Source organism: Cajanus cajan, chromosome 6, assembly GCF_000230855.2.
Source record: "Cajanus cajan strain Asha chromosome 6, NIPB_CcT2T_4, whole genome shotgun sequence".
Lineage (NCBI taxonomy): Eukaryota > Viridiplantae > Streptophyta > Magnoliopsida > Fabales > Fabaceae > Cajanus > Cajanus cajan.
This window is the reverse complement of record NC_138522.1, coordinates 22,013,909-22,158,087: the sequence shown is the minus strand read 5'-3', so window position 1 is coordinate 22,158,087 and position 144,179 is coordinate 22,013,909. Positions and strand designations below refer to the sequence as shown.

Below are 144,179 nucleotides of genomic sequence, written 5' to 3'. Positions count from 1 at the left end.
AGCGAGTGAAGTTGTACTCACAGCTTCCAGCTAGGGCGTCTAGCGAGGCTAACCTGGAGAGGCTACTCAACCAATTTTCCACCGGAAGACGCTACAAGTCAGAAGGTTGGCACATCACCCGGACAATTGGGTCAACTCCTTTACTTGTCAACCGGTAAACTAAAAGGCCGTTTGACCAAGTAAAGGAGGGGGCAGCTGTAGACCCCTAAAATTGTCCGGGTCGGAAATAAAGCTTGAAGACTCTCGAAGACTGAAGAAGGATCAGCCAGAAGGACTTCCAGAAGGCCCAAGGAGGGTTCTCTATAGGTCTAAGAGGTCTTAGGATAGCTAAAAATAGAAAATAGGAGGAATTGGGACCAATACGGGCTGCTTGGGGACCAGTACGGCCTGTATTGAAGTTTTGAACTTCAATACGGCCGTACTGGACTCAATACGGCCGTATTGAAGATTTGTGAACTTCAATACGGCCGTATTGAGTTCAATACGGCCGTATTGAAGAACAAATTCTCAATACGGGCCGTATTGACCCCAGCGCCCGTATTGCTCCTATTTCCTATAAATATGGCGTCATTTGACGTCAATACACACTTTTGAACCATTTCTTGACTCTCTTATTGAGTGTTCTGGGGTTTTTGAGCAGTGCTCTGCCTTAGGAACCTCTCTGGGAGTCAGGACCGGTTAAATCCTCGAGTTCTGAGCGCTTTGCTTGAGTCTCGGATTTAACCGAAGGGGAAATCTTTTTGATTCCCTTAGTCAAAAATTTTCTTCGAGGAGAGTGTCGAGCGAGCTTGTAGAGGGAAGGAGCGCCGCAAAGCCTCCTAGCATTTATTGAGATTTATAAAAGCACGCTTCAAGAGGTTTCTTCTTAAATCCTTCCTTTTACTGCTTTCTGTGTGCATATTTAAACTGTCATCATGTAGATAGTTAATTTATAATCGCTTATAATAAATAGGGGTAATTTAGTAATTTTACGCTATTATTTTAGAAATAATCTGTCATAGGGAACCCGAAAGGGGCGCTGTGGGGTGCTAACACCTTCCCCACGCGTAACCGACTCCCTTACCCGACTCTGGTTGTAATGGCCAAAGTTGATTTATAAAATCAATTGCCTTATCCCTTTTTCCAATGTTTTGAGTAAAACATTGGTGGCGACTCCACGAACCCTCCTTTTGCGAAAACCACTAATCCATGGAGGGTCCCGCTTGGGATTAATATGGATTGGTGAACCTTTTAATAAAATTGCTCGTTTGACGAGGTCTCAGTTTGAGAATAAGTCATTCTAGCAATCCACATTTTTAAACAAATAAACGAGTCCAACCATCCTTCGCGAATGCCGAAAGCCCGTTCGGGCCGGTGGCGACATCATCCAGCGAGAGAACGAGGAAATCAGACGACGGGCTGATGAGATGCAGGCTATGATGGCAGCCAATTTCAGATCGGTGGAAGATTTGACAATGGAAGTCCCAAGGGAATTTAGACCCTTCTCAGAGGCCATAGAGGCTGAAGCCATCCCTCGCAACCATCGAGTTCCACAGGTGGAACCTTTTGATGGAACCCAAGACCCAAGTCAACACTTAACGGATTTCCGGGCTTAGATGTTGATCTGCGGAGGGAGCATGGAAACCCGTTGCAAATTGTTCATGGGAACACTAAAAAAGGCAGCTATAAATTGGTTTAGTGGTATTCTTGACCGATGGATCACCGACTTTGATGCTTTTAGTCGGCTATTTATGGCGCAGCTCATGGCGAATAAGAAAAAACCTCCAATCATGTCGGATTTATTTGACCTCAAGCAACAGCGAGGGGAGTCGTTTAAGGATTTCCTACAAAGGTTCAATGAGGTGGCTTTGAGAGTAGCATCTCTAGACGAGAAAATGGCGGTCATAACATTCCAAAAGGGCTTAAGGTCAGGCAATTTTGATGTGTCCCTAGAAAAGATGAACTGTCAGACGATGTCAGAAGTAAGAGCCTTTGCTTTGAGTCACATAAAATCGAAGGAGGGACAAATCAGTAAAAGAGCAGCAGAACGCCAAGAAGTGATAGTCGACAACAAGGAAGACAATAAACACCTCCGTGTGCGTTCAGATTGTAATAAACGAAGATATCGCTATAATACAAAGGAGGGATACCCTAGATAGGTGGACTACGGAGGTCGGTCAAAAGGAGATTGGGTACGAAACAATGAAACTGAAAAATTCACTCCACTCAACGTTTCAAGGAGACAGATCTTGCATGACGTAAATAGCGCGTCACTTTTTGAATTTCTTACCGGAACTGATCGTCAACTAGGCCCCTTTAAAACCGACTGGTATGAGTTTCATAGAACTTACAGACACACTACCGAGAATTTCTTTGTCATGGGAAGATAGATCGAGCGCTTGATTAAGGAGGGGCGTTTAAAAAAGTTTATCGCGAAAGAGCCAGAAATCCATCAACAAGCTATCCATGGAGATTTCAACACTGTGGCAGGAGGATTTGCGGGAGGAGACACCACGTTAGTAGCTCGAAAAAGGTATGCACATTTGGTTTTAACCATCTCGGAGGCGAGACAACCTCCTTGACCAAGCATCACATTTTTTGGATTTTGATTATGAAGGCGTTTCTCCCCATGAAGATGACCCCATTGTCATTTATGCAATTATTATGGGGTACAATGTGAAACGCGTGCTTGTGGACCACGAAAGTTCTGTTGATATTTTGTTCTAGGAGGCTTTTCTTGGAATGAAAATTCCAATTGACCAACTAATGCCTTACGCAGGAACTTTAGTAGGATTTGCAGGCGATCAGGTGACGGCTAGGGGATATGCCGCCTTAGAGACAACGTTTGGATGAGGTGCCCATATGAAGACAATTACCGTCCGCGACTTGGTGGTAAATGCCAATTCATCCTATAGTGTTTTGATTGGGCGACCCACATTGAACAAGTTGGGAGCCGTCATGTCAACTTCACATCTAAAAGTAAAGTACCCTCTACCTAATGGAGAGATCGACATCCTTTGAGTAGATCAAGAGGTCGCGAGAAAATGTTACGAAGATAGTTTAAGAGCGAGGAAATACCTATATGAAACACAGGTAGAATGGGAGGTTTAATCCATTGAGTTAGATCTGAGAGTTGTCCACTTTGACACTCGTCCTGCTCCAGCCGAGGATGTTAAGGAGATGGGCTTAGCAGAAGGAAAAACTGTTAAAATCGGGACTGCATTGACAAAAGAAGATGAAGAGGAACTAGTGGCCGTATTACGAAATAACATATCGGCCTTTTCATGGAGTGCTAATGACATGCCGGGCATAGACCCCGAATTCCTGTGTCATCGACTTATGGTAGATCCAAAGGCAAAAGCTGTGATCCAGAAAAGGCAAAAGTTCAGAGAAGAAAAAAGGAGAGCAATAGTAGAGGAAATAATGAAACTAGCGGCAACTGGTCACATCTGGGAAATTTAATACCCGACATGGCTAGCAAATGTGGTGATGGTACGAAAAAGTAGCGAGAAATGAAGAATGTGCACAAACTTCACTGACTTGAATAAGGCATGTCCGAAAGACTCGTACCTATTGCCCAATATAGACTACTTAGTGGATAGTGCGTCAGGGTATGAGTTATTAAGTTTCATGGATGCATACTCGGGATATAACCAGATCTGAATGCATCCAGCGAACGAAGATAAAACAACATTCATAGCCGATCAAGCCAATTATTGTTATAAGGCTATGCCCTTTGGATTGAAAAATGCAGGAGCGACATACCAAAGGCTTATGGACAAAGTCCTGGCAAGTTAGCTAGGTAGAAATGTGGAAGCATATGTGGACAACATGGTGGTGAAGTCGGTAAGTGTAACTCGACACTTTGTCGATCTCCAGGAACTGTTTAATACCATCAGTCGGTACCAGCTCAAATTGAACCTAGCCAAGTGCTCATTCAGAGTTCAAGCAGGGAAGTTCCTCGCCTTCTTATTGACTCATCGTGGCATTGAAACAAATCCTGACAAATGCTCAGCGATAATCAATATGAGAAGCTCAGCAATGTGAAAGAGGTTCAATAGTTGGCAGGGAGAATGGCTTCACTTTCAGGATTTCTCTCAAAGGCGACGGACAAGTCGTTACCACTCTTCCAGTGTTTAAGAAAAAATGATCGCTTCTCATGGACAGATGATTATGAGAGGGCGTTTGAAGAGCTCAAGCAGTCCTTCGCCTCTCCACCAATTCTAACTAAGCCTCGTGCAAATCTCCCCCTTTTAGTCTACTTATCGGCATCGGATAGTGCTGTTAGTGCAGTTCTAGTTCAAGAGCAAGGGAGTTCCTAGACCCCGGTTTACTTTATAAGTAGAGTACTAAAAGGAGCGGAGGCTCGCTACCAAAAGATTGAGAAGTTGGCTTTCACTATACTAGTTACTGCAAGAAATCTTAGGCACTACTTCCAAAGCTACGAAGTAATAATTTGAACCGATTATCCGATTTGACAGGTTCTACAAAAGCCTGATCTGGCAGGAAGAATGATGAAGTGGTCCATTGAACTATTCGAGTTTGCAATTAAATATGAGTTGAGGGGAGCCATTAAAGCTCAGGCATTGGCAGATTTTCTAGTGGAATTGACTCCACCTGTTGAAGATGATAGTTCTAGAGGGACGTTGTGGATTTTATCAGTTGACGGCGTTTCAAACATAGGTGGCAGTGGGGCTGGAATTGTCCTGGAAGGTCCAGGAGGCATATATATTACTCAAATAGTCACTACGTTTTGAATTTCGGGCGAGTAACAATCAGGCGAAGTATGAAGCGTTGTTGACATGGATGTTTTTGGCAAAATAAATGGAGGTGACAAGCTTGTCAGCTCGAAGCGATTCACAACTAGTAATAGGACAGGTGGCAGGAACTTTTCAAGCAAAAGATCCCCAGTTGGCTAAGTACCTGGAAAAGGTAAAACTTATGTCGGCTAACTTCACCAAGTTCTCCTTAGGTCATGTACCTAGGGAGAAAAACTCACGAGCAAACCTACTCTCCAAGCTTGCTAGTACGAAAAGACCAGGCGCTACGCGCTCGGTCATCCAAGAAGTTTTGTCTCAACTAAGCATCAATGGCCCATCAACGGAAGTACTTGTCATTCAAAAGGAATGGGAATCATGGATGAAGCCTTATCTCATGTATTTAACGCAGGGCACACTACTAGAGGACAAAAAGGAGGCGTTGCTGATAATAAGGGAGGCTTCAAGGTTCGTAATTATTCCAGAGAGACTATATTTAAGGAGTTTTAGTACTCCCCTTCAAAGATGCTTGACAACATCCCAAGCGCAAAGAGTAATGGAGGAAATCCATAGTGGTATGTGCGGAAGCCACATAGGAGGCCGATCTTTTGTGTACAAGGTGATCCAGGCAGGGTACTTTTGGACGATGTTAAGAAATGATTGTGTCAATTGGGTCAGGCGGTGTGATGGATGCCAAAGACATGCAGTCCAACATCATTCACCGGCCTAGAGGCTTCATTCAATCATATCTCCCTATCCTTTCAACAAATGGGGTATTAATATCTTAGGCCCATTTCCGATTATAGTGCGCCAATTAAAGTTTCTGATCATGGTGGTGAATTATTTTAGCAAATGGATCGAAGCGGAGCCAGTAGCGACTATTTTGGAAGAAAAGGTTAGAACCTTTTTATGGAAAAATGTCATATCATGATATGGAGTTCCACATGTACTGGTATTAAATAGTGGGACTCAATTTACAAGTGAAAGGGTTCAAAACTTCTGTCGCGAGGTCCAGGTCTGGATGATGTTCAAGTCCGTGGAACATCCACAATCCAATGGGTAGACAGAGTCAGCAAACAAGGTGATACTGTCGGGCCTAAGGAAGCGGGTCGAGGACTCGGGTTTACCCTGGGTAGAAGAACTTGCCAACGTACTATGGTCGTATCACACAACCATACATTCATCCACCCAGGACACCCCTTTCAATCTAGTATACGGGACAGATGCTATGATACCAGCTAAGATCAACGAGCCTTCTGTGCGCACGATAGACTTTTCTGAGGAGGAATCTGAACAGGGAAGAAGGATGGATTTAGATTTGATTTCGAAAATAAGAGAGAATGCCTAAGTAAACCAGGTGGCTACCCAATGACAAGTAGTGTTCAAGTACAACTCAAAGGTCATTCCACGAGAATTCATCGAAGGCGATCTCGTTCTAAAGCGTGCTCAATTGACTCAAATCAAGAACAAGTTATCACCAAAATGGGTCGGCCCTTACTGAATTGATGAGGTTGTAGGGAAGGACGCTTATCGATTGAAGACACTCGATGGAGGAAAAATACTAAGAACTTGGAATGCAGCAAAATTACGTTTTTATTATAGTTAGTATTGATAAATTTGTACCCAGTGCACTCTTTTCCTAACTCGACATTTTTATCCCTACAAAAATGTGAAAGGGTTTTTCGTTGAGAAGGTTTTTAATGAGGCACCAATAAATAATAAAACTTCTTTTCAATTTGACATGTTTCATTCATAGATCCTCAAACTCATGATTGATCGGAAAAAGTCTGACTGGACGAGTATAAACAACTCAAAGACAAACTCGTGATTGATCGGAAAAAATCTAATTGGTGAGTATAAACAACTTGAAGACAAACTCGTGATTGATCGGAAAAAATCCAACTGGGTGAGTATAAACAACTCAAAGACAAAAACTTGTGATTGATTGGAAAAAATCTGACTGGGCGAGTATAAACAACTCGAAGACAAAAACTCGTGATTGATCAGAAAAAATCCGACTGGGCGAGTATAAACAACTCGAAGACAAAAACTCGTGATTGATCGGAAAAAATTCGACTGGGCGAGTATAAACAACTTGAAGACAAACTCGTGATTGATCGAAAAAAATTTGACTGGGAGAGTATAAACAACTCAAAGACAAACTCATGATTGATTAGAAAAAATCCACGAAATTCTTCTGTTTACCGAAACTTGGTTTCTTAGTTATTTTTCTTAGTTATTTTTTCTTCAAATGTGATCTCGGAATTTAGACGGAATGGTCCTACGTACCACAACATAGTTGCTTAGTTTCTTCCATGCAAGACATCGAAATTTGGACAAAATACCTTTATTTACCGAAATTTGGTTTCTTAACTTAGTTATTTTTTCTTCAATGTGATCTCAGAATTTAAACGGAATGGTCCTACGTACCACAACATGTTGCTTAGTTTCTTCCATACAATACGTCAGAATTTGGACAAAATACCTCTATTTACCAAAGCTTGGTTTCTTAACTTACTTAGTTTTTCTTCAACCGTGAGATCGGAGTTTAGACGAAATGAATATACCAGTGCGCGGGTTGTAACTTGGTTGATTTATGCATTTACCTCGTTAATGTTTTTAAATTTTTATTCACCTACTAAACGACTAAGTTATTTGAGCATAACGTCTCAGCTCGAAATTCGCATTTTTTGGGAAGATAAATTCTGTCTTATTTGAGCGAAATGACTTAGATCAAAAATCTCATTTTTGGAATGAATAAATTCTGATGTACTCAACTCATTCGATTCATATTGGTAATTTCGCGACGAGGTTTCAATATGAGTTGCAATACCAAAAATCTGATTACAAAATCATATAATAGTCAACAAGTAACATTCATAAAAATGACTTAGTGGTGTTTTAGTTCATACAGAGTTAAAGAGAGTACAAATGCATAAGATGGTCTAATCGTCTTCTGGTGGATCCACAAGTTTACCATCCACAATATCTTTGAAGTACCCAATACCACCAATGTCGAGATCAACATGAAGAAACTTTATTTGTGTCATGGCGGCATCAAAGCCTACCACAAATTTATTCATGGCTTCTATTTTGGTAGCTTGAAGATCATTTTGCAATTTCTCGACTTCAGCTTTCAGCAAAGACACATCATTCTTAAAAATGTGGGTGACATCGACACTTTTGTCTCGGGCTAGGCGAGTCTCCTCCAACTCTTTCTCCATCGCCGCTTTTTCAATAGCCCAAGCTCTTTTTTCCTCTTCAAAATTGTGACGATTCTCAATCAGTTTGTCCCTCTCAGCCAACACCCATTTCAAATCGGCTTTCCCTTTACTTACATTTTCCTCCAAGGTTGTGATTTTCTTTCCCTGAAGTTTAATCTCCCTAGCCATGCTTCGAATTTTATCTTCATTGATGAGGGACAGAACAGATAGACAGTTGGTCAAAGTTTCGACTCCTTTAGCGATGGAAAAAACACTCATCTTATCTAGGTCATCTTTATCACCGTCGAGCAAATTAGTCGCTCAGATATGTGCCGAGTGGTTAAATTTTTCATCCCAAAAAGAAACTGCTTTACCACGCTCGATTCCCTGATCCACTAGCTCCCAATTTTTGCTGATGCATATGCTCAGGGTTCTCTCCGAAAATTGAACCTCCACATCTTCCTCGGTCAACCCAACTCCGACTTCCATCTCTAGATTTACTAGGGATACGGGTCTCTTGGCCTCGCGGCGACATTTGTGGGAAGTCTCACCTAGAGTACTTTTTTGATGAGGCAAAGATCTACCATCCTTAGCCTTCTCGGCAACCAACTCGGCACCAGCATCTTTAGAAGTCTCTTGTTTCCACAGCTTCATCAACTCACGGTTGCTCATGCTCGCCATCTTATCTGCAACAACACCAACAAAATGTCACTTCGATTTGAATAAAAATCTATAACATGATAAAGACGATGTCAAGGGTGATCGGTGAAAGACCGAATACCCATATAAATTTTCAATTCATTGGGCCTATTTTCTAAATCTAGAAGTTTGGCGATGTTGAAAATTGTTTTGAGATCCTCAAGTTTTTTAACATCTTCTTGGTCTTTCTCCAAAATCTGCTCGGCATTTAGTCCACCAAAAGGTATCATTTTCTAGTTCCAGTGTAAAGGGTATCCCTCGAGTATATCTTCGTTACCTGGTGTGCAACGAATTTGGAAATATGATTTTTTGAAGTCCTTATAGGACGACTGCAAAAGGGACAAAATTCCCCTACCTGAAACCCCATTAACAGATACCCAACTACTATGCTTGTTGGCACGACTTTCAAAGAAATAAAAAAGTTTTCCACAGTCAGAATTATGTCGAGTCCTAGTCACAAAACCTCAAAACCGCGAACAAAGGCCCAACTATTTGGATGCAATTGAGTAGGGGCTACGTTCAAAGCCTGAAGTACTTCTTTCTCACAATCTGTAAGCTACCATCTAACTTTGAGTTTAGAAATGAGAGTTGAATAGAAAAATGTAAAACGCCCAACAGAACCCCCCAATACATACTGGTTCCTTATCTACACATGGCTCACAAATAATTATATTGTCACCCCCACTACAAACTACATGCTCTCTACAAAAACTATCCATGGCAGCCCAAGAACTTATCGAAGACTCACAACGCAACACATCATCCTTTACCCGTTTATATACTTCCCCATAATTTATGGAAGCCATTGCACAAGTAAACCTAACTTAATTAGTAACTTAGGGTTTTTTGTAAACAAAAATGGCCAAATGGTTTAGATGGGCGTACCTAAGGACACACAACAAATTCTCCTCACTCAAATAAATGTCACAGAACCACTGTAGACTGCCGTGAACCACCGGAGTATTTCAAGGAGTCTCAATGCAACACTGAGTCAAGAATGCGTAAAAAAGAGGGAAAAGAATCAAATAGAAATGGCTTCTGAGATGTTTGTATTTATAGGCACGAAAGGGTGTGTGTGAGAAGCCAGGCTGAAACACTGCGCCGTGCGTGAAAAGCAACATCAAAATGCTGTGTCGCACGTGGAACGCTACAACTTCTAATATTGGAGGCTCTACCCATTTGATGGCAAACACTAGGAGAAGTGATAGGTGTTCTTCTCCTCGGATTCACCAAAGCTTGGACCTCTTCAATGGAGCTCAAAATCCGAATGTAAGACACTTGAAGGAAGGAAGATTTTCGGACTTAGGTTTCCTAGGCTATGGATGGAAGCATCCAAGCTTAAGGAACAAAGGAAAGCTCACTTCAAAAGGTAGGAAACCTAGCTAGGGTTCCTAAAAAGTGATGGCTCTCTCTTGATGACTTTTGGAAGAAACTTGTCAGAATATTTGCTCTCAAATTTCATATATCAAAAGTGGATACAATGAGTGAAGGAGGAATCTTAAATGGATCCGGAATTAGGGACACTTGGCGCCAATGTGGAGGCTTCACATGTGGCGCCAATGTGGAGGCTTCACATGTGGCGCCAAATTTTGAATTCAAATTTTGAATTTGAATTCAAAACTTAACTCACATGTGCAAGTCCGGTTTACATTGATGCTAGGTGTATTTAGTTTTGATTTAGTGTGCATTTAGGGTTGAATTTGAGTCACACATGTTCAGCCAAGGTGGCACCATTCATGTGACTCAAAATGCAACTTAAATGCATGCTAAATTAAACCTGGTTTTTCCTAATTCACTTAAACTAATAATACTCCTTAAATCCTAATCTAATGACCTAAATACAATGGTCAATCAAATACAATGAATAGGAAAAATTACAAGAATGAAAATGAGCCCAATATTGGGTACCAAAAGCCCAAAGGCCCATGAAGCCCAAAACTAAGCCCAATAAGCCTATGGCCCAAAAATGCTACTCTATGTGGTCCAAAATACAAGACCAAAATATGTGAAACCTATACTAATATAATATGTACAAAATATAAGAAAAATGGATTTATTAAGAGATGGCCCATGTGAAGCTCAAATTGGGCCTTCCAGGCCCATCGGGCCCATTGGGCCTTGACTGGCCCAAACTTTCATGTCTAGCCAATTCCTCTTGGCTCCTTCAATGTGTCACCCCTTGCCTTCCTAGGCATGATTCCATCACCATTCATTTCATGTATATGATCGTGACACGAGGCAGGGCAATCATTTACTTTTCTGAAATAACGACTTTACATTAAATGCATGTCCCTTCTTTCATCATACGAAGAGACACCCTTTAATGGGTTCATAGGGGGAAATAGCTAAGACCCCTGACATGCATTGGAGAAATCCCGTGTGGTGTGATGGCTTGAGCCCTATCGCTTTATAGACTTAGGGTTGGAAGGGTAGTGTATCGTCTCGATCTCATTCTGATCTAACCCCCTTACATAGGTATTGATTTGATATCATGGCTAGCTGAGCCCCTACGCCTTATAGGCTTGGGGCTGGAAAGCAAGTGTACCGTCTCGATTAGAATCTGATATGACCTTCCTACGTAGGTGTGTCATCTCGGTCAGAATCCGATCTGACCTTCCTAGGTAGGCACTGATCTGATATCATGGCTAGCTGAGCCCCTATTGTTGAGATTGATGAAATCACCTCTGAAGATTGAAGAGTTTTGATGATAACAAAGGTGTGCCAAGGACATCAACACCAAAGAAGTCAAAAACAAAGTCAAAGGAAAATGCTATGTAATAGGAGTAGTTTATAGTGTATAAAATTGTTTTGATTGAGTTTATCTTTTGTGTGTGCTGTGTGCATGAGCTAAATCTATGTCTAATCTGATTAAGGAGTGTATGATGATGAGTTAAAATGATTAAGAAGTTATTTTGAGACTTAAAACAAAGTTTTGAAAACTAACTCAAAATAATCGATTATCATTAAATATAATCGATTATTCCAGCAACAGGCAAAAAGGGATGCCTTGCTGCAATAATCGATTATTTGTGAAATAATCGATTATCCCAGAAATGACTCTCTGGAATAATCGATTATCCAGCAAAATAATCGATTAAATTGTTCTTGGTTGGTTTCCAGAAAACCTGAAGAACAAAATAATCGATTATTCTTTAAAATAATCGATTATCTGGTTCTGAAACTTTTATAAATAGTTTGAACATTTTGAAACTTCAGAATAGAGTTAGAATTGAGAATCAAAATTAGAAAAGAATTTTTGTGAAGTCTTTGTGACAATCTTGGAGAGTTTTCTTTGTAAATCCAAGAAGAAAAATGTTTGTGAAAAACTTTGAGAAAAGATCATCATCATCATCACATTCTTGAAAGGAAAGAGATTAAGATTTGCTTCTGAATTCTAGGTGAATTCGTTCCTTAATTCTTTGTGAATACTTGTAAATATTGAGAGGGTTTCTCAAGTGGTAAAGAATTCTTGTAGTGGGTTTCTACAAGGGGTGCTTTCTTGAGGTCAAGAAAGTGGTTATCTTGAATGTAGGAGTATATGCATGTGTGGTATGCTTGTAAACCTTCTTCATTAAGATAGTGGAACAAATCTTGATCAGGTTATGATTGAGGACTGGATGTAGGTCACATGTGGAGTGGCTGAACTAGGATAAAAGACTTGTGCAATCTTCTCTTACTCTTATCTTTTACTTTGTGTAATATCTTGATTGTACATTAAAGAAGATTGTTCTTGATTAACTTGTGTGCATGATTAATGTTGGTTTGAACTGAATCAAAGCATTACAAATTGGTATTATCTTTGAACCTCATAATTGGTTAATCAAGAAAGCATATAGGATTCATTGTTCAATATAACAAGTCTTTAACGAACTTCATTGAAAATTCATTTTGAGAAAAGTTTAATTGAAATAAAGATCCTAAATACTCTAAAAAATTTTAAAGTGTCACAGAATCCAATTCACCCCCCTCTTGGATTGTGCCATTCTTTTCTAACAATTGGTATCTAGAGCAAGGTTCTTGAGAGTTATTCAAGATTTCAAAAATGGCCAATAGCAACCTACCCTATGGTGAAGGTGTGTCTATTCATAGACCTCCTATTTTCAATGGTGAAAACTATGTCTACTAGAAAATTAGGATGAGAATTTTCATTGAAGCAATTGATATTGCTGTATGGGATGCAATAGAAAATGGACCCTATATCCCTATGACAAAAGATGATGATGAGAAGAGAGAAAAACATTGGAGTGAGTGGAGTGATGATGAAAATAAAAAAGCCCAATATGACTATAGAGACAAAAACATTATTACATCTGCATTGTCCATTGATGAGTTTTTAGAATATCACAATGCAAATTTGCTAAAGAAATGTGGGATACTTTGCAAGTCACTCATGAAGGAACAAGTGATGTAAAGAGATCTAGAAAGCACACTCTCATAAGAGAATATGAATTGTTTAGAATGAACAATGGTGAATCTATTTCTGACTTTCAAAAGAGATTTACACACTTGATAAATCACCTTGTTGACCTTGGCAGGAAATTTGAAAAAGAAGAATTGAATTTGAAAGTGCTGCAATGCTTGGCAGATCATGGCAAGCAAAGGTGACAGCCATAAAAGAATCAAAGGATTTGACCTCTTTGACCCTTGCTACTCTCTTTGGGAAACTAAGAGAGCATGAGCAAAAGCTGCACATATTTGAAGAAAATGAACAGCATGACAAGAAGGGCAAAGGAGTGTCATTAAAGGCCTTGAAATCTGCCAAAGGCAAGGAGGTGTGTGAAGAATCAAGCTCCGATGATTCCGAAACTGAGAACTTCAACTTGCTGGTGAAGAAGTTCAGAAAATTCTTAAGGAAAAAGAGGAATTCCCCCTACAAGTTCAATAAAAAGACTAATAAGAAAGAGGAAGCAAGCACATCCTCCTTCAATTGCTTTGACTATGGAAAATCGGGACATATAAAAGCTAAGTGTCCAAACCTCTTGAAGAAGCAACAAGAGGAGAAGAAAATGAAGAAAAATGGCAAAAGGAAGAGAGCCTACATTGCTTGGGAAGATAATGACTCAAGCACAACGAGTGATGAATCCGAATTTGAGGAGAACAACTTGTGTTTAATGGCTGGAGCTGACCAAGACACAATAGTAAGTGATTCTGACCTTGAATCTAATCCGGACTATGATCAACTCCAAGAAGCTTTTATACAAATTCATAAAGAGGCTGTAAAATTAGATGCCTTGAATTCAAAGCTAAAAAACAAGCTGAAATGGTATGAAAATGCTTTAATTAAAGCTGAACAAGAGCTTGAGGATTTGAAACATGAGCATGAAAATCTTCAAACTATTTTCAACTTTAGTGAAGCTCATTGTGAAACCTCCTCCTCCTCAAAAGATGTTTGTGAAAATTGCAATACTTTTGAAAAAGAAAATGCTGATTTAAAATCCACTCTTGCAAAGTTCACTAATGGAAATGCAAATTTAAATATTATTTTAGGAAAAAAAAGAAACACTTTTGATAGGAGTGGACTTGGTTTTAATTAAAGCATGAACATGCCATTCAAGTCAAAGAAAGGAGCTTTTAAGAAAAACCAAGATTTTAGAAAATTTAAAAGCAATTTCTCTAGACAAACAACTTGCTATTATTGTTGTAAAAGAGGTCACACAATAAGAAACTGCTACTCAAGGAAATATGGAGTTCCAAATGGAGAAATGGTTTGGATTGAAAAGAGCCAAAGGCTGAGAACTAACCTACAAGGACCCTTCACATGGGTACCTAAATTTTTTCTCTGAATCTTTGCTGTAGGAATGCTTGAGTGCCAAGAACTTACTATGGTATCTTGATAGTGGCTGCTCAAGGCATATGACTGGAGATCCTTCAAAATTCACAAGTCTGAAATTGAAAAATGAAGGGTATGTTACCTATGGTGACAACAACAAAGGGAGAATCCTTGGTCATGGCAATATTGGTAATTCCTCCTCTCAAACATTGATTGAGAATGTATTGCTTGTTGATGGGCTGAAACATAATTTGCTGAGCATAAGTCAACTTAGTGATAAATGTTTTAAAATTGAATTTGATAATACATGTTGCTTTATATGTGATAAAAAGACAAAAGAAATCAGATTCATTGGAAAAAGAATTGATAACATATACATGCTTGACTTAGAACACTCAATAGTAATCTCAAATACTAAGTGCTTAATAACCCAAGAAGACAACATTTGACTTTGGCATAGGAGAGCTGCACATATTCATATGGATCATTTAAATAAACTCAGTAGGAAAGAATTAGTGGTAGGACTACCTAAACTCAAGTTTAGTAAGGACAAACTATGTGATGCTTGTCAAAAGGGCAAGCAAGTGAAGGCTGGCTTTAAAAGCAAAAATCAAATTTCCACAACTAGACCTTTGCAATTGATTCACATGGATTTGTTTGGTCCTTCAAGAACTATGAGTCTAGGTGGAAACTACTATGGTTTAGTTATTGTAGATGACTACTCAAGATTCACATGGGTTATGTTTCTTAAAAATAAAAATGATGCTTTTAATGCCTTTAGAAAATTTTCCAAGCTTGTTCAAAATGAAAAGAATTCAAACATTACCTTAATAAGAAGTGACCATGGAGGTGAATTCCAAAACATAATGTTTCAAAAATTCTTTGAGAAGCATGGTATAAATCATAATTTCTCAGCACCTAGGACACCTCAACAAAATGGGGTTGTTGAGAGGAAAAATAGGTCTCTTGAAGAACTAGCTAGAACTATGTTAAATGAGACAAAATTGCCAAAATATTTTTGGGCTGATGCTATTAACACAGCATGTCATGTGTTAAACAAAGTTCTAATCCGGCCTATATTAAAGAAAACACCCTATGAAATTTACAATGGAAGGAAGCCTAACATTTCATACTTTAGAGTGTTTGGGTGTAAGTGCTTTGTGCTGAACAATAGGAAAGAGCAACTTGGAAAACTTGATGCAAAGGCTGATGAGGCAATCTTTTTAGGATATTCTACAAATAGCAAAGCCTATAGAATCTATAACAAGAGAACTCTAGTTGTTGAAGAATCTATCCATGTTGTATTTGATGAGTCTAACAAACAAGAGACAAGGCAAACTGAAATTGAAGACTTGACTGATTTGCTTGATCAACCTCTATTGGAGAGTGAAACTAATAAAAAGCCTAAAGAGAGTGAATCACATGAAAACACAAAGGAAACAAGTGAACAATTGCCTAAGGAATGGAAAACTTCTAGGGACTTATCAATGGATAATATAATTGGAAATATTGGTAAGGGAGTTTCAACTAGGAGTGCCATTAAGAATATTTGCAATACTATGGCTTTTGTGTCACAAGTTGAACCTAAGAGTATTGGTGAAGCACTTAAAGATGAACATTGGTTAATGGCCATGGAAGAGGAGCTAAATCAGTTTGAAAGAAATGAAGTATGGGATTTAGTGCCATTACCAACTGATTATCCAATTATAGGAACCAAAATGGGTTTTTAGAAATAAGCTTGATGAATCTGGAATAATTATAAGAAATAAGGCAAGGCTAGTGGCTAAGGGGTATAATCAAGAAGAGGGAATTGACTATGATGAGACTTTTGCCTCTGTAGCAAGGATAGAAGCCATTAGATTACTTCTTGCTTATTCCTCTATAATGAATTTCAAGCTTTATCAAATGGATGTGAAAAGTGCTTTCCTAAATGGGTTGATACAAGAGGAAGTGTATGTTGAGCAACCACCAGGCTTTGTGGATTTTAAAAATCCTAATCATGTGTACAAGCTTAAAAAGGCACTCTATGGCTTGAAGCAAGCTCCAAGATCATGGTATGACAGGTTGAGCAAATTTTTGATTGAGAATGACTATGTGAGAGGGAAAGTAGATATTACATTGTTTGTCAAAAAGTTTAAAAATGATACAATGTATGTTCAAATCTATGTGGATGATATTGTATTTGGATCTACCAATGCCTCTCTATGCAAAGAATTTGCTAAAACCATGCAAGGAGAATTTGAAATGTCAATGATGGGGGAGCTTACATTCTTTTTGGGGTTGCAAATCAAACAAATGAGTAATGGAATCTTCATAAGTCAAAGCAAGTATTGCAATGAACTATTGAAAAAGTTTGGTATGGAAGGGTGTAAGGAGGCTGCCACACCAATATCAAACACTTGCAATCTTGACTTAGATGAGAAAGGCATAGCTGTTGATAACTCAAAGTATAGAGGTATCATTGGATCACTCTTATACTTGACAGCTAGTAGGCCTGATATAATGTTTGTTGTGTGCTTGTGTGCAAGATTTCAGGAAAATCCAAAAGAATCTCACATGAAATGTGTGAAGAGAATTCTTAAATATCTAAAAGGTACAACTAATGTAGGTTTGTGGTATCCAAAGGGACTCTCACTAAGTCTGATAGGCTACTCAGATTCAGACTATGCTGGGTGTAGACTAGATAGAAAAAGCACAAGTGGTACTTGTCACCTACTAGGTAGTGCACTTGTCTCATGGCATAGAAAAAAGCAAGCTTGTGTTGCTTTAAGTACAGCTGAGGCTGAATATATAGTAGCTGGGGGTTGTTGTGCTCAAATTCTTTGGATGAAACAACAACTAAGAGACTTGGAACTAAGTTAAATAAAATACCTCTGAGATGTGACAATACAAGTGCAATAAATTTGACCAAAAACCCAATTTTGCACTCTATGACCAAACATATAGAGATAAGACACCACTTCTTAAGAGATCATGTTCAAAGGAATGATTGTGTTGTAGAGTTTGTTGAGACTAGTAAGCAATTAGCTGACATTTTTACAAAATCTCTACCAAGGGAAAGATTTAACCAATTAAGAATTGAACTAGGGATAATCAATGAATCTTGTTTAAATTGATTGAGATTGATTGTATGATTGTTTGAAACGAGTATGAAACATTGATGCATAAAAGAGAGTATTCAAGGAGCAAATTAGACTTGGAGTAATTTGAAAGGTCAAAATTCTGAGAAGCAAAACTTCTCTGGAATAATCGATTATCTTAAAATATAATCGATTATTTCAAGTGAACCCATAATAATAATCGATTATCTGGGAGATGAAGAATTTCAAGAGCCTCTGTAATAATCGATTATTTGGGAAATAATTGATTATCTGGTATTGTTCTTACCGGAAATCTGCTGTAGAGCTGATCTGCCAAGTAAGATCGGTGAGCCTCCTTCACTGGTATGCTAGTGCTCCAAGATGGGGGTGGTACTTGCAAAAGAGACTCCGATGCTAAAGTTAGGGTTTGTATGAGTATATGTCTCGTATAAGTAATGCACGTACCTTGGTATGATTTTGGGTTGCCTTGGGCCTTGGGCCTGAGATAAGATATAACATGATTAGCTAAGGGATCTTGTCCGGGGCGAGATCCTCGGGAATCAGTTGTGATTCACTTAAATGCCGAGCTGACGGCACGCGGTGCGCGTCCGAGGTCGGCTTGTGTTATGGTGCCGAGCTTGGAGCTCGGCTTCGCAGTACGGATAGTACACTAGCCCCCCGAGCTCCGAAGACCGCAAGTCGAGGAGTTAAGACCATCCTCGCTGGGGGGAGGTGACCTTTCACGTACGCCTGCTTGTTGAGATGCCATGTGTTGTAACTGTTCATTTCCTGAAATCGTGCAAGTGGCGCGTTATTGGGAGTGACGGTTATGTAATGATGGTTTGCCTTTGTCATGATGGTTTTCAATTAATGTGTCGCCAGGCGTGTCCCCTGGCCGACACGTGGCGTGGCGGTTTTGAAATGTGGGAAAAACCCTTTTCTTTTTCTCTCCCACGTCTCTTCCCATTCACTCCACTTTCTTCTACTCTTTGGCTTCTTGGGCACGATAGTCCTCTGTGCCTTCTCGTTCCTAGCTTTCTCACTTCCATTCGTCTTTCGTCTTCGTTTTCACAGTCTTTCTTCGAGTCTTCTTGATGGCTGGTAGTCGTAGCGCCGGTTCTTCTGCGCCTGCCAGGGGTAAGGCGCGCGGCAAGGCGGTGGCTACCGGGAAGGGCGCCGCCGAGAGGAAAGACCCGCCCCCGCCTAAGGACCTGGAGTCGGGTGTTCCTGGTTACGACTGGGTCAAGTGCGAGATGGGGGCATCCAAAGTGTGTTCAGGTCGCGCCTGGAGGTCGATGCGGTTTGGGAGACGCACCGGATTTGCGACCCCACCATTTTGCGGATGATTCAGCTCGAGCCTTGTCCGGCTGGTGAGGGTGTGTTCATGGGGAAGTCAACCGACCCCTCCACTTCTATGTCTATCAGAGTTTCTTCAGGGACCTGGGCGTTTGTCTTCCTTTCACTCAGTTTGAGTGTGATTTCTTGAACTACATCAACGCGGCCCCTTGCCAGCTGCACCCCAATAGCTGGGGTTTTTTGAGGGCGTTTTACGTCCTGTGTGCGGTCCTAGGGCTGAAGTTGTCCCTTCGCATTTTCCTTCATTTCTACCAGCTGAAGCTGGGCGTTCCGCCGTATGGCATTCTTTCTTTGAACGGGAGTAAAGAAGGGGGTTTATTCACTATTTACTCCCAATCTTATAAGAACTTCAAATCCTAGTTTTTCCGGGTAGTCCTCATGGACGTCGACCCTTTGGAGGATGGGGATTTCTACTTTGGTGGACTGCCAAAGTTCCCCTTTTACTGGTGCCCTAAACCGTCTAGGTTTCACGGGGTGAACCCTTTGGAGTTGACGGCTTCGGAGGCTGCCGTCGTTAAGAATCTCTCGGCTTTTCCTCGCCCATTGGATTGCAAGTCGATCTTGTCGCTTGCAAACTCGACGCACAGGGAGAGGGTCCTGGAGGGTGAGTATTTTGCATCTTGGTAGTCTGTTGAGGTTTGTGTAATTCTTCTTTGCTGATGTGCCTTATTTTCTGTTTGTAGGCCTTATAGGAAAAGACTTGTGGCTTGAGGTGAAGCCCTGCTTTAACGTGACCGAGCTCGGGGTTTCCGAGCCTCCAGAGGAGGAGGTTTCCCCTCTGAAAATCAACCGAAAAAGAAAGAGGGGTGGGAGAGAGATCGAGGGGACTTCTGCCCCTCGTGAGATAGGGGAGGGTGCCTCCCAGGTTGTTGAAGCTGGGGCGGTGGACCTTGCTGGGAGTCCGCCGTCGGAGGGGATCGACCGTGTGGCTGCCAAAGGGGTGGCGTCAGCTGTTGAGCCAGTCGTTCAGCCCGGCGAGGTGCTGGCTCAAGCTGTTGAGCGGATTGCCGCGGTGAGTATTTTTCTTTTCGTAGTCTTGTTTCTATTTTCTTCATTTTTTTTTCACCTTTTGACTTGAGGTTGTTTTCTATAGGCAGGGGATGCGGCCGAGGAAGTGGTCCTTGTTGTCGGGCGGGCCACCTCGGCCGCCGAGGAAGTGATCCGGGGTGCAGTACCTGCTGCTCCGGTTGGCGAGGTAAGTCGTTGGCCCTTCTGTGGTATTTGGCGTTTTACCCTTCTGTTTACTTTTGTTCTTAGAAGAGTGTCCTTGCTTTTTGCAGGCGGGGAGCGGCACTGGGGTATCTGCACCTACTTCCGCCGAGGTCCGTAGGGAGGGGTCGAGCTCCGGGCTCCCTACCCCTGGCCTGGTGCCGAGGCCGAAGCGGCCGTACCTTGCGTATCGCTATGCGCAAGAGGGCGCGCCCATACGGCTGGAGCACTTGAGTGCGTCGGAGGAGGTCGACTCTCTGTGGAGCGCCGCGGTGACTTCGGAGAAGTTTTTCCCGAAGGGGTCGTTGAGCACGGCTGATCAGGCGATGATCGAGTCGGCCGGGCCAATGGAAAGTTTTGATGTCGCCCAGATCTTCCTTCAGCGAGGAACGACCATTGTGGATTACTGGAAACACAAGTGGTCGAGGCAGCAGGAGGAAATGGCGAAGCTGAGGAGCCTTGTTCAGCCTCTGAAGGATGAGAATAAAGTCCTGAAGGAGGAGAACGGGGTTCTGGCTGCCGCCCTCGGTGAAGCAAAGATGCAGGGGCTGGTTACCTCGTCCCGGGGCGAGGTGATGTCTTCTCGGGAACAGGTTCGCTCTCTGGAAGATGAAGTCGCGTTTTTGAAGGGCGAGTTGGTGTCGGTAACCGAGGAGCGTCTCCGCGATGAGGTCATTATTGGTAGCAAAGAGCAGGAGATAGCTGCCCAGAGAGTAGATCTTTCGTCGCTGGAGGCCGAGAAGGCAGCGTTGTAGAGGAGACTTAAGGAGGTTGAGCGCTCCATCGTGGTGGAGCATAAGAGGGGCTTCCTCAAGGCTGCTCGTCAGGCCAGGCTCCTTGCGCCAGGGTTTGACTTCTCCGGCATGCATGTGGAGAAGGTCGTTCACTTTGGGAAGCTGGTCAAGGAGGACGACGTTGAGGATAGCTCCAGCGATAATGCCTCTGTGTAGGCCGATTTTGTAATCGTAATTTATTTCTGTTTTGAACTCAAGTGTTGAATCCTGGGAACTTTGCTTGTATATATATATATATATATATATATTTTACGTGAAGGTTTAAATTTTACCGTAATAAAACCGAGGTTCGAACTCGACCTTAGCTTTTCGTGATGGTTCAAACTTGACCGTAGATTTTTGTGAAGGTTCAAACTTGACCTTAATCCTGCCGAGGTTCGAATTTGACCTCGGACTTGGAGTGATACATTTCATCAAGGTTCGAATTCGACCTCGGATAAGTGGTTCGTGTTCGACCTCAGATTTGGGGTGATATGTGTTTCATCAAGGTTCGAATTCGACCTCGGATAAGTGGTTCGTGCTCGACCTCAGATTTGGAGTGATATGTGTTTCATCAAGGTTCGAATTCGACCTCAGATAAGTGGTTCGTGCTCGACCTCAGATTTGGAGTCATGTGTGTTTCATCTAGGTTCGAATTCGACCTCGGATAAGTGGTTTGTGCTCGACCTCAGATTTGGAGTGATATGTGTTTCATCAAGGTTCGAATTCGACCTCGGATAAGTGGTTCGTGCTCGACCTCAGATTTGGAGTGATATGTGTTTCATCAAGGTTCGAATTCGACCTCAGATAAGTGGTTCGTGCTCGACCTCAGATTTGGAGTGATATGTGTTTCATCAAGGTTCAAATTCGACCTCGGATAAGTGGTTCGTGCTCGACCTCAGATTTGGAGTGATATGTGTTTCATCAAGGTTCGAATTCGACCTCGGATAAGTGGTTCGTGCTCGACCTCAGATTTGGAGTGATATGTGTTTCCCCAAGGTTCGAATTCGACCTCGGATAAGTGTGTTAAACATAGGGCGTTTTGTAGGAAGACGGTGAAGGTAAAAGAGTGCGAATAAAAGGGAATGAGTTATTTTATTGATGGAAAGACGTGCCTCGTTAAAAACCCTCTCAGCCAAAACCCATCTTTCAGTTTTTTGGGACAAAAGACTGAGGCGGGAAAAGAGTGCACAGCTCTTTCTTTCAAAGTTCAACTGAAGTAAAACTTGAGATGCGTAGCATTCCAAGTTCGCGGTATAGGTTTCTCGCTGAGTTCTTCCAGTCTATACGCTCCATTTCCCAAGTCTTCTATGACTCGGAAGGGGCCACCCCAAGTGGGTGCGAGTTTCCCCTCTGGCGTGTCTTTTCTTGCTTCGCCTAGTAATCGCCATACTAGGTCACCTACTCGGAAAGAGCGAGGTTTTACTTTGGTGTTGTATCTTTGGGATGCTCGGAGCTTGTAGGCTTCCTCGTGGATTTGAGCTTCGTCTCTAAGTTCGTCCACTAAATCGAGGTCAGGTGTAAGCTCTCGGGCATTCTGTTCGTTGTTGAAAACTTGGCGTCTGTGGGATGTTTCTCCGACTTCTACTGGGATCATTGCGTCAGCTCCGTAGGTCAGCCTGTAGGGCGTCTCTTACGTGGTTGACTGGGGAGTGCAATGATACGCCCAGAGAATGCTGGGGAGTTCATCAGGCCATTGTCCTTTGGCATTTCCTAGTCGCTTGTTGAGTTCCCTGCGGATGACCTTGTTGGCAGCCTCGGCTTGGCCATTGGTCTGGGGGTGTTCCACCGAGGTCGGACGGTGTTTTATTCCGAGTTCATGGAGGAAGTCCTCAAATTCTTGTGCGATGAATTGTCGGCCGTTGTCAGTAACGAAGACGTGAGGGATTCCGAACCTGCAGACGATATTCTTCCAGGTGAACTTTCGCACATTCTCAGTGGTGATTTTGGTGAGTGGGCACGTTTCGATCCACTTGGTGAAGTAGTCGATCGCCACCAGGAGGAACTTCAGTTGGCCTTTCGCAGCGGGGAATGGCCCGAGGATGTCCATTCCCCATTGGGAGAAAGGCCACGCCGATATCATGTGGTGGAGAGTTTCGGGCGGTTGTCGGTGTGCATTGCCGAACTGCTGGCATTCTTTGCATTTTTGGATGTGGCTTTGGCAATCCGACTTCAGAGTGGGCCAGTAGTATCCAGCTTGGAGTACTCTGGTCGCCATTGAGCGCGCCCCAGAATGCATGCCGCATATCCCCTGGTGAATTTCCCTGATGACATAGGCTGCCTGAGACGCAGTCAAGCATTTAAGCAGTGGAGAGGAAACGCCGCGCTTGAATAACTCATCTCCGATGATGATGAACTTAGCTGATCTCATCCTTATCTTCCGAGCTTCGTCTTTGTCCTCGGGTAGGGTTCCTTCTTTCAAGTAGCCCCAGATGCCTGCCATCCATCCCAGGTTTTCGTTGTCGCTGACATTGACGACTTTGTCGTCTAAGCTGGGTGAGTGCAAGGTTTCCTGGATGATGGTTCGATGCTGTCCAGGCCTTTTGGTGCTGGCGAGCTTTGACAGGAGGTCGACGCGGGCGTTTTGTTCTCGTGGCACGTGCTTTATGGTGAATTCGTCGAAGGACGAGATCTGGTGGGACGCAGTGTGAAAGTACCACTGCAACAGGGTGTCCTTTGCCTGGTAGGTCCCGCTGAGCTGCTCCACCATGAGTTTTGAGTCGCTGTTGCAACTGACCTTTCGAGCTTCGAGGTCGCGAGCTAGCCTTAGTCTAGCGAGAAGTGCCTCGTACTCCGCCTGGTTGTTGGTCACTTTGAAGCCAAATTTGAGGGATTGCTCCAGGGTGACTTGGTTTGGTCCTTCCAATATGATGCCTGCACCACCACCCTTAGAGTTGGAGGATCCGTCAACATGTAAAGTCCATACCTGGGGTTCTTCGACAGAAGTAGGCATGAGCTCGGCTACGAAGTCGGCTAGGCATTGGGCTTTTAGGGGTCCGCGAGTTTCGTACTGGATGCCAAACTCAGATAATTCTACTGACCATGCAATCATCCGTCCCGCGAGCTCAGGCTTTCGCAGAATTTGCTTGATGGGATAGTCAGTTTTGACTACCACCTGGTGGCTCTAGAAGTAAGGTCAGAGACGTCGAGCTGCGATGACAAGTGCTAATGCCAGCTTCTCGATCATCTGATATCGCTTCTCCGCATTTTGGAGGACTCGGCTGATGAAGTAGATTGGTGTCTGCGCTTTCTGGTGCTCTTGTACTATTACCGCACTAATAGCGCCTTTTGCTACGTCCAAGTAAAGGAGGAGGTCGGTTTTGTGATTCGGTCTCTGTAAGATCGGCGGGGTTGTGAGGAAGGTTTTGAAGCTTCGGAAAGCTTCTTCGCACTGATCCGTCCACCGAAAATCTTTAGGTTTTCGCAGCAGGGTGAAGATGGGTCCTGCCTTTTTCGCAAGTCTGGGGATAAAACGGGATAATGAGACCAATCGTCCAGCTAGGCGTTGGACCTCTTTCACCGTTTGTGGGCTCTGCATCTAGATGATCACTTGACACTTCTCAGGGTTGGCCTCAATTCCTCTGCTGGTGATCATGAAACCAAGGAATTTGCCTCCCTGGATGCCGAAGACACATTTCTCCGGGTTGAGGCGCATGTTATGCTTTCTGACCTGGGCGAATACTTCGGCAAGGTCGGCGCATGGTCTGTTGCCGAGGTAGTCTTGACTACCATGTCGTCGACGTAGACTTCCATGTTCCTCCCGATCTGTTGGTGGAAGACCTTATCCATCAGTCGCTGGTAGGTTGTGCCTGCGTTTTTGAGGCCGAAGGGCATCACCCGATAGTAGTAGTTGGCGTGGTCAGTGATGAAGGATGTGTGCACTTCGTCAGGCGGGTACATCATTATCTAATTGTACCCGGAGTAGGCATCGAGGAAACTGAGGAGGGCGTGTCCGGAGGCTCCGTCGACCAACCTGTCAATGCTCGGCAAGGGGTATGAGTCCTTGGGGCATGCTTTGTTCAGATTAGTGTAGTCGATGCACATACGCCACTTCCCCGAGTTCTTCTTTACCAGGACCACGTTCGCCAACCATGTGGTGTACCTGACCTCACGGATGAAGCCATCATTCAGTAGTTTCTGTGTTTCGGTGATGATGGCCTCTCGCCTTTCGCCGCCGACCTTCCTTTTCCTCTGGACGACTGGTTTTTCTTCCTTGTGTATTGCTAGCCTGTGGAAGATGAAATCGGCATCTATGCCTGGCATGTCGGCGCTGGACCAGGCGAAGAGGTCGGCGTTTCTGAGGATTTCCGCTTCGAGCTGCTGTCGCAATTCTGGAGTCAATTGTCTGCTGATTTTTATGGATTGCCCAGGGAGTTTCCCGATCTGGAGGTCATCGAGCTCGTCGACGGGGCTAGGCCGTTCGTCGTGAGAGTTGGATCTTGGATCGAGATCGGCGATTTCTTCATGATCGGTGTGAGCCACGGTGGGAGGGTCGTTCTTGCACTGTTTGCCGAATGAGGCGACTTTCAGGCTTTCGGTGTAGCATTGTCGTCCCGTCTTCTGGTTTGCCTTGATGGAGATGATCTTCCCATCATGGCCCGGGAATTTCATGGTGAGGTGTGGGGTGGACACTACTGCACCGAGTTGGTTCAAAGTCGGCCTCCCGATGATTATGTTGTAGGAGGTGTCGGCTTCCACGAGGAGGTATCGAACCATGACCCGCCTTGTGGCCGGAGGTGATCTGAAAGTCATCAGTAGGTCCACGTACCCCCGAGTGTGAACGCTTCTTCCTGCAAAACTGACTTGGGGCTCTGTGTGAGGTTGTATGAGAGAGTGGGGGACGTCTAACCTGAGGAACGTTGGCCAATATAGGATGTCGGCCGAGCTCCCTTGGTCGATCAGTGTCTTGTGAACCTCCCAATTAGCTAGTGCCACGGCTATAACCATAGGATCATCCTGGTTGGGATTGATCCCAGCATAGTCGTCGTCGGTGAAAGTGATCGTCGGCGAGCTCTGGTGTGAAGCTGAGGTGGTGAAGTGTGTGTGGTTGACGTTGCGCAGGTGTTTTTTCCGGGCCGAGCTGCTGGCGCCCCCTCCTGCGAAACCTCCTGCGATCGTACTGATTATTCCCTGTAAGGGAGTTGACCCTGTTTCCTGGCTTTCCTTGGCTCGTATTGCTCCACTGGGTTGGAGTTGAGAGCTGGGGGGATGATCAGAGTGTCGCCGCTGGAGTTGAGCGTAAATCCTCTTGTTTTCCGCGCAGAGCCGCTAGGTCAGCCTCATTAGCGGCCCATACTGCGGCTAGGTTGGTTTCGTGCTTGGCACGCATGTCCTGCATATCGGTGTCGTGCTGTTTTCGCGTCAGTTCGACCTGATCAATCAGCCTCCTTATTGCTACTCTGCTACTCGTGGTAGGTGGACGATCTGGATCGTCTGCCGTGCGTCTATTATGGCTTCTGGTGAATACCATGAGCGTGGCCGATAAGAGCTGTCTTGATCGGCCCCATGGTGGTACGTTGGTGCTCCAAGATGGGGGTGGTACCTACAAAAGAGACTCCGATGCTAAAGTTAGGGTTTGTATGAGTATATGTCTCGTATAAGTAATGCACGTACCTTGGTATGATTTTGGGTTGCCTTGGGCCTTGGGTCTGAGATAAGATATAACATGATTAGCTAACGGATCTTGTCCGGGGCGAGATCCTCAGGAATCAGTTGTGATTCACTTAAATGCCGAGCTGACGGAACGCGGTGCGCGTCCGAGGTCGGCTTGCGTTGTGGTGCCGAGCTTGGAGCTCGGCTTCGCAGTACGGATAGTACAGGTATGAAGAATTTCAAGTGTCTCTGGAATAATTGATTATCTTGAAAATAATCGATTATCTGGGCAAAGTAAAGAAAAACCACCCTCTGGAATAATCGATTATTATAAAAATAATCGATTATCTATAGCAGACAGAGTTTTTAAAGGGTTTTACTGATACAAATAATCGATTATTTGTATAAATAATCGATTATCTGGGCGACCTTAGGCATTCCTGAAGCATTTTGAACGGTTATATGCACGCCAAACCCTTAACTTCCCATAACTCTTCAGTTGGGAAACCTCCCCACTCAGAAACGTGCTAGGGCATAAAGAACCCCCAAAACCTCTCATTTCTCCACATTCTCACATTCGCTCAAACCCTCAAACCCTAAACTCCTCATCTCTCTCATTCTCTTCTTCTCCACCAAGACCCATTCATGGCTTCTTTCTCCAAGAGACCCAAGAACCTGGAAGTGAGGGGGAGCAAGCGCCCTCTGCCCTCAGGGCAACTAATCTCCAAATGGTTCGCGGATGAGAAAACCCAAGAGTATTACTTCGAGTGGTATGCGGGTCGGAGAATCATCCCTCCCAAGACCCTTAAGCTGGAGTGGTTCAAGAATGAAGGGTTTAGCTTTCCAACTCTTCTGGAGCACCAAGAACTTGGAAAGTTTTTGGAAATGGAAGGACCCTACTACCCTGAGCTGATCAGGCTGTTTCTCTGCTTTGCCACAAGCAATGAAGGCATTATGCAATCGGTGGTGAAGGGGAAGCTGATAAGGCTTGACGGGCCAACTTTGAAGGTGACTACCGAGCTGAGCGGCACTGGGAGTGAAAAACTTCAACCCTTCAACTTTGGTGATTTTGAGGAACTGACGACTTTCAGAGATTGTCAGGGAAATCCTGAGAACACCAACTACAACAAATTCTTGGCGGGAGGTATGAAGAAAAATTCCCATTTGATTTCCTTTATTATTGCTTGGATGCTTAAACCGCGTTTACATAACCATGCCCAAATGTCAAGGGATGACATTTTATTAATGCATGTGATTAAAAAGAAAATCAAGATTGATTGGGTATCAGTGGTAAATGATTGTATGTGGAAGGCAAGACGGAAAGAGGATGGTCCAATTCCGTATGCTCTGTTGCTGTCTAAAATTTTTGAGAATGCAGGGGTAGACTTGACAGGGGAGAAGAAAATAATTCTCCATGCCTCTAACAAAATTGAGAAATCTTCCTTGCATCACATGGGGATGCTCAAACAGGAAGATAAGTGGGTATTCAAAGGAGATGTACCTCCAACTCCTGAACCGGCGACGGACGAGGATGGCGTTCCATCACATGAGGAAGACCAGCCACCACAGGTTGAAGTTGAACCTGACCGAGAGCCAGAGGCGGAGCCTAAGCTATTCTCTCCATTCGAGAAAATTATGATTAATAAGCTTGATGCTGTGATGGAGATGTCTAGAAGGCATGAGTCAATTTATTCGAGTATTCTTGATAGGTTTGATACCCTTGATCATGAAATTAACCGACTCAAGACTCACCTTGGGATGCCTAAAGACTCAGTGTGATTAGTGCTCTGTTCTGTTTTAATTAGGAAGATTAAATTTTATTTTTAAGTTTTAATTTCAATTTGGTTTTGTAATATTTTTAATTCCGGAACAATTTGAATGCTTTAAGCTGTTGAACAATTTAATTTCTGATGGTATTTGAAGTTTGAATTGTTGTTATATTGGTTTGAATGGTGTGACAAATTTTGATTTGGTTGGTTGATGCTATGATGCTCTGTTTTTGAGCATGATGATGTTCTGTTTTTTTTTAGCATTGATATCTTGATCTTTGATATTTGGTGAGCCAAGTTGATAATGTTTTTTGGATTGTAAAATTCTGAATTGTGGATTGTAACTTGTAATTTTTGGCTGACCAATTCATGTTTAAGTTGCTGATCTAATAATTATGATTTGGATATTATAGTTCAAGTTCACAAAGTTTGGTTATTGACCAATACCTATGATATGTTAAACCAGTTTTGGTATTGTTCTAAGCATATAAGGTGTATGCATATGGCTCATACTGTGTGTTGTGAACATACATGGCTTGATTTGTTTTTGATGATGTCCAAAGGGGGAGAAAGGTTTTTGTTTTAGTTGTTTTGCAGGTTTTGAATGAGAAAGAAAAGGCAAAAGCAAAATGAACAAAATTGCTTAAGCTTAGCATTGTTTGTCATCAAGCTTAGAAGCTTAGCATGGTTTGTCATCATCAAAAAGGGGGAGATTGTTGAGATTGATGAAATCACCTCTGAAGATTGAAGAGTTTTGATGATAAGAAAGGTGTGCCAAGGACATCAACACCAAAGAAGTCAAAAACAAAGTCAAAGAAAAATGCTATGTAATAGGAGTAGTTTATAGTGTATAAAATTGTTTTGATTGAGTTTATCTTTTGTGTGTGCTGTGTGCATGAGCTAAATCTATGTCTAATCTGATTAAGGAGTGTATGATGATGAGTTAAAAGGATTAAGAAGTTATTTTGAGACTTAAAACAAAGTTTTGAAAACTAACTCAAAATAATCGATTATCATTAAATATAATCAATTATTCCAGCAACAGGAAAAAAGGGATGCCTTGCTGCAATAATCGATTATTTGTGAAATAATCGATTATCCCAGAAATGACTCTCTAGAATAATCGATTATCCAGCAAAATATTCGATTAAATTGTTCTTGGTTGGTTTCCAGAAAACCTGAAGAACAAAATAATCGATTATTCTTTAAAATAATCGATTATCTGGTTCTGAAACTTTTATAAATAGTTTGAACATTTTGAAACTTCAGAACAGAGTTAGAATTGAGAATCAAAATTAGAAAAGCATTTTTGTGAAGTCTTTGTGACAATCTTGGAGAGTTTTCTTTGTGAATCCAAGAAGAAAAACATTTGTGAAAAACTTTGAGAAAAGATCATCATCATCATCACATTCTTGAAAGGAAAGAGATTAAGATTTGCTTCTGAATTCCAGGTGAATTCGTTCCTTAATTCTTTGTGAATACTTGTAAATCTTGAGAGGGTTTCTCAAGTGGTAAAGAATTCTTGTAGTGGGTTTCTACAAGGGGTGCTTTCTTGAGGTCAAGAAAATGGTTATCTTGAATGTAGGAGTATATGCATGTGTAGTATGCTTGTAAACCTTCTTCATTAAGATAGTGGAACAAATCTTGATCAGGTTATGATTGAGGACTGGATGTAGGTCACATGCGGAGTGGTTGAACCAGGATAAAAGACTTGTGCAATCTTCTCTTACTCTTATCTTTTACTTTGTGTAATATCTTGATTGTACATTAAAGAAGATTGTTCTTGATTAACTTGTGTGCATGATTAATGTTGGTTTGAACTGAATCAAAGCATTACAAATTGGTATTATCTTTGAACCTCATAATTGGTTAATCAAGAAAGCATATAGGTTCCAATTCACCCCCCTCTCGGTTAGAATCTGACCTGACCCCTGCATGGGTGCACCGTCTTGGTCAGAATCTAACTTGACCCCTCCATGGGTGCATCGTCCCAGTCAGAATCTAATCTGACCCTCCTACGTAGGTGTGTCGTCTCGGTCAGAATGTGATCTGACCTTCCTGCGTAGGCACTGATCTAATATTAGGGATAAAATCCTATCTTTAATGACCAAATATTCCCAAATATAAACCGTCATAAAAGTCTCCGCACTCACGAGGCCTAGGAGGCCCATAGACAAGAAAGTATAAGACCTAAAACCCTAGAGCTAGGAAGGAAAATTATACACATTATGTGACACCCTTACTACCCCAACACATATATAATATAATTTAATTAAGAAGAATAAACTTTCAAAGGGTTCGTAAAAGGGTTTACATAAAACTTCAAAACTGTTCTTTCTTCAATATAAGAGAATGACTGAAAAATAAAACTTGAAAGGTAAAATTTAAGAGTTTACAATTTTAAAATCATTTATTACAATACCAAATCCATATAAATATTCTGTCCTAGAAATCCTCTGCCCCGATGTCACATTATCAAAGCATTACCATAATTTAACTGTTGACATTCTAGATGTCACTCGTAGCCGGATCTTCTTCATCTAAAATATCCACAGTTTATATGGTGAGAAAAGAAAATATCTATATGCAAAGTACATACAAACACATCACAATATAATCTCATCATAATTCATTATTTAATAATATATATATATATATATATATATATATATCAATCATTCATCATCTTCACATCTCAATTCACATTTAACATATCTCATTTCACATACATATCTCAATCCATCAAAATCCACACCAATTATACAATTTACAACATCATTCCCATATTCATAATTCATGTCAATCTTACAATTAACAATATCATTTCCACATCCATAATTCACACCAATCTTACAATTAACACTATGCCAAGACCTCGCCACATCTGACACAAGTGATACAGGTTAATTGCCTCCCACACCAAACCAGGGTCACGCCCTCCCTGTAGCATCACTTACCCAGGGGTCGTGCCATCCCTAGTCATTAAGGAGTACGCTCGTCCCTGAAGCATCACCTACCCAGGGTTCGTATCATCCTTGATCCTTTAGTGTGAGGAACCACAATCAAATTACAATCCATACAGTCTCTTGCAATTAACCTATGCCAGGGCTGCCATAATCGACATAAGTGGTGTGTGTTAACTATCTTACTTATCCCACACCATGTTAGGGTCACGCCCTCCCTATAGTACCACTTACCCAGGGGCCGTGCCATCCCTAGTCACTGATGTGAGGCACCACAATCACAATCATAATCACATTCATACAACATCTCATCTCATAATTCAAATTCACATCACGTACACAATTCCACCTCACATACACAACAGATAAGCCCTACAAAATAAGGGTTTACACACCCCTCAAGTAATTCACATCAAGATCATTCATTCTTATCAAGCAATACAATAATAACATTCATAAATTAATATTATAAACAATAGAATTATCAATTTCATATAACTTTAACATAAACAATAAAACCCCCAATTCTTTCAAAACCTAACTCACAGGCACTTTTCTACAGTTTCGTTCTCCCTCTCAGATCATCATTCTTACAAATTAAATATATATTTCTAATCCTCAACACATAGAAAATCTAATGGTATCATTAATTCCTCAAATAGAAATATTTCAATTTTTCCAAAACCTAGCCTACAGGCACTTTTCTATAATTTCTTTCTCTTTCCCCGAGCATCATTTTTACAAATAAATCATATATTCATAATCCTAAATTCATACAGAATCAAATAATGCCAATAATTTTTCAAACAGAAATAATTATAAAATTACTCATAATCCTAAGGGCTCTTATTCTACCCAATTCCCTCATGTAACTCCACATATAAATAATCCCCTTTTCTCCCGTACCTGGATAAACAGCAGTTGAAACTACAACAGGGATCTCTTGGTCTCCTCCTCTAAGTGCCCCATGGTCTTCAGAGAGAAGAAGAGGGGGAGAAAAAAGAACAGAAGAGAATAGGAAGAGAGAATGAGAGATGTGAGAAAATGAGAGGTAAGGCCTCCTATTTATAGGAATCTGCCTCAGCTAATCCGGAACGGCCCGTTCCAAAAGTGGAACGGTCGTTCTGGACCCTCCAGAACCAAGCAAAAATCTCAACTGGAACGGCCCGTTCCAAAACCGGAACGGCCCGTTCCAAAACCCAGCAGAACGACCCGTTCTACCTTCAGAACGGCCCGTTCTCCAAACCGGAACGGCCCGTTCTCCAACCGGAACGGCCCGTTCTCAACTATGTTTTTTAGGCAAATTCTTTATTCCGGAACGTCCCGTTTCACTTTTGAAATGGCCCGTTCCAGGCAACGAATTGGGCCCATGACCCAGTAAAAATTTGGGCTGTTACACATTACACTCTTGAATGATTTGGCTTGGGAGGCTTAACCTAGGACAAGAACCCTAGACCCCCATTTGGCTGGAACAATAAGTCCCTCACTTTGGACATCACTTTGGAGGTTAATAAGAATTTAATTTCTAAAATTCTCTCTTCAAAGCTCTTGGTTTTCTTTTTGGAGAATTTCTCTCTTTTAGAACTTTTTTCAAGGAATTTCTTCTTGAGGCAAGTTCCTCATGTCTTACTTATCTTCTACTTGAAAGTGGTGCACCTTCACCTTCTCTTTCTCTATGTTTGTTTGATTTATTTTCCATTTGGAGCCATGGATAAAGATTGGAGGAATTAGGAATAGAGTAGCTAGTGATATGTTACCTTATATTAGGGAGAATTAGAGGACTAATCAATTTTTGGTAGATAGAGTTAATGATGGCATCCTTGCTTGCATTGATGAAGTGGTAAGGATCAAACACCTTTGACTCCTTGGATCAAAGCTCTTCAAGGGCATCTTGGAGGGAAGATTGGGCAGAAATGGAGAGTGTGAGTGAAGTGTTTGATGAAAGGTTTGAGATAAGTACTCTAATTTTGGCTCACTCCATGGGTGATGAAGGCCACTTCTAGGGTTTACTCTCTATATTCAACATCCAAAGTATTTACAAGGAGTGGTGCCTAGGGTATTTATAAGTGTGGGCTGACATCCCAAAACCCTAGGGAGGGTGGCGGCTAGGTCATCATTGGATGATCATTCCTTCCCTAAATGGGAAGGAAATCCACATCAAATGACATACAAATTACCCCTAGATAGGTGCCGCCCACCTTCACTAAAAATGGGATCTTTTTTGGGTTAAGCTTGGCTACTTCTAGGTGCATGATAGGAGAATGCAACCTAGGTGCCCTTCCACTTAGGCCAATGCTCTTCTTATCCCAAAAAGACCCGTTTTTGTCACGCCCAAACACCTATATCACCTAGGAAATAAAACCCTAATTTCTAAGTACCCAAAAATACAAGGGCAAAATAAGAAATACAAAGAAAATAAACTCTAAGTCCTAAGCACCCCAAAATACAAGGGTAAAAATGGAAAAGAACTATAAATAAAATAAACCCTATGCTAATGAGGTTTAGGAGAGTATTTAGTACTCTATGATCATGAGGAAGATGTCCTTTGGTGTGTGAGTTCCTTCCTCCTCTTCCACTCTCCTAGCCATGGACCTAGTGATGGGTCTCACATGAAGCTCCAAGGATGGTCCTCTGTCAGTTGATGACATCATGCTTAGGGCATCAAGTCCAAAAAGGAACAAAGAGGAGTAGGCTAAGTTTAAAGGAAGAAAGCTTAAGATTTTATTAAGCTTTGGGTCGCTTTTTAGTAGTTTACTTTCTCTTCTTTATATATATTTTTCCTTATAAATATTTTTTTTAATTTTAACCTTGTATTTTTGGGTCAAACAGTATAAAGATTTATTTCCTTGTAATTTTCTTTTTAAGGGTGTAATTTAACATTTAGGGGTACAACTAGAAAATGAGATATGGACTTATTAAGTTAGAATTGCCCATGAGAGCACCTCTTGGATTCATGCCCCTTGAGGTGGGATGTCCACTTGAGGGGGACAAGATGTCTCATGATCATTCAAACTTCAACAAAGTCATATGGTATTATCTAGTCACACTTTTGGCACCTTGTCATGTAGCAAGCCCCCATTGGGTTTTCTAAGATAGTGACAATTTTAGGAGGGAAAATTCAAATTTTAAAATGTTACTAGAGTTAGTTGTCTTGAGTACAAGTTAACCCAACCTTGGTTACACTTAACCATGGTTAGCCTAACTTACCCTATAAGCTACCAAACTCTATACATAGGACTTTCCTTGTATCTAGATATCACTTTTGAGTTATAAAGAAATAAAATTCAGATTTCTCTCCAAAGCTTTTAGTTCTCTCTTTGGAGGCACTTCTCCTAATGAACTTTTATCAAGGAATTTCTTCTTGCAGAAAGTTGTTTATCTTTTCCTTGAAGTGGCCCATCATCTTTTTTTTTTCTCCATTATTTTTGTTTTGATTGCAAGTTATGAGTCCATGAATGAAGATTGAGAGCTTGAATAAAGCTAGTAGAATAGAAACAACAAGCATGTCCTCCACTAGTTTCATTGAGAATGGAAGCCAAGGGACAAGAAAATGGTGGTGACTTTAACATAGGAACTGATGGAGTGTTGAGGTTCAAGGATATGATATGTGTCCTAGTATTCCTAAGCTTCAAAAGTTGATCATAGAGGAAATTCATATGAATAAGCTTAATTAATTTTCACCCTGGTCCCACTGAAATGTATAAGGATCTTAGAAAGATGTTTTGGTACCCTAAGATGGAAAAAATATAGTTGAGTTTGTGTGTTCTTAGTTAGTGTGCTAGAAAGCTAAGATAGAACACCAAAAGATTTTAAGTTTGTTGTAACCTTTAAGTGTCCCTAAGTGGAAGTAGGATAATGTTTCTATGAACATTGTGGTTAGGTTACCTTAAATTGAAAATTTTTTAATTCCATTTAGGTTATAGTGAACAAAATTTGCTCACTTAATCCCAATCAACATTAGGTACTCTTTGGGGAGATTGGAAAATCTCTACATTAGTGAGATTGTTAGACTTGACGATGTGCCTTCTAGCATTGTATTTGAAAGAGATCCTAAGTTTATCTCTAGATTTTAGAGGAGTTTACATTAAGTCTTTAGAACCAAACTTAGATTAAGTTCATCTTATCATCCTCAAATAGATGGCCAAACTGAGAGAACCATCTAATCCTTATAGGATTTTCTTAAAGCTTGTGTGTTTGAGCAATGGGGTAGTTGGGATTGCTTTATGTCTTTGTTAGAGTTTACCTGCAACAATAACTACCATTCTAGTATTAGGGTCGCAACCTATGAAGCCATATATGGAAGGAGATGTAGAACACCTTTGTGTTTGAGTGAACCTGGTGAATACTTTATGTTAGGACTTGATGTAGTGAAACAAACTATAGAAAATGTTAAGATGATACAAGAAAGGATGAAAGAAATTTAGAGTTGGCAAAAAACGTTATGCTAATAAGAGGAGGAAAATGTTAGAATTCCAAGAAGGGGATCATGTATTCTGGAGAGTCGCTCTATGGATTAGGGTTCGTAAAGCCTTGTAGTATAAAAAATTACATATTGTTTCATTAATCCATATCAAATTCTAAAACGAGTTGGTAAAGTTGTTTATCAAGTTGTTTTGCCTATAAATCTGTCAAATCTCTATGGTGTTTTCCATGTGTCTTAACTTCGTAAGTATATCCATGATTCGTTACATGTGATTGAGTTAGATAACCTCCAAGTAAGAGAGAACTTGAGTTTTGAGACCTTATCGGTAAGAGTTGATAGGTAGCTTAGGGGTAATGATATTTCCTTACTTGTTTGGGGGAAAAACTACTTGTGAGAGTTTTGCTTGGGAGATTGAGAGAAAGATGAAGGAATCATATGAAAAGTGGTTTGCAATAGGTTAAATCGAGGATGAATTTTCTAATAAGAGGGGGAAAGTTATAACATCATTTTTTCATAATAAAATAAGAATAATAATGTTGTTTGATTAATTATAAGCTTAATTAATTTATTAGTTGAATTTATCATATAAATAAAGAGTGTATTAAAAAATAAAATAAATATATGTTGGGTTGAGTGTGCTAGTTTGGTTGGTTAAGTGAATGGACTAAGCTTTAAAAGCCCAACCTAGAGCCTAACTTATTAAAACCTAGAGTTGAGTGGTTGGCTCATATACTTCAAATTTTAAAGTTGTATTTCTAACACTTAAGAGAGTGTAGAGGAGCTTTTGCCTGAGGAACAAATAGAGTAGCATGTAAATCACTAAGACTACGCCCATTCACATTTGAGATTAGTGCTTGAGGTAAAAAAGGGTGATATTGTCTCTATGTGTGGTATATATGGGAGTTATGAGTGGTGAGGTGGACTTGAAGCCTTTTTAGGTTCTTTGATCTATGAATGTAGGAGTTACGAACACCCAAAAATGAGTAGAGGTAAAATGAATTGCATGTGATATTATGTGTTTAGTTAATTATTGGTCAATTTGTGTAATTTATGTTTTTCCCATATATGTGTGGGCCTTAGGGTTCAATGAATTGGGATTTTATATGACTTGGCTGTGATTATGTGAAATTGGTGTGTGAATCTATGTTATGATGTGGTGGAAAGAATGTTAGAATAGTGATTTTAAGCCAAAATAAAGGTTTGAGTGCGATTCTCGTGCTTATCAAATGAGTCTCGATGTTGTTTAAGACTTTCTTCTAATAGCATACTCGTGCTTGTTCTTGAACATGGTCATGCTAAGTGGACCAGAGTTATGCCTATTGTGGAGTGTAACACTCCTCAAATTTGATGTCTTAGGAGCTCTATTCCATGAGACTTCACATAGTGACACTTCACACAATTCTTCATTGGTCAGAACCCTTCACTAGTTAGAATCCTTTGTGGGTAACCCTTTTTTAGATGTCCGATCTCCTTTAGGATCATTGACCATTCCCACAAACTAACACTAAACCTTTTAGCAAGCTTTGTCCTTATTCACTCACTTTTTAGGAAACTTCTTAGAAAGTCACCATCCATAAATCGCTCTAAGTTAAGCATAATTAACTATGAAGTTCTTATGTGGTGAGCAACCAAAAAGTAGATGCATGTTGTTGGTATAAGTAGTACTAATTAATTTCTTTAAGCCATCATTAGTTGTACAAGCTCACACTTGTATAAATCTCTAGTTCCCTTTCATTCTAGTGTGTCTGGACTATTACACGCACACCAACTTCTGCTTGGTTCATCTCGAACCACACCATACTAGGGGAGAGGACCTGGTCTAATACCATTTGTAACACTCCTTATATTGGACGTCTTAGTGGCTCAAATCCATGACACTTTACACGTTGACACTTCACACAACTCCTCATTGGTCAAAATCCTTCACCAGTCAAAAACCTTCGTAAGTAGCCCTTTCTGAGATGTATGGTCACATTTAGGATCATTGACTATCCCTACAAGATATCAACACTAGATTTTTCACCATGCTTTGTCCTCACTCATACACTTTTTGGAAAATTTTCTAAAAGGTCACACATCCCTAAATTGCTCCAAATCAAGCACTCTTACCTATGGAGTTCTTATATGATGAGTTATTGAAAAGTAGATGCATCTTGTTGGAATAGGTAGTACTAATTAATTCTTTTAAGTCATCCTAAACTGTATGGTCACACACTTGTACAAATCTCTAGATCTTTCACATTTTGATGTGTCTGAACTGTTATTAGGGCACACCTATGTTGGGTAAACCACAATCGTGCTTATTATGGAGCTCGCTCATGCTAAGTGAGACAACCTATTGCCTTGCCTATGCTACTTTGAGTGAGGCTTAAGCATGACCTTGTTCTTGGAAGCATGACCGTGTTATGGTCGTGTAGAGTGAAGCACACTTGTATTTTGTCTTACTAAGAGGTTGCATGTTTGTGCTTAAGTTGTGCTTGCTATCGACGTAAACTATTCTTTAGTGATTCAAACTGTTGTGAATTAAAAAATGAAAGGGAACTAATGTGAATGAATAACTAATGAGAAATAATACACAAAAGGAGCATAAAACAAAAGATTATATATTGACATATAAGAAGTTTGATAAACTTCAAGTCATTAATTATTCCAATTTCAAATTCTATTGGTAAGCATCTTAAGGAAACGCAAAGACTACTTGTTTAGGTATTGCACATTAATCTTTTTGGTGTGCAGTTATTTTGCACTTCACTTTTACACTAAAGTTCAACATTTTATTAGGTCATAAACATAAGAAGTACCTTTGTAATACATAGTTTACTCTTATAGAGTGATATGAACCCAAAGGGATGGATTCGTTTTACGGATCTATCTAGGATGGAATGCTCATAATTAAGAAATTAAAAGAAACAAATTATGGCTTAAGGTAAGAAATGGAAGAACAACGCCACAATCCATAAAGATTGATAAGTTGAGAAAGATTCATCACTTTGAATTAGGAAATTCAAGGATAAGAATCAAAAGTAGTTCCTAAGAACCTAGAGAGAGAAAATCCTCTCAATTGGGAAAATATTCAAATTCTGAATAATTCATTCTCTATCCAAAATGTTTACAAAAGGTTTCTATTTATAAGCTTAGATGGGAAATATGACATAAATTCCCACTAACACTTAATATCCACTAGAATTGACTCCTCATTAGCCCACTAACTAATTAAATTCCACTAAGAAGCCTAAAACACTGAATTCTGGCCTAGGTAACATGGAAAGCCATCTGACTTATTTAATAAAATTAATAAAATGAAAATTACATTAAATAAAATAAGATAATGGACTTATTTAATTAATCAAACCTAAATTACTTAAATTCTAGCCCATTAATCCTTTTTTTATTATATGACTTTGGACCTGTCAGTCTTCAATTTTTTTTACCCAGTTGGATTCCCATCATACCCTCATTCTTTGAGAAGATTCGTCCAGAATCTTAAGGCTTTATTTATTTCCTAATTCATTTAGTTCACTAACTACTGCAAAAACGCAAATGCTTCCTCCTGGGTCAAAGACATCTCGCTTGTATCCATCTCTAGCTTCACCTAGTAAGATATTAATCATTAACAAAATAAATAAAACCTCTTCAAACTCATAACCACGAACATACTCAATTAATAGGAATTAAATCCTATTCAAGTGGTAACTTTGGAAAATAGTAACTTCAAACAATAAATCAACTCTAATTTCCAGGTGTAGGGTCTCTTGAATTTTATTCTGAAAGGTGGGCTGAATGTATAAAGGTGCATTAGGAATGATGTTGACATTCTTCTTCAAACAAGAAAACTTTTCCTCCTGTTCTTGTAAATTTGACACATGAAAATAAGAAAATGTAATGTTAGAGTTGTCATCTTCCTCTCTATGTTTCTCACCTGCTATCATCTTATCAATCTTTAGGGATTATGGCGTTGTTTTTCCATTTCTTACGTCAATCCATATTTTTTTTCATTTTAATTTCTTAATTATGAGCATTCCAGCCTAGATGGATCCGTAAAATGAATCCATCCCTCTAGGTTCATATCATTTGGTATCAGAGCTTCGGCTCTAGGTTTGGAATGGCGATGGAGATTTACTATACAAGATGTTTGGTTAACGGTCATCTGTCTTGGTCGCAATAGATGAATTCAATTTCAGAAATGTTGCGAGCAGCAGGGCGGTTGAGAAATTACGTTTGCCCACTACAAATGGACTAGCAATGATTAAATTCTCTATTGGAAAATATGAAGATGAAGTTCTTTGTGATATTGCCCCCATGGAGACATGCCATATGTTATTAGGGAGGCCATGGCTGTATAATAAAATTATAAATCCTGAATGACCTTCTATTTATTTTATGCATGGTGGACGAAGGATTAAGTTGATATGTCTATCATTTGACGTTGTACATGAAGATCAACTGAAATTGAAAATAAAGATAGAAAAAGAAAGAGAAGAGAAGATGAGAGTAGAAGGTGAGAAACATAGAGAGGAAGATGACAACTCTAACGTTACATTTTCTTCTTTTGATGTGTCAAATTTACAAGAACAAGACCACGAGTTTTCTTATTTGAAGAAGCACGTCGACATCATTCCTAATGCACCTTTATACATTTAGGCCAACTTCCAAAATAAAATTCAAGAGACCTTGCACCTTGAAAATGGAGTTGATTTGTTTTGAAGTTACTATTTTCCAAAGTTACCACTTGAACAAGATTCAATTCCTATTCATTGAGTATGTTCGTGGTTATGAGTTCAAAGAGGTTTTATTTGTTTCATGGATGATTAATAACTCACCAATAGGTGAAGCTAAAGACGGATACAAGCGAGATGTCTTCGACCTAGGAGGAAGCAATTGCGTTTTTTTAGTAATTAGTGAATTAAATAAATTAGGAAATAAATAAAGTCTTAAAGATTCAGGACGAATCTTCTCAAAGAAGGATGGTAAGATGTGAATCCAGCCGGGTATAATTGAAGACTAACAAGCCCAAAGTCATATGATAAATGTAGACACCCAATTTCGTCCGGGGGGCATACAAACGAAGAAATGGACGTCTATTATCAAGAAAAGGAGCTCCTAATCATGGAAATAACAGGACATGACATCAGAAGGCTAAAAGCCCAAAAAAGCTGGTTTTGTAGCCCGGAACGGGCTGTTCCAAAATTGGAACGGGCCGTTCCAGGCTCTTTAAAAAAGGCTAAAACATACATTTGGAATGGGTCGTTCCCAAATTGGAACGGTCCGTTCCAAATAACAAAAAAGGCTTAAATCCTTAATTTGGAACGAGCCGTTCCAGAATGGCATTTATGTGTTAAACGCGCCTCTAGAACGGGTCGTTCCGATTTCAGAACGGCCCGTTCCAATACACTAAATTAACACGTAACGGCCAGATCCAGAATGGGTCGTTTCGATTTCGGAACGGGCCGTTCTGGACCTTGTCTGAAGCCTATAAATAGACAGCTTGGGCACATTTCTGAAGGACTCCAGAATTTCGTCCAGACTTCTTAGAGCACGAAATTTCTCTCTTTTTCTCTCTCCCCCTCTCTTTTGTATTTCTTGAGATTTTGTGAGGCATTGTAGTGTGAAAGGTTGTCACAAAGCACCTATATTTTTCATATTTGAAGATCTAACAAAGCTTGCCACGAGGTATTTCATTTAATCTTCTTCTCTTTCTTTTACTTCTTATTTTTTGTTATAACAAGAGCAATCATGTAGACGTTTTAGGGTCAACCGTGTAATTTAAATTTCAAGCATGTAAATAGTAATTCATAAAGGGGATCTAATATTTAATTTATTATTTCTTATCACATTAACTTCATCATAGGGTACCGATTGAGGGCGTTGTAGGGGTGCTTAATACCTTCCCTACACGTAACCGACCCCCGAACCCAATTCTGGTTATCAAGGCCATTATTGGACTTTAAAAACCTTTTCTTTTTCCAATGTTTTGAGTAAAACATTGGTGGCGACTCCATAGAACCCTATTTTCAAAAACATTAATTAAGGATTAGTCTGGTGTCCGGGCATTCCTTAATTGATGAGATCTTTAAAAGGATGTTTAAACCATAGGTCGCGAGATCAGAAATTTTCGGGTTGCGACAATAAAGAAGAAGGATTAATGGGCTGAAATTTAAGTAGTTTGAGGCTGAATAATTAAATAAGTCCATTATCTTATTTTTTAATGTAATTTTCATTTTTTTACTATTATTAAATAAGTCAGATGACTTTTCAATTACCTAGGCCAGCATTTAATGTTTTAGGCTTCTTAGTGGAATTTAATTAGTTTGTGGGCTAGCAAGGAGTCAATTCTAGTGGATATTAAGTGTTAGTGAGAATTTATGTCATCTTGCCCATCTAAGCTTATAAATAGGGACCTTTTGTAAAAATTTGATGGAGAATGAATTATTCAGAATTTAGATATTTTTTCCAATTGAGATGATTTTCTTTCTCTAGGTTCTTAGGAACTACTTTTGATTCTTATCTTTGAATTTCATAATTCAAAGTGACAAATCTTCTTCAACTTATCAATATTTAGGGATTGTGGCGTTGTTCTTCCATTTCTTACTTCAATTCATATTTTTTTTCTTTTAATTTCTTAATTATGAGCATTCTAGCCTAGATAAATCCGAAAAATGAATCCACCCCTCTAGGTTCATATCATAGAGTATAAATTTTTTGCATTGTCGATGTACTTATTTCTTATATTTGGACCAATAGTATTAAGTATTTGCTAATTATTGACATTCTTATGGCCATATTAATCGAGAGTTTTGTTTTATATGAATTAGGTGTCTATGTTATGCAAGTAGGAAGTTTCTTGGATTTCCTAATTGTTTTTGGATTTGCATAGTTCTTATTTAGTGAATCACTCAAACTAATTGAATGTTAAATATTATAGAGCATTTATTAATTTAACTCATATTTAATTACTTTATTGTTGGGTTATAATGAGCAATTAAATTCATGTGGATTATATTTTGGCATGTATCAATTTTCAGGCTTATATTAAGCATATTGTTAGAGATGATATTATATTTTTCCTTATTCCTCATATTCTTGATGTGACATATAAGTTTTTTTTATCATGTATGATATATATTCCAATCGAAAATAATTTTACATTGTTAATGACATATATTTTAGGGTTGGTGAGTACTTTGGCCATAGTTAGCATTCTAGTCTTAAAGTTCTTATACATTTGTAGTTGACTAATGTTATCTAGATGAGAGATTGTTGGACTAATTATTTAACTAATTTATTTTATGGGTTAATATTAATCAATTATTATAAATTATTCTTTAATTCATTAATATATTAATTATAGTTAATAATGTTATTATTATAACACCTAATTAATTGATTGATATTGTATTGGATTTTTACTCTAAAGAATCTATGATGGGATGAAATACTCTATTTACACCCAATAAAAGGTCCATGTTCTCATAGGTTACTTAATCATTACCCATAAGGTAGTTAAAATAAACAAAAAGAGCTAATCATGCTTGAGAAGAGTCTTCTTTCATTTTAGTTCTTCTCATATTTAACTTGGATTTCAAGAGGAACTTATATATAGTGCACAAATTTGTTATTTCTCCTTTCTATGCTTATTGATAATATCCAATAATTTGTATCTATTTTAATTTGATTTTGGGGGTTAATAGATCTATCACACTATCTTTAACAAAGATTAATCACTACATCTAGTGAAGAAGTTATGTACCAATATCATAATTATATAAAAATATAGAACAATATTAACTCACTTCAATATTACAATATCAAAATAAATATTTTAAAATAAATGACAAAACCATTTTTTATGGAAAAATATTTTATTCAATAAACAATATAATCAATCAAGCATTCCCTACACCAAAATTTTAGATAGCTAGTGCCATATAGAGAACACTTAATTAAATATGCATTTTATATCATGACACGAAACATTAAGAACACATTTGATAAAATAAGTGTTGTATAATAAGAGAATATATGAAGAGCATTTGAAGTAAAAATAAATAAATAAAAACACTCTCTTTAGTTAATTTTAATTTTTAAGAAAGTTTATATTACAACGCTACATCAAAGTTACGTCTTCTCTAAAAACAAATAGAGAGCAATTGTTGTGTCATAAGTGTTGTCTCTTTGATTATACACAATGCCTTTTCACAAAAAGGAAAAAATTTTGCAAGCTCATTTCAATTTCTTCTCATTCTTGAATTAATAAAACATATTCTCACTCCCACCTCCTGCATGTCCCCTGCTCCCTTCTCTTTGTTTTCCCTGTCTTTTTTCCACAATGGTTTGCAATGTCCTTATGTCACCTTCTAACATCGTTTTCAAGATCCCAACTAAAATATTAGAGAAATACACAAAAGGGGGTTTGATGTGTGTGTGAACATTTTAAAAGTTTTTGCAATTAAAAGTTATTAGCTTCGTAAAAGCTTTTGTGTAAGTTCTATGATTTTCTAATACATCAATTATAGAAAATTAAAGAATCTTTGAAATTCATGATACTGACATAATAATAAGAAAGTGTGTACTTTTCTCCATAATGGAAATCTCCTTTGATCCTTAGAGTGGTTTGATCTTCTTGAGAAGAGAATCAAGATTTTACTCCTTTCGACTTTTCTTTCTACTCTCTCTATCTTTCGTGATGGCTAGGGTTTGAGAGAATACTTTTTGTCAGGGGTGTGGACCTTGTCTCACATTAATGGATATTTATAACCCCTAAAGATTTTTATTCCCATCAAATGACAATTATTCTCATAACTGCTCCATTAAACCCATTTATGATTTAGTCTTTAATTATTTAATTATTTATTTATTAGTCCCTTTATATATTACATATTTCCCACATAAGACATAATTATCTTACATTCTCCCACTTGACTCATGTGACATTTCTCATAATGGAAAAATAAATTAATTAATTAAATTAACATAATGCGCATTAAAATGGCTAAATCATTTTATACATTGGGTTCATCATAATTTCATATTTAAAAATATGAACTAATTTGAGTCATGGCGGTTGTACATCAATTTAATCGACAGAGTCCCTTCCATGTACTACAAACAAGTCTTCTTAATATGATCATTAATAAAGTGCACATACTTGGTCCAACATTATATCTTTATTCAAGATAACACCTGTTTACATTACTCTAACACAAATATGCATAAAATCATAGAAAACAAGTACTCAGAAACATATCATTAATGAGCTCAAAATGTTAATCACTTAATATAAAATAAACATGATACTCAACAATCATTAGTAACAATAATGCCCATATTTTTAACATGCTTAATAAATGTTTTGGGCAGTAATCCCTTTGTTAAAGGATCAATCATAAGATTTATGCTAATATGTTCTATTGACACTCTTTGTTTTTGAACTTCCTTCTTCACGACAAAGTACTTTAATTCCATATGCTTAGCACCCTTAGAGTACTTGTCGTTCTTAGAAAAAAATACTGCTGCAGAATTATCACAATACATTTTCAGCGGCTTAGCAATACTGTCGACAATTCCAAGCCCTGAAATAAAGTTTCGCAACCAATTATCCTGAATTGTAGCCTCAAAGCATGCTACAAATTCAGCTTCCATAGTCGATGAAACAACAACTGTTTGTTTTGCACTTTTCCATGATTTGCTCCTCCAGCTAAAAGAAATACATAGCCAAGAGTGGATTTTCTTGAATCCACACATCCAGCAAAATCAGAGTTTGAATATCCAATCACCTCAAGGTGATTAGGCCTCCTATGTGTAAGCATGTGACACTTTGTTCCCTGTAAGTATCTCAGAACATTCTTTGCAACTTTCCAATGTTCCATTCTTGGATTACTTTGATATCTTCCTAACATTCTAGCTGCAAAACTTATATCTGGTCAAGTACAGATCTGAGCATACATAATACTCCCAACAACTGATGCATACGGAATTGCTTCCATTTGTTTTCTTTCCAAGTCATTTTTAGGACATTGAGTGAGACTAAACTTATCTCCTTTCTGAATTGGAACGGGCGATGCTGAGCACTTTTCCATCCTGAATCTCTCTAGTACTTTATATTTATATGCTTTCTGAGACAAGCCTAACAGTCCTTGTGATCTATCTCGGAATATTTCTATTCCTATCACATAGCTTGCCTCGCTCATATCTTTTATTTCAAAGTTACAAGAGAGAAACTTCTTAGTCTCATGAAAAAGACCAAGATCATTAGTTGCAAGCAAGATATCATCAACATACAGAATTAAACATGTAACTTTACTCCCACTAACCTTCAAATATATGCATCGATCAACAATGTTTTCTTTAAATCCAAAGGAAATAATGGTTTCATTAAACTTTAAATACCATTGACAGGAAGCTTGCTTAAGTCCGTATATTGATTTCTTTAATTTTCACACCATGTGTTCCATTCCTTCAACCAAGAACCCCATTGGTTGGTCCATGTAAACACTCTCCTCCAAATTTCCATTTAGAAAGGCGATTTTCACATCCATTTGATGTAGCTCCAAGTCATAATGGGCTACTAATGCCATGATAATTCTAAAGGAATCCTTTCGTGAGATGGGTGAAAAACTCTCTTTGTAAATTCCATCCTTTTGAGTAAAACCCTTAGCAACAAGTCTAGCCTTGTACCATTCAAGGTTGCCATCAGAGTCACGTTTAGTCTTAAAGACCCACTTACAACCAACTTTCTTGCAACCTTCTAGCAATTCTACAAGGTCCCAAACATCATTTTTTTTCCATGGATTTTAATTATTCTTTCATGACATTTAACCATTTTTCAGAATTATCACAACTTACAGCTTGTGAAAACGAAATTGGATCATTCTCATTAATACTTGAGTTAGTTTCTAACTCATGTAGATATACCATATAGTCATTTGAAATAGTTGATATTTTTCTCTTTGTGACCTTCTTAATGTTATTTCTTGTGGTTGTTCTACAATAGGTTCATTATGAATCATGGGTTCATTATTGTGTTGCTCTTCTTCATTGTTATTTGACACAACTGTTAGAGGAACACTTACTTTATTGCCAGAGGCATAAGTCAAAGGAACTTACATTCTAACTTCTTTGACTTCCACTTTCTGTGGAATTGTACTCCCACTAACTTCACCATTTTCAATGAACCTTTCATTTGCAGTTTCACCAATTCTCATACTATGATTAGGACAATAAAACATATACCCCTTTGATTTTTCTAGATAACCAATGAAATATCCACTGATTGTTCTTGCATCCAATTTCTTTCCTTGTGGATTATAAATCCTTATTTCTGCCTGACAAACCCAAACATGTAGGTGCCTTAAACTAGGTGTCCTACCAGTTCACAGTTCAAAAGGTGTCTTTGAAATTGCCTTACTAGGAACCCTATTTAACAAGTACATGGAAGTTTTCAAGCCATACATCCACAAATATATGGGTAAAGTTGAATTACTTAACATACTCCTAATCATATCCATTAATGTTCTATTACGCCTTTCTGATACACCATTTTGTTGTGGTGTACCTAGCATTGTATATTGAGCACAAATGCCACGTTTATGAAGAAGTTTAGCAAATGGACCTAGGTGTTGCCCAGTTTCATTATATCTTCCATAAACTCACCACCTTTATCAGATCTTACATAACTTTCAGTTTTTTGTCTAATTGCCTTTCTACTTCATTCAAGTAAATTTTCAAGGCATTGACTGCTTGAGACTTCTCATGCAATAGATAGACATAACCATAACGTGAATAGTCATCTATAAGGGTAATGAAGTATTTTTCCTTTCTGAAAGAATTGACATCAAAAGGACCACATATATCGGTATGCACAATTTCAAGAAGCAGAGTGCTTCTTGTAGCTCCTTTCTTTGTATGTTTTGTTTGTTTTCCTTTAATACAATCCACACAAATATTTAGATCCGTAAAATCTAGATTTGGAAGAATTTTATTTTTTATTAATCTTTTCATTCTTTCTCTAGAAATGTGACCTAAATGTCTATGCCACAAGAAAGAAGAACGTTCATTTACTAAACTACGTTTAGTACCAATGTTATGATGTAGAGTTAAGAGGGTTTCATCATACAAACCATCTAAATTCAATTTATATAAACCATCACAAAGAATACCAGTACCAATGAGATGATTATGCTTAAATAAACTGAAACATCCATTACCAAAAGTAAAAGAGTATCCAATAACATCAAGTTTAGATATTGAAACTAAATTTCTAGATAAACTAGGTACATAAAGAGTTTCCAACAAATCTAAATGATGTCTAGTTTTAAGGATTAAACGATAAGTCCCGATTGCTTCCACTAGAACTTTCACTCTATTCCCCATGAAGATGAACTTTTCATTTGGGCTTATGGTTTGGATTGTAGTGAATCCCTGCATCGTATTAGAAACATGAGTCGTACATCCAAAATCGATCCACCATGTATTATGGGGAACTTTAGTTAAATTTGACTCAAAACATACATAAGCATTAAGCTTACCTTTCTTTTTGAACCAAGCCTTATGTTTTGGGCAATCCTTCTGGAAGTGTCCTTATTTCCCATAGAAATGGCAATTATTACCCTTTGATGCTTTCTTCTGGATTGGCACAGATGCCTCATTAATCTTTAATGGCTTTTTGCCCTTATCATGTTTCTTAACAAATTTTTTTCCAGCTTCTTGATTCCCTTGGTGGCTTACATAATGAATTGAGTGACTTCCTTGATTCTTAAGTCTCGTTTCCTCCTAAACCAACATACTATGCAATTCATGCACATTCCATTTGTCTTTCATGGTATTATAGCTCATTTGAAACGGGCCATACTCAGTCGGCAATGAGTTAAGAATAAATTGTACAAGGAAGTTTTCATTCACAGCCATTCCCAAGGACTTAAGTCCTGCTACAATATTTGTCATCTCAATGACATGCTCATGCATAGTACGTGAACCATCAAACTTTATGGTGGTCAGTGTACTCATTAGTATCCCAACAAGAGACTTATTAGCTGTTTGAGAGCGCTCTCCCGTAAAACCCATAAATTCTTTAGCACTTTCAGTTTTGGGTAGAGTTGTCTTAATACTGTAGAAACAGTCATTCTCATGAACATTAGGCAAAGTCTGTTAGACTTTTCCCAAGCTTTATAATAGACTTTCTCTTCATTACTACTAGAGTCAGTAATAGTAGTAGGCTTCTCTTCCAATATAGCAAGGTCTAGATCCAATACACCAAGGTGAAATTGGACTTGGTCATTCTAGTTAGAGAAATTAAGCCCATTAAAAATTGGAACTGACACTACAAGAGAATTCGATGAATTGGGAACAGATACTGCATAATAAAATTTTTATATGAGTGTTTTGAGACATAAAATACATGCTACACATATAATATATTCAAACATCAATTAATAGTATATTGATGCTCTCCTTTGGGTGATACATCAACATACAACATACAAACATAATGATGCTAATAAATTTAATCATTATTTTGCATCTAAACATGCACCAATTAGAATTATCTAATACCTTTGGATATATAAATAATCTAATAGCACACATAAGTTACACACAATTATATTCATTAATTATGAGAACAACTAATCAACCTTTGGGCAATACATAAATGTCTTATAATAATAAATTTTAGTATACCCATAAACAAACAAATTATTTTATTTAGCATCCGTTATTCTATGGGTAATTGAATTAAATCACCATTAATGTGGAATTAAATTGGCCACTTTGGTGACTAACAAATTCATCGTACACTTAATTCCAAAATTTGATTTTTAAAAAAATCAATTCTTTCTAATTAGAAATAAAAATTTAGGTATTTCAGAAAAGAAAAAAAAAACTTTCAAGAAAATAATTCTTACGCGATTACCACTAGGATTTCGATAATATGGAATTTAATATATTAATCATAATTCAAAATTAAGAATTACATTCATGATCCAAACAAACAACATGCAGCGAAAAATTAAATCATAATTCCTAACTCATAAAATTAGGGTTCATATGAATTGGGATTTATATATATACATATAATTGTCCCAAATATCATTCAATATTGCAACAATGACCCTGACAAAAATATTTCACTTTCGGCAGTACTCAAAGGATCAAACATAATATTTATATTATATTCGTTTATTTATCTATCATTTTCTTTTTCACTTTTCATATTATTTTTCCACTTCTGGTGAGGAAAATATTTTTTATTTTCATTGTCGTACCATTCTCTCACTTCCAGTGAGAAAATATCCTTTTATTTTCATTGTTGCACAATTATCTCATTTCCGGTGAGAAAATATTCTTTTATTTTTCATTGTCGTACAATTATCTCACTTCCGTGAGAAAATATCCTTTTATTTTTTATGGACCATGGGCCAAGGGCCCAATCACTAGAGTTATGGCTAGGCATATACAGGAAGAGTTGGACAACTTGAAGACTAGTGGGCTTTCTAAGCCCAAGGTACTCTTCACTTGGACTATTCTATCATGAAGAGAAGGCCTAGTTCTAATTGTATATAAAGTGTACATAGTTTCCTTGTATAGGTCTATTTTTGCCTTTGTATTTGTGAGGCACTTTATTTCCTTTTATTTCTCATTTTATATTGTTTCTAGGGTAGGTTACTTGGGAACTTTGACTCTATTTAACCTAACCTTGAAGTACATTCTTTTTCTATTTTTCAGTAGTAGGAGTGGGGGTGGCAATTAGCAATGCTTAAGGGTGTGATTAGTAATTGGGCTAGAATTGGGCCTAGGAAAAATTTTACATATTAGACTTGTTTTGCTCCTAATTTTTCAAGGATTTGATTTAGCTAGGTCTCATTAACATTGGATGAACCTAACTAAACCAAATCAACATTTTTCAAAAATCAGTTTGGAGCAAACTAGCCTAAATGGCCGCCTAGCCTTGGTTCTCATTTTTGGCTGAATTTCCTCTTCACTCACCTAAGCTTGAGAAGCTTGTGCTACAAGCTTCTCCTTAGCATGCTTCCCAAGCAAGCTAAGTGAGAAGCTTGCTCCACAAGTTTCTAGACTCACTTGGAAGGTCAAGTAACCTTACCATGGTTCCTAGTGAACCATGGTTAAGGTTAGCTTGCTCTCTAAGCTACCTATCCCTATATATTTGTAAACCTTACCTTGTACCACACTTTTGACATAATTGAGAAATAGAATTCAGAATTCTCTCTCAACTCAAGAGTCCAATTTCCGTGGACAATTGTCTTCTCCTAGAAGCTTAACAAAGGAACTTCTCCTTTGTGCTAGGTTCCTCAAGTTTCTCTCCTTCAAGAAAAACCGATCCACCTTCGGTTGTTCTTCAAGCTTTGAAGCTTGAACCTCCATTGAATCATCCATTGCTGTGAAGAACCTCAAGAGAAGAACGGACTAAGCATGGTTTAACTTGAAGAACATCAATCTCCTTCAAGTAGTTCCATCATTTTTGGTATGTAGAGCCTTGGTGCTCTTGAGGTTATGTGTCTTTTTTACTTATCTTGAATCCGTGTTGTTTCTTCCTTATTCTTTGTCAAATTTGTGTTTTCTGAATGGATCTATATTTTCTACATATTATTGATGGATCCAAATGTCTCATGAGTTGATTGATTCATTGTTTTTGCTTGTTTCTTTATTCTTGAATCAATCCGGTTCTAACCTAGGTTTCTTTGTGCTTGGGTGTTTTGTGTTTACTTGAGTCTTCTCCATTCTATAACATGACTCTATGATTGGACAACATCATATAGTATATGTTTTTGTTTTTGAATGATATGTTTTGTCTAGAGTCATGTGTAGTCCTTTGAATGTCATTGAATCCTAGACTAGCTTGTTGAACCTTAATTTTTTTGTTGTTTTGTGTCTATTAATTGGTGTGGTTTTTTGCTTTATAAATCTGAACCTACCTAAATGTGCTTTTGATTTACATCTTTGAGTTCTTAATTTGCTATTAGTTCTAGCAAATTTCATAGAGTTAGGTTTCTTTTATGTCACACTAAAAAAGTTTGTCAAGAAAATTGTTAAACACACTTCCTATTAGGTTTCCTTGAGTCTTTGTGTTGTGGCTGAAACTTGTAACACTTTTTAAAGCATAAAAACAGAGGTAAAACAGAGTTATAATTGTGCTTAAATCCTTGGAAAAACAAAAGAAAAGTGTTCTTGAATTTGACCTAAAAAAATAGTACAAAATTGTGAAGCACTAGAAAAACAATTTTACTAGTATACCTCTTGTTTTGTGAAAAAAATTTGGCAGCATTTTTATTGCATTAAATCTGAGACTTAAACATGTTCAAAAGGCATTAAACTCCTGTACAAAAGAAAAAGAAAAGGTGCAAAAGAAGTTACAAAAAGAATCATAAAGAAAGAGTACAAGAAAAAGCCAAGGAGTTAAATTTTTTATGTACAATTTGCTCTCGGTTTTGAAATTTTGTGTTTGCTTGCCTTCAAAATTTTCTGTCCAGCCACATATTGATTTTATTGAGTCTTAATTTGTTTTGTAATATTCTTAGATTTTAGTTTTTAATCTAATATAGTGTCATCGATAGGTTTTCTCTTTGTGTGCTAACCTTCTTTGGTGCCTTATTTTTAGCTTGTCTTTTGTGGAACTCTTTCTAGTCTTGTCTCATTTAAGCTCTACCACTTGGTGTATCGTTTCCTAATTGTGCTTTTTTGAGTATTTGCTATATAACTCCAGCAACTTAAGGTGTGTTGAGTGCCTCTTTGAAGGTGTGGAAAGCCAAGTACAAGGGTAGCATCTTGAAGTGTTTGTGGAAGCCTAGGAGATTGCTATTCTCTTTGGTGGAAAGCTCTTGGTAGCAGAACAAACACCTAGGAATAACTAACATCAAGGTTATTCCTAATAGAGGAGGGACATACTTGGAGAGGTTGTTGCAGCTGGAAAATATTGGAAGAACACAATAAAAGTTTTTGAGAAAATTTTGTGAAAACTAGAGACTAGTTTAGAGACAGAAATTTTTTGTCTCAAAATTTTTCCTTGTAAAATCCGTCTCTAAATTTGTCACTAAATTAGTGGCTGATTTTGTTTTCTTAAAATTAAGTGAAGCCACTACTTTCATTTAGTGTGAATTTTCATTTCATTTGGTGTGAATTTACATTTCATTTGGTGTAAATTTGCATTTCATTTGGTGTAAATTTGCATTTTATTTTTTGTAAATTTTTCAAATTTTTTTCATTATTTGTACAAGGCCTTTTAGGAGTGTCTTGGAGTGCCTTTGGTGTATCTCCATCTCTCTTTAGTGTTTTCAATTAAGGTAATTTCGTTTAGAGCTTGTGAGAGAGGTCCTTGGAAGTCTTTGGTACTTTCCAAGCTCTCACTTAGGTTTATAGTCTTATACGCCTAGTTTATGTTTTCTTTTCTTTAATTTTTCAAGCAATTTATGTTTTAAGAAATTTATGTTTTCAGCAATTTAAGTTTTCAAGCAATTTATGTTTTCATGCCATTTATGTTTTCAAGCAATTTATGATTTCAAGCCTTGATTAATTGTACACATTAGGCACTTGTTTGTTTTTTTTTTTCTTTTGAAAAGATCTTTGTGAAAATTGTTTTGTGCAAGACAAAAGTACAAGGGGTTTTAGAGATTTTTACTTGAAGAGGCTTAGTTATTAAGTGGCTCTTTAGTAGCTCACCTCCCTCCATATTTCAATTTTTACTCTTAGACCTCTAAGTACCAAGTCTAGCACTTCAAAAAAAAAATTATTTTCCTAAAAACTATTTTTGTGTGAAAATCCTTTTTGTCTAAAAATGTTTCAAGATTCCGACCCTAGTGAAAGTGAGAGCTCTCCAAAAAGTCTTTCTTACTTAACTAGAGAGCTCAAATCACTTAAACTATGGAGAAAGCAAGAGGCCATTCAAAAAGAAAAAGAGAAAATTGAAAGAGAAGGCCAACTTGCTTATCTAGAGGAAGAATTGAGAATTCTTAGGCAAGAAGAAGAAAAACTCAAAGAAGAAATGGGAAAACAAAAGAGAAGGAGTAGGAGCTCACACTCTCAATATTCTTCTCCCAATGAGAGTCTAAACATGGGAAACCACTATCAACCTCCTCCTAGGAGAACCATTAAGCCTAGGGGAGTCAAAGTTGACCTCCCACAATTTTTTGGAAAGGATGATGTGGAGTTATATCTAGATTGGGAGATGAAAGTTGAGCAACTCTTTTCTTGCCACAAGGTGAGTGAAGAGAGGAAAGTCTCTCTGGCTACCCTTAGCTTCCAAGGGCATGCCATGTATTGGTGGACGACCTTAGAGAGAGAGAGGCGCTTCCATAATGACCCTCCTGTCCAATATTGGAATGATCTTAAGAGTGCCATGAGGAGGAGGCATATTCCCACCTATTATGGAAGGGAGCTTATGAATAAGCTTCAAAGGCTCCAACAAAGAGATATATGTCTGTAGAACAGTACAGTCAACAAATGGAGCTTTACATGATGAGGGCTTGCATTAGAGAAGAGGAAGCTACGACTGTAGCTAGATTCTTGAGTGGTCTTAATTTAGAGATAAGAGACCAAGTGGAGCTACTACCCTACAGGGACCTAAATGACTTTATCCAACTTTGTGTAAAGGTAGAACAACAAAAAATGAGAAAATACTCTTTTAAAAGAGAAAGCTCCCACTCTTCATCTCTAAAGAAAGACTACATGCGGGAGGGAAAGTATATTGAAAAGAAAAAAGTTTTTGAACCCTCCAAGGACCTAGTTAGAGAAAAAGACAAAGGAAAAGGGAAGGTCACTCCACACACTAGTTCTAGGACTAGTGATATTAAATGCTTTAAGTGTCTAGGGAGAGGCCACATTGCCTCCCAATGTCCCACAAAGAAAGTTATGATTATGAGGGGACATGACACTTATAGTAGTCAAGAGGAGACTACTACTTCCTCTAGTGATAGTGAGGAAGAAGCAAGTGAGCATGAGGAAAATGTGGAGGTTACTTTTCCTTATGAAGGGGAGTTCTTAATGATTAAGAGACTCCTCAACAACCAACCTAGTGGTACCCTATCACAAAGAGAGAACATCTTTCATACAAGATGTAATGTTTTAAACAATGCTTGTTTTCTCATTGTTGATAGTGGATCATAGTGCAACTGTTGTAGTATTAGGCTGGTTGAAAAGTTGGACTTGACTACTAGTCCCCATCCTAAACCTTATCAACTTCATTGACTTAATGAGAATGGTGACTTAGTAGTTGACCAACAAGTAAAGGTCAAGCTTTCCATTGGGAAATATGAAGATGAGGTGCTATGTGATGTAGTACCAATGGAAGCTTGTCATATCTTACTAGGAAGGCCATGGCAATTTGATAAGAAAATCATGCATAATGGCCTTACTAATGAGATATCCTTTACACATAAAGAAAAGAAATTTGTGCTTCATCCTCTTACTCCTCAACAGGTGGTAGAGGATCAAGCAAAAATGAAACTCAAAAGAGAAAGTGAGAAAAGATTTCAAAAAAAAAGAAGAAAAGAGAGAGAAAAAAAAGTCCATGAAAAATAAGAACAAAGAGAATTCTAGAGAGAAAGGAGTACCCTCTCTAGAAGTTGTTAATCAAGAGAAAAACATTTCAATACAAACTCTCTTGATTAAACAACCCTCTTTTATCCTTCTATGTACAGGGACTCTAACTTGCACTACCACATCTATTGGACATGAGACTCTACCTAAGGGGGTCAAAATTCTTTTGAAAGAATTTGATGATCTATTTCCTCTAGAGGGTCCAATGGGCCTTCCTCCTTTAAGAGGAATAGAACATCAAATTGATTTGGTGCTTGGGCCTAGCCTACCCAATATGCCAACCTATAGGACCAACCCCCAAGAAACTAAAGAGATAAAGTCTCAAGTCCAAGATTTGTTGGAGAAGGGCTAGGTTCGAAAGAGCTTAAGTCCTTGTGTTGTACCTTTGTTGTTGGTCCCTAAAAAGGATGGGAAATGGACAATTTGTTATGATAGTAGGGCCATCAACAACATAACTATTAAGTATAGACATCCCATCCCTAGGCTTGATGACATGCTAGATGAGCTTCATGGAGCCATTATATTTTTTTAAGTTGATCTTAAAAGTGGTTATAATCAAATTAGAATAAAAGTGTGATGAATGGAAAACAGCTTTCAAGACCAAGTTTGGATTATATGAATGGCTAGTGATGCCTTTTGGGCTCACCAATGCTCCTAGTACATTCATGCGTCTCATGAATCATGTCCTAAGGGATTGTATAGGAAAAATTGTTGTAGTTTATTTTGATGATATTCTTATATATAGTAGGTGCCTAAGTGATCACATAGGACACTTAAGGCAAGTTTTTAACATTCTTAGGAAAAACCATCTTTTTGGAAATCTAGAAAAATGTACCTTTTGTGTAGATAGTGTTGTCTTTTTAGGATTTATTATTAGTAAAAAAGGGGTTCATGTGGACCCCGAGAAAATCAAGGCCATCCAAGAGTGGCCCACTCCTAAGAGTGTTGGAGACATTATGAGCTTCCATGGGTTGGCTAGCTTCTATAGGAGTGATGGAGGACCATCCTTGAGGACACATGTGGGCCCCATCACTAGGTCCATGGCTAGGAGAGTTGAAGAGGAGGAGGGAGCTCACACACCAAGGGACACTCTCCTCATGATCATAGAGTATTAGTTCTCTCCTAAGCCTCATTAGTATAAGGTTTATTTTATTTGCCAATTTTACCCTTGTATTTTGGGGTGTTTAGGACTTAGAATTTATTTTCTTTTGTATTTCCCATTTTACCCTTGTATTATAGGGTGCTCTAGATGATTAGGGTTTTAATTTTGGGCTAGGGTTTTTATTAGGAGGTGACGCATGTTTTTGGTATTCTTGGACCTATTTTTGGTGTTAGAAAGGCTTAGGCCCAAGTGGAGGGCAAAGGTTGCATGGTCTTATCATGCACCTAGATATAGCCAATCTAAACCCAAAGATTCCATCCTTGGCCACCAAGTTGCATCTAGGGTTAATTTGCATCTCATTTGGAGTGCATTTGCCTTGTGAATTTCGGCCATGCATCCTCCAATTGCAACCCTAGATGCCTCCCCTCCTATAAATACCCAATGCACCACACCTTGTAAATACTTTGGATTATATGAATTTGAGAGAGCATTTCTTTGCCTCAAATCCTATCCTTAGTCCCTAGGTTAACTTCGGCTAACCCCCTTCATTCTCCACCCTTGGAGAGTGAAACCCTAGAGTGGCCTCCACCTTCACTTGGAGTGAGCCAACCTTTGAGCACCCAAACACTTTCGCCACCCTTCACCATATCACGCCTAGCATCCTTTGTTCACCTTAACTTCCCTTTCCCTAACCTTTGGTGAGCCTAGATCAAAGGCAAGGTGACCCTCTTCAACACATCATTATCAACCATGGAAGGGAGGTCTCCATCAAGGAGGTTTGTTCCTAATTTCTCCACACTCGCCTCCCCATTGAATGAATTAGTCAAGAAGAATGTGGATTTTATATAGGGAGAGAAACAAGAAAGAGCCTTCCTAGCTTTAAAGGATAAGCTCACCTAAGCACCACTTCTAGCTCTTTTGGATTTTTCAAGAACTTTTGAGCTAGAATGTGATGCCTCTAGGGTTGGCATAGGGGCGGTTTTGTTACAAGGTGGGCACCCAATTGCTTATTTTAGTGAAAAACTTAAAGGTGCCTCTCTTAACTACCCAACGTATGACAAAGAGCTTTATGCTTTGGTTAGGGCCTTTCAAACTTGGCAACACTACCTTATTCCCAAGGAGTTTGTCATTCATAGTGACCATGAATCACTAAAATATTTGAGGGGTCAAGGAAAACTTAATAAAAGGCATGCTAAATGGGTGGGGTTCTTGGAACAATTCCCATATGTGATCAAATACAAGAAAGGGAAAAATAATGTTGTAGCTGATGCCCTTTCTAGGAGACATGCTTTACTAGTCTTCCTTGGTTCTCAAATTCTGGGATTTGATCACATTAAGAAGTTGTATTCCAATGACTCTGAGTTTAATGATTATTACACCAAGTGTTTGGCAAAGCCTCAAGGAGGTTTCTATATTTCTGAGGGGTACTTGTACAAAGAAGGAAGAATATGTATACCCCAAGGATCTACTAGAAAACTCCTTGTGAAGGAAAGTCATGAGGGTGGTCTCATGGGGCACTTTGGAGTTCAAAAGACTCTAAGTTTTCTAAAAGAAAAATTCTTTTGGCCCCACAAGATGAAGGATGTTGAGAGGTTTTGCACTAGATGTATAGCTTGCTTGCAAGCAAAGTCTAAAGTAATGCCCCATGGCTCTTATACACCCTTATCAGTTGCTAACTCTCCTTGGGTTGATATAAGTATGGACTTTATACTAGGCTTGCACATGACCCAGAAAGGCATGGATTCTATCTTTGTGGTAGTGGACAGATTTAGTAAAATGGCCCATTTTATACCATGCCACAAGATAGGTGATGCAAGCAATATAACAAGACTCTTCTTCAAGGAAGTGGTTAGACTTCATGGTCTACCCAAGACAATTGTGTCAGATAGGGACACTAAGTTCCTTAGCCATTTTTGGGAAACTCTGTGGAGTAGGCTAGGAACTAAACTACTTTTCTCAACTACTTGTCATCCCCAAACTGATGGGAAAATAGAAGTAGTTAATAGATCCCTATCTACCATGTTAAGGGCAGTCCTTAAAGGTAACCATAAATCTTAGGATGAGTATTTGCCCCATATTGAATTTTCCTACAATAGGGTAGTCCATAAGACTACCAAAATCTCACCATTTGAGGTTGTTTATAGTTTTAACCCTTTCACTCCTTTGGACCTAATACCCCCACCAGATTCTTCTCATTATTTTCATTAAGAAGGGGTATCTAGGGCTGATTTTGTAAAGAAATTACATGAGAAGGTTAAAACTCATATTCAACAACAAAATGAGAGAAGTGCTTTAGAAAGAAGCAAAGGCAAGAAAGACCTCATTTTTGAAGAAGGAGATTGGGTTTGGCTTCATTTGAGAAAGGAAAGGTTTCCTTCTCAAAGGAAGTCTAAACTCAATTCAAGAGGATATGGTCCTTTCCAAGTCCTACAAAGGATCAATGACAAGGCTTATAGGTTAGATCTCCCCCGTGATTATGGAGTAAGTAACACTTTTAATGTTAATGATCTTATTCCCTTTGCAGGTTATGATAATGAGGAGGTCGTCCCTATAGATTTGAGGACAAATCCTTCTAAACTAGGAGGGGATGATGGACCATGGGCCAAGGGTCCAATCACTAGAGCTATGACCAGGTGCATACAGGAAGAGTTGGACAACTTGAAGACTAGTGGGCTTTCTAAGCCCAAGGTACTCTTCACTTGGACTACTCTATCATAAAGAGAAGGCCTAGTTCTAATTATATACAAATTGTACATAGTTTTCTTGTATAGGTTTATTTTTGCCTTTGTATTTGTGAGACACTTTATTTCCTTTTAATTCTCATTGTATAGTGTTTATAGGGTAGGTTACTTGGGAACTTTGACTCCATTTAACCTAACCTTGAAGTACATTCTTTTTCTATTTTTCAGTAGTAGGAGTGGGGGTGACAATTAGCAATACTTGAGGGTGTGATTAGTAATTGGGCCAGAATTGGGCCTAGGCAAAATTTTACATATTAGACTTGTTTTGCTCCTAATTTTTCAAGGATTTGATTTAGCTAGGTCTCATCAACATTGGATGAACCTAACTAAAACAAATCAACATTTTTCAAAAATCAGTTTGGAGCAAACTAGCCTAAATGGCCGCCTAGCCTTGGTTCCTCTTCACTCACCTAAGCTTGAGAAGCTTGTGCTACAAGCTTCTCCTTAGCTTGCTTCCCAAGCAAGCTAAGTGAGAAGCTTGCTCCACAAGTTTCTAGATTCACTTGGACGGTCAAGTAACCTTACCGTGGTTCCTAGTGAACCATGGTTAATGTTAGCTTGCTCCCTAAGCTACCTCTCCCTTTTTTTTTAAACCTTACCTTGTACCACACTTTTGACATAATTGAGAAATAGAATTCAGAATTCTCTCTCAACTCAAGAGTCTAATTTTCGTGGAGAATTGTCTTCTCCTAGAAGCTTCACAAAGGAACTTCTCCTTTGTGCTAGGTTCCTCAAGCTTCTCTCCTTCAAGAGAAACCGAGCCACCTTTGGTTGTTCTTCAAGCTTTGAAGCTTGAACCTCCATTGAATCATCCATTGTTGTGAAGAACCTCAAGAGAAGAAGGAACTAAGCATGGTTCAACTTGAAGAACATCAATCTCGTTCAAGTAGTTCCATCAATTTTTCATTGTTGCACAATTATCTCACTTTCGGTGAGAGAAAAAAAATGCTTAAAATTTCTTAATTTGACAATGTCTTCTGGATCATTGCAAAATAGTTATATATATATATATATATATATATATATATATATATATATATATATATATATATAACATTCATGGAGAATTATACAATTTTACAACACATATCATTCACGGAGAATCATTTAATTTCAAAACCATGCTCTGATACCACATGTAAGTTCTATGATTTTCTAATACATCAATTACAGAAAATTAAAGGATCTTTGAAATTTATGATACTCACATAATAATAAGAAAGTGTGTACCTTTCTCCATAATGGAGATCTCTTTTGATCCTTAGAGTGATTTGATCTTCTTGAGAAGAGAATCAAGATGTCACTCCCTTTGACTTTTCTTTCTACTCTCTCTATCTTTCTTGATGGCTAGGGTTTGAGAGAATACTTTCTATCAGGGGTCCTTGTCTCACATTAGTGGATATTTATAACCTCTAAAGATTGCTATTCCCATCAAATAACAATTATTCTCATAACTACTCCATTAAATCCATTTATGATTTAGTCTTTAATTATTTAATTATTAGCCCTTTATATATCACATATTTTCCACATGAGACATAATTATCTTACATTTTGTTCAAACAAAGGTGAAGAAAGAAGGACGACAAGAAAAATACTTTGATTTTTATACTGGATTACTTAATCTACGCTACATCTAGTTACCTTCGAAGTTGAAGGGTTCCATTAATTTCAAAAGTTTTACAAGTAAGTATTCTTATTGCCACTTATGACTTTCAAACACAACAACCGATTGTAATATTCTTTAGCTAGCCACTTCATACTTGCAAGGAAGTAAAGAAGGTTTATGTTTACTAGATAATTTTCACATAAAAAATATATAAATTGAGGACATTGAGAGAAATTTACTTGCCAAGTCAAGGATAGGTTTTTCTCTTCCCACTAGCTTAGTTTTATTTTAATTTTTAGAGGTTTACTCTCATTATAACATTGCAATGGAGCTTAGATGACTTTGAAGTTTGAACTTTAGCTTTTTATAAAGAAAATAATAATAATTTTGCTCACCAACACTGTTAAGATGTCACATGTTGCATATTTTTTTTCCTTTATCTCCCAATAGTTGTTTGAGGTTTTGTTTTTTCAGCTTTTCACATATATCTTCGTAACTAATAGAATTACTTTATGAATCATAAAAATTTAATATTGTTAGTCACTTAGCCTCAATTAACTTAAGAGGGGGTGAATTAAGTTTTCTAAATTTCCTCTTCTAAAAACTTTTCCAATTACTTTCTTATCAAATTTAATTCCTTAGATAAATTTATATGTAAAGAATGAATGATGATGCAAACTACACAATTACAATTAATAACAAGAAATTAAAAGTGTAAGGAAAGAAGAATTGCAAACTTGATTTTATACTGGTTCGGCCAATCCTGCCTACATCCAGTCCTCAAGTCTCCCACTTGAGATTTCCACTACTCTTTTAAACCTTACAAGAATTGAATCCTCCAACACCTCGGAACTCCCTTTCCTTGTGTTGAGATTCAAACACCAACAAGGAGAAAAACCCTTTCTCCTTTACAAATCCAATGATCTATTGAGTTTTACAGAATGACTTTCTTGAAGAGTGGATATTACACTTTTATGATCTTAAAGAACTCTTTATAGATTTTGCAAATGACTTTGGCCAAGTAGATTTTGTAAATGATTTTCACAATAGAGTTCGTCACTTTTCTCTGAAAAATTATAGGTATTTATAGACAATTGTTTCTTGAGTTATGTCTTTTCATGAAGAGTTGTAACTCTCTATAATTTTTTAGAAAATAGGCTCTGGTAATCGATTACAAGACTTGGTAATCGATTACAACGGTTAAAGTTCAAAATGTTTAAAACAGTGTATAATTTGTATTCAGAATTTGAACTTTGAAGTTTCTTGTTCTGGTAATGGATTACAAGGTCTGGTAATGGATTACCAGAACATATATTTTTTTATTGTTTCAAAAACTTTTATGTAGAAAACTTCATCTCAATAATTTCTTTCACAAATCTCTTTTAAGAAATGATTTGAACTATTCTTTAAAGTTTTTGTTAAGTCTTTTGAAAACATTTTTACTTACTTTCAAAAGATTTAAAACTTGTTTAAATTTAAAGAGATTAATTTGAGATTTTTGAAAACTTATTCTCAAGGTCAAGCATACTTGCAATTCTTAGCTAAGTTGATAAGACTTATCTATGTAACACTTGAGATCTTGTTCTTGCATCAACTTGCTTTAGCTCAACCTTGATTCTTCTTCAATGCTTTATAATCACTTTGGCATCATCAAAACATTTGTGCATATTTTCTTCCACATTCTCCCCCTTTTTATGATGACAATTCACTGTAAAGGGAAAGAAAATAAAACATTGTATTTCGATCACTCCCCCTTAAACTCCCCCTTTGTAAAACATTGATTGAAGTTACTTTTATTTTTATAAAAGGAGTTGTACTTATTTTTGAAAAAGATTGTAGAGATCAATGTTTATATTATAAAACATAAGTGTCAAGTTGGGCATCAAGAATATTTTTGTCAAAATATTTTAGTCAAATTTAGCCCAAAGTAATGTTAGACAAAATAAACATTTTCTTTTCCTTTGTGGTCTATCTCTCCCCCTTTGGAAACATCAAAAAGCCAAGTAAAGTATTAAGATAAATGTTATCTTTTTCCTTTTGTGACCCTTATCCTTTCTCTCCCCCTTTGGCAACATCAAAAAGAATATAATAACAAAATTAACCAAAGGTAAAGAGCAAGCTAAACATGATGTCAAACCTACTTGCAGATAAATAGAGAAGGTATCCAACCATACCTCTGTACTGTAAAATATTTATGGATTTACCACCTTCATTTTTGTCCAAGTAGCAAGCAGTGCTCATGGGTGTGGCCATTGGTTTAGCAATTTCCATCCCAAATCGTTTGAGTAATTCATTACAATATTTACTTTGATTGATGAAAATTCCATTTTTAGTTTTTCTTATTTGTAATCCAAGGAAAAAAAATTTAATTCTCCCATCATGGACATTTCAAATCTAGAAGGTTGTTCAACATATACTTCTTCTTGAATAAAACCATTTAGAAATGCACTTTTGACATCCATTTTATATAGTTTGAAATTCATTATAGATGCATAGGCTATTAACATTTTAATGGTTTCTAGTCTTGCTACAAGTTCATATGTTTCTTCATAATCTATACCTTCTTCTTGATTATATCCTTTAGCAACTAGTCTAGCTTTGTTTCTTATAATTATACCATGTTCATTTAATTTATTTCTAAATACCCATTTGGTTCCAATAATTGGATGATTATATGGTCTAGGGACTAGTTTCCATACTTGATTTCTCTCAAATTGATTTAAGTCTTCTTGCATAGCATTTATCCAATGTTCATCATTTAAGGCTTCATCAATGATTTTTAAATTCTATTTTAGAAACAAAAACCAAATTATTGCATGCTTCTTTGAGAGAGTATCTAGTAGTTACCTCTTTTGATATGTCTCCAATGATATTTTCAAGAGGATGATTTCTTGAGATTCTCAACTATCTTTGAGGAATCATGTTTGTTTGATTCTCTTGAATTATAGAATCCTCCATTCCTTAATCTTCTTTGTCCTTTTGAGTTTGCTCATGAATATGAGTGTCTTCAAAACTTTCTACAATATCATCAATAATATCTTTTCTTGGACAAACAAGGTTAGTTTCATCAAATATAACATGAATTGATTCCTCTATTGTCATGCATCACAAAGTTTATTTTTCTCAAATTTAATTTTTGGTAATCCTATTTCTAAATATTTCAAGATTAATTTATTTAAGTGTTCCATGTTTATGTGAGAAATTCTTTTGTTTCATAACCATGATTCATCATCTTCACTCAAGTCATTGAGAATAACTCATATTTTTCTCTAATTTTATCTTGTATATATTGTTTACTCTAAATCCTATTATTTTAACATGTTCATAATTTTTATGTTCAATAAGACATTTTTTTGAATCAAAAGATACAGAGAAACCTTTATCACATAATTGACTCACTTGATAAACTATGTTTAAGACCATTCATAAGTAAGACAATTTCTATGGAGGTTGAGAAATTTGTACCAATTCTTCCAATGCCAAGTATTTTTCCTTTGTTGTTGTCTCCATAGGTTACATGTCAACTTTTCTTAGGAGTATTGTCAATGAATTTTGAAGTATCTCCTATCATGTGCTTGGAACATCCACTATCAATGTACCAAGTTTGGTCTTTGGAATCCTTCAAGAAAAAGAATGAATTGATTTTGGTACCCAAGTTTTCTTTGGGTCCTCAATGTTAGTATTAACAGAAGAACCTTTAGGAATCCAAACCATATTCTTGAGATTTCTAAAATTCTTTCTAATATAGCATGTTGATGAATTATGACCTTTCTTACCGCAATAAAAACATGTTAATGGAAAACTAGTAACTTGTGAGGGTATAAAGAAATTTTTGTATTTCTTTTGTAATCTTTGAGGATTATATCCTAATCCTGCCTTATTGAATACACATCTTTGTTTTCCTAATATTATGTCTAAGTTATTTCTTCCACCAGTAAAATTTGCAAGAGTGTTTCTTAGGTAGGTTACTAATTTCTTCTTTAAATTTATTGCAAGTTGAACATGGATGATTTGTTTTATCAGTTTCTAACTTATTTTTAATCTCTTGATTTTCATTTTTAGAATTAATTATCTTAATTTCAGTTATAAGATTATCTAATTCATTATTTAATTTCAAAATCTCATTTTCTAAGTTTGAAATTGTTTTCTTATATGATGATACTAATTTTGCAAGTTTAAATGATTCTTTATGTAAATCATTGAATGCATCTTGAAGTTCATCAAATGAGATTGAGATATCATTGTTAGAAGATGTTACCTCTTCTTCGCTTTCGTAATCTTTGGCCATGAGTCCCAAATTTACAACTTCATTTTCAGAGTCACTTGTAGAATCCATGTCATTTTCTTCCCAAGTGATATAAGTTTTCTTCCCTTTCATTTCTTTAAAGCTTTTCTTGTTGGATTTTTCCATTTTTCTTTTAAGGATCGGACATTCTAATCTCAAATGTCCTGGTTGATTGCATTCATAACATCTTGGGGTTTAAGAAGATTTTTCTCCTTTCTTCTTTATGTTGAAATTGAATTATTTTCTGTTTCCACTACAAGAAAAATGATTATTATCTATGGAATATTATCTACGGAATTTTTTCCGTAGATAATGTTTAGTTATCTATGGAATATTATCTACGAAATTTTTTTCGTAGATAATTTTTAGTTATCTACGGAATATTACCTACGGAATTATTTCCATAGATAATATTTAGTTATCTACGGAAATTTCCGTAGATAACTTATCTACGGATTTTTCCGTAGATAATTTATCTACAAAAATTTCCGTAGATAACTTCACCCATAGATAAATTTCGTAGGTAAAACATTTTATTTGAAATATCAATTAACATATTTTATTATCGTTTCATTTTAATTTATTGTAAAATAATTAAAATATTTAATTTAGCATCATTAAAAAAATAATCATTATAAGATTTAATTTTTTTTAAATTTAATTATTTAATACTTTTAGTCACCGTATCGACCAAAAAATATATTTTTGATTAAAATATATTTTAAATTTTAGTTAATTCATTATAATATTTTAAAATAAATATTTTTAAAATTGTTATTAAATAAGTTATTTACGGAAATTTTCGTAGATAACTTATCTACGGATTTTTCCGTAATTTCCGTAGATAACTTATCTACGGAAATTTCCGTAGATAACTTTACCCGTACATAAATTCTGTTGGTAATACATTTTATTTGAAACATCAATTAACATATTTTATTATCTTTTCATTTTAATTTATTGTAAAATAATTAGAATATTTAATTTAGCATCATTAAAAAAATAATCATTATAATATTTAATTTTTTAATTTAATTATTTATTATAATACTTTTAGTCACTATATTGACCAAAAAATATATTTTAGATTAAAATATATTTTAAAATATATTTTAGATTAAAATATATTTTAAAATTAGTTTTGATTAAAATATATTTTAAAATTTTAGTTAATTCATTATAATATTTTAAAATAAATATTATTAAAAATTGTCATTAGATAAGTTATCTACGAAAATTTCTGTAGATAAGTTATCTACGAAAATATCCGTAGGTAACTTATCTACGGATTATTCCGTAGATAAGTTATCTACGGAAATTTCCGTAGATAACTTCACCCGTAAATAAATTTCTTAGGTTACATATTTGAAACATCAATTAACATACTTTATTATCTTTTCATTTTAATTTATTGTAAAATAATTAGAATATTTAATTTAGCATCATTAAAAAAATAATCATTATAAGATTTAATTTTTTAATTTAATTATTTATCATAATACTTTTAGTTATCGTATTGACCAAAAAATATTTTTTTGATTAAAATATATTTTAAAATTATTTATGATTAAAATATATTTTAAAATTTTATTTAATTCATTATAATATTTTAAAATAAATATTATTAAAAATTATCATCTTAAATTTTTTATTTTTATAAATTAATTGATGATAAAAAAAATAACATACTAATATATGGTTTTAAATTTGGTATGAAAATATTAGGATATAATTAGATAAGATTTTAAATTAGTATTTTATTAATGATTGATAATTAGAAAATAAAACAAGAATAAATACATTTATTGAATTTTATATCTTAGATTGAAGATGAATAAATATATTAATTTAATTAATAATTTATTTAAAATGTTAAAATTTAATTTATAAAAATAGTATTTTAAAAGAGAAGGGTTATAATAATATCAATGTAACTTTTATTAAATGTGAATTTTATAAATTCAACCGTTAGATTAAAAGTTTTCTACTCTTAGCTCATATATACAAAATTTTATAGTAATTTAAGATGATTTGATACTTCATTCCTGTAAAATAAAATTGACGTAATATATACATTTCAAAATATACTAAAATATGAACATTTTGATTACCTTCAAGTTGTTGTTCAATTTTAACAAAATTTGATATAAACATATAAAGTGATATGAACTTTAAATCTAACGGTTGAATTTACAAAATTCACATTTAATATAACATTATTGAGCGGTGTAATACTCAGTAAAAGTTACACTAGTGTTATTTCAGCCCTTAACATTTTAAAATATATAAATTATTATTTTAAATTTTAAATTTATAATAATTAATTTAAATTTTATCATAATATTAATTTTAAATAGAAATAAGTAGATTGTTAATTATACAAGTAAGTATATTTATAAATAAATATTAATTAAATATAATATAATTATTATTATTATTGGTAATATAATTATTATATATATTTTTATATTTTTATAACGATCTGAACATACCAAAATGAAAGGGATCCAAAAATAGTATAAGTATGAGATTGTACTTAAATGAATTAATTTGTACTACTTATACTGATAACATGCATTAGCTCTTCTGTAGCCTATCTCATAAGAACTCTACAGTTAAGCGTGCTTGACCTGGAGTAGTATAGGGATGGGTGACCTTCTGGGAAGTTTCTCAGAAAATTTGCAATAAGGATAAAACATGTTGAAAAGTGAAGTGTAATGAAATAGTATCCTTGAGAGGCCAAATATGAGGGTTATTACATTAATAAATATTAAAATTAACAATTTTCGTGAGTTATCTACGGAAAATTCCGTAGAAAATGTTCCGTAGATAACGTTATCTACGACCATTTTATCTACGGATTTTTTTCCGTAGATAATCCGCAGATAATTGACATTTATCTACGGATTTTTATGTTTATCTACGGATTTTTCCATAGATAATCTTGATTTTTCTTGTAGTGTTCCTCTATTTCTTAGGAATTTGTGGAATCTTTTTACAAAGAGATTGAAATCTTCATCATCATCATCATCATCATCTTCCTCAATGTTGTCATCTTTTTCATTTTCTTCATGAGAGGATGAAGATGCTTTAAGTGTTATACTTTTCTTCTTTTTGTCACTATTTTCATTTTGACTTAGTCTCATCAATTCCATTTCATGCTCTTGAAGTTTTTCAAATAGAGATGCAAGAGACATGGTTGTTAGATCTTTTGATTCAGCAGCAGTCACTTTCGGTTGCCATTCCCTACTCAAACATCTCAACACTTTGTTAATAAGATTTTCATTAGGAAACACTTTTCCTAGGGATGCAAGATGATTGATTATATGTGTAAATCTCTTTTGCATGTCTTGAATACTTTCATTTTGATTTATTCTAAATAATTCATATTCATGGATGAGAGTATTTCTCCTAGATCTTTTAACATCATTTGTGTCTTCATGTGTTATTTTTAATGTGTCCCACATTTCTTTTGCATTTTTACAATTTGAAATTCTGAAGTATTCATCTATTCCTAATGCAGAAGTAATTATATTTTTGGCTTTCAAATTGTATTGAACTTTTCTTCTATCATCATCACTCCATTGATCTTTGGGTAAATCTTTTAATTCATGACCTACTACAATAGTGGGAATGAAATGACCATTTTCAACAGAATCCCATATGTTTAAATCTATGACTTCTATAAAAATTTGCATCCTAGATGTCCAATAATGATACCCTTCACCATTGAATATAGGAGGTCTATTAATGGAGTTTCCTTCGAAAAATAAAAAATTTGGTGAGGCCATTTCAATTCTTGAAGCTTTTAAGCCTTATACAAGAAACCTGCTCTGATACCACTTGTTAGTCACTTAGCCTCAATAACTTAAGAGGGGGGTGAATTAAGTTTTCTAAATTTCCTCTTCTAAAAACTTTTCCAATAACTTTCTTATCAAATTTAATTCTTTAGATAAATTTATATGTAAATAATGAATGATGATTGAAACTACACAATTACAATTAATAACAAGAAACTAAAAGTGTAGGGAAAGAAGAATTGCAAACTTGATTTTATACTGGTTCAGCCAATCCTGCCTACATCCAGTCCTCAAGTCTCCCACTTGAGATTTCCACTACTCTTGTAAACCTTACAAGAATTGAATCCTCCAACACCTCGAAACTCCCTTTCCTTGTGTTGAGATTCAAACACCAACAAGGAGAAAAACCCTTTCTCCTTTACAGATCCAATGATCTATTGAGTTTTACAGAATGACTCTCTTGAAGAGTGGATATTACACTTTTATGATCTTAAAGAACTCTTTATAGATTTTGCAAATGACTTTGGCCAAGTAGATTTTGTAAATGATTTTCACAATAGAGTTCCTCACTTTTCTCTGAAAAATTATAGGTATTTATAGACAATTGTCTCTTGAGTTATGTCTTTTCATGAAGAGTTGTAACTCTCTATAATTTTTTAGAAAATAGGCTCTGGTAATCGATTACAAGACTTGGTAATCGATTACAAGACTTGGTAATCGATTACAACGGTTAAAGTTCAAAATGTTTGAAACGTTGTATAATTTAAATTCAAATTTTGAAATTTTATCTTCTGGTAATCGATTACAAGGTCTAGTAATCGATTACCAGAACACATTTTGTATTTGTGACACTCTTACTACCCCAACACATATATTGTAATAATGAAAACTTACAAATAAATTTTTCAATTTCGGTAAAAGGGTTCACATGAGAATCTTCAAAATTATTCTTCAATAACCACAATAATAAAAATGAAAAGCAAGAGTTTACAAATTATTTTCAAAAATAATATTTACAATTCCAAATCCATATAAAAACCTATGTTCCAAAAATCCTCTGCCCCGATGTCACAATATTAGAGCATCCCCACAATTCAACTGTTGGCATTCTAGATGCCACTCGAAGCCGGATCTTCCTCACCTAAAACATCCACAATTTATACGATGAGAAAAGAAAATACCTATATGCAAAGCACGTACAAACACATCACAAATGTAATCTCATCATAACTCGTTGCTTAATAAAATATTTACAAGCATTCATATATATATCATAATTTATCAATCATTCATCATCTTCACATCTCAGTTCACAATTACATCAATCCATCACAAATCTTACAATTAACCCTATGCCAAGGTCACGCCTATAGCATCTCTTGCTCGAGGTCGTGCCACCCCCGACATAAGCATTAATTGCCTCACACATCCCACCCTATGCCAAGGTCACGCCTGTAGCATCTCTTGCCCAAGGTCGTGCCACCCCCGACATAAGCATGAGAAATCACACATCCTACACTGTGTCAAGGTCACACCTACAACATCTCTTGCTCGAGGTCGTGTCACCCCCGACATAAGCATGAGGAATCACCCATCCCATACTATGCCAAGGTCACGCCTGCAGCATTTCTTGCCTAAGGTCGTGCCACCCCTGGTCACAAGTGTGAGGAACCACAATCACATTCACATCCACATCCACATCTCAATTCCACAATACACACATAATCCACACAAAATAGTGGTTCACATACCCCTCAAGGAATTCACCATGAATCCTCATCCTCATCTAGATCATCAATTTTACCAAATCATGTAATAATAATATTTATCATCAATTTTACCAAATCATGTAATAATAATATTCATAAATTAATATAAAACCAGATTAAATCGCCAATTTAATATAATCTTAACCCAAACAATAAAACCCCTAATTTTTCCAAAACCTAACTCACAGGCACTTTTCTATGATTCCGTTCTCTCTCCCAGATCATCATTTGTACAAACTAATCATATATTCATAATCCTTAACACATACAGAATCATATAAAATCAATAATTCTCCAAATAGAAATAATTATAAAATTACTCATAATCCTAAGGACTCTTCCTCTACCCAATTCCCTCATGTAACTCTTCATATAAATAATTCCCTTTTCCCCGTACTTGGATAAACAGTGGCTAAAACTAAGGATATGGTTGATCTCCTCCGCTGGGTTCCCCTCGGTCTTCAGAGAGTGTAGAAGAAGAGAAGAGAGAAAAGAAGAAAAGAACTCAGAAAGAGGTGTGCTTTTTAGGAGTGGCAGAGTGCTCTATTTATAGGCATCAAACTTCACCAGAACGGCCCGTTCCAAATCCGGAACAGCCCGTTCTGGACCATTAACTCACGACTAAAAATCACATCCAAAACGGCCTATTCTCAAACCAGAACGGCCCGTTCTGGGGTGCATTTAATACTCACAACGGTCATATTTTGGAACGGCCCGTTCTCAACTCTGGAACGGCCCGTTCTCAATTTGGGAACGCCCCGTTCCAATTTGGGAATGCCCCGTTCCCAACTAAAATTTGTAGACAATTTTTGTATTTTGGAATGGCCCGTTCCAATTCTGAAATAGCCCGTTTCGGGCTACCAAAAGTATGTCTATTTAGTAATTTGGAACGGCCTGTTCTAATTTTGGAACGGCCCGTTCCGGCCTACTAAACCACCTTAATTGGGCTCTTGGCGTAGTAAAAATTGGGCTGTTACAGTATTCAGAATTTGAACTTTGAAGTTTCCTGTTCTGGTAATGGATTACAAGGTCTGGTAATGGATTACCAGAATATATATTTTTTATTGTTTCAAAAACTTTTATGTAGAAAACTTCATCTCAATAATTTTTTTCACAAATCTCTTTTAAGAAATGATTTGAACTAAAAGATTTAAAACTTGTTTAAATTTAAAGAAATTAATTTGAGATTTTTGAAAAATTATTCTCAAGGCCAAGCATACTTGCAATTCTAAAAGATTCTTTTACATTCTTAGCTAAGTTGATAAAACTTATCTATGTAACACTTGAGATCTTGTTCTTGCATCAACTTGCTTTAACTCAACCTTGATTCTTCTTCAATGCTTTATAATCACTTTGGCATCATCAAAACATTTGTGCATATTTTCTTCCATAAATATCTACGGTAGCCTGGTGATTGATCGACTAAAGTTTGAATTACGGGTAAGTGTAAAGGAATGTTAGTAATAAAATTAGCTAAGTATAGGTATTTACAGCTAAAATGTTTATTCTTGAAGTTATAATAATAAATTATATATAAATAAAAATGATCTCGCATATAAAATTCATATTATAATAAAATCTGTATAAATAAATATATTTATACATATAAATTATAAATTTAAATAATTTTTTAGTCTATGTAAAATAGGATATTTTTATTTTTAGTTTATTATATTTTTTTTAATTTTGTTCTTGTAAAAAAAAATTGTTTCATTTTTTTCTTTACTATCATATTGGCGGTTAAATCTATTGGAAAATTAGTCAAAAAGTTGTTGGGACCGAAAAAATTATATCATGAAAAAAGTCTATAATATAATTTTATTTAGTGACTTATTTTATTTTTAATTCTAAATATCATAATTACAAATGAGAAGTTAAAAAAATTCTTAAAAAATCTCTTATGTCGTAAAAAAAAAAGTTTAAAAATTCTCATATTAAAGAGTCGTTCTTATAGAAACATTCTTTTATTAAATAATAGTTCATTTTACCGTATGTTTTGGTTTGGTCCTCCACTTGTACTTTTACATTCCTTTATATTTTTGTTCTTTTTATATGTTGCAGATGAATAGTGTGATCTGAAGTGCTAACCTAGTTACGATCTCTTGACCATATAGTGATGTATTAGCATATTTATCTTTCTCAAAAAAAAATAATAGTTCTTAAAAACACTTTCGCATATGATAATTATTCTTTTATATATATATATATAAATGTTTTTTTTTAAGTTTCTTTTGAATATTTTTCATATGTTAGTTTCAACATTTTAAAATAACTGGAAGCTCAAAAGAATCAAAGTTTGATTAAAATCAAAACCATTTTAAATAATTTCTTATAAGAATTAATTACTTTTTTGTAAAATAAAAATAAATAAATTTTGTGATTATAAATACACACAAACTATAGCTAATGTTTTTCAAAATACACAAAAAAGAACTTATGCTTTTCAAAAGAAATTCTAAAAAATAAACAATCACTTGATACTTTTCATTATATTTTTCGATTTGTAAAGAAGGGGCCAATATTCATATACTAATATAATATGTAATTTATTTTATATTTGTCTCATCATATCATATTTTAAAATTATTTTTCTTTTCTTTAACTTTGTCTAAGCTCCAAAAATTTATAATAAAAAAAAAAAAAAAGCGAAGGTAAAATAGGATAGGGTTTGAATGGGTATTAAGGGTGTAGATTGGCACATTGAATGAAGCAAAGGTTTGGGGAATCTCTTGTTTCTTTATGGGATGGTTCCTTCTTTCTTTTTTGTTAGTGAGAGGCTGAAGAATATATGCTCAACAAGTGGAAACCGCTGACAGTAGGCTTCGCTACTTTTGTGAACTTTGTTGGTAACTAAGTGGAAAAACACAACACTGCAGAAATCAAATGAGTGCGTCTTCGTAATCACCAAATTCGTATGCATTAGTTTGCATGTTAAAGAAGTAAGGTATTAATTTCGACATAGATTAATAACTGCTTTAATCGTGATACCTTTTACCAATATTATGATTATTTGAAGAAGTATATATATTTTTTGTTGTGATTCTATATTTAAGAAAATAAATTAAAATTTTAATTTTTGTTAGAGTATAAATGTTGAACTAGTTGTACGAATTACTTTTGATGAGTTGCATTATTTTTTAATTATATATTAAAAATGATTTATAAACATAATATGTTGATATTTTTATATAAATAATTGTAATAAAATATTTATGTAAAAATATTAAAAATAATAACAAAACATTAATAAAAATAAAAGTAAAATAATTTTTTTACTATCATTTAATTAAAATATTTTTACTTGATTGTAAAAAAAATGTATAATAATATAATGTTTTAATTTTAATTTTTATTTTTTATATTTTTGCTATCATAATAATACAATACAAAAGTATAATCATGTAATGTAATGTTGGAGTGACTTGTAAATTTTTCTAAGTGTTATGACAATTAAGGACATCTTGTTGAACCTTTTGATCTCAGGCTTTCGATGTTTATGCTAAAATAGAAAAACTAATAAAGGTTTTATTCTTTCTAATTAAGGAATCAAAATTATGACAGCCAGATAAAATGGCTTTGGGAAGGATATTTCGAAAATAGAGATTAAACTACGACCAAGGGTTATGAAGGTTGAATTTATGAACAAAGTCCATTATTTTTGAAATTGCTATCAAAATCACCTTATAAGAAAATGACAGGAAAATCGACAAAGCTTTAAGTGATTGTCAATTTGATGGTTTCCTGGATGATGATATTTAAAAATACTTTTAAGTATTGAAGAATCAAGTTAAAAATGCTAAGAATGAAAGGTAGAAGGTCTAAACTCTTTTTAATTTATAGAATAACTCTTTAGTCTATTTTTTTTTTTGTATAATTTTTTCTTGTAAATATTTTTTTTTTAATTTTGACCTTATATTTTGGGTCAATTACTATAAGAATTTATTTTCTTATAATTTTTATTTTTAGGAGTGTAAATAGTATTTTTGGAGGGTATAACTAAAAAATGAGATATGTGCTTATTAGACTTAAATGGCTAATGAGAGAGTTTGACAAGGGGGTGTGGAAACACCTAGTTGGACGTCCACTTGGTGGATCACACCTCTAATAGTTCATTCAAGCTCCAATAAGTCACACGTGTCATACTTTTAGCACCTTGCCATGTGACTCTTCTAGATTTAAAATGTTGACATCTAGTCACTCCTTTTGCACCTTGCCATATGGAATGCTAGCATTAACTCTTTTAGATCTGGGATAGTGACGTTTTAGGAGGGAAATTCAAATTTGAAAATATAACTAGAGTTAGTTGTCTTAAGTACAAGTTAACCTAACTTTTGTTATAAGTAACTATGGCTAGCTTAACTTGCATCATAAGCTACCAAACTCTATATATGGATCATTCCATGTGTAAACTCATCACTTTTGAGTTGAATAAGAATTTGATTTCCAAAATTCTTTCTCAAAAGCTCTTAGCTCCCATCTTCGCATTTCTCCCTTATGAACTTTTATCAAGGAATTTGTCTTTGTGACAAGTTCTTCACCTTTTTCTTATCTTCTTAAAGGAGTGGTGCACCATCTTCTACACCTTTCCATCATTTTTGGTTCATCTTTGAAGTTTGAAGTTTCATGGGTGAAGATTAGAGCCTTAATTGAGCTAGTTGAGAAGATTCACCATGCATCTCTTCAATAATTTCATCATTTTTGGTATCATGAGCCTAGGTTCATCCATGAAGGTTAATTCTTATTTTTGTTTTGTATAGTTTTTCTCATATGTCTTGATTAGTTTTTGTTGAATAGATCTAATTTTTGTATGCTATTTTGATAGATCTAATTTTTGTATGTTATTTTGATAGATCTATACTTGTCTTGAAAATTTTAGTTCAAAATTTTTAGATCTAGTACTATATGAACCAAATTTTATTGTATAACCTTAGGGTTCATATTCTATGAGCTTTCCTTTGTATTTTGATATATGTGTTGTTGTGTTTGATGTATGAAACAAAAAAAATTGTGTAGTTATAGGATTTTATTTTGAAATCTATGCAAATGCATGTATCTTAGAAGTCATGTGTAGTTCTTGTTTGTCATTACTTCTAATTTTTCTTTTTCTTTTTAAATCTTGCGAAAAAAAATAAATGATATATACCTAGACTAAAACTATACGAATGTTTTTTGTCCTATAATCCTTGAGTTAGTACATGTTATTAGTTCATTAACATGTTCTTAAAAAGTTAGGTTTTCATGTCTTGTAGTTTTGAATATTTATTGTTTCCTCTAACTTCTAGTGATTGAACTCGAATTCAAATTTTGATGCTCTAAACTATTGTGGTTGTAGTAAAATGATGTTTGAACTTGATATTTGAAGTTCAAAAAGTTCCTAAAGTAAAGCCCTCAAAATTCTTCACCAATTTTTGATTCATTTTGAATTTTTCTACTCCTATATTCTTTTGCAATTTGGAGTTTCTCTTTTTGGAACATTTGTGACAAATTTCCAAAAACTTGTACAAGACAAAAGTGATCACAAATTTGTTCCAAAAGAAAAGAGAAGCAAATGTGTAAAAAAAAAAAAAGAGAGAAAGGAAATAGAAAAGAGAAAACAAGAAAAAGAGAAAAATATTTGCGATAAAAAATATATGTGGAGCATTATGTTAAAGAGAAAATTCAAAAATATTTTTTTTCATATTTCATTTAGCTTGAATTTTCATTTAATTTGAAACTGGATTTGAGTCTTTATTAATTTTGGGATCGAACTCTAGAACCATTCCTAGGACTATTCCTTTAAAGTTCTAGCTTCCAAGTTGTACCTTATTGTTTGCTTGTCTATTTTGTTGAAATTCTTTGAGCTTTGTCACATCAAATTCCACTTGAGTTTAGCTTTATTTTAATTGTGCATTTATTGTTTGTCTTTTATAAATTTCTCTAGTGTTGTTTTTGGTGTAAAATTTCCTAGTGAAGGCAATCAAGATACTTGCCACAAGGTAGCATCTTGGAATGTTGATAAAGGCCTAAGAGGACTTACTCCTTGGTTAAGACTATCTTTTGGGAAAACTTGAAGACCAAACTCTAAATAGAGGAGTGAAACACTAGAAGATTTCTTACACTAATGAGTTTGTTCTTTGTGTAGGAAAAGACTTGGAAGACTTGTTTTGCATTTAATTTCCTTTAACTTCTTTCTTGTAAAGGTCTTTCTCTTGAAAGTGGTTTTGAGAGGTTCTTAGTGTGTATTAAAAACTTCCAATTTTCTTGCAATTTTGTTTAGTAGTTTTCGTTAGTACTTGTGAAAGTGTATTAGGGGACTTATAAGTGTCTATCCCACTTAGGAGCACGTCTAGCTTACATACTTCACTTTCCTGATTGCTTCCTTTAAATTTCCTTTCAAATGTTTAGTGCTTAAGAGGTTCCAAAAACTTCTTAAAACACATTAGGTTGCAGTTTTTCTTACCTTAGGAAAATTCTTTTCTTCAAATTGCTTCATGCCTAAGAACATTTCACACATTTTTCAAAGTGGTAATGACTCTAGTTCACCTCCAAATCTTGAAAAACTCATGGATGAAATAAAGACACTAAAATATTGGAGAAAAAAGAAAATAAAAGAAAAACAAAAACAAAAGAAAGACATGGAAGAGATAGAGACACATCTAGAGCTTGAGATTAAAGATTTTAGAGAATAAAAAAGCTCTTAGAAAGGAAAAACAAGAAAAAAAAAATGGTATTAGTAGTAGCTCTTCCAAGAGTCATCGCGAGAATAGCTTAAACATAAGTGACTACTACTATAATAAGCCTAAGATTCATAGACCCAAGAAGGAATATAAAAGGGAATCTAAAGTGGATCTCCCACATTTTCATGGGAAGGATGATGTTGAAACTTACTTGGATTAGGAGATGAAAGTGGAATAACTCTTTGCCACCAAGTGAGTGAAGAGATAAAAGTTCCACCAACAACCCTTAGCTTTTAAGGGTATGCAATATATTAGTGGACCTCCATATAAAGAGAGAAAAGGCTCCACAACAAGTCACCTTTAAAGTATAGGAATGACTTTAAAAGTAACATGAGAAGGAGGCACATATTCTCCTACTATGGAAGGGAGCTTATGGATAGACTCCAATGACTGTCGCCACCCGCCGAAACGGACCTTGGCATTCGCGACGATGGTTGGACTCTTTTTAAGTTTTGAAAAATGATGGATTGTTAGAACGACTTATTCTCAAACTGAGACCTCATCGAACTAACAATTTTATTAAATGATTCACCAATCCATGTTAATCCCAAGCGGGACCCTCCATGGATTAGTGGTTTTCGCAAAAAGAAGGGTTCTTGGAGTCGCCACCAATGTTTTACTCAAAACATTGGAAAAAGGGATAAGGCAATTGATTTTCGCAAATCAACCATGGCCATTACAACCAGAGTTGGGTAAGGGAGTCGGTTACGTGCAGGGAAGGTGTTAGCACCCCACAACGCCCCTTTCGGGTTCCCTATGACGGATTATTTCATAAATAACAGTGTAAAATTACAAAATTACCCCTATTTATTAGAAACGATTATAAGCGGAATATTTACATGATGAAAATTCTAAATATGCAATGCAACAATCAGAAAGCGGTAAAAGAAGGGATTTGGAAAAGAAACCTTTGAAGCGTGCTTTTATATATTTAAACAGACGTTAGGAGGCTTTTTGGCGCTCCTTCCCACTACACGCTCGCTCGTTCCTTCCCTAAAGATTAATTTTTACTATGGAAATCAAAAAGATTTCCCTTCGACTAGTTCGAATCCTCAAGCTAAATGCTCAGAACTCAAGAACTTTGTCGGATCGGCTCTCGGAGAGACTTCTAGGGCAGAACACTGCTCAAAAACCCCAGAATACTCACCAAGAGGGTCCAAAAGTATGGAAAAAGTGTCCAAATGTGTGGAATGACGTCCAAATGACGTCCTATATATAGGAGTGAGGCGCAGTACGGCCTCTGACATCAATACGGCCCGTACTGAAGTTTTGAACTACAGTACGGCCGTATTGAATTCAGTACGGTCGTACTGAAGTTCAAAAACTTCAGTACGGCCGTATTGGTTTTAGTACGGCCGTATTGTAGTTCAAATTGTTCAGTACGGCCGTACTGAACTTCTAGGAGGCCGTATTGAGCTCCAATCCTCCCACATCCTTATTTTAAGCTACTCTAAGACTTCTAAACCTATGAAGAATCATCCTAGGGTCTTCCAGGGTCTTCCAGGAGTCCTTTCGGCTGACTTTCCTTCGGTCTTCGAGAGTCTTCGAGTCTTATTTCCGACCCGGACAATTTTAGGGGTCTACAATGACTCCTTTAAAAGAACATAAGTGTGGAAGAATATAGACAAAAGATGGAGTTGTACATAATCAGCGCATGCATAAGGGAAGAGGAAACAACCACCATAGCTAGGTTCCTCAATGGCTTGAGAATAGAAATTAGAGACAAAGTTGAGCTCTTTTCATATAGGGACCTTAATGACCTGATCCAATTATGCATCAAAGCTGAGCAACAACTCAAGAGAAAGTCCCCTTTAAAGAAGGGTTCCTCATCATTTTCATATTATAAGAAGTACCAATGAAAAGAAGGGTTCTTTTCAAAGAATTACCCTAAGAATGAATCATCAAAGGAAAAAAGGGATACAAACAAATCCTATCAAAAAAAGAAACCCCCAACACTAGTTCTAGGATAAGTAGCACCAAATATTTTAAGTGTCTAGGGAGAGGTCACATTGTCTCTCAATTCCCCACCAAAATGACTATGGTCTTGAGGGACATAGACCATGAAGAGACTACATCTTTTTCCTCCACCTCTAGTGGTAGTGAAGAAGAATGGGAAGATTGCTCAAGTGGAGAGGAAGATTATCTATGTGATGTTGATCTCTTGATGGTTAGAAGGTTTCTTGGAAGCCAACCTTGTGGGCTTAACCAATCCCAAAAAGAGAAGTTATTTCAAGCAAGATGCAAGGTTTCTCATCAAATTGTTCTCTCATTGTGAATAATGATTCATGTTGCAATGTGTGTAGCATAAGTTGGTTAACAAGCTAATAAAGATGATGTTTTTTATGATGTGGTACCTATGAAAGCGAGTCACATTTTGTTGGGAAGACCATGACATTTTGATAAAAAGAAAATAATAAAAAAGCTATTCATAATGGTCTTACCAATAAAATAATCCTCGCACACATGGATAAGAAATTTATGTTATATCCTCTTTCACCTTTACAAGTGGAAGATGATCAACTACAAATGCAACATAAGAAGGATAAAGAAAAAAAAAAGGAAAGGAAAAAAATAAAACAACCCTTAAAGAGTGAAAAGGGGAAAGAGAATGGAGGATAATGTCCCCTCTAAAGAAGTTGTCAAGAAAAATAGTTATTTTACAACAAAAAGTGATATTAAAAAAGCTTTCTATTTTGAATGACCTCTTTACCTTCTCCTATGCAATAGGATACTAGCTTGTATTGTCACAAAGACTGAGGTTGAGATTCTACCTTAAGGGGTTCAAAATCTTTTGAAAGAATTTAATGATTTATTTCCTCGCGAAGGCCTTAAGGGACTACCACCTCTAAGAGGAATAAAACATCAAGTATATTTAGTTCTTGGAGCAAGCCTACTCAATTTTCCAACTTTACAAGACTAACCAATAAATAAAGGAAATAGAATCTCAAGTTTATGATTTTTTGGAGAAGGGCTAGATTCAAAAGAGTCTCAATCTTTCTGCTGTTCTAGTGTTGCTGGTGATCAATAAAAATGGTAAGTGGAGAATGTGTTGTGACTGTAAGGTTATCAACAATATTATTGTTTAAGTATAGGCACTCAATCCCTAGGTTGGATGAAATGTTAGACAAACTTCATGGTGTAACCATATTTTTAAAAGTCATTATTATCAATAAGAATTAAAGAAGTAGATTAATAGAAAACTACTTTCAAGACAAAGTTTGGATTATATGAGTGGCTTGTCATGCCCTTTGGACTTATCGATGCACCTAATTTGTAGGATGTTATTCCCCATTCTAACTATAAATAACATTTATAGTGTGTTTGGATAGGGTAATTTTATGGAGTAATTCATTTATTTAAAGAATTTTAAATACTTCATGATTAAATGATTTGTTTGGATAAATGATTTAGAAAGAAATTCAAATCTTGTCATTTTTACGGAGTATTTTAATTAACTAAATTTGTAGAATTTGAAATTCCGTAAAAAAGTGGAGAATTTGAAATTTCTCCGCTCACGTTCGGTCATTCGCGAACGCACACACGCGGCTCACACCCTCTCACTCTCTCGCACGCAATGCTCGTGCTCACTCGCTCTCGTGATGCTTGGAGTCTCTCTCGTAACGCTCTTCTCTCGCAATGTTCCTTTCTTGCGATTCTCGTGATCTAAGCTCACTTTCTTCCGATTCTCTTGCTCATGATCATTGCTTTCCCTCTCGCTTATGATCCTTGCTTTTTCCCTCTTGCGCGGTATTCTTGATTTCTCCCTTTACTCAGGTTCATTTTTTCTCTCTTTCAAATTAGGGTTCCATTTGAATTTTTATTGAATTCGTTGTTGAATTTGTTATTGATTTGGGTTTATAAATGTTCTATATATATAGATATTACTATTATTGAACAGTGACTGCAAGTGGTAGACCACGTTTAAGGATTGATATTATTTTTCTGCTATATATGCCAGTAGGAACATAGTTGGAGCTGTAGAGCTTCCTTACCTTATGAATGAAGATTGAGATTAGAGTTATTTTTTTTTGCAGGTCAAATTTCAATTATCTAAATTGTAGTGGATTCGTTACTGCAATTCTAGAGACAGTTGATTAGATTATTTGTGCTGCATTTATCAGATGGATTTCTACTTGAACTTTATATTTGCTTAATAATTAGCATATATGCAGACTAAAAACTGCATATAGAATTCCATATTTTGTAAAGATTTTTATCTATTGAAGGTATACATTGCATTGCCTGAAACTTACAAATAATATGGTTAAATTTACTTGGGGCAGATTTTGCAGCAGAATTATCAAAGATATTGTATATTTCTGCTATACAAAAATAGGTTCATGATAGGTATTTTTCAAGGCAGAGGAGAGATATTATAAGGTGTCACCTTGGGCAGCTTCATCTTTTTTCCCCAACTTTTATCTCTGCTGCAAATTGGTGTTGGTTGCATTTTGATTCTTTAATTAAATAAAATCATTATATGCTCTTTCTCTTCCCATGTCTATACAATTGCCAAATTATGAATTATTGTCATGTTTATCTTGCATGCATGTAAATGTTAGTGTCTGGACTAGGTCTTTATGATTTATTAGATTGCGAGTTTCATTTACATAGGGTTTGTCAGATTGATAGTTGGCCTCTAATTCTTGGACTTTTCAAAGTTGGATTTTTTTATGTTATAACAATTCAACGAATGGTATTATGGAGTTTGAGTGTAGTATATAATCTTTGTTCTTTGTTAACTAGTTGGACAGACACAGAATATAGATGCGTTTCTGGGCTTTTTGAGGTATACCCTGGGGAAAGTATTTTTATTATTTCGGGTTTTAGTGATTGAAATTTTACCGGGTTTAATTTGTGCTAAAGAGAGAAAGATCGTTTTGCGCATTTTTGAGCTGTGATTTTCTGGGAGGTGCAACTGTGACCAAGTGACAGCATTGGGAAAATTCAAGTTCAACTCTAAATCATCCTTAAACAATATTTGATTAAATTACTTTATATGGTTTGGTATGCTGTTGCTGATTATTGCAAGCTGCCAATGTCTCTCGAAATACTTTTGCTATTTTGTATTTTATACAGGGGAGGAACTGGAATGATAGTTGTCAAAATCATTTTCCCCTTGTGATTATGTTCTCTGTTCTGAATTTATAATCCATCTTCACATTTTGCTATGTTGGTGCCTTGTTTGAGCATTCTTTGATTTAGTTTCTCTTCTCTGTTCTGATCTTGTGTCCGTGTCTTTGCTAATATTTAACTCTGTTTTCTGCCTTGCACAACTTAAGTCTGTTTCAAAAGAATAAATTTTTTTTGAGTCAAACCTTTATAATGATCCTGATGCTCCCACTGCCAGCAGCTCTTGCTTTCATACCAAAATGCATGATCATCCTCAATAGAATTGCAGTGGGATTATTGAGTTCATAGCTAGTCTTAATTACTGCCCCCACCTACTGCTTCCAAAGTAGGAATTAATTTTGTATCAAGTCGCATTGAAAATTGAAATTGGATGTGACATTGAGACAGGAGCAGAAGAGTGGGTTGGGGTGGAAGATCCACTGAGAGATAGTGGTGGATTCGAAGATTGAAAAGGATTCAGTTGTGAAGCCATGGAGTGGAAGCGGATCCAAGAATTTGTGTGGCTACTCTAATTTCAGTCAAGTAACAATAGTTGACATTTTATGCTACTTGGTGTATACTGATAATTTGATAAGGTGTCAACATGTGTGCTTCCGCACCCTGCTCTTTGTATTTTATGAGCACTTTGCATTCTGGAGCATGTGCTGTTTAGTTATCTGAGTTTTGCTAGCATCTGCCATATTTTTTAGATGTATTATATATTTAGTCAGCGATTGGCATTCTAGCATAGCAATAATATACGATATTGCATTTGAACAAAACTTCTTTTGATAGAATGTAGGCATTTTCAGCTTTGTATTTTTTTACTAGAGATGTTTCTAAACTAGATTCTGTTACATTGCAGACATGTCACTTTCTGGTATGACTTCAGTGGGAAATGATATGCATAATTATATTTATTTTTCTATTATTAACTTGTTTCTTTTTGTTTTTAAGGCGCATAAAGAAGCAAGACAGTTTCGATTTAAGGTGATTGTAAATTGGGATGATATAGTGGACTTGTGTGCCAAAGATAGAGCCACTGGACATGGAGCTGAGACTGCTATGGATGCTGATGAGGTCATGAGCAGAGAGATAAATGAAGGGGAATTAAGTTTAGAGGGTGCTAGTGATACCATATATTTAGATGAACCTGGTTTTACTACACAAAGAAGGGGTCAATCTTCAACTTCTACTAGTACACAATCTCAGAGGAGAAAGACAGGAGAAAAAGATGGAATAGCTAATTCGTTGAAAGAAGTGGCTGAATCTTTAAAGCGACTTGTTCAAGCATTTGATATTACGATTGATGAAGATGCTTTTATTCAAGAAGTGTTAGCTGAAGAAGCTTTGATACCAAACCTTAATCAACACCAATGGGCCAAAGCTGTTAAATGGTTATCTGACACTCCAAAACAGTTAGCTATTGTGAAAGCTCTTCCAATTGAGAAAAAGGCAGCTTATGTTTTAACACATATTTCTTGAAGTAATTTTTTTCATAACTTATTAATTTTAATTAATTTGATTGATTGTTGGAAGTTAACTTTCTAACTTTTTCATGTATTTTGTATGTTTCAAGTTTGGAGCTTTTATGCATTCCATGAATATTTGAATTTTATCATCAGGTCAGTTACTTACTTGACTTGATTTCTGACCATTTTCTAAATCCAATCTGTAAACTAATCTAAACCATTATTTCATGTTTAAGTTTTGCACCACGTTCCATGTGGCTCTTCATTGTTTTTAGATTAAACTCATGCTTAACATATTATTGTAGTTTATCATATATTATATACTTGTGTAAATTTAAAGTTGTGATAACAAAAAAAAAAGTCTTGTTATTTGAGTTTTGATCCTTGGTCTTATTATTATTGTTATTTATTTTTATTCTTTTGTAGGCTTTGCTTTTATGAGGAGGTGAAAATCTTTGGACTTGAAGTTGTGATCTTGATATCTTCGACGAACTATCTTTTATTTTTGTTATTTTAATATGAACATAAAATACATTTAAAATTTCATTAGTATTTGGTTTAAATTTGTATGAGATATTATGATTTTGAACCACCTATACTCAAAGTTAAACATTCTTATTATTTTTTTCTTAGTTTAAAATGAACTTATTTCATATCGTGAATCAATGTGTATTAATTGTTTTATATATGTTAATGGTATTTTGAAGTTTTTAAATATGTTGTGAATTTAAAATATTTTTTAAATTTATAAAGAAAAAATTGATTAAATATAATGTCTAATACTATTTTTGAATTAATTAAGATTTTCTAATATTAAAATTAATTTCTAATTATTAAATATATTTAAATAAAATTTAATATTAAAACTTTAACTTTTTAATAAATATTTAAAAATGAAATTTTACTTAGTAGAATTTGAAATACTTTATCCAAACAAGATAATTGAAATATAAGATATTGAAAAATGCTCTATCCAAACAAAATATTTGAAAAAGGAAGGGAATTCAATTGAGAGTAATTCAAATTCTAAGAATTTGAAATTCCTTGAATTTTAAAAATGATTTATCCAAACACAACATTAGAGTATTGCAACATCAATTCATTTGCTAGGCTAGCATTCTGTTGTGTTTGTGGTGAGCGCATGACAGTGAGTTGAGGATTACACTATGTAGCATCGTGATCCCATTATGAAGGATACGCAAAATTTGCCTATTTCTCTCCTATATTACTTTTTGGAGGTAATCTCTCTCCTCGAACTCAGAGAACACGTTATATCATAGTTTCTTTAGAATAGTTTAGATTATCTCGAGATTAGTTTCTTTACCTAGTAATTGTAATCATTAGAATATTGTATAGCCTATTTCCTTATTTTCATTGATTAGGATTTGCCTATATATTCCAGTTAGAGCTTGTACACTTTCCGAAACATTGAATATTCACAATTATTTCAACAAGAATTACAACCTTTAACTACTAACAAATGCATAACAAATTGCTTACTGATTAATTTGTATATTTGAGCCTCCCATTAGCTAGCCCATTCTATCATTTCCTCACACAGGCCTTTTGATGCATGATCATGAGATATTGTCTTACCTGGACACTTAAAATAGATGATGAATCATTCTGAATGCTCGAGGAAAAATGTTCCTCAACTGCTTTATTTATAATAAAAGAAATACAATCAGATTTAATTAATGAATCCCTTTATTACAGGGATGAAATAAAAACAAATAAGAATAAAAAAATTATAGCAAAAGTACAAAACGTGAATCATAGAAATCTGATCAAAACTCAACACTTTCAACAAGTTGGAGTATATAAATCATTAGCATTCATGTTGGTACATATATAGGTTATTCTCAAAAGACTCGGTGAAGATATCAACCAACTGATTCAGACACAACGCTGTTCCAGACACACCCTTCATTTCACTCGAGTTCCCGTTTCAATAGACGTTGCGAAGGTTTTTACACTATCAATTGAAGACCAACAACATAACTTGGGAACAGCGTTGTACCAACTTGGTATTAGCGAGTTTATGTATGTATATATAAGATAAGAGTTAGAATTGTTGGAACTGTCCAATTGCTTTTCGTGGTGGATCTAAATGAAAATGTATGGTTAAATTTTCATTACATAAAACCATAATCCTTGTAAATTGCATCGTGCTTGAAAGTTGCTCGGTTTCTGAAGACTGAAAGAGCTAATTAATATGAACTGAAAACTGATAACGTGGTTTTTTTGTTAAAAAACCAATAAACGAGACTAAAATTTATATGAACTAGTTGAATATAACAAATGTTATCATGTTAGCTGCAAACCTAACACATACATACTCAAATCTATATCATTCCATCTCCTTATCAGGTCCTATATACAAGGTGGAACATACAGAGATAACAATGAGTAAAACCCCAACGAGGTGATCAAAAGATGGAGCTACTCTTGTAAAAGCAAGGCTCCAAAGTTGTCTTAGTGCTGCCTGAAACACACAAATATTAGTATGTATGTATTAGTCCCAGGAGTAGTATTCCAAATCATTTAGTGTGTAGAAAATGAACTTTTGCACATTCTTCCCTATCTCAATAGCTGATCAGTAAGCAGGCATTGCTATAAAAAAAAATGTAGGCAATGCATGGACAAACTTAACAACGTTGAGGGATACAAGTCCAACAGGACATCTGAGACATGCTAGGAATCTAAAAGCAAATAAGTTGGTTCCAACATCCAACTGAAACTTGAAAATATTGGTTCTTTTGTCAAACAAATTGGTTTTTTTATTTATCAACTTTTGGTTATCTAGGGCCAAACCAGAGCCTCTATACCCTAATGGCACCAAAACAGTTTAGAAAAATGATACTTCTACAACAAATTATACAACCAAGAGAGAGAGAGAGAAGTTTGAAGTGTAATAAATAATTGGGCAGAGGTAAACATAAAATCGACGTATAAACTATTGTATATATATCATCACTCAACAGTTTATACATTGTGTAATACCAAAACTATTTATAAATATTTATAGGTTTAAATATTTGATAATTTTCTTAACAAAATTTGAATATAAGGACTAAAATAAGATTTTTTGAAATTATAGGGATTAAAAACAATTTTAAATTTCAAGGACCAAAAACAAATTTATCCTAAATTTCAGGGACTAAAAACATATTTAAGCCATATTTATATATCTAAAACTTTGGCTTTAAAATTTTAATCTAAAGGAAAGAATGACACTTTTCATGATAATTTTCACAATGAGAATCTGTTGGACTTTTTATTTTTCTGCAATTACTTCCAAACTGAATTAAAACTTCAATCTCATGATAAATTACCCGTAGAGCATTAACATGTGTAATAATTAGGATTGGGTGATATTGAGCACTCATGAAAATAATATTTTCACAGACCGGTAAGAGTTGAGGTCTCAGAAGATAAATCATTGTCTCTCCCACACCCCAGACCTATTTCGATCCAGCCATGACCATATTGAGTTTAAAAGGTATGGAATAGAGTAGTACATTTTTTGAAACATTTCAACATTTCTTGTGAAATCTTAATATGATAATTCTAGACCAAAATTTTTATCTAGTGCCATGCTTCTTAGTTCTCTTTTCAATTCTAAAAAAGGTAAACAAGACAAAAGTCTTGACTCTTGACTAATCAGTGAAAATCAGAATAAGAGGATAACTAAGGTGTGCTACATACATGCTAATGACAAAACGCACACTTTTCTGTTGATTTCTGAATTAGTTGAGATCTCAAAATAGAAATTTAATTGTTGAAATTAAAATGACAAAAAGAGAGAACAACCAGCTGTGAAGGGAGAAGAATACCTCCAAGTACTGAATGTTAGCGACTTTACCAGGTCTCTCAAGTTGCAGTCCGCGTGCTAACAAGACCTGCAAAAGATTTAGTTATAATACCATCAAACAGTAGAGGTATGTTGCATTGATACGAGAAATGCAACTTGATTGAAGAGAATACCACGATAGAATAAGGCATCTTCCTAGAAAAGTAAACGGAAATGTCATAAGGCAGGTAAATCATAGCTTCATTTGGATGAAAAAAAAATATTAAGGTATGTATATGTACTCCCCCCCAATTCCCCAATGTCAGGAATTAGCGCAGCTTACAATCACCAGAGAATTCAAGAGGGGCTGGACTCTCCAACAGAGTTATAACTCGAGTCACTCAATTCTGTACATGATGTGCTATACAGCTGTAAGAATATATGGAAATATCCTAAAATATCTTAATAATATCTATTGAACAAGAGAGCATAGGATGAATTCCATGTGTTTAGAGCACAATGGAGCTATTGAATTTACAATAGAGTACATAATTACAGAATATTCAGTTATTTTTTGGCTAATTACATAAATATAGAATCAATCTAATTAATCCTATTATACACAGTTACTATATTTATATGATTCTAACACTCCCCCTCAAGCTAAAGCATATAGATCATATGTACCAAGCTTGTTACATATGCATTTAATCTGAAGACCCCTTAGTGCCTTAGTGAATATATTTGTTAGTTGATCATTAGAACTTACAAAACTAGTAGATATTTATACCACCATGACTTTCTCTGAGACAGTTACAATCAACTTCAATATGCTTTGTCCTCTCGTGGAATACTGGATTAAAGGCAATATGCATGACAACCTGGTTATCACATACAAGTGACATGTGTGTGACCTCTCCAAACTTTAGATCCTGAAGCAATTGTTTGAGCCATATAAGCTCCTGACTAGCTATAGCGATAACTCGATAGTCTACCTCTACACTAGATCTGACAACAACATTTTGTTTCTTGCTTTTCCAAGAGACAAGGTTACTTTTGACAAACATACAATATCCAAAAGTAGTGCTTCTATCAATAGGGGAGCCTGCATCAAAATACACAACAACTCAACTATGTCCTTTGACCTCATATAAAAGACCTTTATCAGGAGCTCCTCTGATATATCAAACAATACAAGTCACTGCATCCCAATGTTCTTTACATGGAGAGTTGAGGAATTGACTTATTACACTCACTACAAATGAGATATCTAGACAGGTAACAGCGAGTGAGGTAGTTCAACTTCCCAACTAATTGTCTGTACCTCTCAGGGTCTGGTAGAGGCTCCCGTTGATTTGGTAAGAGCTTGACATTGGAATCCATGGGAGTGTGGATTGTCTTGGAATTTAACATTCCTATTTCTTCCAAAATACCCATCGTATACTTCCTTTGGGATACAATGATCTCATTTTTGGACTAAGCTACCTCTATTCCCAAGAAATATTTGAGTCTTCAAAGATCCTTCATTTGAAAAATGCTTGAAGAGATGTTGCTTTTCTCATGTGATGCAACCACTAGCTAAGTGGCAATAAAAGATAGAGTGGTCAGCCTCGTCTGAGTCATGCCAAACTATTGAATCACAGTGTTAAATCTGTTGAACCATGCTTTGAGTGATTGCTTGAGACCATATAAAGATTTTTGCAATCAGCACACAAGACCAGAAGACTCCTCCTGAGAAACAAAGCAAGGAGGTTGCTCCATATAGACTTCCTCAAGTAGTTCACCATGTAAAAATGCATTCTTGATGTCCAATGGATAGAGAGGCCAATGATGAATAACAGCAATGGACAAAAGTAGTCGCACATAGGGCATTTCGACAACTGGAGAAAAAGTGTCCCCATAACCCAACTTGAAGATCTGAGTATAGCCTTTTGCAATGAGACGAGCCTTGAGCCTATCAACCTTGCTATCTAGGCCAAGCTTCACTGCATAGACCCATCGACAACCAACAATAGATTTCCTGGATGGTAGAGGAACGAGGTCCCAAGTCCCACTCCTCTGTAATGTACACATCTCATCTATCATAGCTTGTTTCCATCCTGGATGGGCAAAGACATCTTCTGCATTCTTAGGAATAGAAACAGAGGACAAGGAGGAAAAACAAGAATAATAGGAAAGAGAAAGACGGTCATAACTCAAAGAAATGTAATGAGAAGAGGGATTACGAGTAGAACATATACCTTTTCGAAGTGCAATGGAAATATAGACTCGGTAGGAGGGACTAGAGGATGAGGCAAAGGAGTGGTCTTCAAAGGTGTGTTTGCAACATTGTTGATGCTATGTGGCAACATTATAAGGTGATTATGATGCTGATAGACCTGCAAGTGTGGAGGAGATGGGTCTGGAAGGGATGGAGAATCCTTTGGAGGACAAAAGAGGACTGTTGAAAGGACCATCGAAGAAGGAGAAGTCTCAAATGTAGATGTTTTAGACCCAAAAAATAGAATAGATTCAAAGAAAGTGACATTAGTAGATATGAAATACCTGCAAAGAGTAGGAAAATAACACTTCTACCCTTTCTGAGACTGGGTACTCGAGAAAACACACTAATGAGACCAAGGAGAGTTTGCCAATGCTAGGACCAAGGGCATGAGCAAAACATGTCAAACCAAAGACCCTAGGCGGTAAAGGATGAAGAGAATGATGAGGATATAGAACTTGATGTGGAATTCCACGTCGTCAATTGACCATTTGAGTTTACAAAAGAGATAGTGACTTCTGAAATGATTTTTTCTCAAATAAAGTGACAGCCTATTTCAGTGTGTTTAGTCAAGTCATGGAAGACGAGATTATATGCTATGTGCAAGGTTGCTTGGTTGTCACAAATGAATTTCATTGACTCAATTTTGCAAAACTCGAGCTTAATTTTGCCAACTTTATGTTATTTTTCATTTTGGTGTGCTTATTTGTGATGAAAACCTAACCACACAAATTGATTCTAATGCGGAAGCCATGGATATGGATCAACTAGCTCTTGATACCATATTAGAATTCTTGAGAGAGAGAGAATTTTGATACAAACTGTATACATTTGTATTGTTATTAATGGAGTATATCAAGCCTAGTATATATAGGCAACAGGAATCAATTCAGAATTCATATATAACAGAATCTTAATAGAAACTTAACAGAATTAAAAACAGCAAAGAAAGAAAGTTACAGTATAGTTGGTCCATTGAATGAACCAGGGACTACACAAGTTAAGATATCAAAAGAATACAATCAGTTACTCTATCCTAACAATGTCCATAGATAGACTGACGATCTACTACCAAATACTTCATATCCATTGGAGGAAATATTATCTCGTGGAAAAGAAGGAAACAAAATGTTATTGCTAGATCTAGTGCAAAGGCAGAATATAGAACTATGGCCACAACCACTTGTGTGTTGGGGTGGATAAAGCAAATGCTTAAAGAGTTGAAGACTTTTGAAATTCAGAAAATGAACTTGTATTGTGACAACATAGTTTTTGTTATAGCCTGTAATCCTATGTCCTATGAAAGAACTGAACATAGAGAGATTGCCTGTCACTTTTTTTTTTTCAGGAGGTTACTCTCCAAGGAGATCAGTACTGAATTCATTAGTTCAAAAAATCAACTTGCTAACATTTTGACTAAAAGTCTCCATCTGTTCCAAGCTTGGAGCATACAATTTATATGCCCCAGCTAGAAAGGGAGTGTTAGATTCATTGTAAAATATGTATATTGTATATGTATCTATTCAGTAAAAGGCTAAATTTTTGTTATCTTTATATCTGATGCAGCTGTCTTTCACAGATATTAGACTGCAATCCCCCACTGTAATCTTTCTCTTTTTTGGTCTTATTGTACTCTGTTTTCAATATTTTATATCAGTCAAAAAATTATTAAATACTTAATTCATATAAATCAAAATTGACATAATACATGTTTTTGAAAATATACTAAAATATGAATAGTTTAATTAAAATTTTATTGTTGTTAAATTTTAACAAAATTCGACATATACATTCAAGGTAAAACAGAGTTTCAATCTAATGGTGGATTTTGAGAAAGCATCATCGAATTAAAAGTTATTGAACAATGTAATAGTTGTTAAATTTAAACCAATGTAATTTGATCCCTCTCATATATATATATATATATATATATATATATATATATATATATATATATATATATATATATAATCTTTGCTGAGAGTTGACACTCAAGCAATATTTCTCCCATGTTTTAGTCATCAGTGTTTATATTATTAGTCTTGGCAGAAACATTATCCTAAATAACATTTTTTCCATCTTATTTTCAACCGGCTATCACAAAGGAAACAAGGCTCATATATAGTCCTCATTTCAACTGCACCATGAAAAGACCATTATTTAACTACATCAATTGCCTATACCAAGGTTATGAAATTGAGATTTGAATCATGAATTGCCTAGCTAAATTTTTAATTATGAATCATAACTTGTATCGAGTCGTAAGATTTAGAGACAATAAACTTCGAATATATCATATAGATGTGATATTGAATCATAATTCAAAGTATGTTCATAAAGCCTTTATTTTAAAAGAAGAGAATCAAAGCATTAAATAGCTAAATAGAATACATGAAGTGAATGAGTAAGTGACAAACAAATTAGTCAAATAATCAAATAGGATAAGTTCAAGAGTGTTCCTTCAACTCTTTTTCATTTAACATATTAGCCTTAAATAAATTTTCAATTTTTCATGTGAATTGGATAAAGAAAAGTAAAAAAAATAAAAAAATAAAAAAATAAAATTGTTCAATCATGTGAATACGAAATTGTATAGATTAATTCTTGCATCATAAGATACAAAGTCATTTAAGATTCATCTTATGATGTAGGCAACCAAATTGTATCAAATCATGTGAGAATATAAATTTCTGCAAATTGTATCATGATTTGTAATATTCTAATAACTATGGTCTATAGATTATGATAGTTTCTATTTATTATTATTTTTTCTAGATAAAGCAAACTATTACTACACAATTTAGATTTTCACCTCAGCAAAGAAGGCCAGAATACTGAGTACAAGCATAAGTAAAATACACTGAAATCCTGGTAACACAAAATCCTGCACAAAGGAGAGAAATTATTGTGAATTACCAGAGTTTTTGATGTGATGTAATACAGTTGATCATTACTAGCTTTTGGTATAAGGGATAACATAACAATCACTCAAACAAGCAACATTTGACATCCTAATGGTGCATAGGCTTGCAGGAAATAGTTTATTCCTAAATCTATTAATGAAGTAATCCTTTTTTCTATTATGCCGAAGGATAAACTCATGGAGAAAATGAAGTCAAGATAATAAGTAGTTGTAAAGAAGTTGCTGAAAATCCAGAATTTGCGAATTCAGCATGGGATCCACTGAATGTAATATTATGGTAGCTAAGGGATGCATTGTGAATATAGAGTATAAAGCAAAATGAGGTTGATTGTGATATTAGGGCTTCAAATTGAATAGTAGTTTTACTTTGTGAATTTGGGGCCTTTTATTTAAGAAAATGTTTGATGTTTTCATTTCATATTTTTAGTTATAATTACAAAAATGCGACCTTATTTTCAAAGACATGCATAAGAAACAATGAAAACAATACAAAGTTTCTGTTATCAAAATTGTGTATACAAAGCCTTGAAATAACCAAAGAGAAAACAAGGTGGTATCTTTTAAGTTCAAAGTAAAAACAAAATGAAAATATAAAATATTTTCTCAAATCAAACAGACTCTATTTTTTCAGTTAATAATTTTCCTTTGCTTTGATGGATATTCCTATCCAATTCAATCTCGTTTGATTTTTACTTTGGTTTTAGTTTGTGACTTGAATCCCACAGTGGCAGTATGCGATTCATGCTCTCCAATTACAACAAATAGCTTTGGTAGTGTGGTTCTCCCAAGGTTCTTATCAATTGGTATCAAAGACTTGCACCACGTCTCTCAGCTGCAAACAAGCACCATGGGTGGTGATGCTAACATTATAGTGTTCGCTTGGAACTAGTCAAAGGGCTAGTCTACAACTAACTCATGTGGGTGTCAAGGCTGTGGGGCATGGTGGGATGTTTGGATCCAATGGTAAGACATGGGACTTGAGTCCTAAATTAGAAGTATGGGATCCAAGTGTTGGTAGGTCCTGATAGTCTATACTGGTTTCCTAATCTCCAGCTTCAAGCTGCTCCAAACAACTCTGCAGACATGCTTAGTTTCTAATGTTGTAAACTCTAATGCTGATGTATTGTATAATGCTACAACTAGTTCTCAAGCCATCCAAACTCTCATGTGTCTAAAAATTGTTTTACAACAATGTAATATTCGCGTTCTGAATAAAAATGATAATTTCTTTTGTTCAGCTTACTATATAGGGAAAGCACAATGTAATATGTGTGACTGTATTGTGAGAGAGCAATCACTGTACTAATTGCCGGATTTGGTTAGTCTATTAGAATCATATGGTTAGTTTGTTAGAACTGTCATCATGACAATATGTACCATAAATAGTGGCTTAGCTCCACTATCATGTAATGAGAAATACAATTACACAAATACATCAATTCTTGATTTTCCTTTCTCTATTTTTCTCTCTCAATCAATACCTTGCATCTTAAAGAGAATCTTATAGCAATTACTTGAACTAACTAACTACACTTGTTTAGAAGGAAAGTAGATTGCATGGTTTAGTCTTATGAAAAGGGGAAACAAGGACATTGGTGGAAGTGGTTATGAGAGTTTTCATGGTAAATAATATCCATGAAGATTCGGTCTTTAATTCAGACCAATAACATTATTGTGTGATCCATGTAGACAACATCACCTAGTGAGATTAGGCTTTTGTTGTCATATTTGGAGGGAAAGGTGGGGGCTACCATTGTCCCCTCTATCCATCCCTAATGAGAAGCATATACCCCTGAATGGATAGGTTTAGAGAATGGAACAATAGAACTAGAAACAACATGAGGTGGAGTCGTAAAAGATATGAGGTTAAATCTCCTTATAAGCAAGAATTTAATGACACATGAAGTAGGAAATGGCCTTAGCCTTTGTCATACCGTGCAAGCATTTTTAGTTGAGTCTGCATCATTTGGCATTTAATAGTGCTTCTGTACTTCTTAGCATGCAACAAGCTCATTGATGGTTTGAACAATTTGTCTAACAAGGATGTCTTTTCTCATTACGGCATATACTTTTAAAAAATGTTGTAAATATTATACATATATAGGAGATCACAAATATCTTTATATATCTTTAGATATTTGTTAACCTATAGTACTTCTCCGGCTCAAATCAAACTTTCTAAAAGAAAATTATTATTATTCAATAGTAAAGAAAATGTATGAAGTCTACCATAAGGGTCTATATAGACTGGCATAGAAATTACACTAAATTAAAATTAAATTTCTAAATATGAAATCAAAATTATAAATCCTAAATAAAACCTAATTATATGGTAATCTGATCTCCATCACAAAATTCCGCAAATGTAAAAAAACTGCCTAGTATCACCATGAAGAATCCAATGAACAATTCTAGCCAAAAGCAAAAGATGACTGATAGGCCCATAACTCACATTTATAGGAGAAGGCCTTGTACGTCCAATGATCAGGGTAAAGGCCTATTATGAGAAGAAAGGGAGGCAACCAACTAATGAGGAGAATTTGGTTGAGGAAAGAGGAAAAAAAACCGAGGACAGATGGCATGGGGGGATGGAAGGAGTGATATGGGTAATGATTGGGAGGAATGAGGGAATTGATTGTGAATAGGGGACCCATAGCGGGGTAGGGAGGAAAGGAATATACTACTGTACTAGAGAAAAGTTCGGCAAGCTTGTAAGGATCGAGGGAGGAATTCATTCCTATTCTTCTTGTTGCGAGTAATGGTGAATGGAGAGAACATATTCCTTGTGTATTGCAAAGCAAAAGATAGGTTTATATACAAAGTAGTGGGCCTAGGCCCATAAGATAAAACTATATCTAACACTCCCCCTCAAGCTGGTGTATATAGATCATATGCACCAAGCTTGTTACAAATATAATCAATCCTAGGACCCCGTAATGATTTGGTGAAGACATCTGCCAACTGATCAGTAGAGTTAACAAATTGAGTAGTAATGTCCCCAGATAAAATCTTCTCACGAATGGAGAGACAATCTATTTCAATGTGTTTGGTCCTCTCGTGAAATACTGGATTTGAGACAATATGAAGGGCAGCTTGGTTATCACATATGAGAGTCATCTGTGTAACGTCGCCAAATCTCAGTTCTTTAAGTAACTATTTGAGCCAAATAAGCTCACATGTAGCAGAGGCCATAGCACGATATTCTGCTTCTGCACTAGATCTTGCCACTACATTCTGCTTCTTACTTTTCCAGGAAATCAAGTTATCACCGATAAAGACACAATAACCTGAGGTGGATCTCCTGTCAGAGGGAGAGCCTGCCCAATCTGCATCTGAGTATCCCACAACTTGGGTATGATTGTTGTAGCAATATAATAAACCTTTTCCTGGAGCACCTTTGATATACTTCAGAATGCGGATGACTGCATTCCAATGTCCTGCACATGGAGAATTGAGAAATTGACTCACCACACTAACCGCAAAAGAGATGTCAGGATGAGTTACCGTGAGATAATTCAATTTCCCAACCAATCTTCTGTACCTCTCAGGATCTGAGAAAGGCTCCCCCTGACTTGGTAGAAGTTTAGCATTAGGATCCATAGGTGTATCAACGGGCTTGGAATTCATTAGCCCAGTTTCCTCTAAAATATCCAATGCATACTTTCTTTGAGATATTACAATTCCATTTGTAGATTGCACTACCTCAATCCCCAAAAAATATTTAAGTTTGTCTTTTGTCTGAAAGTGATGGAAAATATGTTATTTTATCTCAGAAATGCCATGATGATCACTACCGGTAAGAACAATATCATCAACATACACTATCAAGTAGATGCACCCAGCAGTGGAATGTCGATAAAAGACAGAATGATCAGCTTCGCTTCGAGTCATACCAAACTGTTGTACTACAGTACTGAATCTACCAAACCATGCCCTTGGAGACTGCTTAAGACCATAAAGTGATTTGCGGAGACGACATACCAAACCCGTCGTGGGGAAATGATATTCTGGAGATTTTGACACACACCATAGAGACGTTGAGTATCATTGGTGTATAACACTCGGGCTTGTTCCCATACATCAACACATGTCTCATGGGCACGAAAAATTTGCTTTAAGGAGGGATGAATGGTCGACTTAAGGACACTACAAATTTGAGCGTCAATTTTCAACCAACAAGGACGATCCTTCTCATCAACGGAAGCAGCTGTCTGGGTAAGGTGAGCAACATAATCCTGTCCCTTAAGCCAAAGCTTGATATCCGAAGCCCAAGTATCATAATTGGTTCCATCTAACTTATCAATGGAAAGAGGAACATTGGCATAATTAGTGAAAATAGAGGATTCAGGCCGATCAGCGGAAGAGGAAACCATAGGTGCTGTAACAGGAGAGAGAAACAGCAACAGGAGAGAGAAAAATGGCCCGAGAAGGAAGAGATCCGTGCCTAACGAGGTCCGATCACAAAACAAATAATAGATCGGGGTAGAGGATGTCGGGGCGAGTCCGGCGCCGGTGATCACCGCCGGAAAAGTCGCCGGACGCGCTGCCACGCGCGGCGGCCGACGGAGAGGAGAGAGAAACCGCGCCCAGCACGGAATCGGCGCGTGGGGGCGCATGCCACCTCCGTTTGGCGCGCGACCGGTGGCGTTGGGTTCGCCGGAGGGAGGCAAACTGGGTGGGGGGGTCGCCGGCCGGAAAGCTGGCGGCGGCGGCAGCAAAGAAAAACCCTAAAAAGGAGGGAAAAAAATTGCCAGAAAGAGACACGACAAGGTGGGTAGCCGAAAAACGGAACGAGACACGTTTTCCGGGCACCGATGAACAGTGGGTCCACCGGAAAGTCAAGGATAGGCTCTAGATACCATGTTGAGAGTAATGGTGAATGGAGAGAACATATTCCTTGTGTATTGCAAAGCAAAATATAGGTTTATATACAAAGTAGTGGGCTTAGGCCCATAAGATAAAACTATATCTAACACTTCTATTTTCTATTTTAGCTATCTATTGACAACTTATTCTGAGATATTAGCCTCAGATTGTAAGGAGTGATCTCCATTTTTCTATCTTTCTATTTCAATATTAGTCTGGTACCTATCAAATATCAATAACCTCAAATAATTAATTATTAAGGTTATATAGAATAATCTTCTTGAAAGATTTTCAGACAGACACTAATATTAATGGATGCACAAGAAGCTTATCAAAAAAATTTAAAAGCTTATGCATTTCATATATTGACAGCCACAGGCATAAAATATCAATTTCTTGAAGAAAGTATACCCTGACAATTGATTATAAAAGTAGTTTCATTTCATCGAAGTATGAACTTACCTCAAAGATATAAGTACATAATCCCATTGCAGGGCTAGCCAATAAGCCAAATGAAAAGACAGTCAACCTGCAATAAAATGGAAATTCATACAACTAAGAGATACATTGAGTCCCTAAAATACACTACGTCAAAAATACATGTGGATTTAGCTACTATATCACATTTGCCTTGCTCTGACTTCTATGAGTATTTTGATCTATTAAGTCATAGTAATCATTTTACAACAACTAGCATTCTACACTACTATAACTTACAACCACTCAATTTCTATTATGCTATACCTTGATATAAGTACCATACTGTAGATAAAATGATTGCAAAGGGAATGGCTTCTTAAAATAGATTGGAAATACTAGATAGGCTTGTATATTCCATCTTATATTCTAGCAATAAGTATAAAATATACAGATCTGAAAGAAAAAAAAAACTAAGGTGTAAACATCCGGAAACATAACATTTATGGATTTGATCTATGAGAAAATCCAAAAGAAAAAAAAATGTATATATATAATCTTACAGTGGCTGATCGGACGCCTTAGCTCCAGCCCTTATAAGACAGTAACTAGTACCACACATTATTGATGAAAAGAGGCCTGATAGGATTGCAAATATGTGATGACCTTTCTTAGCATACGCATTGCTTGCTTGCTTAGCTTTGACCAACTGTCCTGGAAAATCCAAATTCTGAAATTAGGAAGAGTAGTCAAGGTATACCTAATATTCTCGATGAATCTAGATGACGCAGGTGATACTTCCTGCAATCAATTAGAAATGAGCAAAAATATTTCCTCAGACCTCCTGTAACAAAAAGGTCAAAGGCCATTTGGTCTTTTTTTGTTTTCTATTTAAGTGGGGCATGCAGAATAAAAAATCAAGAAAAGTCGACCAATTAATTCGAACTTAAGTTAAAACTCGATGTACTTAATTCTAAATCACGTGTAAGCCTATTATAGTTGGTTAAAAGGAACAAACACACCAGTAAAATTATACAAACGAAAATGCATTAAAAGGAATAATAAATGGAAACTACTATACCTTCTGTAGCAAGCATTTCTCGGAAGAAGAACAGCACACCGAAGAAACTGCAAGCAAGAACTGAACAATAGGCAGCTAAATAAATTAATCAGTACTTGGCTACTTGCAATTGATAATGAATGAATGCTTAATTTTATAATTATTAACTTTTTTCTTCTTGTACATGTAATATGAGATTTATAGTTTTTAACTTCAGAATTATGATATAATTATTAACATTTTTTGGTTTAGTTGTTTCTTTATTTAGACCTTAAAATTTCTTATTAAGAATCAGCTTATCAGGATTCTATACCTCAATATAGGATGGTATTGCTTGAATTTTGAAGTCTGGATTTCTTGTCCAAGTAGAATGAGGTTTAATTAGGATCCCTATTTTATAAAGTTTAGTACACCTCCCTCCAACCCAAGGTTTAGTTGTCATTGGAACAGTCCAAAAAAAATTGTGTTTCAAGTTTGCCATCCTGTTCTACATAATTATGTATACAAAAATATCTGAATTGTATAAACAGAAAACAGTTAACAGCTCACAAACTGCTTCTTAGACAGGACATAACTTGGCAAGAATTTAGGCAAGAAAGCATAAATCATAATATACTATTGAACAAGAATTCAGTAAAAAAAATCAGGGTTTAAAGCTTCTGCTCATTCCATCATAATTTTAAAATAGAAGGAAATTTAAGAGCAGAACTATGAAATCTTACTTGCAATATCAGCCACTTTCAATTTCTCGTGCAAAAAGATCCTGGCCATAATTGAAGCCATAATTGGAATTGTTGAATTCAATACAATGGCCTGAGAGAAAGGCAACTTCTTAAAGCTGAAAAAATAAACAGATTCTTTTATTTCCATAGTTGGCAACTCATGAAATCCCTCAAGTAGCAAAAAAAAAAAAACTCAAATAATAAAGAGCACAATAAAAATAAAAGGTTGGAAAGGATAAAGAGAGTTGCACTAAACTCAATATATTAACACAGATTATTTGTGAAGTCAAACTTATGAACCAAGGTTGTAACTGAACTCAATATGAAGAAAGAATATTGTATGCAAAAGAACTCTTGTGGTCAACATGGAGTTCCATACCGTAGGAGAAAAAAGAAAATGAATTATTAAATTAATTTGTCTTTACATACTTACTAGTTACAACTTACATGATTTGAAAATGTTAATGCCAATCCTTTTGCTAATACCTATATTGAATAATTCTAGCAATCAGTGCAATAATTGTTCAAACCCAAAAGCTTTATAAAATAGACCTTATATGAATAACGATCAACATTGAAGAAAATGATATTATCCAACATCGGATAATATTCTAAAAGTACTATAAAATATTCTCAGATTATGACATTTTATGAACATAGAAAGATAATAATGAAGAGGAAAATTCCAACAGAGAAAAAACCATCCCAAAATGGCTAATGAGGTGCTGAAAAGAATGACAATCAAGAGGGAAAAAACTATGACCACTTACCAATATACAAAACTTGACATTGATATACAGCCTGTAAGGGCTCTTAAAAGTAAAATGATTCTAACATGAGGTGTTCCAAATGGTGGCTGTTCACTCCTTCTCAACCACAAATATGACAGTATCAAGATAATTGTACATCTTGTAAAAGCAGTCTCAAACAAAGGAATTGCCTGAACTGCCAAATCAAAAATGTTATTGCAAAAATTAAAGTGAGGAACAACGAAAAAAGATGAAAAGAAGAAGAAAAGAGAACTGTAGATCTTGAAAAAATATCTTAAATTTAACTGAATAGCCAAATAATATATATAATAGAAATTGACAGAACTAGAAGGTAAAACTAACACAGATAGTTAGTCAAAATTCTTAAGATGCAAAAACTATATTGCTGAGAAAGACAGCAAGAGAGTCCTTGTGTTGGATTGACCATCTCATTGAAAGAATCCATCATCTAGGAAGTACCGACACTACTAGCAACAGAGGTGTAGGGTGTCCGACACCGACAATGCCGACACGCCACAGACATGTGCCAGACACAATTTTGCAGTGTCTTTTGTTTTTTTTTATTTTTTGTTTTTCCGGCTTCTACACAGCTTGGACATACCTTAAATGACTGGACACGATTACCTTTTTTCTTTTATCTATCATTTCAAAATTAAAAATGGAATCATAATAAATAAATTTCCTATTTTCCTATTTTAAGCATCTTTTTTGTGACTCTTTATCAAAGATCTTAGCAAGTTGTTCGTTAAAAAAGAAAAATAGGAAAATTCTAGTATTGTGGCATTACAGGAAAAAAAAGTTTTAGCATTGTGGAATTTTCCTTTCAATGATAATGATATCTTTTAATTACCAAATGTTGATCACTTTAGTAATTTTCTATGGTGTGTGTGTGTATAACTTGTCCTAGTGTCCTACATTTTAGACATTAATCATGTTGAGGTGTCTGTGTCTATGCTGTGTCCCATGTCTGTGTCAGAGTTGGTACTTAATAGCATCATATCCATGTATTTGACTCAAGCAGTATTCGGTATTAAAGGATTAATTCACGATTGAGAGATTCAGCACAAGACAAAATTAGATGCTTTCAATAAAATATTGACAAATAAATCCATTAGTTGTTGACAGGGTTCTAAATTGCAGGCTGCATTACATTATGTGACTGCAACATCTAAGCTGTGACTGCATCAGATTGTCATTGCAGACCACATTGTCCATAGTTGCCGTGGGCTTATTTAATTCACATGGCAGTAATGTATTTGGTTTTGTAAACGGTGATGTGTCACTTAATGGTTTAGAAAAAAAAAAAAAAATAGAGTCTGAATTGTCTTGTGGATAGTCAATATTTACTATGACTGAATGTGAGCTAGATAAGCGATCAAATTGCTGAAGGCTATGTAGTAAAACATTAAATGACACATTATCGTTCAAAAGAACCAAATACATCCACCACATGAATTAAATAAGCCCATGCCACTCACGGAAACGGCATTATAAATAAATCACAGAAACAGCGTTATAAAGAAATTAACTGTAGAGACTAAAAAGGTGTATTTTATACTATAGGAACTAAAAAGTGAAGTAAGTAAAACTATAAAGACTAAAAAGGTATTTTAACCTTAACATAATAATATATGAATATTGAAGAAAATGGAAGGGAAAATTAACAAGTTTACCTTCTCCCTCTCACTACCCAAAAAAAGCACAATAAAACTAAAAAGTTTATTCACAACCAGAATTGCTAGCTACTAAGGCCTGTCCTGTGAACCTGGGAAGTGTTAAAATAATGTCAAAAAGATTAATCCATGTTCTCAGCTTTGGGACATTGAGTGTGGAACTTGTCCATGCACCCAAAAAAACTAAAATTGGTAGCTACACCCCACTGGATTATTTTTTCATTGGGTGTTTCAATAACTATGCAAATGCATAATGTGAAGCAAAAACACGAGATACCATGCAGAACATTACCAGAAAATATATTGGTAAGAACTCCCATGAGAAAGTAGATGGTAGATGAAAGGGCCACACAAAGTAAACCAGAGTATTTGGACCCATTCCAAACCCACAATATAAACTGAGTCAAAGGAGATATCTCAGACTCGAGTAATCTCGTGACTTCATCCTGCAGCCAAATATAGGAGAGTTTTGGGGTCAAAGTTTGGGTTAGCGAATTGAGAAACGCTACGAAAGTTGCACCTAATTTACCACAAAGTATGTGAAAGAAAGAGAAAGAAAGGGAAAGTACTCTGGGTTTTCTGCGAGGGTAAGAAGCGGTGAAGATGTTGATCTTGGGTCTTTCGGGGTGGGAGAGAAGAGGGGCAATTTGGTCTTTTTCATCGTCGGCGGGATCGGCTTCGGCGTCGGAAGAAGGTGCCGATGCGTCGCGCACAATGAGCTCGACCACGTGATCTGATGCGTCGTTGGATTCAGAGGATGCCGTTGCCATTCGCACATGCAGATTTCACGCAATCAATGTGACAACCTCCGAGCGAATCCAAAGGTTGGTTTGATTTGGTTTGGTTTTGGCGAGGAGGAAGAAGAAAGCTGAAACTCGAAAACGACTATGAAACAGTCAGAGGGAGGGACAAAGATGAGAGAGAGACGTCCAATTTGTCTAGCTATGATAATGGTGCTGGTGCAACGCATGGATGTTATAATATTATTATTGCTTAAATATGTCTTTGTCTCTTAAATTTAGAGTAAATCTATTTTTAGTCTTTCAAATTTAAAATTATTATTTTTAATTTCTATAATTTTAAAAAATTTTATTTTAATTTTTATATTCAAATTTTGTTAAAAAATTTATCAAACATTATTGTATAGAATCTATTTATTGGTATTCTTATTAATGAAAATAACACATTAAATCCGTTTGATATTGTATAACTGTCTTAATTAGTCACTTTCGAATATGTTATTGGTGACCTAAGGGACTAAAACAAGATTTTTAAAAATTACAGGGACTAAAAATAATAATTTTAAATTTGAAGGACTAAAAACAAATTTATCTTAAATTTGAGGGACTAAAAACATATTTAAACCTATTATTATTAATTTTTAATTATAGTGAGATTAAAGAATTTCGTATATTTATACTTATTTAAAAATAAGTATTATTAATATATTGTGACTAATTTTTAAATTTTAAGGATTAGGATTTCAAAAGATAATTTTAAAATGAAAAATTGTGTTGAATTTTAATAGAATTTAAAATATTTTAATTAAGAATATTATGACTCTTAGGATTTTTTTAAAAAGACTTCTAAAACTTTAATTTTAATTAAGACTTTATAATTCAGATTTTAATGGATTTATATTATAAGATTTTAAAGGTTTTATGGATTTGACAAAAAAATGGATTTGTAATACTATAAGATTTAATAAAAAAAAATATAACCTAAATAATTTAAAAGAAAAGTTAAACTAACTCAATTTTCTATCTTTTGATAAATAATTAATTTTAATGTTCTTGTAAATAACACTTTTTTGTATATCTAAAGTTATATTAATTTTTCGTGACATATTGTATTTCATACACTTGAGTGTGAATAATATGTTCAAAATTATAATCTTTATTATCTGATAGCATTAAAGATAAAGATTTGTTTATTAATTCAATTAAAAATTTACCAAAATGATATTTTTTGCAAAGAAAATTATGTATTGTTATTTAGAATACTAAATATTTTTCCAATCATGTTTTAAGGATGCATAGCATAAATTGAAAACTTCATTTCATTTTGAGACTTATTACCGTGCACTACTATAAAAATACTGTTTAACATCACTATATTTACATCGATTCTAGTAAAACCAATATAAATGATAAACATAGTGTCACACTTATAAATAAATAGAAAATACAAACATATTTACATTGGTCCAGTTTCATTCTTGACCGATGCACCAATAAAATCTGGGAATTGTTCAACACCGGTTTTGCTTATGACCGATGTAGAATTGAGACCTTAATCTTGGGAACACCCTTTACTCATCAGCAATGTTCCCAGCCGCCGCGAGCAACGATAGAGACCCTAACTCCGTTGATCACCATCGACTGACCAAGCCATTTGCGCCCCCTCCGAAGGCCTTGGCCTTCTCATCTTTTCTGTTCGACACCGATTGGATGGGGCGTGAGGTCTACGGTGGGAAGGCAGGGGAGGATGCCTACGCTGCGGGCGTGAGAGCGGGGTCGCTGGGGCTCATGATAAACGCCGTCGTTTTGGGGTTCATGTTGCTGGCGGTGGAGCCTTTGGGCCGCATGGTGGGGGGAGTGAAGACGCTCTTGGGGATTGTAAACTTTATACTCGCGATTGGGTTCGCAATGACGTTGGTTATCACCAAAGTGGCGGAGCACCAGCGGCGGTTGAACCCCGCCGCCGTCGGACACCCAAAATCAGCTTTCAAAATCACTTTTCACCCAAAATCAGCAACTCCCGATTTGTAGCCTCCTCTCTTCGCCTTTGCTCCGGCATGGGCCTCCCCGTCGGCAAACACTATGTCCCCGACAAACCTGTAAATTTCTCTAAACTTATCACATTCGATTTTGATTTTCTATAGAACCCTAATATTTAATATCTCTTTGAATTTGGGGTTTCAGCTTCCCATGAATGACGAACTTGTGTGGGACAACGACACTCCATTTCCCGAACCGTGCATAGATCGTATTGCTGACACCGTCGGAAAGGTGACTTTTTTTTTCCTCTTCTTTTGTATGGAAGTTTTACGACATGACATTAGTGCATGAAATCAATTGTTTTCTTACCTTTTGATTTTGAAACCAGTATGAAGCATTGGCCTGGCGGTGTGGGGGCTTGAGTTTTTTTGCGTCTCTGGGGTTATTGGCTGTGTGGAATGTTTTATGGGATTACGTTTCAAAATTGTAAACCATTTAAGGCTAGTTTGACTTGTGTACAAGATTCAACCAAACCAAATGTCACCATTTACACATGTGGATTTATATTTACATGAACTACCAAGTTTGAACACTGTATTCTTATATTCAATGAGTTGAAATCCATAGAGAAGCATCAGCTGCTATTGAATCTGGAAAATCAAATTCATAATTGAGAACCTTGTCATTAATTTTAAAATGCGGAAAAAGGGTCGAAAATTGTGAACCATGTAAACTCAGTTTGACTTGTGTTCAAGCTTGAAGGAAACCAAATGTCACTGTTTACACCCCTAGTTGTGGACTTGTGTACACGAACTTCAATGTTTGAACAAAGTATTCTTATATTCCCTCTAATTATGGAGGAATGAATTAAATCCTTAGAGAAGCATCAGCTGCTATTGAATCTGGAAAATCAAATTCATAATAAGTACCTTGTCTGTTTTTTTAACATGAGGAAGATTTGCAGCGTGTATACTATAAATATTAGGAATTGTGTCTCCTATTGTTGAATTATAATTGGGAATTGAAAGAGCAACTGTTGCTGTTACAGTTTCTTAATTCATGATTTGAAAACATGTTTGTATGTTACAGGGTCATCCCTCCCTGGAGTAACTTGTGGCTTGTTGCTTCTATAATCCTAACTATGCTTCTTCACATACTAATCTTGTATGTTCGCCCACTGTTAGTTCTTTTCTCTGTAAGTACTTTTTAAAACCCGTGATCCCCATTTTATTGGTGGAAACTCTGCCTGTTTATCCTGTTCTCAAGCAATCGGAATTATTATTATATTTATCGCCATTTGTTTTGACAGGTAACACCATTATCTTGGGCTGACTGGATAGTTGTGCTCTATCTTTCACTATCTTTCTTATTTTAATCTTTCAATATTGTTATTTAGCATTGTCTAAGTATAATTGTGCCTTAATACAATTGAAATAATATTTTATCAACCTCAATGGGTGATCTGTGGTTCTTTTGTGCATATAATTTTTTTTTTTCACCCTCCACCTCTCATTTTGGCTCTTTTGTTTTACAAACATTTTTTAGATTTCTTTCTGACATCTTTAATATACCATTTTCATATTATAAGATTTTGACTTTTAATGTTACAATTATCATGGTGTTTTTGTTTTCATATTTGCAGGCTCTAGAAAGTTCTCCCCAGCCACAGCAGCAAATTGTGACAGATCCTTCTTCTTCAGGGAATGCAGGGAGCTCTTGGGATGATTTCTCAGATACTGATATTTTTTCTGATGAAGTAATCTTTGATCTTTTGCTTTGATGGTTGTTTTCTGGAGTTTGTATGATCTAATTCGTCGTATTATCAAGTTATTTTGTGTCTTTAGTGCCATCTACTAGGGTGGTTTCTACTAGTGCTATAGGACGTGTAATCACTTTCAAACATGAGACAGTTAGGATAGTTTATGTTCCTTCCTTGGGCATCTCATGAAATGTCATCATGCTTCCGCTTGCTTTTACAGATATTTGTGCTAAGAAACAATATAGGTGCAGGTTTTGTTTTATAATATACAGCTTGCTTTTTATTTGATATTGTTTTGTAGGAAATTGAAAAGAATATTTCTGATTCTGAGAATGATGATACCTTACGGACTTTGATGAAAATGGGATATAAGCAGGAGGAGGCTTTAATTGCCATTGAAAGATTAGGTGCGTTATGTATGACCTATTCATATGTTTGGTGTGAGTTGCTAGCTTGTTATTTTGCAAAAAATGATAGAAAATTTTAATTTTATTATTGTTGCTTGTTTTATGATTCCTTATCTTTAATTGATTTCAGCACCTTGATTTGTGTCCTGTGGGCAATTGAGCCGTTAGACAAATAAAAGAATTGCTGGCTAATTATATTTGTTTTCTAGGAGGTTTAAGGGTTGACATTCTATTTGTTGTCAGTTTTTGGATATTTTATATGTTCTCTTAGCACGAATTTTTGTTACACAGCTAAAACACATTCTGGATGAATATTTCATACAGCAATTCCCAATGTGACAAATGTGATTGGAATTTGAATACTCGTAGTTTCAAATGTGATTATGATTTATGCGTGCTTGAAGAATGAAGAATAGCCTTTTTGAAAGATCCAACACCATTTAGTTTCTAGAGATCAGGATCAACTTATCCAGCTTGGCTCCTAGTCAATATCAATATGCATTTTATTGATAGGCTTTTGCTCTCAGTTGAGTCCTAGCTGCTGCCATAATGCATATCAATATGCATTTTATACCATTGTGTACTCAAAATAATGGATAGAACATAAGTTCATAGTAGTTTCCCTTTCCTGGAAATTAACTGTTGCAATGTCCAAAGCAGAGACAAATTCGTTTGTGTTTGGAACCTTAGGAATATACTGCAATCACTTCTTGTCAAACCAAGTAAAATTTTTTACGAAGTTAATTGCTAACACTATAATCAGGATTTACATGCAGATGTAACAACCATAGGTCATGTGTTATATAATCATCTTTAATGTTGCTACTGTTTTAGAATATTGGTGTAGTTTGTACAATCAATTAATAGATAATAAATTTTGCTATTTTTTGCCAAATTTCGTCTTAATCATGGTTATCAGAATTGAGTGTTTACTCGTAAAAACGCACTAGTTTATGAGTGTAGTAACACAAACCTGTTCAACTTGTAAGTAAACTCGTTTTGAATTTGATTGGATTGGATGCTATTCTTCTCATTTCCTGCTTACGGATGTATGTTGCAGCAATTACAATGCTGTAACATTTTCCTTTTGTCCTATGGTTTAGTTCTCTTATTTCCTAGTTGTTAATTTTCATTTGTCATCAACTTTATTTTCTATTTCGTAGTTTATTGCTGTTTATAGGGTTTATTCTTCTTTTATGAACCCTCATTTTTTAATTCTTTGAATTGATAATTGTGTTTGAGATTTATATATATATATATATATATATATATGTTTATTACAGGTAATCAGAAAAAATCTAAAAAATAAATGAAATTTTTTTTTTATAAAAAAAATACAATCTACATCGGTTGTCAAAGTCTTTTTAATATATCTTGTAGATAATACATCTTGTAGTAGATGACTTACAAAGTCTTTTTAATATATGTTTCAAAGTTTTATATTTCAATATTAAATTTTATAAAAAATAAATAGTTAAATTTTAATAATTAAAAAATGTAATAATAAATAATATTTAATAATACAAAAATTATTTTAAATATTTAATAATTAAGAAAATAAATATTGATAAAATATACATCAATTGATTGATAAAGAAAAAGATAGGAGGAGAAGAACAAGAAATAAATGAGAAATGAAAAAAAAGATTAAAAAAAAGCGATAGAGAAGAAAGAGAGAGAAAGAGAAAGAGAAGCAAGAAAGGCAAGAGAGCAAGAGAGATAAAAGAATATGAAATGAAGAAGAGATAAAGAAAAGAGATGAATAGATAGAAAAGTAAAAAATGAGATTGGGAGTTAAAAAAAAAAGAGAAAGAAAAGCAAGAATGTCAAGAGAGAAAGAGAGAGAAAATGAAATATGAGAGAGAGATTTAAAAAAGAGAAAAAAGAAAGAAAGAGTAGAAATAGAAGGGGGAAAATCATGCAAAATCTCAAAGATTTTGGTGAAATTGCTTAATGAGTAAATTACATATAAATTATACTAAAAAGTTTCGTAAAATTCATTATTTAAAATAATCCATTGAAATTTCTATATTGTTTAATACCAACAAACTTTTTTTTTGTAAAAAAACCTCTTAATTAAATACTCGCAAATTTTGATGGGCTCTTGAAAAAATATTGATTATCTTAATTGAATATCATTAGATTTCTACATACTCTTAAAAAACTTAATTGTCTTCATTGAATATCACATGATTTTTTTATAGTTAAAAAATGTTTTGATTGAATACCATAATAAAAAAAATCTTTTAAAATTCATTGCAATGCTGATTTAATTCAGCCCCTAAAAGTGGTTGGTAAAAGAGATATTTTGTAACAGCCTCCAGTCCCCTTTCGGAAACTCTACTAGTAGGAAAATTCATATAACCTCATTACCCCACTGATGTACATCTCTATCAATCTCTCTAAAGAATATCTAATATCAATAAGGGTAAGGTGAGCCACCTTGGTGAGTTTATTCACTATAACCCAAAAAGAATCAAATTTCTTAAGCATCTTAAAGCAAAACTACAACTAAGTTCATAGATACAGAGTTTCACTTCCAAAATGGAACGTTACCATTAATCAAGGATTAGTCTGATGTCCGGGTATTCCTTAATTAATGAGATTTTCAAAAGAATGTCCAAACCATAGGTCGCAAGATCGGAAATTTTAGAGATGTATAAATGCTATAAAGTTGATATTATTTTTTTTTAGAAAATTAAGATAATTATTACAACTTTTATGTTGACCTCAAGAATTAATTATGTCATCTAATATTTTTAAAAATTACAAAATCATAGTGTTTGAGCATAAATTTGACAGCCTAACCTTTTCTCAATAATTTGATCATAACTTAAGTTCTAGACCTTTTTTATTATGATTCATTTGAAGATCCCAAAACCTAATTCTAAAATTATCATGCCCAACACAGAGAGGACAAAATCCTTTTTCCTTCACATGCACCCAGCGTGGCTGAGGTCATGCAACCTCGTAGAAACAACATCAAATGACACTTAGCGCGACTTGTTTGATACCTAGTGCAATATTAATTCTTGAGAGGCTTGGAAGATGTGCGAAAATTGCATATTACGAACTCCAAACCAATCGATAAAAATCACGATTAAAACCTAATACTACTCTATTATACTATTAATTACGTAAATCAATATAGACACCTAATTTCGTTTAGGTCCCACAAATAAAGAAATGGACTTTTGCATTCTCTTGCATCATTCTTGGTTTAGTTGAAGATAGAACCTCCTAGGTTTGAAGTTTAACATATGTCATCATGATGCCTCTCTTTGGGAAAGCAAATGCTTGAAGCTCATTTGCTTTTTCATTTGGCCTTTTGATCCTTTAGTTCAGTGGCCTTTTCGTGCCTCTTGTTGACACTACAAGAAAAACGCAAATTTTCGACGAAAAATTTTCGACGGATAAGAATCCGTCGGAAAATATAAATTTTCCGACACAAAATTTTCGACGGATTTTTGTTTCGGTCGAAAAATTTAAAGATCATAGCACACTTCCTGATGTCCCTTGTTTGAACTCTTCGGGAATTTGATGATCGCTTTTTTGAAATTTATAAATATAATTTTTAATATTATAAAATGAATAATTTTTATTTTTATTTTTTAAAAAATATTTTTCTTTAATTTTATCTTTTTAAAATGACTTAATATGTCTTAAATCCTTATAAAATTAATAAGTTTTGATTTTAGTTTCTGTAAAAAAAAATTTTCATTTTATTTAATCATTTTTAACTACTTTTTATTTTTTTAAAAAAAGATAAATAATTATCTTAGGTGTCACCTATAACAATTATGTACTATATTATCATATTGATATTTAACACCTATAAAATTTTCTTAGTTTTTTAAAGTAAATATTATTTATCTACCTTAAAATAATTAAACTAGTGAATTTATATTTTAGAGGGATGAAAATTAAAGAAAAATATTTTACTCATTTTACAAGTACGAAACAATCTTTATAAATCTTAGAAGGATGAAAAATAAAGAAAAAAATTTACAAAGACCAAAATCAAAATCACCCATCTTATAGGGACTAAAATATATTTAAACCTTCTAAAATTAATATTTTCGATCTTAAAAATTATTTTAAATAAATAATATTTATTTTTAAATATTTATAAAATACTTAGAAATGTTCGTATATTGTCTTTAAAATTATAGTAAGCAAGCTCAAGTGTGAATATTTTCATATTTGTGTGTTTCATGAGTTTTCTATTAAATAATTAGTGTATATATTAGTTTATTTAAGATAAATAGTAGTTTTATATTTTAGAAGAAAAAACAAATTTTTTATTTTCTAGAAGTAATAAGCTTAAAATTACATATATATATATATATATAGGGGTTATAATTATATCGGTGTAATTTTTACTAAGTATTACACCGTTCAATAACTTTATATTAAATGTGAATTTTGTAAATCCAACCGTTAAATTGAAAGTTCATATCACTTTATACGTGTATATCAAATTTTGTTAAAATTGAACAACAACTGGAACGTAATCAAAGTGTTCATATTTTAGTGTATTTTGAAATGAATATATTACATCAATTTTCTTTTATAAAAATGAAGTATCAATTTAACGGTTGGATTTTCAAAATTCACATTTAATATAAATTTATTGAGCGGTGTAATACTTAGTAAAAGTCACATTTAATATATATATATATATATATATATATATATATATATATATATATATATGAGGAGGGTTATAATTACACCGGTGTAAATTTTACTAAGTATTACACCGCTCAATAACTTTATATTAAATGTGAATTTTGTAAATCCAACCGTTAAATTGAAAATTCTTTACTCTTAAATCATATATACAAAATGTTATATTAATCGAAGATGATTTCTTATAAAACAAAATTAAATCTGTCAAAAGATTTATATTTTCGATGAAAATTTTTTTTATAGGAAAAACTATTATTGATGGAATATTTCCGACAAATTTATATTTGTCGAAAATGTAAAAACTGGTTTTAAATTTGATATAAAAATATTATGATATAATTAGATAAGATTTTAAGTTATTATTTTATTAATGGTTGATAATTAGAAAATAAAATAAGGATAAATACATTTTTTGAATTTTATATGTTTGATTTAAGGTAAATAAATATATTAAATTAATTAATAATTTATTTAAAATGTTAAAATTTAATTTATAAGTATGTAATAAATAAATATTTATAATTTTATAAATTATATTATCATTATAAATTATAAAATTAAATAATTTAAATTATAATTTTAAACAGAAATAAGTTGATGTTAATTATAAAAATAAGTACATATAAATAAAGAATAATTGAATATATTATTATTATTATTATTCGTAATATAAAATTATTATATATTATTATTATAGTACAAGTATGAGATTGTATATTTGAGGATGACTTAAATAAATTAATTTGTACAAGTTATACTGACAACATACATATACATTTCGGTAGCTTACTCATCAAAACTTCACAGTTAAGCGTGCTTGATCTAGAGTAGTATAGGGATGGGTGACCTTTTGGGAAGTTTCCTAGAAATTACGCAAGTAAGGGTAAAACACGCTAAAAAATGAAATGTCGTGAAATAGAACCCTTGAGAGGCAAAATATAAGGGTTGTTACATTAATAAGTTTATTAAAATTAAAAAAAAATTATAATTTCTGACAGAATTTTCCAAAGAATATTTCTATTAGAAATTTCTGATAGAATTTTTCGTCGAAATTTTCCGACGGATTAAATTATTTTCGACGGATTTTTTTTCCGACGCCACTTTTTCTGACAGATTTAAATCCGTCGTAAATTTACCCTTTTCCGTCGAAAATTTTCGTCGAAAATTAGCATTTTTCTTGTAGTGTGTGTATAAGCTCGCTTATTCCTTCTTGGTAGGTTTTGTTCTGTCTTGTTGTTTACATGCCTTTCTTTGCTTAGTGGCTATCAACTTTTTGCGTACCTTTATGAAACCACTTTTAGGGGTGCCCTTGTTGGGCTAGGCTTTTGATGCCCCTTTGTCGATACGGTTTTGACCTTTATGGCCTTGCTCGCCTGTTGAGTCTTCCTGACGTTTGAGGGTGCTTTGGCTTGAGAGCTCCCTATGATCCGTAGCAAACACAAGCACAGAATGCAAGAATGCAAAGATAATTCAAAGCAGGAATGGATTGGAAAATAATTTTTTTTATTTGTTGTTTTTTGTATTTTTTTTTTTGTTTTTTGTTTTTTGTTTTTTTGAAATTCCTACCCTTCTGTACACCCTTGTGTCATGTGCATGTAATGTATTTATGCTTATGTGTTATATTAAAAATGCAGATTAATTTTAATTTCAAGAAACTAATTTATGAGCATTAACTATTGATGTGGATGGTTTAGCCTTTAATCGTGTCGAATTCGTCTCTTACCGGGGTGTTTTTTTTTTAACCTGAGGTTTGCACAGTTTGGTCATTCCTTTTCTGTACAGGATATGATCTGTTAGCTTCTTAGATCAAACATCTCTAAACTCTATTTTAGGACGCCTCCAACCTCTCTCCGTAAGTATTCATTGTGCATACTCTGTGTATCTTTTAATACTATCTTATGCCATATGGGTCAAGAGAAAAGAAAGAAAGGGAATGTCTTAATTCATCAAATGGTTTGTTTATAAGAATTTTTGAAAATGGTTTTTAGAATAAAGGTTGGCCAAGGTAGGCTGGTGTTTAGGCTGATAAACAAGCACATTCGAAACAGAGAAACTATTTTTGCATTAGCTCATTTGTTAAAAGTCAAGCAGTGACTTGGGGGTTGTGCTTTGATTAATTGACCCTCCCAAACTACCTTTTGGTTTTCAGCCCGGGATGCTACTTTCGTGTCTTAACTTTTGCCTAGGTCACCCCCTTTGTGAGTTTCCTAGCGGGTCTTGCCTTAATTTTTGTACAGTCCCTTTTTTGGGTTTCTGTCAGGCTTTTATTATTTGCAGCATTTGTGGGGTCGTCACTATTTTATTAGAAGGGAGACACCCTTTGTATTGATTTTATTATCTTGATTTTAAGTCATGATTGACTTGTCCTATTGTTCTTTTATGCGTTGGTATTCTTTTTTGTTTTAACGCACATTAAGTTATCGTTCCGATGATGTCCCTATTTCAAACATGCTTGCTTATTATGGGTTCGTTAATAGGGCTTAGATTAATTTTTTAGAGAGAGAAAAAAAGTGGAATAGAAAAACGTATGGCATTAATATAATATCCTTGATTTACATGTGCCCATTTAATGTAGCTCAAGGGAGGGTGCCTCTTAGAGAGGTTTGGTCCATCTGTCCACTAGAGCTGATTTTTCTAATGTTTGCATGCCAGTGATTTAGAAAATCTTGTGCAAAGGGAGACTTCTCAGCCTTTTCTCCCTTGAAGATGTGGCTGGCTCATATCTCAAGTCTTGTTGCCTTGGATTGTTACGGAAGTTAGGTGACCCAGCTATCCTTTGAGTATCTTTACCTAGCCCTTATCCTGGCTGGTAACCCTTCTTGGTCAACTTGTGTGCTACTAAGCTTTTGTTGCTTGAGACTCTTTTAACATGGGTAATCTCTAGTGCTATGAAAATCATTTCTAGGGCATCCTCTATCGCATCCACGTATGGAATGGTAAGTGGTTTGCTGATGAGTAATTCTTCTTCTACTTGCACCACAATCAGCTTATCATCCACCACGAACTTAACTTTATGGTGGAGCTTGGAGGGTATAACTCGTGCTTGATGTATCCATGACCATTGCTAGGAGGCAACTATAGGTTGGAGTGATAACAGAGCTTGGAGTAGAGTTTTCATAAAGCCTTGGTTGAAGGAATACTCAAGTTGTCTTTCAATTTTCAGCTCGAGCAAACATTGCCCCTTTTTTCTCTTATTATTTTATCCCTAACTTTTGTATAGGACGTATATTATCGGGATCTTTATCCTTTTTTCTACCTAAGACCCTTGTCTTGGGGGGCTTTTTCTTACTCTAACTTTTTCCTATAACGCTCTTTACGGGTTTTTGTCCTAGCGGGATCTTTAACAAGCAATGCCTTCAAGCATAATGCTTCTTCTCTGTTTTAGGATTATCTTGGTAAGAAAGCTCTATTCACTCTACCTTTTGCATTTGAGAAACTCATTCTCCTCCATAGGTTCCTTTCCTTTCTTCTTTGAACTTCTCTTTCTTTTTGGAGGTATTAGCTTACAATTCGCTGGGAGTGTAGACTTGGCCACTCCTAGTTATTCCTCCAACCTCAATGATGTTGGATGAGTCTTTAGATGATGACGCTTAGATTTCAAAGACCGACGACATGACTTTATCTTTGTCGTATGGGAAAGGGTTCAGCGTCTTGATCGTTAACTGTTTCTGCATTCCTTGCACACACACATGCTCAATCAATGTACACCCATGAACAATCACATTCAAATTCATTGGTTGAGCTCCCTGCAAAGAAAGGTGCGTACTATAAGGCAATTCTAACTATCCTCACCAGTCTTAAAGTCCCCCAAGATGCGCCAATTATAAGGACCTAGTATCTCTGTCGCTATCAACTAGCAGACACTAATGGCTTGTCCAAGTATCAAGCTAGAGTAATTGGTTATCACCTTGAGCGTGATTTCTGATAATGACATGTGGGAAACTAAAACCCTTTATACGGCTGACCATACATCAACCACTCCCTATGGTCATCTCTCTTGCCCCTAGGTATAGAGGGAACTGTTGTGTGCAAGGATTTGTGTACAATTTATTTTCAAACAAAGTGAAAAAATCTAAACAAACAAGTAGTTATTAAAGCCACACTAAAAACAAATATTTACAATGAAAAGGGGTAAAAACTTAATTATTTTTTATTTTGCTAAATTTATCACTAAATGGGTCTGACCCTCTTTAAGCTTCCCAGTGGAGTTGCCATCTATGGAACCCAAAACATTTTAATCTTGCGCATAGATGGTTAGGACTTTGTTTTGAAAATATCACCAACTTTGGAATGCCCAAAGACCAAACTAATCCTTCATTGATGGTTTTGAAAAAAGTTTGAAAGAGTCCACACCGATGTTTTACTCAAAACATCAGAAAAAAGAAAGGGTTTTCAAAAGTATATTATAGCCTTCATAGCGAAAATCGGATTTAGGGATCAGTTACGTGTGGGGAAGGTATTTGGCACCCCACAATGCCCTAACTTGGTACCTTATGATAAACTTAGCATAATAATGAAATAATTATATCTTTACCCCTTTTATTTTATTAATCATGCAATAATTTACATTATATTAATTTACAACACGTGTATTAATTCATGATCTACATAGTAATCATTCACGACGTGGGAATAGGGTTATAAATAAATAAAAAATAAGGAGAAAATGGGAAAATAGAAAGAATTAGAACCTCCGAAGCAAGATTTTATAGAAGAATCTTTGAAAATGTGTACAAGGGCGTGTTTTGGCAGCCTTTCGCTCACTATCACTAAAAAATTAACAAAGAGAAGGGGGAAGTCAAATCTGACAGGTGTTTGTGCCAGGTATGAGGTATGTGGAAGAATGAGCCCTAGACACGCTTTTATAAGCACCCAGGGACGGGGAATAGTCGTTCCCAACACTGGAATGGTCATTCCGCGCATTAGAATAACACATGAAATGCCTAATGGGAACGGTCGTTCCCAAACTAGGGTTTAGTTCAAATTTCTTGTTCGGAACGATCATTCCAAGGTTGAGAATAATCATTTCGTGCTAAAATTAGGGTTTTTCGTGTAATGGTGTCTTCTAGGCCTCTCAGGTTCCATCTTGGTCCATTTTTGCGCCTTATTGGGTCCTCAAGGGCTGTTATTCTCATTCTAGAGGTCTTTTGACCCTAGTAGGAGTAGCCAAGACAAAATTTTGGTGTCTACAACATTGTGCTTGAATTGGGAGTTGAAATAGGGCCTTTGGGGGTAGATGAAAATGGGTTTGTTGGGGTAGATGAAGATGGTCTGTGAGGGTAGAAGAAACTAGGCCCGATGGTAATCAAAAGACAAAAGGCCTATGGTGTGTGATGACAAAGAAAGTGAGGAATTCATTCTAGTGTTAATGATATCTGTTTTAGTGCTATTGATGAAGAAATTGATTTATCTTATTTTGTATGATGTACCTATAAAACCTAAACAAGATGTTAGGATAAATCACTTTGAAGGGCCTTTTGGAAGTAAGTCAAGTAATTAATAGTGGTGATTTAGACTTTCTGAATGAATTTCAAGAATCTATGATTACTAAACAACCTAGTTGTAGACTTGTAGCAATCTTAATAGAGGTGGTAGTAGAGAAAGGAAAAATAGGAAGAAAGGTAGGCCAAGGAAGAATAAAGAGACTACACCTAAGCCAACATTTGAGCTTGAGATTGATTTTGACGATTTAGATTTAATGATGACTTATTTAAAGAAGAATATTGTGGAAATGAAAAAAAATATGAGAAAGGGTATTTTTGATACTGAATACGAATAAGAAGAATTGAATAGTGAGATATGATAGAAACCCTAAACTCCAAACCCTTAAACTTGTACATACTAGTTACGAATTATGATAATTAATATCAATTTGATATTTGATTTATCAAAATTTTATGTAACAACTTTGATATTATTGATATTATAAGTTGATTACATTAATTGTGGTTAATATCTATTTTTTTAATATTTTTTTATCTTATAGTTTACATAGTTGTAATTCTAAAATATAAGATTATAATAAGTATTTTTTTATAAAGTTTAATATTTTCTTTTTTTGTTTTATTTTTTTTAATTTAAGTGAATCAATCTATTTAAACCACTAACCTATAGTGGGCTGGGCTAGGTTGCTTTTTTTTAATAAAAAAAAACTCTCCAAAAGGTGAATCAGGTTGGGTTGACCCACCTATTATCCAATCCATGGTGGGTTGAGTTGAGTCGGCCAAGGTTACCAACGACTCTAGGGAAAAGTGATTCACTCAACCAAGATTCATGGATTTCATACCATTTTGCTTAGTGAGATCGTCTTGCTAAGTGAAAACTCATCCTTCTGATATTGGTTCTTCATCTTATGAAGGCTCACTCGACAAAAATAGTTCATTAGCGAAAGACTCAAGAAAACTCTCTCTTATAGGGATTTCTAGTCATTAGCCACTCCTTTTCATGCCCACAACTATCAACATAAACTAAAATCATCACTTTCTCAAGAAATATCCGCATGTAACCATAAAATCTCAATATTTTAATCTTCATCGGGGAAGAAACCAAAAACCTTTTCTTACAATAGAGAAAATCAAGCAATTCTCAACAAATCAACATCAATGACAAATCAATTCATTTTCATTACCACACATACAATGTAGAAAAGTAATAATCAATCTTTCCTTACCTCAAATTAGCTTCTTAGAAGCTAGAATCAAAAAAGAAGTAGAGAAATTTCCCCCATGTTGAAATCCTGACTCTCTTAAGCTAAACCACAACAATCACAACTCTAAAGATCAAAAGGACTTATAGGACAATTAGAAGGAGAAGTTAAGTCCTTATTTCACAAAGCCTTTATCTCCTCGTTTATCTCTCTAAAAACTTAGAAAATGAACATATGAATTTTTTTCCTTTCTTATTTTATCCTTTTTCTTTCTATCTTGAATTTCTCTTATTTTATAGTATTATAACTTAACTATAGTGTGTACCAACCTAGAAACACTAGAATGAGAGGGATCTAGAGATTTTTACAAGTATGACTGTTTGAGACAATATAATCAAGGATGACTTAAATAAATTAATTAGTATTATTTATACCAACAAGATGCATTTATTTTTCAGTAACTCGTCACTTAAAAACTCTACAGTTAAGCATGTTTGACTAGGAGAAATTTAGGAGTAAGTGACTTTTTGGAAAGTTTTTTTAGAAAGTGTGCGAGTGAAGATAAAGCACATTGAAAAGTCTTATATTGATTTGTGGGGACAATCAATGATCCTAAAAATGGTCAAATATTTCAAAAATACTACTCACAGAAAGTTTTGATTGGTGAAGAGTTCTGACCAACGATAAATTATATGAAATATTGTGAAATGGAATTGCTAAAATGTCAAATATGATAGATGTTACATAGTATCCTCTCATCGTTAACCCCTTCAAACAAATCAAGCAATTTCAAAGTAAATATATAGTACAATAAAGCACAAATAATAAAAAAAATGTTGCACATACTTTTAAAATTGGAACATACTATTTGTTAGATGTAGAGAAGGGAGTCCACTTCATTGGATTTATTATATAAAGGCATTCAAATCATCAAATTCCTCTTGCAAAATCTAACTTGTAGAAAAAACTTTTGTTGTTACTTGTTGGTGTTTTAAAGTTTGTAAAACAAATTAGACAAACCAAACGAACACATTTTTTTTATTTGATTATTCTAGCAAATGATAGTACAAATGACTATGTTGTGAAGTAAAAATTCATATTTTGCTTGACCTAAAATTTATGATATATCGGATAAAAGTGCAACAAAATCTAATGTTTTGCAATGGTATTGTAGATAACATTCATAATATTGTATTAATTTTCTTCATCCCAAAGATCGGGAACGAATTTTGCTGGTCCATTGCTCATCAACTTATGTTGCTTGACTTGATCAATCTTTTCATAGTCATCTTTTGTAAGTGACCAATTAAATATTTCTAAATTTTGCTTCATTCTCTCCTTGTTGTAACTCTTCACTGCAATAGTTATCCCTAACTCATACAACCATCTAAGAGATACCTATTACAACATAAAAGACTGTGTTAGTATTCACTCAATACATATATGTTCATTAAATGTATATACTTATTATTTGATGTAGTCATTCTTCTATTTTTTTTTCCTACTAATAAGGTATATCATGTTCTATATAGTATTTAACAATATGTAGCACTAGTATTATAAATTTACAAATGTCTTATGAATAAATTAGTAATATAAGTTTTTCCTTAAATACTCTTCACTTGATTATGTAGTATGGCACAATTTTTACTTAACCTTATCAATAAAATGCATATCTTAACAAAATGTTTACATTTAGAGTCGTAGTTGCTATAATTTTGAATGTCCGTCTGAGGAAATCAAATTACTTAATTAATTACACAAATACGATTGTAATATCATTTTTTTTTTAATTTGTTTCATCAAACAGTAAATCTAAAACTCATTTTGATTGAAATTTCATCAACGTTGGTTGAAAATATGGGTGATGGAAAAAAATTCATTTATCCATGGCTTTTCCAGTTTATGCATGTAAAATTCAATCGACTAAGATTTTTTTTTTTTTAAAAAAAAAACTACTTGAATAAAATTGAATGGGTCAAATAATTAAATGGATGGCTGACAAGTGACAATTCATACATTTAATTTTACATTTAATTTTTAGATTACAGTTAAGTGAAACCAAATTACTTAATTATATTAACACGACAATTTATTATTTTATTGTATTAATTTAATAAACATGTGAATTGAATACTCATTTTGCGATTGAAATTTCGTCATTGTTGGTTGAAAATAGGAGTGGAGGAAAATAATTTATTTTTCTACGGCTCATACATTTTGTGCATGTAAAATCCAATGCAATCGATTAGGATTTTTTTATTATTATAAAAAGGTACTTGAATAAAATTGAATATGATTAAATAATTAAATGGATGGTTGAAAATTTAATGAATCATGTATTTAATATTTTGTGGATTCAAAACAATTCAACATATTTTTATATTTAATTTTTATTTTTTAAAAGGTTTCCTAATAATTTCTTATTATTTACCAATTTTATGACTTAAACAAAATAGTTTAAATTTAAAAATAAAATTTTTAAAATTTCATTAAATAAATAATATCATTTCTTTAAAGTGAATTAAACACACACACACACACACACACACACACACACACACACATATATATATATATATATATATATATATATATATAGGGAGCATATCAAGTGAGAAGAATTTATTATGAGAAGGTGAGAAGGTTAAAATATAACCCTTAGATTAATCAAGTGAGAGATTGGGATTTAATCAAGTGAGATAAAATTAATCTAAGGGTTATATTTTAATCTTCTCATCCTCTCATAATAAATTCTTCTCACTTGATATGCTCCCTATATATATATATATATATATATATATATATATATATATATATATATATATATATATATATATATATATATGAGTATTTTAAATATTCATAAAAATATTTTTTATTTTTTAAAAAAACTATGGATGAGTTAAGTATTCATCCCAACAAAATGTTAATAGATGGTTGGTTAGATTGGTTCTATAAAATGATAATATACTATTTATATTTTTTTAACATTGTCTAATAAATTGTAAATTGATTAATAAATTAATTTTACTTAAACTTTCATTATAATTTAAATAAAATATTATTTCGAGATTAAATCATTCAGATAATGTATGAGTTCATTATTTGGCAAAAAAATTTAATTGAGTTTTACTTATCTCTTAATTGAGTTAGATTAGTTTAAAATAAAATCTTAGAACAGAATGAAAAAAAATATTATCTAACCACTAGTTTAAGATTAAGTACAAAGATGTTACCTGAGCAACAGATTTGCCATGAGCCTCAGCAATTTCCTTGAGCAATTCATTCTCCAAAACATCATTGGAACCCCAAAAGGTCCCAGCTGCTCCCAAAGGACTGTATGCAGTTATGATTATACCTTTATTTTTGCAGTATTCTCTCAACTTTTTTTGGTGCCAAGTAGGATTCATCTCAACCTTTTTGATGGTATAAAGTAATCACAATGAGTTATCAAGTTTATAATTGGTCTAAATTGAAAAGAGAAAAGATATCCAATGTGATTTTATGACTTACTTGATTAACAGAAGGAGGAATAGTAGCAAAAGAGAGAAGATTTTCTAGTTTTTTACGACTGAAGTTGCTAACTCCAATACATTTTGTAAGGCCAAGCTTTTGGCATTCCTCCATTTGTTTCCACACACCTTCTAAGTCAAATGAGGCTAGAGCCTCTTCAGGATAAGGAAACTCCCAATTTCCAGGTTTTACAGCAATGGGCCAGTGAACCAAATAAAGATCCAAATATTCCAACTTCAAAGACCTGCACTAATTTTGTGCCTCACACAGTCAAGTTACTTCAGTATATTATTCAAACTTATGTGCTCAATTATGTTGTGATTTTGAATAATTTTGTAACGCATTAGTAAATCCAATTGTAATTTGGAATAATAAGGGAATTAAGCCTCAAAAGTGTACTATATATATATATAATCTTGATTCTTAATATAAAATTTTGAATAAATGATTTGAAATGAAATTTCAATCTAAAAGAAAATTTTTGAAAAAATATCATGAAATTTAAAGTTATTAAATGGTGTAGAGAACACCATTAAATTAAAAGTTACTAAGATAAAAATTTACCGGTGATATTTCATCCCTCCGGTATATATATTAATATATATAAAATGATTGAATCTCATAAAGATAATTTATGTAAACACACGTGGTAGCTGATGTATGGAATTGAGGAGTTTTTCACTTACTGAAGTGTTTTATTGAGTGCAGGAACAACAAGATGAGGAAAATTATCAGTGCACCAGAGCTTGGAAGTAATGAAGAGTTCATCTCTAGAGGCTATGAGGCCAAGTTGAAGTGCTTCAGCTATAGCTTCTCCAAGAGGCTGCTCTGAGCCATACACTGAAGCAGTATCAATGTGCCTGTAACCAAGTTTTATAGCCTCCAACACTGCCACTTTTGTATCATTAGGAGAGGGAGATGAAGCTGTGCCAAGTCCAATCACAGGCATGTTGTTGTGTTGCTTGGAGCTCCATTGGAGCACCACATGAGGGATGTTTAATGAAAGAGACATGCTTTTGGTCTCAAAATATTGCAAGTATTCAACTTGTCCACCAGTGTTTAAATGTAATGAATATTTGGTTCAGGAAAATGAAGCTATTGCATCCTTTTTTTATAGATACAACATTAGTTTATAGAAACTAAATATTTATCATGTATATGGCAAACTTTTAATAATTAGTTGATTCTTCATTACTCTTTTCCTTCTATTTTGGTTGATATTCAAGATTTTTTTACAAGTATTAACAAATGTGATTGATATTTGAGTTTATTTGTTATATATTGTGGGTGTAAAATGTTTTCCAAGCTAATCAATCCGAAATTATGATTTTAATGTTTTAAGATACTTATTGTAAAAGTTAATAAATTTATTATATATGTTATATTATTTTTTACCCTAAACAATTTAAAATTATTTTTTACCGACAGAATATCATCGCTATACACTTATACTCATAGTATTTTGGATTTTTTTTAAAAAAAAATATATGTAATTTCTTAATTGTTAAATTAATCTATTATTCCATATAGTTTTTTCGAAATTTTAATTAATTCCCTATCTTAAAAACACTTAAAAAAATATCCTTATAATTTAAAATAAAAATTCATTAAATCCGCCACCTACTACTGTGTGGTTGGAATTCTGTTTAATTTATGTTAATGGTACATTATGATATTACTATCATTATTTAATATGCTAAAATCGCTTTTTTCTTATTTTCATTTGTTTTAAATATTTCTAATTAAATCCTTAATTTTAATATATTAATCACACACATAATGTTATGATATATTATTATAGCAATCACCACAAAATGTTGATCGTACATTATGTCCATGTACTAATAATGTCATCAATCTCTGATAATTTATGTTGATAGTACATGACAATCACCATTTAATATGCTAAAACCATTCATTTTTATTTTCATTTGTTTTTTAATTTTTTTAATTAAATTCTTGATATATTTTCATATACTAATTACACCAAAACTTGAAGAAATTTTTTTTTTACAATCACATTACAAAAAATGTTACATATAGTGAGTGACATACAAAAAATGTTACTAGAGGTATAATATATGTTGATATATATCTATTTGACATATAATTACATACAATTTAAGTGTTAATTTTGAATGTGATTTAACAACATATATTTTATATGTCACTATAACCTATACTAACATTTTTTTAACAATATACTAACATATAATGTATTTAGTGTGTGGGTCAAAGTATCTTTTAGTGACATTTATTATGTCAATATAAGTTGTGTTATTACATGACAATTTTTTTGTAGTGTCAGGATTTAAACTACATTTCAACTTTTAAAGTCTTTGATATTTTTTTATTTACATCTATTCATAAAAAATTAAGAAAAAAATAAATAAAAAGGTAGAACATTTTAACTACATGATTTAAATTTTAATTTAATATTTTTTTTTGTACAATACACAAAATATAAATATTAGAAAATATATTGATTATATGTAAATAATCATATAAAATTATAAAATAATATGTTAGAATAAAACATAACTATTTGTTAGTAAGATCAATGGTGTCAACTTCTTGTTGCGCGAGTAAATATTTTTATTCCAACCTTACAATTAATTTTCCACACAAATTCCAATTATTTGACATTCTTTCATCATGGAATAAAAGCTTCACAAAGATACTAGTTCTAAGTTGAAATACCGTGATTAAGCACGAAACAATCTTTATTTTTTTCAACAGCTATTTATATATTTAAAGATTTTTTATTGTAAATTTTAATAGTATAAAAGAAATATTAATTTTGTGTATTGCATTAACAGAAATATTAAATTAAAATTAAAATTCCATAGATAAAAAGTTCTACTTTTTATTTTTTTTCTTAATTTTTAATTTTTATGAATAGATATAAATTGAAAATATATCAGAGTTTGAAAATTTGAGATATAATTTAAATCTAAATGTGAAAGAAATCTTAATTTTTTTTTTGTAAGTGATTTAATTATAAGATTTTTAAACTATAAATAATTTTTGAGTGTTTTTTAACAATTTACGACACAACTCTTTATAATAATTCATTGAGATGTATGAACGCCTTTAGATCAATTTTAGATCAATAATTGTTCCTATAAATTAATACAAGACTTTTTAATATATTTTGTCTTCACTCACTTTCCGGAAAACTTTTCAAAAAGCTACTCATTCCTAAATTATTTGTCAAGTACGTTTTACTATAAAGTTCTTAAATTACAAGTTACCAAAAAGTAGATGTATTTTTTAGCATAAGTAGTATAATTTAACTCCTTTAAGTTATCATTAATTACACAATTTCACACGTACAAATTTTTGGAACCTTTTCATTCTAATGTGTCTGGACTATGGATCTGATTAAAATATTTGAAAACACTATAATAAAACTTTTTCTATTATGTCTTTTATATCTTTAATATTAATTAGATTAGATTCTCTTTCTCACACACACATATATATATATATATATATATATATATATATATATATATAATTCTTTAATAAATAATTAAGGATATAATAAATATATATAATTAATATTTCATTGGTATTGTAAAATGAAAGAAAGTAACTCATTTTCTTAAAATAAAAATTGTAAGAATATAATTTTGAAATCATTATGGTAATTATAAATTTTGGTCGATTGAATCAAGACTTTTTTACTTATACGAACTTCTTATTTAATAAGAATTTACATTATTTTTAGAAATTATTAATTCCTTAACTAAATATAATTCTAATAATATTTTCTTGTTTAGTAAAATATTTGTGTTATTTAAATTCGTACCTTAATTTATTGGAAAAAAATATTTTCTAACATTTATATTCGATAAGGAAAATGTAAAGGACAAGAAATTGTGCATATCTCCTTTAATATATAAATAATTAATTTATTTATATAAAATGAATTGGAAAACATTAATATCTAAGTCTTCCATACCAGACATTTGGTACATAGAATACTTTTACTTTTGTGAGAATCATAAATTTAAAATCTTGATTTTTCATGCTTGATAGTTATTTAAAAAATATTCTCAGAAATGTAATTTGAAAAGAATTATTTTTATCTCTTTTTCATAAAAATCTTCTCATGAGAGGGATGGGAAATGAGAATCCAACTTTCCCAACTGAGTTAGAAGAAAAATTTTATGTGTATAAAAATACCACAATATCCCTTTTTGAAATTGAAAATCTCTCTCCTTTATTTCTCTTTATTTCTCTATCCCTCTCACTCTCAAGTGTAACACCCTGATTTTCACAAATTATATGAAGGCCCAAAGCCCAATAAGGGTGATTTAATAGCGTAGAACGGGTCGTTTCCAAACTGGAATGAGGCGTTCCAAACCACAAAAGGTTTGTAATCCTAGTTGGGAATGAGCCATTCTAATTTAAGAACGGGTCATTCTAAACATGGCTGTTATGAGTTAAACTCAACCCCAAAACGGGTCATTCTGGTTTAAGAACGGGTCGTTCTAGATGTGAATTTTACACATGATGAATGAGTCAAGAACAGATTGTTCTGGATCCGAAATGGGCCTTTTTGGCCACTCCTGACGTCTATAAATAGCAAACTCTGGCAATCCTCATGGACACACTCTCTGAAGACCAAGGAGAACCAAGAGAAGGAGATCAACCATATTTTGCTCTAGCTTCATCTTCTGCTTGTCCAGGTAAGGGGAGAGTGAGAAACCTCGCTCTAGGTGTGGGAATGTATGTTGGGTAGTGGGATTGGCCCCCAATCCAATGTTTGTTGTATGCTCATGTATGAGGGGTTTTTCCCAATTATATCTGTTTCATCTATTGCTCTTCTTATAGGTAAATAATTGTATGATTTGAGATCTCTATGGGTTCCTATGGGAAACCCTAAGGGAATGCATTGGTGATTGTAAAAGGAGATTGTTTGAAAAGGCAATTATATGAGTAAATTATATTGTTTTAAATGTTTATTGTATGAATTAGAGTGCTCTGTGGGTTCCTAAGAGAACCCTATGAGAAATTGACAAAATATGAATGTTTTTTGTTTTGCTTTCTGATTGTTCTGTTATGTTCCTTGTTGGACGAGATGTACGAATATGTGTTTAATTTCGCAAATAGACAAGTTTTGATATGAGTTAAAGTGCTCTGTGGAGAATATGTGAATATGATGAGATAATGTGAAAAGTGAATATGAGACATGAGATATGAGGATATGTGATAATTAGACATGATAATGTGATATGAGAATGCATAGAGTTTTGATTTACATGCATCATTTGCATAAATGTTTTTAAGGGTACGATATGGAATACAACGCCAGGGAAGACCCCCTTGTGTAAAAGCTTGGGGATTAGCCTGGTAGTATGTCCTTCTAGTGAGAGTGCGTAGAAGGTGTGACCCGGCATGTACTCCTAGACTACTCTCATGTGTTGCTAGCGGCAATACACCATGTGATGTGTTACTGGCGCCACATGCATGATAATATGTAGTTCGTGTCCATTACATGTGCATTTTAATGTTATATGTTAACTTGATATTTTTATGTCTTTGATGAGTAGAATGTGATATTGTTGTTAACCTATCTATGCTATGTACATATACATGTCTTGTTTGTGTTTGGTTATCTGGTGTGTATTCCTACACCGTGAGCCAGAGTGAGATGTTTCTCACTCCTTTTTCTTTTGTGTTATTTTTCATTGGTTGTTATACAGGTGATCATCAGCATGAGGTTGAGGATGTTGGTGATGAAGCTTAGGCTTCAGTGTTGGGCTTTGCTCTGACAGGATATGTGACATCGGGGCGTAGATAGGATTAGATTAGGATGTTGTTTCTATTAAATTATTTTGAAAACCTTAGCCTTATTTCTTTTGTAATTTCCGCTGATTATGTTATTTGTTAAGTCATGGATGTGATGCTCTCTATCTGAATACGTTTGATATTTTTATTATGAAAGATTATGTTCTTCAAAATTTTATTATTTATGTGTTATGGTATGCGGGGTATAGGGTGTCACATCAAGCCCCCTCCCTTCCTCTCTCTCCCTCTCTCTCTTTTTGTCTCTCTCCTTCTATTTATCTTTCTTCCTCTTACTCCCCCCTCTTCCTCTTTCCCTCTCCCTCTTTCTCTGTCACTCTCCCTCTATCTCTCCCTCCCATATCTTTATTTCTCTTTCTCTTTTTCTTGTATCTCATTATTTATTAACCTTGCCAATTTTAATAATATTATTAAAGTTTGTTTTGCTTCTACAATTTAATGGTATTTGTTAATACATATATTTTTTTATTGGAATAATATGAAACAATATATTTTTTCTTCTTATTGATTATGTAAAACTTTTCTTTGTTTATTTTTTTTATTGAATTTTGTATTTAAATAATTTTAAATATAAGCTTTCAACTTTTTAAAATAATTTAATGTCATATTTGTAATAAGATTTGAGTAAATAAATATACCTAATGAGATTATTTTAATAAAGAATATTTTATAAATTTTATATAAATATTCTCATGAACCTTTATAAGTAACCAAATTTATTTTAGCTATTCCCAAGAATTATGATTATGAGATTTGTAACTTCTAAGAATCATGATTTTTAGTTATGAAAAAACTTCTCTACCAAACGCTTCCTTAAAGTTTTAGTTAGAGTTTCTTAATTAATAATATCTATTATAAATAAAATCTACAAAATTAGAATCAGTTCTAAGCAATTACAGTAAACTATTTCCAAGTTAGTTTTTTTACATGTTTAATTTTGAAAAGATGGACTTTTTTTCTTCAATATAATCGATATTATTTTTTTGACATGCTTGTTTTTTTTTTCTTTAATAGAAATTTCAAGCATTTGTAGAAATTAAATCCTTTTAATATATACGATTCTATTGATTTTAGGAAATGCATTGGATTAAAATTTTATAAGATATCTTAGCATGAGAATGTTTTTTAGATTTTAAAAAACTTCGTACGAATATAATTATTATTTTTATATATTTTTAAAAAACTTTATAACCAATATTTTGTAATGTAAATTTATATCATAAGAATTTATAAGAGTTAAAAAGGATTTTAGGAGATTTCATAAGACAATATAAATTTTTAAAAATAATAAATTAATAAAAAAATATCATAAATGATAAGGATTAAATAAATAAAAATGCAATCAATACAAATTTTTTAATTTTTTAATAAAATCAATAAGTAACTCATGCATATATACGCACGTGAGTTTTCTTTTCTTAATTACTAGTGAAATAAACATTGTTTAAAATGAAAACAAAACAATAAGATGACATGTTAAAAGTAACAAATACAATGCAAAATTTTATATTAGATATAAATAAAATTGAAATTTATGAATTATTATAATGTCACAAAAAGATGGTCATTTTACCTTCAGTCGAAAATATTTAATTAAAAAGTACACAATATTATACAAAATGTAAACATCATACTCAATGCAATTAAGCAAATTAGTTGTAGAAGTCTATCAACAAAATAATGAAAATCACACTAACATGAATAATATTGTATTATTCAATAAACTATTTTTTTAAGGTAAAACTATAAAAAAAATATCAAACAATAAGAAGAATGAAGCATTTATACATAATGGACTTCCAACCAAAAACTTCTTTGTTTTTAGACATGCACACTATAATGACGTATTCCTACTACAAATAAGACAAATCACTTATGTAAAATTATGTGATAGAAAAGTAATGTATTTGAGTGTGTTAAAGTGTGATTATACAATTAATTCAAGAGCTTAAAAATCTTATTGTACTAAAAAATATATTTAAATTTATTAATTTAGATACGATTAAAAGATAAAAATGTTCTTATTATGACACTCTCTATTTTGTATACCATAACACGTTATAATATAAACTACAATATCTCAATATAAAAAAAATAGAAACTCAAAATTCATACAGGTAGAAAGAATCACATTTTAACATAAACTAGACTTAGCAAAAATGTTAAATTATAAAGGAATTAAAATTAAACTACTCAAATTAAATAACATAAATCAAATTCTAACCAGTCCTAACTAATTCCTTGGTGCCATGTGTCCTAGAGCATAACCCTTCTATGAAGACTAAGTCTTGTCACCAACAGCCTCAATATCATGTTGAATATCACCTATAACAACATATAAGAAGAGCAACACAAAACAAGAGGAGTGAGAAACATTTCATTTTGACTCACGATGTAAGAATGCAAACCAACTAGTCAAACACAAACAATCACTACAAAAAAAAAGGATTTTAGCGACCACAAAAATCGGTCGCTAAATTACTTAAATCGGTCGCTATTTACTTTAGCGACCGATTTGAAGTAGTTGCAAAAACCCTGGTCGCAAAGTTATTTAGCGACCGAAATACTGGTGGTCGCTAATTAGCGACCGAAATTTTCGGTCGCTAATTGGTCACTACGATTATGGTCGCCATAGTATATGGGGACCAAATTAGCGACCGAAAAAAAGGTCGCTAAATCGGTCGCTAAATGTGTTATTTATTTTTAAATAATGATTTTCCTTTCCGTCGCTAAGTCGGTCGCTAACAATTTTTAAAATAAAAAGTTATTTTTAATTTCGGTCGCTAAATCGGTCGCTAAATTTTATTATTTTAAAAAAATAATTTTTATTTCAATCGCTAAATCGGTCACTAAGTGTATTTTTTTTAAAAAAATAATAATTTCTGATTTGGTCGCTAAATCGATCGCTAGATTTTATTATTTTTAAAAATAATTTTCAATTCGGTCGCTAAATCGGTCGCTAAATTTTATTATAATAAAAAATTAATTTTTTTTTCGGTCGTTAAATCGGTCGCTAAACATAATTATTTTTTTTTTTAAAGAAAAAAACTGATTTTTTTGTCGCTAGGCTTACTTTATTTTTAGACATGATCGCTAATTTTATACCTTAAACACTATATATTTTCATTTTCATTTTCATTTTAAACCTGTTTAATAATGAAACAATAACACTCATACCAAAATAAAAAATAAAACAAGTTCCTTTGCTACAAAAAAAATTGATCCATATTTTACTCCAAACAAAGATAAACGTAAACTAAATTGCAAACCATTAAAAGAAATAATCATCTAGTATGCAAGATGCACTCTTGAATTTAAAAGAAAAATAAAAAGGACAAGTATACAAACCACAATATTTTAACATATAAAAAGATGGTGCTTTACTGCATCGAAAACAATATTGATAAGTCTTGGTTTTTCAAGTTACAGATTCTTCCAATTTTAATGGGAAACCTACTCTTCTATATATATCCTCTCATAGATGACTAAATTAATAGCCTTAATTTTCATCTCCAGCATGATTGAATATCAGATTTCAAATATAGCCTCATATGAAAGCAAAGCATGAAACATAATCAATTTAACAATAACTAATTCTAAAATGCAAGTCAAAACCCAACACATTCATCCAGATTTATTTCAATATAAAGGATAACTGCCACCAACCATATACAAATACATGTACATATATGACCTTAAGCGTTACATGAGCACTCAACGCTTTAAACAACTTGGTAACAAAATGAGTAATTAAACATAGAACCAAATGAATCCAAAACGAATAGCTAGTACAAAAATCAGCATGGTCATTAAAATCAGCATGCCACGCAAGTACAAAAAGAAGTAAATATTTTCATCAGATGTAAAATTTTAGATCCCAGCTTGCATCAATACCATGGTCATTAAAATTGTAATTAAGATTTCTATGGCAATCAATACATTTTGGTTTCACTATGCAAAGCGATATACCAAGAGCTATCATTAAATAATAAAATAAATATTTAAATATAACCAAAGGGAAAATTATCAAATTAAGATTGAGTCACCCAAGACAAATAAGAAGGAAGTATAGCTTGGGCCATGAATATCACCATCATCCTCCAATGGCTGCCTACGAATATCACCATCATCCTCCCTGAGTTCAACCCGTATAAACAAATTCCTTTTCCTACGGATCCCTGAAACTTATGCCACGCTCTACGCGCCAATCATCAGTGTCAGGTTTTTCAGGCATTTTAACAACACTTTTTCCTGGAACAACGCAAAGATACAACAAAATTCAAAATCACAGATTCACAAGAGCATGATCAAATTCCAAAATTTATTTGAAACAAAAAAGAAACGATACTCAGGATCAAATGAATCTCAATCTGTTAACTCCATTACAAAGCTGGAAAAGGGTAATGAAGTTTTGACTAAATTACATGCAATAAAAATGAGTCTATAAGTAAAATGAAACGAATTTAAACACTTACCCTCCACTCAAATCCCAAAAAGACTTGAGCTTGATCAATTTCTGTGCTCTTGAGCAGGAAATTTGATTATTTATAGCTATTTTAAAATGTACAAAAAAAAATAAACAAAGTGATGACAAGTGACTTATCGAGCCTCAGAAGCCAGCAAAGTACAGAAAGGAAAATGAATAAATTGTACATTTATAATTTATTCTTCTTGTTAGGGATTTACCAGACATGTTGAAATTTATATTTATCTTGTTCAATCCAAGCAAACAACTTCCTAAATTAGCTCTTCCCAATAAGACAACGACTATTCAGGAAGTTTCGTTCTTTCAAAATTGATAAATCTCACCTTCACAAGATCAAAAATAAAATAAATTACAAGTCAGAAACTAAAATAAAAAGGTAATTAAATAACAGCAAAAACTTAAAAAAAAAAAAAAAAAGACAAGACAAAAGAGACAAGGCACGTACAAGGCGAGCTGCATAGGCCTAAATGCCTAAATGGAAGCAAATATATAATTATTGAAAAACGGTAATGGATCAGCAAAATAGGATAGAAATAAAAAAGAATGTTAGTAAGTCAGCATAGAAAACACAATCAAACGAGGAAAATATCAGCATGGCCACTTAGAATTAAGATAAGCAAACAAAGCAAAGCATTGCTATAAACTTAATAAGTGTTACACCTTACCACAATATATCACTCAATAAACCAAAACTAAACACGCAAAAAGCATCAAAGATAAATTCAAACAAAGGTAACTCACCATCACAAGGAGAAGAATGAATGCAGGAACGAAGACCCTGCACTAGAGGCACCGTGTGCGTAAAACATTGCAGGATAGAATTAAGAAAGCACGTGTTGCCAAGATTTGAAAGCCCAGCTCCCTGTCAAACAAACACAAACATTTAGAGAAAGAAAAAAAATTAAGAACATAGCCAAAGAAACACAACAACCAGTCAACCACTATCTTGCTATAGTTAAACGCCTGGGTCCACTTTGTTTAGGCCGATTAAGCTATTTAACTAACTTCCTATTTTCTCACCCTGCAACGTGCGGGTTAATGTCCACAACAATATTACACTTTCATTACTAATTTTAACTTTACTTTTTACATAAAATATTTTTGTTCATTGTAATAATTTTCCCTGACTTAGGCAAATTTATTTACCATGGAATATAAATATATCAAGTTTTATATGAAAAAAATACCCAATTACAATGCATAAATATTAATTAAAAAGAGTAATTGCATTTAAGCGTTGTTTGATTTGAAATTATACCAATATTTGTTACATTTGTTAAGCTTGTTAAGTTTTTAAGCTTTATCTCAATAGTTCACAATTTTCCATCCAAAATATATGCAAGAAACACAAAACCATAATCCATTTAAGAGCATGGCAATTAAGGTTGAACATATTTGATTGGCAAACCTTCCCCATCAATCTCCTACAATGATTCTCGATCATAGGATTAATCACTATGCCAATTTTTCATATAAAGAAATGGTGACATACTGACATGACAAAAATATATCAATTTTTCTCATACATTGATACTCAAATGATATCAAGATTTTACTTTTCACACACAAATTAACAATCAAATATATATAGAAAAGAAAATCAAAATAAGTTTCTCCATAAACTAAAAATTAACTTATTCACAAGTTAAAAATAACATTTTAGATAAGTTAACACAAAAAGCTTAATTTATGGACTAACTTATTTCATTTTTTTTTCTCTTGTTTTTCACGCTATAAATGATTCTTTCACCCAAACATGTTCATACTAGCAAATAGACAGAATCAGAGACCAATTTACCTGAGTGTCTGCATTTTTTATTGTTTTATAAAATAAAGAGAATGTGAGCAATTAATTTAAAACAATTATATATTAGAAAAATGTAGCTTTTACCCATTGAACAATTAACATCAATTACATATTAGAAAAAGAAAAGGCACAGTTTTTACACATCACAGAAGTGTCCCTTCTCATTTTTTTAGACAATTAGGGTTTTGCAAAATGGGATCCCCTAAAAATGGAATTTTGAAGAAGGGTGTGCAATGGGGTACCTGCGGTGACGGCGCCACCGGGGGAGTTGAGGTACATGTGGATGGGTTTGGAAGGGTTTTCGGATTCGAGGAAGAGGAGCTGCGCAACGACGATGTGAGCGGTGTCGTCGGAGATGGGTCCGTTGATGCAGATAATGCGCTCCTTCAGAAGGCGCGAGAAGATGTCGTAAGCCCTCTCTCCTCGGGAAGAGTGTTCGATCACCATTGGGACGATACTGTATGAACGAGCGTTCCTTCCAATTCCATGGAACAGCAACTTCCGAGCAAACGCTTTCGTGCTCCACACAAGGCCTCTCATGGCTCCCTCTCCCTCTCGCTCGGAACACAACGATTAGGCACGATTTCGGTGAGGAAAGCGCGTTGAATTGGGAGAATGAGAAAGCGTTGGAGTTTTAAATTAGGGAAAAAAAATTGGTGTGGGAGTTAGGGTTTTGATTTTTGAAAGAAGGAAGAAGAGGAGGGTAGGTGAAAAGCGTTTAAAGAGAGAGAGAAAGGGTTTGAAATGAGAGGGAAAAAACTAAAATGGATTTTTAGTGTGCGGAGAGTTTTGGCACCAAAACTTATTTTGACGAAAGTGACACAATCGCGCACTCAAACCCTATCACCAAAACTGTTACTGTACTTCCTGTTGTTGCTGTGTATTCCCAACTCCTCCTTATTTTCCTACCCCGCCCATTTCACAACTATTTATATTAAAATCATTCATTAATTAATTAAAATTTGTCTTTTATCTCTTAAATTTATAACTAAATTTTTTTTTAGTCTTTGTAATTATGAAAATAGGTTATACATTTCACATGGTATTTAAAAATGTATTTTTTTATTTATTGATTTTTTTGTGTATTTGACGTTCTTAATATGAAATAAATTCTTTAACAAATTAAGAAGACAAAATTTAAAAAAGTTAAGTCGTAGAAGACTATATAATAAATAATAATTCAGGTTTAGACTTTAATTTTATAAAATAAATATAATTTATATAAAGTTTGGCATGATCTAACTTATTTTCATCCTACTTGTATTTTTTAAAAAATATTATTTTAATCCATTATGACTTTTAGTGTCATAAATATGAATGAAAATTATTAAATATATAGTTTGAGACTAAAATTGTACATAAATTTATTTATTACTAATAAAAAAATATAAATGATATTATATTTTAATATATATTTTTAGTTTCTATAAAATTAAGAAGTCTTGATTTTGATTTTATGAATTTCTTTCTTTATTTTTCATCTTTCTAGATTTTGTAAACACTATTTTTCATCCTAATAAAATAAATAAATTTTGGATTGATCTTTATAAAAAAAAAAAAATTTAACTTTCATCTCTTTAAAATTTAAACTCACTATTTTCGATATGTAAAAATTATTTTAAGATAAATGAATAACAATTATTTTTATGATCTATACGAAATTTTACGAATCTTAAACACCAGTATAATATTACTAACAACTATATGTAACACTTAAGATTTTCCCTTAATTTTTTAATAATAAAAATAATTATAAATGATCACACAAAAATTAAAAACTAAAAACAATAATTTGAATTTTAGAGAGACGAAAAATGAAGAATTTTTTTACAAATACTGATATCAAAATCAGCTAATTCTACAAGGACTAAAAATATTTTTAAGTCTATTATATTATTGGCATAAATAATATTTTTAATATTTGAAAGAAAAATAAATAGTAAAAGTCAAAATGTTTCCTTATATAAAATAAAAAAGTATAAGTATTTAATACATTAAAATGTTTTAAATTAATGCACATACTGTAATAAATAACAAAATATTAAATACTATGAACATCTTCGAGTAAATTAAAATCAAAAGATAATAAATACAAGGATTAAAATAATCAATGGAATTAATGTAATGTTCATTTATAAATATTTAAATAAATTATAAGTAGCAAGGTATTATTTAATTGATGTTTAAAATAAAATATTTTATAATATCTGAATGAATTGATTTTTAAGATAAACTATTATATACATATTTAATTAATATAATTTTAATATATATATATATATATATGTATATTAGATATATTTTAAATATATATTTTTATATTAAAAATTATTTTATCATTAAATAAAATAAAAATATTTCAAAATATGGCTGTTCTTGAATCAGTTTCCCATGGTGGACCATATTCATATATAATAATAGAATCATGTCTCCTTAAAGAAGCAATATCTACCTCAAAGTAGTACGAGCATAATTGAAAATAGATGGTATAACGTATTCTAAATAAATGATCTCATGTGTTATTAGTGTATATATTTATATATATATTTTTTATTTTATAATTTTTATTTATTAAACTAATGGAACATTAATTATATTTTATCAATTTTAGATTTGTTTGATAAATTTTTATTAATCCTTATATAAGCCAATTATTTTTAATTTGACCAAACTAGCATGTTTATATTAATTGAACTAGATGTTTAAGTCAATTTTAAAAATAATAATTAAAATAAAATAAAATTTATGAAAAGAAGTTTATTTACCTTAACAAAATTGGAAAGAACAATAAATTATGTATTTTTATATTATCTAATAATATAATAAAACATTAAGCATGATAAAAGAGAAATAAATTTCTCAAGAGAAAAATAAATAAATTTTCTAGATAAACTATTATTTAAATTAGTCTATTTTTTTTTAAAAAAATTCAATTAAAAAGATTATTATTTAATTTTGATTTATAGCATTATGTTTCTCATTTTTTAATACATCATGATATATATTTTGTTAAAATTGAACAACAACTTGAAGGTAATCAAAGTGCTCATATTTTAATATATTTTGAAATGTATATGTTACGTCAATTTTATTTTACAAGAATGAAGTATCAAATCATCTTGAATTCATAAAAAAAAAACTCCGTTAAAACAGTCACGTATTCTATTTGATAGAGAAAAAAGCAAGGAAACACATTGTGATGTATTAAAAACTAATCAAAAAGAACTAGCGGGTGGTTTGCCCAATTAGTTAAGGGGAAAGACTTAAGATTTTCTCCACGTAAGTATGTGTGTGGATTCGAGCTCTATTGTCAGCAATTTTAGCCTTTTTAAACAAAGCAGGTGTAATTGTAACAAAAAGGAGGTGTATATATCATAAGTTAAATACTATGAACATGTATGAGTAAATTAAAATCAAAGGATAATAATTTTTTTAAATTACTAAAAAATATTTCATTTTATAATTGTTTCATAAATTCTTACTAATTTTTGTATAAGTCAATTGTTTTTAAACAATGAAACTAGCACGATTATATCAATTGAATTAAATAATTAAGCCTAACTTTTAAAATAACAATTGAAATAAAATAAGATTCATGAAAATAATTTCAAAATATATTAGGTAAATAATTTTTATATATAATAAAATTAAAGACAAGGATTAAAATAATCAATGGAGTTAATGTAATATTCATTTATAAATATTTAAATAAATTATAAGTAGCAAGGTATTATTTAATTGATGTTTAAAATAAAATATTTTATAATATCTAAATGAATTGATTTTTAAGATAAACTATTATATACATATTTAATTAATATAATTTTAAAATATATATGTATAATTAGGTATATTTTAAATAAATATTTTTATATTAAAAATTAATTTAACATTAAACAAAATAAAAATATTTCAAAATAGCGTTGTTGTTGAATCAGTTTCCCATGGTAGGATCATATTCATATAATAATAATAAAATCATTATAAAAATAATATTCTATATTTTTATATTTGCTTTCATTTAAAAAAATATATTCTAAATTTTTTAGAAAATTTACATTTAGCGACCGATTTTAATTTGGTCGCTAAAATTATTATAAATATTAATATTTTTTTATTTTCTTAGCGACCGAATTAAAATCGGTCGCTAAAAAAATAAAATAAAATATATATATTTTTTATTTTTTTAGCGACCGATTTTAGTTCGGTCGCTAAATTTATTAAAAAAGTTAATTTTTTTATTTTTTTAGCGACCGATTTTAATTCGGTCGCTAATTTTATTAAAAAAATTAATTTTCTTTATTTTTTAGCGACTGATTTTAATTCGGTCGCTACAATTATTAAAAATATTATTTTTATTTTTTATTTTTTTAGCGACCGATTATAATTCGGTCGCTAAAATTATAAAAAATATTAATTTTTTATTTTTTTAGCGACCGATTTTACTTTGGTCGCTAAAATTATTAAAAATATTATTTTTTTTTTATTTTTTAGCGACCGAAGTCGTTCCGTCGCTATTTTAATCAACAATTATTATTTTAGCGACCGATTTAGTGATCGATTATTTGCCACTAAAAATTCGGTCGCTAAATTGATCGCTAAATAAAATTTGTAACCAAATCAGATTCGGTGGCTAATTAAGTCGCTATTAGCGACGGAAAAAAATCGGTCGCTAATTTCGGTGGCTAAATTGATTTTTTTTGTATTAATACATATAATGTGATATAGTATACACAATTACACATCATCATATTTAACTCATTCATAACATAGTAACCAACAATGATGGAATCATGCTTAAGAAGGTAAGAGGGGACATCCTAAAAGATCCAAGAGGAGTGGGCTAGGCATGAAGGCTTGGGCCAGTCAAGGCCCAATAGGCCCAATGGGCTTGGAAGGTCCAAAGTTGAGCTTTACATGGGCCTATCTTGTATATCCATTTTGTGCTTATGTTTAGTAGTATAGGTTTGGGCCTTAGGGCTTGTATTCCTTTTAGGCCTTGTATTTCCGGCCACTTATATTAGGAATTTCATTTGATGGTCATTTGAATTTAGGGTTTAATTAAGGTTGCATGTGAATTTTCATTAGAATGTAATTAGCTTTGCATTTGGTATGCATTTCGGCCATGTGCACACATGCACATGGTGTGACCGAAATGCAACTCAAATGGAAGACAAATTACATTCCAAATGAGGTGCACATGGGTGGTATTCGGGTTTGGCTCCAAAATTTGAATTTTGAATTCAAATTTTGGGCGCCTAAGGTTAAGTAAACCATACCATGGTTTCACTTAACCTTAGACTAACCTATGGTTCACCTTAACCTAAATTTCCCTATATATTCTACATGGCCGAGACTTGTAAGCTACTTTTGGATTTATGAATGAGATTTCTCACATTGAATTCTCTCCCTCCGAAAGTCACTTTTAACCTACCTCTGCCCTCCTTGAGCTCCTCTCTTTGTAGAGCTAGGTTAGCCTTTACTTCTTCCGGACTTGGTTTGGTTAGGTTTAGGTCACATTGATGCTTCTTGGAGCTTCCTTCCTTGCCATTCTTCCAAGGAACCGAGAAGGATTTGAAGGTGATCTTGAGGATTCACCTAGTGGAACCTCATCAAACAATAAATAAGATTATAATGCATATGCAATAGACACGAACTACATGTTATCATGCATGTGGTGCCAATAAAAACATCACATATCAAACTTGTGTGTATTATGGCCAATAATACACAGAGAGTAGTCTAAGAGTACATGCTAGGTCATGCCCTCTGTGCACTCTCATTAGAAGGATATACTATCAAGACCTGGTCGAGATAGCTAAGTCATGCAAGATACATCCCATGCTCACGAGGGCAGGATTAGGACTTCCAAACTAAGTTATCCCTAGGGTTGGTTCCCAAGCTTTTACATAAAAGACGTTCCTTGGTAGTGCATTGCATATAGTACCCTTTAAAAAAAATTTATGCATATGATGCATGACAAATATACTCTATGCATTACATTCACATGGTCTTATATCATAACACATCACATCACATCTTATCATATCATATCATGGTTAAGCGTCGCTTAGACTTCTCATCATATAACCTTGTAACACCTTATTTTTTTAGAAAATAATATTATTATTTATATTATATTCTTTCTTATATTTTGGGGTCAGAAATATTTAATTATTATTATTATTAAAGGAAAAATATTTTTTGTATTATTATTTATATTTATTTTAAATTATTTTGAGAAAAAGGAGAAGCGGGTCGAGAAGGGAAATGAGTTGGGTTAACCCGGTCCGAGAAATATAAAGAAGGGGTTAGCAAATTAACCGTCATTAGTCCCATTTGACATTTTCTGAAGGAGTAAGAAAAAGAGAAAGGAAAAACAAGAGCTCTAAGGAGGAGTGCCTAGGAAGAGATCAGGAACGACTGTCGCAACCCGAAAATTTCCGATCTTGCGACCTATGGTTTAAACATCCTTTTAAAGATCTCATCAATTAAGGAATGCCCGGACACCAGACTAATCCTTAATCAATGGTTTTGAAAATAGGTTCTATGGATTCGCCACCAATGTTTTATTCAAAACATTGGAAAAAGAAAAGATTTTTAAAAGATCCAATAATGGCCTTGATAACCAGAATTGGGTTCGGGGATCGGTTACGTGTAAGGAAGGTATTAAGCACCCTTACAACGCCCTAAATCGGTATCCTATGATGAAGTTAATGCGATAAGAAATAATAAATTAAATATTATATCCCCTTTTATTGATGATTATTTACATGATTTAAAATTTAAATTAAACAATTGACTCTAAAATATCTACATAATTGCTCTTAATATAAACAATATTTATCAAATATAAGAAATAAAAGAGAGAGAAGAAAATTGATCAAAATACCTCGTAGCAAGCTTTGTTAGATCTTCCAATATGAAAATTGTAGGTGCTTTATGGTAACCTTTCACACTACACAAATGCCTCACAATACTCAAGAAATACAATAGGAGAGAGAGAGAGAAAAAGAGAGAAATTTCGAGCTCTAGAGAGTGCTGGACGAAATTTTCGGGGTCCAGAGAAATGAGCCCCAACTGTCTATTTATAGACTTCAGAAAGGGTCCAGAACGACCCATTCCAAAATCGGAACGGCCTGTTCTGGATATGGCCGTTGTATGTTAATTTGTACCCTAGAACGGCCCATTCTGAAATCAGAACGGCCCGTTCCGGGGAACCAGAACGGCCCGTTCTGATTTCAGAACGACCCGTTCCGGGGTTCAAATTAAGCCCCCTTTTGATAGGTTGGAACGGACCGTTCTGAAATCAGAACGGCCCATTCTGGGTAACCAGAACGGCCCGTATTGATTTCAGAACGGCCGTTCCGGGGTTCAAATTAGGCCCCATTTTGATAGGTTGGAACGGCCCGTTCTGGTTTAGAACGGCCCGTTCCAATCTACAATTTTAGGCCTTTTAGAAGCCTCGGAACGGCTCGCTCCAATTCGAGAACGGCCCGTTCCAGACTTGGGAATGGCCCGTTCCGATTTTGGAACGGCCCGTTCCGGGCCACTAAAAATAGCTAATTTGGGCTTTTGGGCCCCTGATGTCCTATCTTGTTATTTTGTGCCTCCTGGACGAAATTGGGTGTCTACAGCTGCCCCTCTTTACTTGTCCTTTGGAATAGCTATGTGTTGCTTTTCCAAAGGCAAGTAAAGACGTAGACATTTCGTCCGGGTCTTCTTTTTGTCTCTTTGTGTGATGCTTCTACATTACTTCTCTTGGATAGATGTATTCGCTTGTATCATTACCTTTTTAGAGTAGTTGAGTGTTGAGTTGCATACTCTATGGGGTAACAAGGGTGAAAAACTATACACCTGATCTCCAGTCTTCGAGTAGAAGCTCCATTCTTTCTCTTGTGATAGTGAGGTGAAAATTCAGATCTTCACTCTTGTTTTGACAATAGATACCTTCACGTTGTTTCCTTCAGGTAGAGGGTGTTCCCTATATCCTTGCCCCTTGGAGCAACTGAGTGTTGGATTGTATGCTCTATTGGGTATCAAGGATGGTGAACCGAAACATCTAGGCTTCAAGATCCATGTGAATGCCCTATGTCGCTTGCTATGTCCGAATCTTCTCCTTTACTTCAGCAGTGTAAATGCCCCCACACCATTTCCTTTGGGTAGATGGTGTTTACCTATATCCTTGTCCCTAAGAGCAACTGAGTGTTGGTTTATATGCTCCGTCGGGTGATAAGGATTGTAAACCGAAACATCTAGGCTTCTGGTCTTGATGTAGATGCTTCCTACTGCTTCTGCTTGTCTCATGGTAGTGTGTTTCTTTATTTGTGGCTTGTTAAAGAGGGAGTATATTATGAGCTCAGCCTCTCCAGGTTGGACTGATATTTAGGACTTCAGCCGGCCCACTACTAGTTTTGGTGTCTAGCAACCCTTACCGATCTTGTACTAGTTTTGGGGATCTAGCAACCCTTACCGATCTTGTACTAGTTTTAGGGATCTAGCAACCCTTACTGATCTTGTACTAGTTTTAGGGATCTAGCAACCCTTACTGATCTTGTACTAGTTTTAGGGATCTAGCAACCCTTAATGATCTTATACTAGTTTTGAGGATCTAGCAACCTTTTCCGATCTTGTACTAGTTTTGGGGATCTAGCAACCCTTACTGATCTTGTACTAGTTTTAGGGATCTAGCAACCCTTACTGATCTTATACTTGATGTCTTCTTGTGGGTGTTGTGGAATGAAAGACTGCCCCTAAGTGAATGGGTAGGAGATGTTTGATGTGCCCTGTGTTGGTGGGCAAAAAAGTAGATGGCTGACAAGGATTCCAATGTTGCCCCTGCCACTTGAGTATTGTGATGCCTCTCTAGGCGCTTGCTTGTGGTAGATTTTTTTTGAATTTTATTTTTTTGTTTAGCTTCGGCTTTTTCATATTTGAAGCTTGCCTTTTTCTGCTATTTTTTTTAATGCTTCGGCTTTTTCAACATGTACGAAGCTTGCCTTTTTCTCATGTTGTTGTTGTTGCTCTTTATTGTCATCATTGGTAGAGGGATCTATGTCATGATGATGTTATTTGTTGAATCTTTATTGATGAATATTATTTTGGAAGCCACTCCTGGCTTTGCTTAGGAAGTCATTCCTGGTCTTGGCATTCTCTTGGATCATCCTTCATTCAATTAAGGAGTAGGGCGCGATAGCCTCTTCATGCTTATGAGTCTGCTTATTTGGTTGATTCTATTCCACTATTGATATGTCATTGCTTAGTGGGCACATAGAATCACTTCATGTTGTCGTTTGCCCCTGCTTGGCTCATGCTCAACTATTTTGCTTTGACGAGTGTTTTGTCCTGATGGCTCCTTCTGACCCATAACAAGTAGAATGCATGGATGCATGGATGCAATGAAAATGCAAGACAGGAATGATTCTTTTATTTATTCCATTTTTTGTGTAATGCCCTTCCATATGCCCCTACCTCATATGCATGCGATGTAGTTTATGCTCATGTATTGGTTCCTAAACATGCAATTCAATTTTTTTGTTGGGAAATTAACATGTGCGCGTTAAGGTTAATGTTGACGATTCCTGTTTAACCATGTCATTTGTGATTATCGTCGGGATATGTTCTTTTGAACTCAAGGTTTCAGTGGCTCCTTGATTATCTAGTCAATGTGTAGTCAAGCGTCTCTAACCTCTATTTGAGGACATCTCGGCCTTCCCTCTGTGAGTATTCACTGTGCATATTCCGTGTATTTTTTCGGTACCATTTTAATGCCATAAGGGTTAAGAGAAAAGAAAGAAGGGATGTTTGTATTTATTATTTTTTTTAAAAGGGTTGTTAGAAGGGGTTTTCTCAAAAGGGGATTTTAGAAGAATGGCTAGCCAAGGTAGGCTTTGGTGTTTAGGGTTATCAAACAAAATGTATTCGCTACAAGGAAGTTATCATTGTGTTTTAGCCTTTTTTGGAAGGTGGAGTGATGACCTGGGGTTGTGCTTTGTTTAGATGATTCCCTGAGCCGCCTTTCAGTTTTCAACTCAGATCGCTGCTTTGATGTCCTAGCTTTTGCCTAGGTTACTTGAGATGTGTTCCCTAGCGGACACTTTCTTTGGATCCTTACTTTTGCCTAG

The 144,179-nt window shown here is 34.2% G+C and overlaps 5 protein-coding genes across 19 annotated transcripts; 2 read left to right on the top strand and 3 right to left on the bottom strand.

Moving 5' to 3' along the window:
• Nucleotides 1-22,036: 22,036 nt before the first annotated feature.
• LOC145958611 (uncharacterized) lies at nucleotides 22,037-22,423 on the bottom strand. The gene has a single exon (XM_083076113.1). It carries the CDS (start codon nucleotides 22,421-22,423, stop codon nucleotides 22,037-22,039), a length of 387 nt encoding a protein of 128 aa, XP_082932239.1.
• Nucleotides 22,424-80,800: 58,377 nt separating this feature from the next.
• Nucleotides 80,801-83,975, top strand: LOC109819160 (uncharacterized). The gene is made up of 2 exons (XM_083076389.1): nucleotides 80,801-80,911; nucleotides 83,207-83,975. The coding sequence occupies exon 2, from the start codon at nucleotides 83,315-83,317 to the stop codon at nucleotides 83,732-83,734; it is 420 nt and encodes a 139-aa protein (XP_082932515.1). The 5' UTR covers nucleotides 80,801-80,911; nucleotides 83,207-83,314; the 3' UTR covers nucleotides 83,735-83,975.
• Nucleotides 83,976-85,952: 1,977 nt separating this feature from the next.
• LOC109811217 (Nodulin MtN21 /EamA-like transporter family protein) lies at nucleotides 85,953-103,177 on the bottom strand. Of its 3 annotated transcripts, none has more exons than XM_020374891.3 (10): nucleotides 102,775-103,176; nucleotides 102,498-102,651; nucleotides 100,533-100,707; nucleotides 99,763-99,878; nucleotides 99,062-99,136; nucleotides 98,544-98,694; nucleotides 98,026-98,092; nucleotides 92,587-92,658; nucleotides 87,558-87,623; nucleotides 85,953-86,206 (listed from the first exon to the last, which is right to left on the bottom strand). In XM_020374891.3, the coding sequence occupies exons 1-10, from the start codon at nucleotides 102,973-102,975 to the stop codon at nucleotides 86,072-86,074; spliced, it is 1,212 nt and encodes a 403-aa protein (XP_020230480.2). In that variant the 5' UTR covers nucleotides 102,976-103,176; the 3' UTR covers nucleotides 85,953-86,071. The 3 variants fall into 3 exon arrangements, with proteins under 3 accessions (XP_020230480.2, XP_020230481.2, XP_020230482.2); XM_020374892.3 differs by having other exon boundaries at nucleotides 99,062-99,121; nucleotides 102,775-103,175; XM_020374893.3 differs by lacking the exon at nucleotides 92,587-92,658 and having other exon boundaries at nucleotides 102,775-103,177.
• A 1,225-nt stretch (nucleotides 103,178-104,402) lies between these two features.
• Nucleotides 104,403-122,682, top strand: LOC109811208 (uncharacterized). 5 transcript variants are annotated; one of them, XM_083076873.1, is made up of 5 exons: nucleotides 104,403-105,044; nucleotides 105,130-105,216; nucleotides 106,568-106,681; nucleotides 106,986-107,091; nucleotides 122,654-122,682. In XM_083076873.1, the coding sequence occupies exons 1-5, from the start codon at nucleotides 105,003-105,005 to the stop codon at nucleotides 122,665-122,667; spliced, it is 363 nt and encodes a 120-aa protein (XP_082932999.1). In that variant the 5' UTR covers nucleotides 104,403-105,002; the 3' UTR covers nucleotides 122,668-122,682. The 5 variants fall into 5 exon arrangements, with proteins under 5 accessions (XP_082932999.1, XP_082932997.1, XP_082932998.1 ...); XM_083076872.1 differs by lacking the exon at nucleotides 122,654-122,682 and adding an exon at nucleotides 107,383-108,908 and having other exon boundaries at nucleotides 104,404-105,044; XM_083076874.1 differs by lacking the exon at nucleotides 122,654-122,682 and adding an exon at nucleotides 107,222-107,283 and having other exon boundaries at nucleotides 104,404-105,044.
• Nucleotides 122,683-131,548: 8,866 nt separating this feature from the next.
• LOC145959004 (ATP-dependent Clp protease proteolytic subunit 2, mitochondrial-like) lies at nucleotides 131,549-134,918 on the bottom strand. 9 transcript variants are annotated; one of them, XR_014434607.1, is made up of 5 exons: nucleotides 134,298-134,917; nucleotides 132,990-133,110; nucleotides 132,449-132,571; nucleotides 132,238-132,313; nucleotides 131,549-132,013 (listed from the first exon to the last, which is right to left on the bottom strand). XR_014434607.1 is itself a non-coding variant. In XM_083076870.1 (2 exons), exons 1-2 carry the CDS (start codon nucleotides 134,593-134,595, stop codon nucleotides 133,070-133,072), a joined length of 339 nt encoding a protein of 112 aa, XP_082932996.1. In that variant the 5' UTR covers nucleotides 134,596-134,918; the 3' UTR covers nucleotides 132,989-133,069. The 9 variants fall into 9 exon arrangements, 1 of the variants encoding a protein (XP_082932996.1); XR_014434608.1 differs by lacking the exon at nucleotides 132,449-132,571 and having other exon boundaries at nucleotides 134,298-134,918; XR_014434603.1 differs by having other exon boundaries at nucleotides 132,238-132,571.
• Between the last annotated feature and the right edge of the window lie 9,261 nt (nucleotides 134,919-144,179).

Coding starts and splice junctions, on each gene's coding strand:
- LOC145958611 (XM_083076113.1), bottom strand. CDS start 22,423: ATGATCCCAGTAGAAGTCGGAGAAACATCCCACAGACGCCAAGTTTTC.
- LOC109819160 (XM_083076389.1), top strand. CDS start 83,315: ATGGATGCTGATGAGGTCATGAGCAGAGAGATAAATGAAGGGGAATTA.
- LOC109811217 (XM_020374891.3), bottom strand. CDS start 102,975: ATGGCAACGGCATCCTCTGAATCCAACGACGCATCAGATCACGTGGTC. Junction 98,093..98,543: donor AAGGCGTCCGATCAGCCACT/GTAAGATTATAT, acceptor ATTTTATTGCAG/GTTGACTGTCTTTTCATTTG. Junction 87,624..92,586: donor TTCTGGCCTTCTTTGCTGAG/GTGAAAATCTAA, acceptor AATCTTTTGCAG/GTCTTGTTAGCACGCGGACT.
- LOC109811208 (XM_083076871.1), top strand. CDS start 105,003: ATGGGCCTCCCCGTCGGCAAACACTATGTCCCCGACAAACCT. Junction 105,045..105,129: donor ACTATGTCCCCGACAAACCT/GTAAATTTCTCT, acceptor TTGGGGTTTCAG/CTTCCCATGAATGACGAACT. Junction 106,682..106,985: donor CTGATATTTTTTCTGATGAA/GTAATCTTTGAT, acceptor ATTGTTTTGTAG/GAAATTGAAAAGAATATTTC.
- LOC145959004 (XM_083076870.1), bottom strand. CDS start 134,595: ATGAGAGGCCTTGTGTGGAGCACGAAAGCGTTTGCTCGGAAGTTGCTG. Junction 133,111..134,297: donor CGGTGGCGCCGTCACCGCAG/GTACCCCATTGC, acceptor TTTGTTTGACAG/GGAGCTGGGCTTTCAAATCT.